The sequence below is a fragment of the Geotrypetes seraphini genome, chromosome 11 (assembly GCF_902459505.1).
Source record: "Geotrypetes seraphini chromosome 11, aGeoSer1.1, whole genome shotgun sequence".
Classification (NCBI taxonomy): domain Eukaryota; kingdom Metazoa; phylum Chordata; class Amphibia; order Gymnophiona; family Dermophiidae; genus Geotrypetes; species Geotrypetes seraphini.
This window is the reverse complement of record NC_047094.1, coordinates 130136400-130280578: the sequence shown is the minus strand read 5'-3', so window position 1 is coordinate 130280578 and position 144179 is coordinate 130136400. Positions and strand designations below refer to the sequence as shown.

Genomic DNA, 144179 nt, shown 5'->3' with positions numbered 1-144179 from the left:
GTAATTATTTAACCAATATTTATTTTGCTGTTATTAATGTATTACTAATATGATTGTATGTTCTCTTATAATTTGTTTTTTAATTGTACATCGCTTAGAATGTTTTAAATAAGCGATTCATCAAAAATAAAGTGAACTTGAACTTGAACTTGGTCTTTGACTAGAGGGCCGCCGTGTGAGCGGGCATGATGGACCACCGGTCTGACCCAGCAGCAGCAATTCTTATGTTCTTTAAAAAAAAGTGGAAAATCTCTGGATTAAGTGTATAGTCCTCAATGGAGACTGCCCCAACTTTGTTGTTTGGACTGAGAACTTTTCAGCGGCCCCTCGTAACTAAATATGTTTTTGATTTCACATTTTATCTAAATTGTTGTCTAATACAGCGTTCTTCAACCTTTTGACACCTATGGACTGGCGGAAATAAAATAATTATTTTGTGGACCAGCATTGGTCTGCGGACCAGCAGTTGAAGAACACTGGGCTAGGTCGTGCCCATCTCCACCCAATCTCCGCCCCAGACCTTGCCCCCCATAATAGTACTAATTGTAACACCATTTTTCCCATTCATTTTTCATATATATACACACACAATATAATCTTATTAACAACACATAATGGTTAACCACAAAATTAAATACACAAAGCACACTGTATGCTTTTCAACATTCATTCCTACCAGAACACAGATAACCACATGCAAATGCAGGACCAAAAACTAAAAGTACTAACATTCACAAACAAACCCTAAGATGCAAGACTCTGCTAGCAGTAAAACCCCAGAGGAAAAGAAACAAATGCATTTCTTTCTGAACAGACAAATCAATATCTAAATAAAAAAAAATAAAAGCATTCCCCCTACCGTTGTAGTCATTCTCCCTCCATGCTGTGCCTTGCCTTCTGACCTGTCCCCCCCGGTGTTATCTTCAGGCCGGTCCACGGTGCGATCACGCGGCGTCTTTAGGCCGGCTCCCTGAGTGCTGCATTGCACAAAGCTGTGGGCATCCCGCGCCTCATCTGAAAGCCTTCCCTCTGACGTTGAGACGTCAAAGAGAAGGCTTCCGGTTCAGGCGCAGGACAAGTGTAGAAGCCTTTTTCCACGGCTTTGTGCACTGCAGCACTCAGGGAGCCGGCCCGAAGACTCCGCATTGATCGCACCGTGAACCGGTGGCTAAAGAACACTGTCTTGGGCCCGATGGACATGCCACCCTGTGGACCGGCAGAAAATTTCTACGGACCGACGGTTGAAAAACACTGGTCTAATACATTTTAGTGTGTGAGATTATATATATCCACAGGTTCATGAAAAGACATTTTTAGTGTAAATGCTGTATTTTATGAATGATGGTCTTTATTTTTTTGATTTTGTATTTGGTGTTAGTTTGCTCCCAAAGTAGCTACATAGGCAAAACACGGCCGTGTCGGACACATATTTTGTTCTTGTAGTCAAAATAGAGACACATATATTTTGATTCTGTTTAGTCTAATTTGGGGGGGTTTTCCCTCTTGGTGGATGTAGTGGACCAGCTGCTTTCTTGTTTTCTCACACATGGTTATGTTATAACATTTTCACTCACACTAATGGTTGCAGAACAGCTGCTGTAAAAGAAGTATGCTCTTTATTTCTTAGCCCGATGTTCATAAAGTCAAGTAAATCTGTAAGAAGAAAGTGCAGTGATTAAAGCAGCCTGATGTTTGGAGGTTCAAACCCATGCTGCTCCTTGTTACCCTGGGCAAGAAACCTAATCCCCCCACTGCCCCGGGTACATTAGATAGATTGTGAGCTCACTGGGACAGACAGGGAAAAATGTTTGAGTACCTGAATAAATTCTCCACTGGGAGAACAGCATAAAAAACTGAACAAATAAATAGTGTGACAAGTTTCAGCCTCTGATACCAGAGCTGGTATTGTGACATCATAATGCCTCATTCCACCAATAACAGCCAACCTCATCAGTGATGTCACAATGGCTTCATTGTGCTATACTCAGCTCACTTTTGCTACATTTTGATTTCTAGAGTGATGCAGTGGTTAAAGCTACAGCCTGAGCACCCTGAGGCTATGGGTTCAAACCGGTTCATAGTCTTAAGCGCGCGAGGACAAAGGTGCGCCGACAACCGAGCGTGGACAATTGAGCATGGGACTTCATCACAACGAAGAAAAAGCTTATTTTAAAAGGCTCCGACGGGGAGCGTTGGTGGGGAACCCCCTCCACTTTACTTAATAGTGATTGCGCTGGTGTTGGGGGGGGGGCTTGGGGGGGTTGTAACCCCTCACATGATACTGGAAACTTAACTTTTTCCCTATTTTTTAGGGAAAAAGTGATGTTTTCAGTATACATCCCCCACACCCCCCAACATGGCAGCGTGTGAAGACTGCTGCACACGCTGCTGGAATCGCCAGGTTCATAGTCGGGACCACGGGAAGGGAAGGGGGGGCGGTAAGGGACTAAGGGAGCCGGACAGTCCGCGGGAAGGGAAAGGGGGATAGATGAAACGCTACTGCTGCTGCACAGGGAAGTGGTGTGGGGGGAGGGAAATGAAGGGGTAGGGAATGCTGCTTTAGCTGCTGCACAGGGAAGTGGTGGGAGAGAAATGCTGCTGCATAGGAGGCAGAAAGAGAGACAGATAGATAGATAGAAAGACAGATAGCGGGAGGAAGGGAGACAGAAAGAAAAGAAGAAAGACACAGGGGCAAGGAGATACACAGAAAGACAGACAGTCAAAGGGGGCCAGGGACAGAGACAGACAAAAAGAAAGAAAGACAGCGGGAGTGAGAGAGAGACAGAAATAAAGACAGACAGACATATATTCTAGCACCCGTTAATATAACGGGCTAAAATACTAGTATATATATATATATATATATATATATATACCGTATTTGCCGGCGTATAAGACGACTTTTCAGTACCTTAAAATCCTCCCCAAAGTCGGGGGTCGTCTTATACGCCGGGTACAGTTTACATGCCCTTACTTGCGGGGCTGGATGTACTCAGTCGCGCGGCTCTTCTTCTCCCTACCTTCTCTGCTTGCAGCACAGAGCCGAACGGAAGTCTTCCTGATGTCAGCGCTGACGTCGGAGGGGAGGGAGGGCTTAAACAAAGCTTAAACAAAGCCCTCCCTCCCTCCGACGTCAGCGCTGACGTCGGGAAGACTTCCGTTCGGCTCTGTGCTGCAGGCATGGCAGGTAAGGAGAAGGAGAGTAGCCTCGCGGTTCGAGTGGCTACCAAGAGAGAGGGGCGGCCGCCCCGCCCCGGTTGCAGCACAGCCGGCCAGGTTCCCTTACTTTTGTGGCACTTCCCCGACCGACCGATAACAGCCCAGGTCCGACAATCCTCCCTGCCCTGTAGCCGCGAATCTAAATACCTTCTTACAGCAGCTGTAAGAAGGTAATTTAGATTCGCGGTTAAGGGCAGGGAGGTTTGTCGGACCGGGGCTGTTGTCGGTCGGTCGGGGAAGTGCCACAAAAGTAAGGGAACCTGGCCGGCTGTGCTGCACCCGGGGCGGTAGAGAAGGTGTGCGGAAGAAGGGGTCGTCTTATACGGCGAGTATAACACAAAACTCTATTTTTTAACTGAAAGTTGGGGGGTCGTCTTATACGCCCAGTCGTCCTATACGCCGGCAAATACGGTATATATATATATATATACACACACAATATAAAATATATTCAGTGTCATGAAGTTGGATCTCATTGGAGCAAGATATCTGAGGTCCTATGTATTTGGTAAACCTGGCAGGTTAAGTGCTGAATATCAGTACTTAACTGTCCAAGTGCTGACTCCATCCCCATGATGGTCCCATGATAGCTGGCTTTGAGTTTGGCGCTACACATTTATTTTCGGTGGTCGGTTGGTACCAAAATGGCAATATATCAAATAGAATAAGTAAATATTCCACTGCTTGTGACTTGGTACTGAAAATCTTTGGAGGGGGGGGGGGAATAAAACATACCAAAGCTAACATAAATTGAAATATTTTTCCACTTACTTTGTTTTATAGTGTCGGTATCACAATCCCTTTTAATGGCATGAACAGATGAGGCAACCAGACACAGGAAAATGGATAAATACCACATTTTCAACATTTTGTGTTCTACACACTGAAGAGGCCTGCAGAAAGAAAGATCACAGACCGTATTTTAGCACCTTTATTCGCGTTTTGGGCATCTGAGAACCAACATTTAGACATCCATATTGCACGGGGGCAGTTCTAAGAAGGGGCCAAATTGAGGACATCCAACTCTAACTTCTGAAAGCGAAGAGAAGGGAAGGGAAGGGAAGGGGGAAGGGGGAAGGGATCCCCCCCCCCCAGGAAATTTCCTACTTCAGCAAGGCTGGGACGCAGCAGAGAGCAGCCCAAGAGCTCAGCGGCACCTTCTGTTAAAGAGGAACTGATATGGAAGTGGCTCATTGCCCCAAGGGAAGTATTAAGGAAAGTCACTCACTTCCTTAATCTCCCAGTGACTGCTGACTATCTCCCTCCCCCAAATATGAAAATTGCTAGAGATATAAGGCAAGGAAAACACTCTAGGGGAACCCTAAGGTAAAGAAATTAAGCAATAAAACAGTGTGTTAGAAATGGGTAACAGTTGTCACAGGGAACCCCCTGTGAAGGCAAAGGAATCCTTGCAGTGCCCCAGAACTAATGACCAAAGTAAGGAATTGCCCCAGGACAAAACAGTACATAAACCTGAAATTCCTCCTAAGGCACTGCCAAGAAAGAAAATGTTTTTGCATAGCGGTGCACAGAAGGAGGTAGAGACTCCTCATGCCTGTTTACCTTTTTCTAAGCAGCAAGTGAAAAACAAGGTAACAGGACTACAAATCCTATCAGGCTGAGGGCAGAGAATTTCTAAAGCCAGGACTGGAACAGCTCCAGGGCCTAGCAAATCCAGAACTGGTTTGAGCCAGCTCAACAAGCACCTGAGCTCAGAATTAGCCCGAACTAAAGGCACACCCGCACTCCAGCACAGGCAGTTAGCCACTGAGAGAGAAAAGGGTGGGGCTCCTAGTTGTAGGCAGCCACACAGGAGGAACCCAGCAGGGAGAGAGAAGAGAACCAGACCTTCTCTGCCAGGAAATAGAAGTGCACCAGAGCCTTATACTCCAGAAGGGCATGTAGGACCTCAGGATTGGGAGAATTTTGTTGAGGACTCCTACACAAATGAAAATGATATAGAAATGAATGAAGCTCACAGAATGGAAGAAATGAGTGAGGATTTTTCATACGCTACTGACCCTGATTTAATGGAGTGGGTGACCATACATCCCGTTTTCAATGGGACCGACCGTCCCGTTGTCCCGACTCATTGCTTTGGGATGCTGAAATGTCCCGTTTTCACGGACAGCATCCCGAAGCTGTGCACGGGGACAACGGACCGGCGATCGCTTCCCCTTCCTGCTGCGCTAAAGCCTACCTCCCTCCCTCCAGTGCCGAGTCAACCCCCCCCCCCAGGTCCGTCACAGCCGCTGCTTCTTGACGCCCAGAAGCCTTCTTCCCGACATCAATTCTGACGTCAGAGAGGAAGTTCTGGGCGATTGGCTGGCCCGGAACTTCCTCTCCAACGTCAGAATTGACGTCGGGAAGAAGACTTCTGGGCGGCAAGAAGCAGTGGCTGTTACAGACCCGTGGGGGGGGGGTTGAATCAGAATGGCAGGGAGGGAGGCAGGGTTTAGCGCGGAAGGGAGGGAGGTAAGCAGGCAGGATTTGGCACTGCAGGCAGGTAGGCTTAGGGGAGGGGGTGGGATAAAGGCTGGAAGGCAGTGAGGGGGACATAGGAAGGAGGCACTGAGGGCACTTAGGACATGGGAAGGAGGCACTAAGGGTACTAAGGACATGTCAAGGAGGCATAGGGGCACTTAGGACATGGGAAGGAGGTACTGAGGGCACTAAGGACATAGGAAGGAGGCATTGAGAGCACTAAGGACATAGGAAGGAGGCATTGGGGGCACTAAGGAAATGGGAAGGAGGCACTAGGGGCACTAAGGACATAGGAAGGAGGCACTAGGGGCACTAAGGACATGGGAAGGGGCACTAAGGACATAGGAAGGAGGCACTGGGGCACTAAGGACATGGGAAGGGGCACTAAGGACATAGGAAGGAGACACTGGGGGCACTAAGGAAATGGGAAGGAGGCACTAGGGGCACTAAGGACATAGGAAGGAGGCACTGGGGGCATTAAGGACATAGGAAGGAAGGAGGGAGGGAGGGAATAGAAAAGGACAATTGTTGGGTCTGAGTGCAGAAAGAAAGAAAGACATGAAAGAAAGGATGCACAGTCAGAAGGAAACGCAACAAGAGACTCATGAAATTACCAGACAGCAAAGGTAGGAAAAATGATTTTATTTTCTATTTAGTGATCAAAATGTGTCAGTTTTGAGAATTTATATCTGCTGTCTATATTTTGCACTATATTTGTCTATTTTTCTATAGTTACTGAGGTGACATTGCATTTTTTTTTTGTTCAATAAGTTTTATTCAGTTTCATAAAGACAAGTATATATAAAAATAACAAATGATGCATATGTATTTTAAAGTCATCTGCCTTGACATCTTTGAAATCCCCTAAATATAAATGATCATTTATATTTTCTCTGCATATAGTGTGCTTTGTAGGGTTTTTTTTAATTTTATGGTTACCATTATGAATTAATAAGATATTATGTGCACATGAAAAATGAATGGAAGAAATTGGGGGCAGGACTAACAATTAAAAGATGTCCCATTTTGATGAAAAAAATAAATGGTCACGTTAGGCTGAGGAACAGTAAAAAATGTTTGGGTTATCAAGAGGAAATTGTTGGTGAATGATTCCAGCCTAGCCAGGTTTTTTTGCCCTTTGTTGCATGGAACTTGCAGAAAAACTGCACAGCCTAAATCCAAGCAGGACTGAGTTTGTTTGTTTTTCTGTGAAGCTGTTTGGGGGTAGTGCATGAAAATTAGCTACTTAAGGCACTACGGGTCACAAGACACTGGGGAATAGTGCTGCCCAATTCAGGAAAAAAAATTTTGATTCGATTGGATTCAGCCTACTGAATTGGTTTTTCGATTCGATTCGATTTTCCTGCCCAATTGAGTGTTTTTTTCCAAACATACTGGTGGGTTTATTTTATAGACTCTTCACCCCCTTTGCCTTCTCCTAACCACACTGGCGCAGTGGTGTAAACAAATTAAACAAACAAAAAATACTTTTGCTCTCTCTGTTAAATCCTAGCTCACGTTCGCGGTCTAACACCAGCTCTGGCAAGATACACTTTTCAAATCTAACATATTGTAATCACAAACCAGAAAATAAAATGATTTTTTTCTACCTTTTGTTGTCTGGTCATTATTCAAATCTTGTTGATCCCTGGCTCTGGTTGTCTTCTGAAAACTTGCTTGCCAGAGTCTCCTTCTTTCTCCGTTCTAACCATCTATCTGCCATCTCTGTCCTCCCCTTCCATTTCCCTTCCCCTTCCCTCCCCCAGAGGTCTGGCATCTTTCTTTTTTTTCGTCTCCATCCACAGATCCACCTTTTCTTAACTACCGTTTCATCCAGCATCTCTCTCTCCTTCCCCATCACCCAAGGGTCCACCATCTCTCCCTTTCTTTTCCCAACTACTCTCCTATCCACCTCCTCCACACCATCTCTTGTGTCCAACTTCTTTCCCTTTCTGTTCCTTCCCTCCCTAAATCCCATTGTTCATCATCTCTCTTCCTCTCCTCTATTTTCAGACCCATTATTTCTTCACCCCCAAAGTCCGGCATATGCACGTCTCTTTGAATCCCCCCTTCCCTCTCTCCCTCCCTCCCTCTGTATACTTCTACACCAGGGCCCCCTTCCCCTAGTCTGTCCCCCCCTTGAAGGCCTGCACCTCCCCCTGAAGGCCTGTCCCCTCTTGAAGGTCTACATCCCCCCAAAGACCTGCCTGCCTGCCTGTCCCCCCCCCCTTTGAAGGCCTGCATCTCCCCCCCAAAGGCCTGCCTGCCTATTCCCCCCTTTGAAGACCTGCATCCCCTCCCCGAAGGCCTGCCTGTCTGTCCCCCCTGAAGGCCTGTCCCCCCCCTTTGAAAGCCTGCCTGCCTATCTCCTCTGAAGGCCTGTAACCCCCCCCCAGAAGGCCGCACCCCCCGGAAGGCCTGCGTTTTCCCCCTGGCATCCCGGAATTAATTTTCCTAATTTCAGCAGCCTGGCACTAGCGATCTTTGCACACTGCTGTACGGCTTCGGAGCTCTCTTCTCTCTGCCGCAGTCCCGCCCCCTTCTCTGACATCAGAGGCAGGATCGCGGCGGAGGAAACAGCTCCGAAGCAGTTTGCAAAGATCGCTAGGCTCCTATTAGGTAAATAGTGTGCGGGAGGCCAGAGGGGACGCCGGATGCCGAGGGGGAAGCCGGACACCAGCACTTCCCAACTGACCCTCCTCCCTCGCCCTCTAAAGCAGGTGCGGCAGCGGCCGGCCAGCAAGAGCAGGGCTGCCGCTCCTACTTTAGGGGCCAAGGGGGAAGGGTCAGCTGAATTGTGAAGCCAATTTTTTTTGTTTTGATAAATTTTTTTGTTTTGATAAATTTTTTTGTTTTGTTTTGTTTTGATAAATTATCATACCACGATCACATAAGCAATGTGGTTAAATCTATTTTCTTCAGACTGCGCCAAATTCGTTCCGTCGCCAAGTTCTTATGTGCAAAATCCCTGAATATTCTAATACATTCTCTAGTCATCTCCAAACTTGATTATTGTAATGCCTTATTTAAGGGCTTGACTCAAAAAGAAATCAGACGTCTTCAAATTATACAGAACGCCTCTATTAAAATAATTCACAAAGCAAAAAAGTTCGACCACGTCACACCCTTACTTAAGGAATCACACTGGCTCCCCGTTGCACACCGCATTTTATATAAAATATGTTTGCTTACTTTTAAATCATTAATATTTCAAACCCCCGCTTTCATTTTTAGAGTTTTATCCCTTACACCACTTCTAGAACACTGAGATCTCAGGATCAACATTTATTGGCCATTCCCTCATTGAGAGTCATTAATACGAGACGTCTTACTATTTTTTCAGTGACTGCCCCCCAGTCTTGGAATGATCTCCCACTTTATATAAGAGAAGAAAAGAACTTAGACAAATTCAAGACTAAGCTTAAAAGGTTCCTTTTTAATGATGCTTTTAGTGAATAAATGATTCTACAATCCCTCTTTATCTTATATTTCCTTCTTTTTATGTCCGTCTTCCCTACTAATGTTGTTACCTTTATATATTGAACTTGATACAGATTGTAACCTTTAAAGAATTTTCCTATTGTTTCTATATTGTTTTTTTTTTTGTTCATAGTTGTTTGTTTTTCAAATATTGTTTGTCCATGTAATAATTTACCTATGTTTTTAAATATTCGTACTATTTTGTATATCGCCTAGAATATAGATTAGGCGATTAATCAAACTGTATAATAAACTTGGAAACTTGGAAACTTGAATCAGGCAGCACTACTGCAGAGAGATTCACAGCAGTTATTTTCCTTCAGCAAATGCATGTCGTTACAAAAAATTTTGGGATAGAACCTTAGCATTCCAAGCGGGATTAATGAGTTCATGTTTGAATCTTCTCATTTCTCCATTTCTTATTTACTATCAGTTTCGAAAAGATCTTAAAACCCACTTATTTAAATAATATAATATACATTACTGATTTTCATATTATCACATAGTTATAATATACTTTTTTTTAATCTATACTTATTTTAGTTTATATTGTGTTTTCCTTATTCATTAGTTTTAATGCTTGTATTAGTTACTTAGAATGTTATTATTATATTGTATGCTGAGTACCTATTGTGTAAACCACTATGAACTGCTGGATAGGCGGTATATAAAAATAAAATCATCATTATTATTATTATTATAAGGAAACAAAATAGATACTTATTAGATTCAAAGACCAATCAAAAATAGTAGGTTTTCAGGGCTTTCTGAAATTCCTTGAACAAGGGATATATAGATATATAAGCATGTCAAAGTTCAATTTCAATTGATAATAGTACAAGAAAAAAAAAATGTCATAAGATAAGGAAGAAAAATGGGAAAATGAGATGAAGGAGTAGGGAGAGAAAGGGGGATTAAAACAGGTATGGGTCGACCAAATGAGGGGATTAGAAATGATCAGGAACAAGGAAGGCTTCTTTACGAGGGGCTGCTGAAATGTTCTCAGCTCAACCAAGAGACTGACTTAAATCTGGTTCAATCAGAATTTCGTTTCTGCAAATTGGCACATAATGAAATCAAGTAACACTCTTTTCAGCTATGGTGGCAAAATAACCCTCAGAATTTAGGAAGTTGGTTGGTTGGGCTGAGAACTTTTCAGCACCTCCTCTGTAAAGAGAAAAGTCTTGAGAGATCATTTGCACAGGGTCACTGATGTTTGGGATTTTACTTAAAGAGAAAGCATGCGCCAAAGTTTTGGTCCTATGCTACCAAATTCTGCTTCTCTGAACATGGTGAGATGGAGCCCTGAATGAGAAGTTAAATTTAAAAGCGTCTGGTTACAAGGCGAAGACTGTGAGATGGAACTTAAGGCACAGTGAGCAGTTTCTCTTGTAATTGTGGCAAACCTGACCATCTGTCAAAGTAGTGAAAGGCATATGAAATGAAATCAGAAGACTAAGAATGTTATAATGCCCCTGTATCAGTGGCGTACTTAGGGTATGTGGCACCCGGGGCCCATCATTTTTTGGCACCCCCTCCCCCCCCCCATTTATATGAAAAATATGATTTTTAGTAACAATCCACATTTCGCACAACAAGAGTGTACCTAGGAAAAGGCAGCATCTTAAACACTGCAGTGAGCACTAGAACACCAACACATACATTGTAAAACTAAACAAACCAGATCCCGCACAGTCAATTGATCCTGTAGTCAATGCCAACTGAAAACTATGTTCTTTTCATACACACAGAACAGAGATACACCCTCGCCCAATATGGAATAATCACAAACTAAAAATAGAAATATGTAGACAAAAGTTAAACTGAACCGCCAAGAAACCAGACCCTGGATACAATGCAACACCACAAAAACAGTAACACATGTCCTCTAATACAGTGCAAAATATAAAGACAGTAGATGTAAATTTTGAAAAACTGATACATAACAATCACCACTTTACAAATTAACAAATAAAAATAAAACAAATAATGAGAAATAAAAAAATACCATTTTATTGGACTAATCCCCGTAAGCTCGGTCCCCATCCCCGCAAACCACCTGATTCCATCCACACAAGCCTTGAATTGTTTATATTAAAGTATAAAAAGAAACAATATTCTGTACAATTGTCAATTTATAAATCAGCGTCTTCTCCCCACTCTCTCTTCCCCATTTCCCTTCAACGTCCTCAGCCCACTCTCTCTCCACTTTCCTTCAGCGCACGCACATAAAAACAAGCAAGTAATTTTATATCATTTTCATTCTATTCATTCACAGAACTTAAAGTCTAAATAATGTCAGTCACATAACAAAACATGATTTTACAAAAATAATTCCCTGCAGTCAAGCCTGCAAGGATTACTAGATGTCTTTCAGCAGCTCCCCTCCCTCCCTCTTACCTTTGTGGCCAAGTCAAAATGATCTACCAAAAATAAAATTTTAAAAACACAAAGCACGCTGTACGCAGAGAAAATGTTAATTATCATTTATATTCCGCGGGTTTTCAAAGAGGTCACGGCAGATGACTTTATGCAATGTCACCTCAGTAACAACTATACAAAAATAGACAAATATTCCCCCTCCCTTTTTACTAAACCGTGATAGCGGTTTTTAGCGCAGGGAGCTGCGCTGAATGCCCCACACTGCTCTCGACGCTCATAGGCTCCCTGCGCTAAAAAACGCTATTGCGGTTTAGTAAAAGGGGGCCATAGTGCAAAATATAGACAGCATATATAAATTCTCAAAACGGACACATTTTGATCACTAAATTGAAAATAAAATAATTTTTCCTAACTTCGGTAATTTCATCAGGTTTAAAAAAATGGGAACACATTTCCTCTTATTATCAGAAACTCCACTGGTTACCCGCAGAATCCAGAGTCCTCTTCAAGTTGGCTTGTATTTGTTACAAAGCTCTCTTTGGGATTCTTCCAGCTTCCCTAATCTCCCAGTTCTCCCCCAACGAGTCCAACAAGAGCACTCGCAGAACAAACCTATTTAATTACCCCTCCTTGAAATCTTACCAATACAAAAAGTTTCTAGATAGAATGTTATCATTCCAGGCAGCCAGGCTGAACACATGGCTTGGAAAGCCCATACTTGAGGCCACCACATACGCAGACTTTAGAAAATCCCTGAAAACTCGACTGTTTAACAAATTCTAAATTCCCATACCCAACTCTTCCTCGCCATGACCCTTCCACCTCGCCCCCTAATTCCAAGGCCCGAAACTAATTATACTTTCCACCTTGAATCTCATGTACTGACATAAGGTATCTTTATGGTAACCCACCATGTACTGACAAAACGTATCTTTATTGTAACCCATGTACTGACTAAATATATCTTTATGGTAACCCACCTGTATCCCTTATACTGACAAAATGCACCTTGATAGTAAACCACTTGTATTGTAACCCACTTGCATCCCATGTACTGACAAAATATATCTTTACTGTAACTTGTATCCCATGTACTGACAAAATGAATCTTTAATGTAAACCGTTTCTATCCCATGTACTGTCAAATGTATCTTTATTGTAAACCGCTTCGAACTTCACGGTATAGCGGTATATATGAAATAAATTATTATTATTAATACATCCCAAGGTCATCTGGTGCTTAGTATCTTCAGTCATTGTTGAGGAAACATCCTCTAATCCCCATGTTTCATTATAAAATCTGGGTAGAAATAACAGGTGTATGATAGGAAAGATATATCAGGGAAAGGAAAAGAGGCAAAATATTGGAAATAAACAGGAAGGAATAAAATTGGAAATGAATTTTTAAAAAACTAACACAATCTATTTCACAAGCTCATTTCAATTTTATAGTACCATTAAAACATTGTTTCAACAAAGCTAATAAGGAGAGAGTTATCAATCCATGTAAGTATTTTAAGCAAAATTTTCTGCATCTCAATTTCTTTCTCCTGTAGATGTTATGAAGTTTTTTATTCCTGAAAATACCCTGCCAGAAGAAGACTAGAATGCACATGAGTGAGGATTTTTCTGTTCAGATTTTCAGTATCTATGGAGGAAGTTATCAATATAGGTGACGGTTAAGTCCAGGGTTTTTTTTCCCTCACAATTCATGTGGTTTAGCCTAGGGCCTAGGGTTTTAACCTGAACCAACAGTAGCCCATGTCGAAAACTTCCCCCCTTAGTCATGGAATCCCCCCTTAGACATCCTGTAGACATCAATGCAGTTTTTCCCATATTTACCTCAATCAGCTCTTGATCGCCGAGCGAAGTGATCTCTGGTGACTAGTTTGCAAGAAGAGGGATTTTATACTGAGGCTTGAGAAAGGGATGACAGTGTTAAAGCCAGCTCATCTTGAGCCCTTGAGCACTTGGAGTGAAAAGCTTGGCATGCTATCCATTCTAAAGTACATCCTGTGAAAATTTTTTTGTTGACAGTAAATGATCTCAAACTGTCTGTGAAAATATACCATGTTAATTAAAAAAAATATATTTTTCTCTCCAGCAAAGTCCTGGAATATTTGGGCTACTAGGTTTAGAGATTTAACATTTTGGGGAGAAATTATATCAATGTGGGCTACCATTAAGAAGAGTTATGGTTTATTCAGATTTGCTATATGGCCTTATACTAACTTGTAGATGAAATTGGTTAACAGTTCAAAAGTAAAGAGAAGAAACTGCAAAATTCAAATAGGAAAGAAACCGTTCGAACCCTGGAGTCTTTATGGGACCTTATGGCTGGCTTTGTGAAGGCCATAAGTCCCAATCTTCAGCAAATTGAGGACATAATTTGAGGTTGAGGGGTGGTAGATTCAGGGGCAATGTTAGGAAATTCTACTTTACGGAGAGGGTGGTGGATGCCTGGAATGCGCTCCCGAGAGAGGTGGTGGAGAGTAAAACTGTGACTGAGTTCAAAGAAGCATGGGATGAACACAGAAGATTTAGAATCAGAAAATAATATTAAAGATTGAACTAGGCCAGTTACTGGGCAGACTTGCACGGTCTGTGTCTGTGTATGGCCGTTTGGTGGAGGATGGTCAGGGGAGGGCTTCAATGGCTGGGAGGGTGTAGATGGGCTGGAGTAAGTCTTAACAGAGATTTCGGCAGTTGAAACCCAAGCACAGTACCAGGTAAAGCTTTGGATTCTTGCCCAGAAATAGCTAAGAAGAAAAAATTTAAATTGAATCAGGTTGGGCAGACTGGATGGACCATTCGGGTCTTTATCTGCCGTCATCTACTATGTTACTATGAAACTACTGGAACATTCTAGAAAGCTGAAGTGACTGCCTCTAATGTTTTGCTTCAGAAACAGGACCAGGAAATAACAACCTTTAAACAATTGCATGAGAACTTGATAAAGGACAATGTCAATCTTAGAAAGAAAGTGGAAATGCTTGAAAACAATTCACATTATAACAATTTTAAGATTGATTAATTTCCCTAGGGTTACTTCTGCAACACCTAGGGAAATGCTTAAAAGATATTTACTAGAAAAATTGGCAATTTCAGAGGAAATGCGACCTCCATTTACTTCTGTATATTATCTTCCTGAAAAAAATCAAGTTTTAAAAACCTTACCAGATCAAGAGCCTTTAAATGAATCTGAAATGCTGGAAATATCTGAAAACGAGGCAGCAGTGCCATATACTTTGATTGTATCAGTAGCTCTATCAATTGAGAAAACATGACTGTTAAAACTTTTCTTCAAAAATAGGCAAGAAGAATTTATAGGTCTTAAAGTACAAATGTTTCCTGACTTGACACGAGAGACGCAGAAACGTTGCCGTGAATTTTTGTTAAAGAAACCGATGGTTACATCTTTGGGTGCCGCTTTTTATTTATGCCGTGCTGCTAAATATGTCTTTTTTGAGCCAAGACAGTTGACAACCTTTTTGTCATTGTCCCGCTTGGAAAAGGAAAAAACTTGAGCCCTGTTTAGATGGAATATACACCAAAAAGTCCAACAGGACAGAGAATCCACGGATATAAAACAGTAGAAAAGGAAATGGGAACGGACAATGAGCACTCCACTGAAGAACACTGATGTAAAACCAACTTGTTTATTTCATAAAAGGACACAAGCAGAAGCTGTGGACCCGACACAGCACTGTGTTTCGGCATCTGAGGAACATCTGCATCAGGGGTCACTGTGGCGTATATGTTCACAGATGACAGGTCTGGGATAAAACAAAGCTCGGTCCAACTAATATGCCAGAGTAACCAAAATCACTGAAAAGCTATGTGGAAGCATTTTCAAAAAGCTTTTTACATATATAATGCTTCAGTAAAACAAATTTACAAAGTTTTCCATCCCAACGTACGTATGAGAAAATGCAATTATCCAGTAGTCAAACCTTCACGTGTTTGGACAACCTCATGATCCATGAAAACTGGCCTAAAAATACCATACCAGACCATATCCCGCAAACTATTTTTAAAGTGGCTACAATAATAATAATAATAATAATAATAACTTTATTTTTGTATACCGCCATACCCCGAAGAGTTCTAGGCGGTTCACATTAGTTAAACAGAGATTACAAGTGGTTACATATCCAGTTGATCATAGAGTTACAAACAGCAAGGAGAGAGTAGCTACAAAAGGTTACATATCAAATTGAACGTAGAGTTGCGAACCGCAGGGAGAGAACTAGGGGGAAGAGGAGGGGGAAGGGGGAGGGGAGAAGATCAGAAGGGGGGGGAGGATGGTAGAAAAGGAGCATTAAGGGTCTTGGTCTCGAAAAAGGTGAGTTTTGAGTAGTTTTCTAAAGTCAAGGTAGTTGTAGGCCTTGAGGACCATTTGGGCTAACCAGGGGTTTAGTTTGGCGGCTTGGAAGGCGTAGGTTTTGTCAAGGAATTTTTTTGAGTGGCATAGTTTTAGGGAGGGGTAGGCGAAGAGTTGAATTTTGCGAGAGTTCTTATAGTTGTGGTTGAGGATGATGGAGCCATGAAGAAAAATGTTGATTTATCTAATGGGATCTAATCTTGTGCAGGCCATTGACAGGATTACAAGTCAGTTTTGGATTGTGACCTGTAGAGGGGCATTTTCGAGAGGTCGTATACGTCTAAGGTTGAACGTTTTGGGCAGAAGTCCACAAACCCAGGAGAAAACATGTCCATTTTCAAAGCTGCCAGTCTATCTTTTATTTTTGAAAATGACCTAGGTATAAGTTCTGGTTCATTAGGACATCTACCTTTTTTGACCATTTTCAAAAATAAAAAAAATCCGTTAGAAAACATTGACGTGGATGGCTGCCTAAGCGAGAGGCTCCCACTTAATTTCTAAATACTTGAGGGCAAATTCTATAAGAAGCGCCCAAAAGTTAGGCGCCTACTTAGGCACTGTTCCACGCGATTCAAGTCAAATTGGGCGCTGTTTAATGAATCACGCTGAGCAGAACCTATTTTGGAGACGCCCAAGAAATAGGCCAGCTCCAGGCACAACTAAAAGTTAAGCGCCTAGGTGAGCGCTTAAGCACGCTTAAGAGCAGCGATTCTGCAACAAGGCGCCTAATGTTTAGCCACGCCCACATCTAACATGCATAGCGCCTAATTTTTTGAAGGCCGCCTAAATTTCTAGAGGCACCTTGTTACAAAATCGCGCTTTCTTGATAGGCACCTATGTTTCAATCAACGCTGATTAAAAAGCTTAATTGGGCTTGTTATTCAATTTAGATAGATGCCTAACTAATTGGGCGCCTCAAAATAGGTGCCCAACTTTAGGCGCTAGTTACAGAATTTGGGCCTTAAGAACATAAGTATTGCCTCTGCCGGGTCAGACCAGGGGTCCATCCTGGAGACTTTGGTGGCACAGGAGGCGGCTCTGCTTATGATATTGGCAGAGTCTCATCTTCAGGATATATTGGCCTCCCACATAGCAGGCGTGGAGAATGTGCAGGCGGACTTTTTGAGTCGTCACGTCCTAGACCCCGGAGAGTGGTATCTAAGCCACTCGGCCTTCCAGTTAATAGTGCAGTTTTGGGGCCAGCCTCTCATGGACCTGATAGCCATGAGTGTCGACGCCAAAACACCTCGCTTCTTCAGTCGTCGCAGAGATGGTCGGGCCGAGGGGCTGGATGCTCTGGTTCAACCATGGCCAACGGAGGGTCTGTTGTATGTGTTCCCTCTGTGGCCATTAGTGGGCAGAGTTCTTCTCCGCATTGTTTGACATCCAGCAGCCCGCTCCCGCGGCGGCCCTCCAGGTCCTTGACCTGTAAGTTCCCACCACCTGAATTGTTTATGCCCTAATCCTGAAGTACCGTGTAAAGTACCCCTCTGTCTATACCCTGTAATCCCTTTCTCCTTCAAGAAGTCATCCAAGCCCTTTTTGAAACCCATTATTGTACTCTGTCCTATCACCTCTCCTGGAAGCGCATTCCAGGTGTCCACCACCCTCTGAGTGAAGAAGTACTTCCGAGCATTTGTCTTGAATCTGTCTCCTTTCAGTTTTCCTGAGTGCCCTCTTGTTTTTGATGTCCCTGCTAGCCTGAAGAATCTGTCTCTCTCTACCTTATCTATACCTTTCATGATTTTATAGGTCTCAATCATGTCCCCTCTAAGTCTCCGCTTTTCCAGGCTAAAGAGCCCCAGCATCTCCAGCCTTTCGGTATAGGCAAGGTTTTCCATGCCCTTCCATGCCTTGATCCCTACCTACATATAAATTGCAGCCTTTGTAAAAATCTACTTTATTGTAGACATTGCTAACGCCCTATGTCTTCCTCGAAAGCGCAACAAGTCTGACGCTGGCTCTATGGCTGCTAACAAAAGATCTAAGTCTGATCCTACCTCAAATGATGCCGTAACACCGCAGCACATTATGGAAGGCCTTTAAATATTAAGGATATCCTACAGGACAACTCTGCGGCATTGGGTGATTTGCAATCCAAAAGGTGTAGTGTACAAGCACAGATGGGAAGGCACAAGCGGAAATTGCCGGATTAAAGCAGCAATGTGCCGCTGACGCTGACAGTACGGCTCAGCTGCAAATGAAACAACGGCTGATAGAGTCCAAGGCCCTGATTCTTCAAAGTGCACCTAAGGTTAGGCGCAGTTTGAGCGTCTAAGATAGGCACCCTTTGTAGAATCATGCTCAGCGATGCTCAGCACTGTTTAGACGTCCAATTTTTGAGACTTCCTTTAGAGAATTGGGTTTTAGGTGAGAATTAGACGTCCAAACAATTTTCTTAATATTAATAATATTTTATTATTATGATGTTATTAGAATGACAATTTTATGGTGTTATCATTATAATTGTCATACTGGGAGTTGGATCTGTTTAATGCTTTTATTTATTTCTCTTCCATCAGAGGGAGTGACTGGGATTCGAACCAGCTACATTAGGGTAGAATGTGGTAGGTTTAACCAGGGTGCTACACAGTGAGCTAGCAAATTGCATAGCAATTGTAAAACTAGGTCCTATAGGCATTGTAAAGGTGGTCTACTTTTCAGTGTAGTTTGGGCTTCAGCTAGACCTGAGTTCTATGGATGGAACTTAGGCCTTAATGCGATCTGCTAAATAGAAACATAGAAACATAGAAAAAAGCAGCAGAAAAGGGCTATAGCCCACCAAGTCTGCCCATTCCAAGTATCCCCTTCCCTGAATTTACTCCCTTAAAGATCCCACGTGAGTATCCCATTTTCTCTTAAAACCCGTCACGCTGCTGGCCTTTATCACCTGGAGTGGGAGTCTGTTCCAATGATCCACTACTCTTTCGGTGAAGAAGTACTTCCTGGAGTTGCCATGAAACTTCCCTCCCCTGATTTTCAGCGGATGCCCTCTGGTGGTCGAGGGTCCCATGAGCCAGAAGATATCATCTTCTGACTCGATGCCTCCCGTGATGTACTTATATGTTTCAATCATATCTCCCCGTTCTCTTCTTTCCTCAAGTGAGTACAGCCGCAATTTTTTAAATCTTTCTTCATACGTGAGATCCTTGAGCCCCAAGACCAACCTGGTGGCCGTTCGCTGAACCGACTCGATCCTCAGCACGTCCTTTCGGTAGTGTGGTCTCCAAAACTGAACACAGTACTCCAAGTGAGGCCTCACCATGGCTCTGTACAACGGCATCATAACTTCAGGTCTCCTGCTGACGAAACCTCTGCAGATACACCCCATCATTGTCTTGCCCTGGAGGAAGCCTTCTCCACTTGATTGGCAACCTTCATGTCCTCACTAATGATCACCCCTAGGTCGCGTTCCGCCGTGGTCCTACCCAAGGTCTCACCATTTAGTACATAAGTTCTACGCGGGTTTCTCTTACCCAGGTGCATTATCTTGCATTTTTTAGCATTGAAGCCTAGCTGCCAAGTAGTTGACCATTGTTCCAGCAACAGTAGGTCGTGTGTCATATTATTAGGTAATAAGCTTTTGCCTACTATGTTGCAAAGTTTGGCGTCGTCGGCGAACAGTGATACCCTTCCTCTAAGTCCTTGCATCATATCTCTTATGAATAAGTTAAATAGAATCGGGCCCAGGACCGAGCCCTGCGGCACTCCACTGATCACGTCCGATGCTTCGGATGGGGTACCGCTCTCTGGGTTTTTATTTTTGCTTTATTAAGCTCAAAATATATTTAATAAGGCACCACATAAACAGGGCGCATCAAAACAGATATATTGCATGCAAAACTTTCTATTTTTGTGACCAAACAGCAATGCTATTTGCTAATTAGAGGAAAAGATCCATTAGCTGAAGCACAGCACGTGAAAAACACAGCTTTATGTTTCTTGCTAAAAAGCTACCCTTTTTTTCTGACTAAACAGTGCTCCAATCAGCTCATTCATGAAAGCATAGAAAGCACATGAAAAAAATATGTAGATTGCATACATAAATTCATTTGCAAAAGCTTAAAAACAGAAAAAAACAGATACAGACCTTAGTATGGCTTCTACTTGGGTTTTACTCCTCTACAGGGGGGTGCGTCTTATGGAGCGACAAATATGGTACTGCTTTCCCTTTTCCTATCCGTGTAGAGGTATTCAGTGATTTACTTACCTGAGGGCTTATACTCACCCAGGAGCTTTGATCACTCTGACCCATCATTTCTAGTTTAAAGTGATGGGGCAGGGTGATGTAGGCTGGTGTAGTGAGATGGAGTCCTTTGTGAGCTATTACCAGGGCCTTGAAAGTGCAGCGTTTGTTGATCAGGAGCCAGTGTTCTGCTTGGAGGGCTGGGGAGGTGGGGGGGGGGGGGGTCATGATAACTGAGGTTGCACAGGAGGCAGATTGCCGAGTTTTGAACCCACTGGAGGCATTTGAGTTCCGCGGCGGTCATTTCATTAAATATACAGTTGCAGTAGTCCATCCTAGAAGAGTACATAGGCATAGAGAGGCTGAGCTAGGTCAGGCTTGGAGATGTAGGTTTGATCCTTTTCAGTTGTCGCAGGTAGTAGAAGGAGGTGGAAACCACCTGCAAGATATGGGCAGAGAGGGATAGGTGGCCATCTACTTCTTTTGGTGGCCATTTTCTTGTTTTGGTTCAAACCTCTTACCATTTTTGTTGCCTTCTTCTGGACCTCTTCAAGTCTTTATATATCCTTCGCCAGAAACAGCCTCCAAAACTAAACACAATACAGTACTCCAAGTGTGGCCTCACCTACGACCTATACAGGGGCATCAACACCTCCCTTCTGCTGGTTACTCCTCTTTCTATACAGCCTTGCATCCTTCTGGCAACAGCCACTGCCTTATCACACTATTTAGAAGCCTTTGGATCCTATGATACAACAGTGAGATAAGGCGGTGGCTGTTTCCAGAAGATGAAAAAAGTCAGCAGATGGCCCCAAAATGGCAGGAGAGGGGAGATATGATAGTCATTTAAATACCTACATAATATAAATGTGCATGACTAAACTCTCTTTCATTTGAAAGGAAATTCTGCAATGAGAGGGCACAGGATGAAGTTAAGAGGTGATAGGCTCCGGAGTAATCTGAGGAAATACTTTTTTACGAGAAGGGTGGTAGATGCGCGGAACAGTCTCCCGGAAGAGGTGGTGAAGACAGAGACTGTGTCTGAATTCAAGAGGGCCCGGGATAGGCACGTGGGATCTCTCGGAGAGAGAAAGAAATACTGCGGATGGGCAGATTGGATGGGCCATTTGGCCTTTATCTGCCATCATGTTTCTATGTTGCATCACCTCCAAACTTCAGCAGTACACCCACGCTCGCCCCCTCGGCTCCGAAGCACAAAGGCGGAGGTTTTCTTTTCAAAGATGTCAAGGCAGATGACTTTAAAATATGTAATGTCACCTCATTAACTATAGAAAATTTGACAAATATAGTGCAAAATATAGACAGCAGATATAAATTCTCAAAACTGACACATTTTGATCACTAAATTGAAAATAAAATAATTTTTCCTACCTTTCTTTCTTTCACAATCCAGCCCCATCCCCTTTGGTCCAGGTCTCCCTCTCTTGCCCTCCTCTGTTATGATCTTGCATCTCTCTGTTCTTCCTCAGGGTCTCTCTGCCTCTGTCTGAACCTCCCAAAGTCCTGCATCTGCCTCCTGTCTTTCTCCTTTGGTCTAGGCCCTTCTTTTCTAGTCTTTCTTATGCTTACAACCCCCCCTTTCTCTGCCTCTTTCTCTTCTTCTTTAATTTCTCCCTCCTTCCTATGTCCCCCTCACTGCCTTCCAGCCTTTGTCTTACCCCTTCCCCCGAAGCCAGCCAGCTTTCCTCCCTCCCTCCCTGCCACGACGAACCCAGCCAGCCTGCCTGTCTGTCTTATCTGCCTCCCTCCCTGCCTCCGAAGCCTGGCCTACTGCCGATTCTTCCGCTCCCCCCACCCGGTCCGCCACCGCCCCCCCACTGCTGCAACAACCGCTGGAAAGGCATGACCAGGCGCCGGCCCAGAAGCCTTCTCCCCGTTAATTCTGACATTGGAGAGGAAGTTCCAGGCCAGCCAGGCAGCAATTGGCTGGCCTGGAACTTCCTCTCTGACGTCAGAATTGACATCGGGGAGAAGGCTTCAGGGCCGGCCCCTGGACATGCCTTTTCTGCAGTTGTTGCGGCGGCAGGCGGGGAAGCAGGGAGCCCATTCTCCGTGATCGCCAGTCCCGTTGTCCCCACATACAGCTTCATGACGCCATCTCTGAAAATGGGACATTTCGGCGTCCTGAAGCTGTGTGTGGGGACAACAGGACAGGGGATCTGAAAAAGAGCCAGTCCCGTTCAAAATCGGACGTATGGTGACATTAACTAAGGCCTGTTGGATGATGAACTTCTTGCTACATCACCACACTTGAACAAGATCTCTGGTATAAGTTTAGCAGGGACTTTAAAGGAGACTCCTACCTGTCACCTTTAGCAAAGGGCTGGTCTCTGGAATTGAGTTTGAATGTATCTGTACATGATTTACAGGCCTTCTTTCAAAATGTTTACACCTCTGTGAAAGCTGTGCCCTTACAGGAAACACAATTCAAACTTTTGCACAGAGCATATCTTACTAGGCCTAGGGGAGCTAACACGGGTCTGGGGTCTGATGATAGCTGCATTAAACGTGTCAGACGGAAACACTGTCTCGCTCCTTTTTTGAGAGTTCCGCATTAACATTGCGGACAGAGATACTGGCATGCATCGATACTACGATTCAGCAAACTGTGGACTCAGAACTATTCTGCTTTACTGCTAGGAGATATGGAACACTTGTCACAACAGGGTCTCTCTTTCCTGGCCCAAAAATGTGTTCTCCATGCTACTTTGTTGGGCAAGAAAGCAGTTACATTTTTTGGCCATGTGAGGAAGTCCCGACATACTCTCTGTGGTCTATCAAAACGCAACTGCAAGCCCCGGTTTGAACTGGAGACTTACTCCAAAACACTACAACCACAGTGGAAAGATGGGCTGAACACTGGGACCTCGTTGTCGCACACTCGGAATCCTGTTCTTCCTTGGGTGGGCTGTGGGTTATTTCTTCAGGCATTGGTATACAGATGTATTTATTTATTTAAAATGATTTATAACCTGCCTATCCACAAATCTAAGCGGGGAACAAAATTTTTTATTACAAAACAGCATAAAAAAAGAACATGAGAATAGCTTTACTGGGTCAGACCAATCGTCCATCGACCCAATAGCCCGTTCTCATGGTGGCCAATCCAGGTCACTAGTACCTGGCCAAATCCCAAAGAGTAGCAACATTCCAGCATCTCAAAGAATAGCAAGATTCCGGAACCCCAAATAGGAGCAACATTCCAGCATCTCAAAGAATAGCAAGATTCCGGAACCCCAAATAGGAGCAACATTCCAGCATCTCAAAGAATAGCAAGATTCCGGAACCCCAAATAGGAGCAACATTCCAGCATCTCAAAGAATAGCAAGATTCCGGAACCCCAAATAGGAGCAACATTCCAGCATCTCAAAGAATAGCAAGATTCCGGAACCCCAAATAGGAGCAACATTCCAGCATCTCAAAGAATAGCAAGATTCCGGAACCCCAAATAGGAGCAACATTCCAGCATCTCAAAGAATAGCAAGATTCCGGAACCCCAAATAGGAGCAACATTCCAGCATCTCAAAGAATAGCAAGATTCCGGAACCCCACTGAGAGCAACAGTCCAGAGCTGAGATTGTGATGTCATAATGCCTCATTCCACAGTGCCTCAGAGCCAACCTCATCAGTGATGTCACAATGGCTTTACTGTCCTATACTTGGCTCACATAAGAACATAAGAATAGCCTTACTGGGTCAGAGCAATAGTCCATCAAGCCCAGTAGCCCGTTCTCATGGTGGCCAAACCAGGTCACTAGTACCTGACCAAAACCCAAGGTGTAGCAATATTCCGTGGTACCTACACGGCAAGCTGTCACAGAGCTCACACCAAAGAAACACTCAAACTACACTGGGGGTCCATTTTCTAAGGCAAGTTAGCCGATTTAGTGTGCGCTAAATGCTAAAATTTCACTCCTTTCCTAATTTGCCAGAGCGTATTAGAATGGCGCAAAGACAGAGGTAAGGCGTTCCACATGACCGGGCCCTGCGCAGAGAGCATGGACTTTAACGGTTCCCAGAAAGCCTCACAGACGCTAATGGCGGAACGTCTAAACTCGAACTGCCTGAAGACCGTAGCTCACGCAAAGGGCAATGCCACCGCAGGAGAGCGCGGACCCTCGACGGACAGTTCTGCGGAAGCACCTTAAGCATCACACAGAGGACCTTAAAATTCGACCCACGTGCCAATCGGCAGCCAATGTAGCGCTCAAAGTATCGGTGCAATGGGATCGAATTTCGAGGCGTGAACAATAAGCGGCATTTTGGGGCCAGCTGCAGAGCCCACAAGACAATGCTAAATAAATAATTTAGGGGGGACACCGGGTGGAATGGTATCAGGCTGGTGTGTATGAATGGTTAGTATGTGTGTTTATGCGAATGGCGTTGCATGATTGCTGGTTTGCCTGATTAGGGATGGCAACAACAAAAACGGCAGACCTAGTCAAAACAAGGTTCATTAAGGGGCGCTCAGGGTCACAGACTATGCACACCGCACAAGCCACGTGCAATCTAATGTGAATGGTATCAAAATAAAGGGTGGCTCTCAGTGTGAACCACCAGCGATAGGAGTCCAGCTCCAACAGTTCACTTTTTAGGTAGAGGTAATGAACCCCCACCCACACACCATCATTGAGCACCCTGTGTGTGCTGAAAATCAAAGTGAAAATATCCACCAATCAAACCAATAAATCAACAGGTGAGTAAACCAATGAAACCTGAGCGACCCCTAAACGAACCCTGCCAGCCGAAACCCCAAAAATAAAACCAAAAAGTCAAAATACAAAATACAAAACAACAAATAGTGTGCTTATCTGCAAAATGAAACGCAAGAAGAATACGCCAGGCAAACAGGTTCAACCGCGCTGGTTTCGGGGAGGAGCCCTTCTTCAGGAACCTAAACACCCGACTGAGGCAAAACGCTGGGGTCGGCTGGAGGGCGGGATTAGGGATGGCAACAGGGGATTTATCCCACATCTGAAAAAAGGGTGGTCGATGTTATTGTTTTCAGCAGTGACATCGCTGCACCATTTTACACTTTCTTTTGATTTTGTTTACGGTGCAACTCTGTGGATTGTTGTATCCCACCTCGAAAAAAAAAAAAGATTCCCTAAAAAGACAAAAAAGAGAAAAATGGAGGCGAGTGACTGCCTGGGAAAAAACTTGATCAACATGCAATGAACGTTGCAATAAGAGAGCCTGACGTGTTCTGGTTCTTTTTTTGTTTGCTCAGGGAGGAAAATTGGAACAACTTGTTTATTTACTTTGTAAGAACATCCTGTTTAGCCTCCAACCGTCACCAGCAACCAGCTGCGAGCAAAAAGGAGTAAAGGATAGGCCCTGCTCCGCCACCTTTTTGATCTCCTTTTGCAGATGGTCTCTGTATCTTCGGTGCAAATATATATATATATTTTTAAAAACATCACCTAGGTTCTTGCTAAATGTACAGTACACTAAGGGTGGAATGTGATCCCATTAGCATTAACCGCTAAAAATGCCCATTGATCAGGTCCAAACTCAGGCTGGAGCAAACATACAAGTTATAATCCCATAAAATGGGCATCTTTAGCAGTTAACATGTTCTAACACATTTGCTTAGTGCCCTTTGACAAATCCCCCTAAATGTTTGATCTCCCCTCCCCCCCCCCCCCCCCCGGTTTCATAAAACCATGAAAGCGGTTTTTAGCAGCCTAGAGCATTCAACGCTACGGCCTGTGCTAAGAACCACTTCCTGTCCCTACAAGGGCTAAAAGGGGGTGTGTGTGTGTGAGTGTAAATGTTAAATGTTCCAATTTTTGAGTTTTGTGTTATACAAGGTACGTATATGATAACAGCATTAGGTATGGTAACGTATCCTGATACTGCTCTGTTGTCAGTATTTTTTAGGTACATTTTACAATGTACAGTAGACCACATAATAATGTAAAATGTGCAGATTCTCTGTTTTCCTATCACCGTATAGACCAGTGGTCTCAAACACGCGGCCCGGGGGCCACATGCGGCCCGCCAGGTACTATTTTGAGGCCCTCAGTATGTCTTTTATAATCACAAAAGTAAAACAAAACAGTTTCTTGATCATATGTCTCTTTAGCTATAAATGACAATATTATTATTAAGACTTAGCCAAAAGGAAAGATTTATAAACTATAAATAGTTTTACCTCATGCAAAATTGTCAATTCTTTAATAACACATGAACTATTTTTTTTTTCAGAGGCCCTCCAAGTACCTACAAATCCAAAATGTGGCCCTGCAAAGGGTTTGAGTTTGAGACCACTGGTATAGACTGTATATCTGTGTACCTACTTATCTATGAGCCAGTTTACTGTGAGAGAGCTTCTTGCTCGGTTAACTGCTCTTGAGCAGGTCCTGAGGGAACATTCAGCAGTATATACAGGGAGAGTGCTTAGGAATAGTACATTCCATTACAGTAGTGACTTCTATTCGGCCTGTACCTTGCAGTTCTAGGCGGATTACAAAAGAGCGGATATTTCCAGGATAGTTACAATTTTTTTTTTTTTTTTTTTTTACAAGTGAGATAAGAAAGCTGGATATTTCCAGGAGAAATTGCAAATTCGATAACAAATAAGATAAGTGGACATTTCTAGGCCATATTACAAATAGGATAGCAATTGGGAAAGCTGGACATTTCCAGGAGCTTTACATTTTAGGGGACTGTAATCTTGGTTGATATTTAGAAGAGGAAAAGATTACCAGAGAAGTAGAGGCTTTGAGAGGGGATTTTACCAGGGAGGAGAGCGATGAGGGTGAGAGTTAAGGTGTCTGGACAAATTTCTTGAATAGCAGGGTTTTGATCTCTCTTCGAAATGTTTCGAGGTTGCTCGTTGTTGTCAGCAGGTTGGAAATGGAGTGGTCGAGTTTTGCTGCTTGCGTCGCAAGTAGGTTGTCAAACATCTTCTTGCGCTGAGTACCTTTGAGTGGAGGATAGGTAAATGGGGTCGGGGTTCTTCTTTGTCTAGTAGTGAGGACCTAATTTAGGCGGTTGTTTAGGTAGGAGGGGGCAGAGTCATTTAATGCTTTGGTTACCAATACAAGCACGAATTCAATTCAAACTTTACTGCCTACTATTCAGTGTGAGTCTAGGTAAACAGTGGTGATGTGGTCATATTTTCTCAGTGAGTAGATCAATCTGAGAGCGGTGTTTTGTATAGTCTGCAGTTGTTTTAGCATGTTGGCTGGGCATGGCAGATAAGAGGGAGTTGCAGTAGTCCAGTAGACCTAAGACTAGGGATTGGACAATGAGCCTATATTGTTCTATGTCGAAGAATTTTCTTATTTTACGTAGATTTCTCATGGTTAGAAAAGCTTTCTGGGTTGTCTTATTGATTTGGGCCTGCATTGTCTATCGTTACTCCTAGGAGTTTGAGTTCAGGCTGTATTGGGTATTTGGTGGCCTTAATTTCTAATTCTGTGATGGTGGGGGGTTTGGCCTTTTCGAGCAGAAGGAATTTTGTTTTGTCTGTGTTTAGTTTCACTTTGTGGGCTACCATCCATTTTTCCACTACAACTAGTGTTTTTTCCAGTTTTATTGTTGAGGTGGGATCTGGTGAGTCAAAGGGGAGGAGTATGGAGATGTCATCTGCGTAACTGAAAGATGTTACATTTAAGTTGTCCCCTTCTAACCACTAACCCTGAATATATAGTGACATAGTATAGTGGCATAGTAAGGGTAGAAGGTGCCTGGGGCAGTGCTACTCCCTCCATGCCCCCTGCTCCTTCCTGCCCTCCATTATACACTTTCACTCTCCCTCCCTTCCCCCATAACTCTTAATCTTCGCTGGCGCAAGTGGCTTCTACTAGCATGTTTCTCACGACAGTGCTGGATTTCCCTCTGATGTCACTTCCTGTCCTGTGACTGGGAAGTGTTTTAGAGGGGAACCAGGCTGGCGCAAGGAACATCTTTGCAGAAGCCTCTTGTGCTGGGGCAGATTAAAATGTACAGGTGGGAGGGTTGGCATGAGGGTGGCGTGCTCAGGGCCGCCATCAGAAATTTCTGGGCCCCTTACTGAGCAATCCTGTTGGTCCCCCCCACGCACCCCTTCCCCCCACTTTTGTCCGGGGGGGTGCTATCAGGAAATCGGCAGGGGACAAAAAAAAGTATGACAACAGTGTTTATTGTTGTGCACAGCAGAAGCATAATACAGGAATTTGTGCTATGGTGGCCTAGGACCAATGTTCCTAGGATTGATGAGGTGTGTGCAAAAAAAAATATGCATGAGCGACAAGTTACATACTCCACAAATTATGAGCAGGCGCGGAGGACGCATTTTTAAACAAATGTAGTTTATCCTTGTACTCCTTATGTAATTTTAATCATCTATGGATATGTTTGTATGTTTATTGTTCAAATGGTTTTATTTATTTCCCCAAATTTATTTTTGTTATACGCATTGAAAATATTTGATATTGCGTTTAAATCAAAATCTCAATAAACTTGAAACAAGTGCCCGTGAGATTGTGGCAGGGTTAAATACTCAAAGCTTAGAAGAATAACAATTTACTTAAAGTTTTTGCTACGCCAGCTTTCTGGTATCTTTATATACAGTGGCGTACCTAGCATATGTAACACCCGGGGCCCATCATTTTTTGGCACCCCCTCCCCCATCTGTAAGAAAAACATGATTTTTAGTAACAAACCACACGTCACACATGAGTACCTAGGAAAAGGCAGCATCTTACATATTGCAGTGAGCAGTACATCAATACACCCATTGTAAAACTAAACAAGCCAGACTAGTACAGATCAATCCTACACCGTCAATCCTAACAGAAAACCATGTCTTTCGAACACACAGAACACGGAAAACACCTTCACCTAGTATGGAATATGTCATCACAAACTAACCCCTCCCCCTTTTACAAAACTGTAGTGTGGATTTTAGCCACGGTGGTAACAGCTCTGACACTCATAGAATTCTGAGCATCAGAGCTGCTACCACCACAGCTGGCGCTAAAAAACGCTCCACTGTTTTGTAAAAGGGGGAATAAAATAGAAATACACAGCTTCAACGCTCTAGCTCAGGGGTGCCCAAACATTTTGAGCTTGTGAGCTACTTTAAAATGACCAAGTCAAAATGATCTACCAACAATAAAATTAAAAAACACAAAGCACACTATAAGCTGAGAAAATGTTAATTATCATTCCTGTTCTGGTTTTTTTTCAAAGAGGTCAAGGCAGATGACTCTATGCATTGTCACCTCAGTAACAACCATACAAAAATAGACAAATATACCCCCCCTTCCTTTTTATTAAACCACAATAGCAGTTTATAGTGCAGGGAACTGCGCTAAATGCCCAGCGCTGCTCTCGACGCTCATAGGCTCCCTGCGCTAAAAAACACTATTGCGATTTAGTAAAAGGGGGCCATAGTGCAAAATATAGACAGCATATATAAATTCAGACACATTTTGATCACTAAATTTAAAATAAAATCATTTTTCCTACCTTGTCTGGTGATTTCATGAGTCTCTGGTTGCACTTTCATCTTCTGACTGTGCATCCAATCTTTCTTCCCTTCTTTCAGCCTGTATGCTTCCTCTCCTCCAGACCTCATTCCCTCCCCCAACTTTTTCTTCCTCTCTCCCTGCCCTTTCTTTCTTTTTTCTCTCTTGATGCCCCCTTTCTTTTTTTCTGTTTGCCTTCTTTCTCCCTGTCTGCCCCCTTTCTTTCTCCCTACCCTCCACAAAGCCACTGCTGCCATCATCGGGTGAAACAGGCCCCAAAGCCACCGCCGCAACCATCGGGGGAAACAGGCCCCAAAGCCACCAACGCGGCTGCCCCAAGCTCTCTCTGCTTCCCACCAGGCCGACCAGCAATCCCCCGACGTCAATTCTGCCGTCGGAGAGGAAGTTCCGCCCAGCCAGGCAGCGATTGGCTGGCTCGAACTTCCTCTCTGACTGCAGCCTTAGGACGGGTGCACAGCCGGGGCGGACCGCCTCCCCCCCTTGGTAGGACACTGAAGACGTGGCAGCGGCTCCTCTCACGAATCCCCACCCGCGTCGGAAGTCCGATGCAGTCGGGGATCTTGAGAGGAGCCGCCGCTGCATCTTTTAACTTTAAAATACAGGCCGCCGCCGCCACCGTCGCTTCCTCTCACCTCCTCCCACCCTCGAGTGAGCGACAGAGGAAAGCGTATGAGCGACGCCACTGAAAATAGTGAGCGATCGCTCATGCGCTCACCTTAGAGGGAACACTGCTCTAGGACCCTGGGGGAGCCCGGGCCCCCTGTCAACTCCGGGCCCCTGAATGCAGGACTGGTAGTACTGCCCTGATGGCGGCCCTGGACGTGCTGTGGTAGGGCGAGGCCAGAGCCCCACCCACCTGGTGCTCAAGGAGGTCCGCATCCCCCCCGCGTCCCTCATACTTCGCCACTGATTGTGTAAGCAGTCCAGGGCAGAGTCAGCAATTAACTGGAGAAGTGCCAATATTCAGCTCTTACCCACCCACCCCCGCTTTACAACAGCGCGCAAGAGGTTTTTAGCACTGGCCAGCGCGCTGAGCGCTCTGTGCTGCTCCGATGCTTATGGGAAGTCAGCTGTCGAAGCAGCGCAGAGCATTCAGTGCTCCAGACGGGGCTAAAAACCTCTTGCGCAGTTTTGTAAAAGACGGGTTCACCAGCTAAGTTAACCAATCAAACAGGGCTGCCTAACTACCGTATTTTCATGCATATAATGCGCGCATTATACACGATTTTACAAACCGTGTATAACCATGCGCGTTATACGCGTGAGCACGTTGTACAATTTTTTTTTACATAGTTCCCCCCCCCCCCGACGTCCGATTCATCACCCCGAAGGACCGCTCGCACATCCACCCCGAAGGACCTCTCGCACCCCCATCCAAAGGACCGCTCGCACCCCCACCCCGAAGGACCGCTCGCACCCCCACCCCGAAGGACCGCTCGCACCCCCACCCGAAGGACCGCTCGCACCCCCATAGCCTCCCCCCCTCCCGCATGGAGAAGCTGCCTACCGTTGTTTCCGGATGCCAGCGAGCCCAGCTGCTTCCTCTGCCGGCGGTCCTGCCCCTTCTCTGAGCCCTGCGCTGCACTGCTTCCTCTTCTGGCGGTCCCGCCCTTTCTCTGACGTCAGAAAATGTGTGATCTGACCAAGAGCCTAGACTCCTATAGCCGAACACACTGTCCCATCACAGTGTATGGCTTTAGTATAAAAATGCTGGCTAAGGCAAAATGCTCTTTGTGTAATAACAATAAAGATTTTCAGTGGCAAGAAAAATAAGTTCACTTAACTTAAAGAGTTGTTACAGGTCCCGACATGGACCATGTTTCGAGGGTCTTTTTCAAGGAACCCAAGAAAAGAGAGGTTTTAGACTTCAAATGCCACGGAAAAACATGCGATTCAGACGAGAGAAATGTTTCTAGTGACAAAAACATAAAGAACAAGTCTTAAAAGCTACTTCGCACTAATAAGCTGGAAGCACCCCTGGTACAACATTGGTTGGACCAAGTTTCAAGTTTATTAGGATTTTATATACCGCCTATCAAGGTTATCTAAGCGGTTTTTACAATCAGGTACTCAAGCATTTTCCCTCTCTGTCCCGGTGGGCTCACAATCTATCTAACGTACCTGGGGATATGGAGGATTAAGTGACTTGCCCAGGGTCACAAGGAGCAGCGCGGGGTTTGAACCCACAATCCCAACAACATTCTATTCAAGATTTGCGTTTCTCAGTTGTGGAAGCTCCTTCATTTTCAAGAGGGGACGATCCCTCCCGTATATTATGGGTCAAGGAGCAACGTCTCATTCTTAAACTCAATACCTTGCACCCGGGCGGTCTCAACAGTGAAATCGAATGGCAAGCATTCCTGTAATCACACTCTTTTGTTTTTTGTTGTTTCTTGTTTTTTGGTTTTTATTTTTTGAGATTTTGTTTTGTGCTTTTGTGTTTTTGTATTCTTGATTCTCATTATCACTGCTTTTAAGAACATAAGAAGTTGCCTCCGCTGAGGCAGACCAGAGGTCCATCTCGCCCAGCGGTCCGCTCCCGCGGCGGCCCATCAGGCCCACTGCCTGAACAGTGGTCTCTGACTAATTTTACAAATTACCTCTAATCCTATCCCTCTAACCTCACCTCTACTCCTATCTGTACCCCTCAATCCCTTTGTCCTCCAGGTACCTGTCCAGACCCTCTTTGAAGCCCTGTAGCGTGCTTCTGCCTATCACATCCTCCAGTAGCGCGTTCCATGTATCCACCACCCTCTGGGTGAAAAAGAACTTCCTGGCGTTTCTTCTAAACCTTTCCCCTTTCAATTTCTCTGAGTGCCCCCTTGTACTTGTGGTTCCCCATAATCTTTTCCAGTCGGCATACTTCTTTTCTTTTATTTACTACACAGAAACTTTTATATAACTGAAACCTGATACTTACCGCTTTTTCTACCGGCATTTTTTGCTTCTTTATGGATAATTTATTAGATGAGTCATCCAGCTCACCTGACTTGTGCAGCCCAGTTCCATCGGGGCTACGTCATTTCCTTTCAGTTTTGTATTTTAATCGGTAGCTTTCAGCCCGTCACGAATGAACGTTTGGAAGAGTTCCTTCATTATGTGGCAAGTACCCTCCTTTTGCGCAGCCTTTTTAGCATTTATTACAAGATTTATGTCATAATAATGAGTTGAATTAGCTTTTAAGACTTGTTCTTTATGTTTTTGTCACTAGAAACATTTCTCTCGTCTGAATCGCATGTTTTTCCTTGGCATTTGAAGTCTAAAACCTCTCTTTTCTTGGGTTCCTTGAAAAAGACCCTCGAAACATGGTCCATGTCGGGACCTGTAACAACTCTTTAAGTTAAGTGAACTTATTTTTCTTGCCACTGAAAATCTTTATTGTTATTACACAAAGAGCATTTTGCCTTAGCCAGCATTTTTATACTAAAGCCATACACTGTGATGGGACAGTGTGTTCGGCTATAGGAGTCTAGGCTCTTGGTCAGATCACACATTTTCTGAGTGTATGTGAAGAATGTATAGATGCAATTTATATATTTACTAGTCTTTAAGCCCGTTACATTAACGGGTGCTAGAATATATGTGTCTGTCTGTCTGTGTTTCTTTATCTCTCTCTCCTTGGCCGCTGTCTGTATCCTTCTGTATCCCCTCCCCCCCCGAGCAAAGCTGTCTGCCCCCAGCACCCACCTCCCCCCCAAATGTCTCTCCATGGCCCTCTTCTGTCTTCCCCCCCCAGAACAAAGCTGTCTGTCCCCAGCACACCTCCCCCCAAAGCAGCCCCCTTTCCCTATCTCTCCATGGCCCCTTCTGTCTCCCCCCAGCACACCCCTCCCCCAAAGCAGCCCCCTATCCCTCTCCCTGTCTCTCCATGGCCCCTTCTGTCTTCCCCCCCAGAGCAAAGCTGTTTGCCCCAAGCACACCCCTCCCCCCAAAGCAGCCACCTTTCCCTCTCCCGCTGGCTCTCTCTCTGGCCCCCTTTCTCTGTCTGTCTTTCTGTCCCTCTCCCTGCCCCTGTGTCTTTCTTTCTTTCTGTCTCTCTCCCTCCCGCTGTCTGCCTGTCATTTTCCCCCATTTCCCTGTGCAGCAGCATTTCCATCCCACTTCCCTATGCAGCAGCAACAGCATTTCCCTCCTATCCCCCCCTTTCCTGTGTAGAAGCAGCAGCAGCATTTTCCCCCACTCCCCCTTTCCCTTCTCTTCCCTGCTCCGTTCGGCCCCTCCCCTTCTTTTACTGCCGTTGTCGATCCGGCCTGCTCCTGACCCTCCCGCCGCCGACAAACCTCGGGGCTTCAGCCGCGTAGGCAGCACTTTAAACACGCTGCTTCGCGGCCTTCTACTGGCAATTTCCTCTGCCGCGTCTGTCTCCGATGATATCCTCAGAGACGCGGCAGAGGAAATCAGCAGAGAAGAGCGCGAAGCAGCGTGTTTATAGTGCTGCCTACGCCGCTGGAGCCGGGTGGCGACGGAGAGGGCAGGGGGTGCTAGCGGCCGGCAGCCGCCGCTCCGCAGGTGGAGAGCAGGGAAGGAGCACTTGCCTTGCCTCGCGTGAGGCCAGACCGTAAGCCACGCATGTGCACTTCCTATGGGTCGCTACAGCTCACGGAAAACGGACGCACACGTAGGAAGTGCGCATGCGCGGCTTACCATTTTATTATATTAGATACTTTCAGTTCTATATATATTGAGAAGTCTTATTTACAGTATTGTTAGTCCACAATTTTGACCTCTCTAGCCTTCAACTATTTTGTAAGTCCTCTCCATCAAGCACATTTGACTTAGCCAAAGAAATAAACACAAATTCTCAGGCATAGCACTACTACTGCTATGAATTATTTCTCTAGTGCTACCAGACGCTGCACAGATTCACAAAGAATAAGAAAACAGTCCCTGCTCCAAAGAGCTTACCATCTAAACAGACAAACAGGATGTCATGGATACAGTTAAGGGGAAGGGTTAATCAGCTGGCTGGGTTGGAGAGCAGGACAATCAAGCCTTTGTGACATCACTGATGAGGTTGACTCTTATTGGTGGAATGAGGCATTATGACATCACAATCTCAGCTCTGCTTCCCAAAGACCGAAACTCTTCACACTACTACTACTATGAATTATTTCTTTAGTGCTGTCAGACGTATGGAGTGCTGTACAGAGTCACAAACAAGATAGTCCCTGCTCCAAAGAGCTTACCATCTAAACAGACAAACAGGATGTCATGGATACAGTTAAGGGGAAGGGTTAATCAGCGGGCTGGGTTGGAGGGCAGAGGAGTAGGATTAAGGATTGAAAGCTATATCAAAAAGGTGGGTTTTCAGTCTGCTTTTAAACATGGGAAGGGGCTTGACAGGTAAACTCAGCTAATTTATTCCGGGCATAGGGGGCAGCTGGATGAAAGGAACAAAGTCTGGAATTGGCAGTGGAGAAGGGTAACGCTAAGAGTGACTTATCGGAGCAACGGAGTTCTCTGGGAGGTGTAAAGGAGAAAAATGAGAGGAGAGGTATTGAGGGGCAGCAGAATGAACCCACTTGCCAACTGTATGCGATGGCAGATAGGGAGCCAGTGAAGTGATTTAAGGAAACGGGTGATATGAGTGTAGCGAGGCTGGTAGAAGATGAGTTTTGCACAGATTGCAAGGGGGACCAGTTAGGAGTAGATAGCAGTAATCTAAGGGTGAGGTTACGAGAGCTTTGACATATAACCAGACCAGCTACTGAAAAGGAAGACTGCCATCACGGTAAATGCTCCAATGCTCGTAGAATTCCTAGGAGTGTTGGAGCACTTACCTCACCGTCCTGCGCTAAAAACCTCTAGCACAACTTGGCATTGGCTATCTTCCAATCCTCCAGGATCACGCCTGTTTTCAGGGATAAGTTGCAAATTTGCTGCAGTAGTTCCGCTATCTCCTCCTTTAATTGCTTCAGAACCCTTGGATGGATTCCGTCCGGACCCGGGGATTTGTCAGTTTTTAGTTTTTCTATCTGCCTGCGTACATCTTCAAGGCTCACTTCCATGGATGTTAATTTTTCTGCTTGATTTCCATTGAAGAATTGCTCAGGTTCCGGTATGTTGGTTGTGTCTTCGTTTGTAAATACAGATGAAAAGAACATGTTAAGTCTTTCCACGACCTCTTTCTCTTCCTTCACCACTCCCTTCCTGTCTCCGTCGTCCAGCAGTCCCACCTCTTCCCTAGCCGGCTGCTTACCTTTAACATATCTAAAGAACGGTTTGAAATTTCGTGCTTCCCTGGCTAGCCTCTCTTCATACTCTATTTTGGCTTTTCGGACCACACGGTGACATTCTTTTTGATACTTCCTGTGCTCTTTCCAGTTCCCCTCAGTTTTGTCCTTTTTCCATTTTCTGAATGAATTTTTCTTATTGCCTATCGCTTCCTTCACTATATTAGTTATCCATGCTGGGTCTTTTGTTCGACTCTTTTTGCATCTCTTTCTGAATCTGGGGATATACAGATTTTGCGCTTCACTCACCGTGTCCTTGAAAAAAGACCAGGCATGTTCTACCATTTGCCATTTTTTGGAAATGTTCCTAAGTTTCTTCCTTACCATTCCCCTCATTGCTTTGTAGATTCCTTTCTTGAAGTTAAAAGTTATCACTGTGGTTCTCTTTCCTTTCGGTATTCCTACCTCAACCTTGAACTTGATCATATTATGATCGCTGTTTCCCAACGGTCCCACTACTTCCAAAAACAAATTATATATATAAAAAGCAAAATAAAAAGGGGGATAAGGTCGATACAAAGACTTGATTATGAAGGGTATGAGTCAAAAGGGGAGAAAAGAGAAGGGAAAGTTTTTAAATTCCATTGTATAAATAAAAATAAAATGAGGGAAGGAGGGGAGGATAAAACGGGAGGAAAAGAATGGGGTATCGCTTCCTGGAAGCATTTTTGTTGACCCGTTTTTCTTTGGGAGCTCAGTTGGAATTTTGATAGGCGTCTTTAAAGAGAAACGTCTTATGGAGTGTTTTGAATTTGTTTCAGGAATTTTCGGAACGAAGATTCGATGGCATGGCATTCCAAAGGGAGGGTGCGACAACAGAGAAAATTGTGTTTCTGGTATAGTATGAATCTTTGATTGAAAGGACTGTTAGTAAGTTCTGGTTAGCATTCCATTTGCTCTTTTAGCGGCCGCTGCGCACTGTGCCGTCGGCTTCATTGTCATGTCCACCATTACCCCCAAGTCCCTTTCTTGGGTACTCTCATTCAATAACATCCCTCCCATCATATAGTTGTACCTCAGGTTTCTGCTTCCCACATGCAATACTGAGGGCCCTGGAAGGGGTGTGTGGAATGAGATATTTATCAAGGAAGGCCAGCGGATGAGAAGTCTTGATCTTAAAGGCTAAGAGAAAAATTTTATAAGTTGTTCTATGAGAGACGCGTACATATCAGTCTATGGACTGACGCACCTTAGTAAAAGAGAGGGCAAGAGTTTTTGCTACAAAAGTTTAAAACTGTTGAAAATCTACTTGTTTTGGCAAAACATTTCAGAATACGTTGGTTAATTTTACTTACCTATTATACTTTCCTTTTGTTTCACTGTATTATTGTTTGTGTTATCATTCCTCTGCCTTATATGTCTTTACAGGAAAACATACAGATATATCTAAACATGTAAATAACTATATATATATTTTTTAAATCAATGATTTAGGGGTCAGAATCTTGAGCTAAACTTTTTTCTTCTCTTTATAAATGTGGCTGTGAATCCTTTGTGAACAAATGATTTCTGTTAAACAGACCAAGTAAGAAATAATTTGAAGCATATTAGAGGATATATTCCTAGGGCTTATAAGTTTTGTTTCAAATGAATGCAGTTCCTGCCCTGCATTAAAGAGGCCCTTACTTGCTCCGGGAGACTGATAGTTCAGGGGTTTAGATTGCCTGTACAGAGACCCCCCTTTCTTTCTTGCCAGTCTCAGCCACATGTATTAGCGCCCCTACCTCTCGTCCTCCAACCTCTACAAGGAAAAATACTAGAACAGTAGGCAAGTTTGAATATTATATCCTAGAGAAAGCTGTACTTCAGGAAACACAGAACAAAGAGTTGGAACTGCATGTTGAAATGGGGATGTTTACTTTAAGGACTGGGTGGAAAATATATTTGTGCAATGGTAGAATAACCTAGCCAAAATTGGAAAGTGCCAGATCTGTGAGCATGAAGGAATAGCAGATGTTGCAGCAATGGTTACTACTTGAAAAATTGGGAAAGGGAGTCTGAGGGTCTGTTAGCTTGGATTTAAAAAAAAAAAGGGGGACCTGAACTGTGTGGACAGTTGGAATAAGTAAGGCTGAATCCCACCTGTTCTTTTGTTTTCTGACATACGCTCGATGCTTCCAAGTACAAAATATTGAAGAAATCTGGGAACATTGCTACAGCTGACCAAACGTGCTTTAGAGCAGGGGTGTCAAAGTCCCTCCTCGAGGGCCTCAATCCAGTTGGGTTTTCAGGATTTCAAAATTGACTTTATTTGAAAGTATCAAAGTTCCAAAGGTACACTAAAATCATCCACAAATGCAAGCAGTGTCTCACTTCCGGTTCACCACACAATTGTTTCCCATGTACACACCTTTATAGGACCCCCAGGGACCCCTGAAGAAGACTTTTTGTCGAAACGTGGACCGTGTTGGGTCCTGCATCCCTAGCAGACTAGGTCCTTTAAGGCTCTTATGTGGATGATTTATTTTTATGTGGATGAATTTATTTTATGTGGATGATTTCAGTGGACCTTTGGAACTTTGATACTTTCAAATAAAGTCCATTTGGGAACATCGTCACTCCACAGAGCTTTTTTGGTTTTCTCTGGATTTTCTTCTTTGTGGATATTTTGGGGTCAATTCCTTTTGTTTTTTTGCTACTTATGATTTTAAAGTGTTTGAGGCTTGCACAGATGAGGACGGAGCTTCGGCATTGGTGGAATCAGGCATTATGACATCACAGTCTGAGCTCTAGAATGTTGCAAACACAAGCAGTGTCTCACTTCCGGCTCACCACACAATTGTTTCCCACGTACTCACCTTTATAGGACCCCCAGGGACCCCTGAAGAAGACTTTTTGTCGAAACACGGATCATGTTGGGTCCTGTATCCCTAGCAGACTAGGTCCTTTAAGGCTCTTATGTGGATGATTTATTTTTATGTGGATGGAATTATTTTATGTGGATGATTTCAGTGGACCTTTGGAACTTTGACACTTTCAAATAAAGTCCATTTGGGAACATCGTCACTCCACAGAGTTTTTTTGGTTTTCTCTGGATTTTCTTCTTTGTGGATATTTTGGGGTCAATTCCTTTTGTTTTTTGTTTTTTTCAGGATTTCCCCAATGAATATGCATGAGATCTATTAGCATACAATGCAAGCAGTGCATGCAAATAGATCTCGTGCATATTCCTTGGGGAAATCCTGAAAGCCCGACTGGATTGCGGCCCTCGAGGAGGGACTTTGACATCCCTGCTATAAAGGAAAACTCACATTGTCGGATCCCAGCACTATTTCGAATTGAGCTGGAAGAAGGAAATACCAGGCCAAACTAGCTTAAACTTTAGCCTTTCATTCACTGCTTCTTGGTTCTTCTAAATTTCCTAAACCCAATCAACCCAGTGACAGTCATTCATTGGGCAAATCCTGAAAACCCGACTGGATTGTGGCCCTTGAGAAGGGACTTTGACCCCCAGCTTTAGAGCCAAAAACTGAATGATAAATGACTTAAGAGATTAAGCAACTGAATATATTTTCTTTCTCCTCCTGCACATAGGTTACCTGGCTTTGACTGGATACCTGGCTTATGTAAAGGAAAAGAACTCCGATCCAATTCTCCAAAATCTCAACTTTCAGAATATATGATGACCAAAATTATAACCCCATAAATAAAAGGGAATCTGAGTAAGTACCGATAAGACTAGTTAGGCAGCGCTGTTTGATTGGTTAACTTAGCTGGTGAACCCGTCTTTTACAAAACTGCGCAAGAGGTTTTTAGCCCCGTCTGGAGCACTAAATGCTCTGTGCTGCTTTGACAGCTAACTTCCCATAAGCATCGGAGCAGCACAGAACGCTCAACGCGCTGGCCAGTGCTAAAATCCTCTTGCGCGCTGTTGTAAAACGAGGGGTGGGTGGGTAATTGCTGAATATTGGCACTTCTCCAGTTAATTGCTGACTCTACCCTGGACTGCCTACACAGTCAGTGGCGAAGTAAGAGGGATGCAGGGGGAGGGGGGTGCGGACCGCCCTGAGCAACAGATCGGTGGGGGCTCTGGCACTTGTCCGCCTCGCCCTACCACAGCATGCCACCCTCACACCAACCCTACCCCCCCATACATTTTTATCTGCCCCGGCACAAGAGGCTTCTGCAAAGATGCTCCTTGCGCCAGCCAGGTTCCCCTCTAAATCACTTCCCAGTCACAGGACAGGAAGTGACATCAGAGGGAAATCCACCTCTGTCGTGAGGAACATGCTTGTAGAAGCCACTTGCGCCAGCGAAGATTAAGAGTTATGGGGGGAGGGAGGGAGAGTGAAAGTGTATAATGGGGGGCAGGAAGGAGCAGGGGGCATGGAGGGGGTAGCACTGCCCCAGGCACCTTCTACCCTTACTATGCCACTATACACAATAGGAGGTTTCAGGGTTAGTGGTTAGAAGGGATATTCCGAAGCACTCCCTCAGGAGCAGTTAACCAAGCAAGAGGCTCTCTCACAGTAAACTGGCTGACAGATAAGTAGGTACATAGATATACAGTCTATACGGTGATAGGAAAACAGAGAATCTGCACATTTTACATTATTATGTGGTCTACTGTACATTGTAAAATGTACCTAAAAAAATACTGACAACAGAGCAGTATCAGGATACGTTACCATACCTAATGCTGTTATCATATACATTGTAAAACACAAGACTCAAAAACTGGAACTTTTAACATTTACACTCACACACACACACCCTTTTAGCCCTTGTAGGGACAGGTAGTGGTCTTTAGCACAGGCCTGAGTGCTGAATGCTCTACGTTGTTCCAGGAGTTCATAGGAACTCAATGAGCATCGAGAGCAGCGCAGAGCATTAGGCGCGCCTGCCTGCCCGCGCTAAAAACCGCTTTCACGGTTGTATGAAACCGGAGGGGGAGGGGGTAGCAAACATTTAGGGGGATTTATCAAAGGGCACTAAGCGCATTAGCACACGCAAATATAGCAGGGATGTCAAAGTCCCTCCTCGAGGGCCGCCATCCAGTCGGGCTTTCAGGATTTCCCCAAGGAATATGCACGAGATCTATTTGCATGCACTGCTTTCATTGTATGCAAATGTGTTAGAGCATGTTAACTGCTAAAGATGCCCATTTTATGGGATTATAACTTGCATGTTTGCTCCAGCCTGAGTTTGGACCTGATCAATGGGCATTTTTAGCGATTAATGCTAATGAGATCACATTCCACCCTTAATGCACTGTACATTTAGCAAGAACCTAGGTGACGTTTTTTTTTTAAAATATATATTTTTATTGAAGAAACGTTGCACCGAAGAGTGATACAGAAACCATCCGCAAAAGGAGATCAAAAAGGTGACAGAGCAGCGCCGATTCTTCACTCCTTTTTGCTCGCCGGTGACGTTGTTAGGCTAAACATGATGTTCTTACAAAGTAAATAAACAAGTTTATTACAATGGTAGAATTTGTTCCAATTTTCCTCCCTAATCAGACAAAAAAGAACAAGAACACGTCAGGCTCTCTTATTGCAACGTTCATTACATGTTGATCAAGTTTTTCCCATGCAGTCACTCGCCTTCATTTTTCTCTTTTTTTTCTTTTGGGAAATCTTTTTTTTGGAGGTGGGATTCAACAATCTATAGAGTTGCACCATAAACAAAATCAAAAGAAAGTGTAAAATGGTACAGCAGTGTCAGTGCTGAAAACAATAACATCGACCACCCTTTTTCAGTGGCGTACCAAGGGGGGGGTGGTCTGCCCCGGGTGCAAGGCTTGGGGGGGGTTGCACAGCCGGCCAGGTCCGGGTCCTCCTGCCCTTCCTTCCCCCCGGTCCGCACTCGGGGCTCGCGCCTGCCTGGTCCTGTGCCGCCGCCCAAATGCTGCAGTTGGGTCTCGCGAGACTAGCGGGAGTTGACTGCACCATTCGAGCGGCGGCGCGGGACCAGGCAGGCGCGCTCTGGGCTCACACCTGCCTATTACTGTCTCAGCAGATGGGGATTTGGGCGGCTGTCAAGCAGGGGAGGCTGCCGATGCAGCGCTGGACTGCCAAGATTGCATCAAGGTACTGGGGGGAGGCGGGTGAGTGGATGTTTAAAATACCAGGTTAGTCGTCTAGGGAGGGAAGGAGGGATTTTAAAAAGTACAGGGGGTATGATTAAAAAAGGTACTGGGGGGTACGTAGGGGGATGATTTAAGGTACTGGGGGTATGGGGGATGATTTAGGGTTCGTGAGGGGTTTGGGGCCAGCCTGCCTGTCACTAGGCCACTAGGCATGCATGCCCTGTGCCTTGCCCCTGCCTACCACTAGACCACCAGAGGGGGGACAGGGTACAGAGCCTGGCAGGGAGGGGGGACAGGGTGCTGACAAGGAGTATGGCACAGAGCCTGGCAGGGAGAATTTGGTTCAGAATGGTTTTTTTTCTTGTTTTCCTCCTCTAAATCTAGGGTGCGTCTTATGGTCAGGTGCGTCTTATGCTCCCAGTGCCCCTGTCCTGTGTCCATAGTGCCCCCAGTGCCTCTGTCCTGTGTCCATATTGCCCCCAGTGTCTCCTTCTTATGTCCCTCCACTGCCTTCCAGATTTTGTACACCCCGAAAGCCAGCCTACCTGCCTGTCTACCTATCTCCCTCCCTGCCGCGCTAAAGCCAGCCAGCTTGCCTACCTACATCCTTCTCTCCCTGCTGCGAAAAAAAAAGAAGCACCTCTCTCCTTCCTTTCCCCCGATCCGCGCTGCTGCAATCTTACCTCCCCGTTGCTGCTGCTAATCGCCGCCGACAATACGTCTTCTTTCCGACGTCAATTCTGACGTTGGAGAGGACATTCCAGGCCAGCCAGGTAGGCTGGCCCGGAACATCCTCTCTGACGTCAGAATTGACAAAATAGCGCCACTAGTAACTAGGAAAATTTCTTCAAAGAAACCCATGGTTTAATGCTTCTTTAGGCCTCTTAAAACAACAAACGCGATCAGCTGAACGTAAATGGCGATCCAAACCCACCCAGGAAAACTTAGACAATTATAACAAAAAATCACAACACTATTGGCAATCAATCAACAATACTAAGAAACAATTCTATGCGAAAAAAATTTCTAATACCAATAACTCATCAGCCTTGTTTAAAATTCTTAAGCAACTAACTACTTTCAAAAATAAAAAATTAATCCTAACCGAAGAATCTCCAACAGCTCAAGCTTTAGCAACTTATTTTCAAGAAAAAATTAATTTGATCAGATCCAAAATCACTAATAAAATATCCATTGTTACCAACTTATCCAGCCCTTCCGAAAATGACAATATGATAACTAGGACCCAGACATTTCACGCTACACTATCCAATTTTCTCCTACCATCTCTGAAAGCCATTGAAAATATTTTACACTGCATTAACATTAAAGGCTCCAAACTAGAGCCCATTCCTCCATTTTTTTTGAAACGACACTTTACAGTTTTTGGGCCATATATTCTTCAAATTATCCACACTTGTCTATCTACAGCCAATATCCCACCAGACTGGAAACATTCTATCATATCTCCAATCATCAAAGACCCAAAAAATAATCTTGACAATTGCTCTAACTATTGACCAATAGCAAATCTACCTTTTCTATGTAAATTAACTGAAAAAATTGTATCTCAACAATTGGCTGATTATGTTGATAAAACGCACGTACTGGTAGAATGAGGCATTATGACATCACAATCTCAGCTCTGGAATGTTGCTACTTTTTGGGTTTCTGTCTAGCTAGATCAGGGGTGTCAAAGTCCCTCCTCGAGGGCCGTAATCCAGTCGGGTTTTCAGGATTTCCCCAATGAATATGCATTGAAAGCAGTGCATGCAAATAGATCTCATGCATATTCATTGGGGAAATCCTGAAAACCCGACTGGATTACGGCCCTCGAGGACCGACTTTGACACCTGTGAGCTAGATACTTGGGACCTGAGTTGGCCACCGTTGCAAACAGAATAGTGGGCTTGATGAACCTTCAGTCTGTCCCAGTATGGCCATTCTTATTCTCTTATGGTATAATTGTTTGTGTGGTACGTAGTATAGGTTCATTTTATTGTGAATATATTTTGTAATTCGCTTAGGAGAGTTGATAAGAAGACCACAAATGCTTTAAATAGATAATAGGTCCAGACGTGTAGTGTACTATAAAGATAAATGCATGTGACATAAAACTAAGCCCGTAGATTCAGATTCAATGCATTTTTATCCATAGAGAAGTGCTTGTTTGCAAGATGACTTTCCATTCCTTAAGAGTTTGACTCCTTTTTTAAGTGGTTGAGACTTTCTCTGTTTAGTATATAACTCGTTCTTACCATAATACATTCTGAATTGCTTCACTGTCTTCATGTGACTTGGCTGTCTCCATAGATAATTGGCAGATCCACTTGCACGGTTAAACACGCTATACTGGTTTTCTGTAATGAATTCACTCCAAGGGAGAAACCAAATGTTCTCATCAACTTCAAACAATAATGAGAAAAATAAATATAATTTTATTACTGGGACTGGGACATTACTGGGATTTCCTATATACATCCGGATTTTAAGGACACCTTAACAAAGGAGTCCTCTTTTTTTCCGTCCACCGCTTCTGATTTTGGTATGTGAGGAGATCTTCAAGCTGACGTGTTCAGTTCTTCTTTGGCAGTTCCCCTATAATGCACCATTGATTCCCTGTGTGGGCGGGACCAGACAAAGAAGAGCTGAACATGTCAGCAAGGCTCCCTGCAGAATGAAAACAGCCATGAGTGTGGGGAATCTCTGGAATAAGGAAAGTATAATGGCTGGTGGAACAGGGAGGGGAAATCTGTTGCATGGATTGGTGGGGGGGGGGGGGGTAAGAGAAGAGAGAGAGAGGGAATAAGCTGGACAGTGGAATTACTAACTAGTAAGAGGGAAAGAGACATGCTGGACAACAAAGACAGATGGCCGAAGGAGAGGAGAGATGCTGTAGATAATGGAGAGAGGAAAAGGATGGTATTTATGAGATCAAAGGGCAGGACAGGAAAAAAAGATGTGTTGGATATCAAAGGACTGTGGAAGAAAGATGCAGGAAATTGAGGAGGGGATGAAGGAGAGACATCTGGAGATCATGAAGGAAATGATGGGAGGGGAAAAGGAGGGAGAAAGATGCAGGACTTCAGAGAGGGAAAGAATGAGAGAAATGCTGAGCACCACAAGGGGGTGAGGGAAGAACAAAAAAGTTGGGAATCACAGGGGAAATGAGCAATGGGGAACAAAAAAAAGAGACTGGATGGATCCAGGTAAATCCAGCTCTTCTGGTAGAAAAGGGTGCTGAATCCAAAGGTACTGTAACAATGGAGCCCAGGACAAACACGCTCTGATAAAGGCGTACCGCCATTTGTGCACAAGAAATATGCCCGCTGCCAGTCCCGCTGCTTTAAAGCCTTATCATTAGCGCTGTGAGGGGGTATGGGGGAATCCCCCAAGTATATGTACAAGTCCTCGCGCTCCTGTTGGGGGGGAGGGGTGGGGGGATTCCCCGAAGTATACTGAAAACTTCTGTTTTCCTTTCAGTTTTCTGTGGTCGGCAGTTTTTCAGTGTAATGGGGGGAGTTTCCCCTCCTCCCCCCACCCCCCAACGGGATCACATGAAGTTGGGGGAGGGGGGTTTCCCACACAGTGAAAACACAGAAGATGGTATGTGGGATTCCTTAGGAATAATCCTCAAATACACAGCAAATACATCAAAGGGTATTCAAAAGAGATCGTGGGCAGACCAAGGGTGGAGTGGCAAGTCTTCTGGCAAAGAGAGGCCCAACTGTCAGGCAGGTATAGACAATCTTCTGGAACCGCAGCTTCTAGGGGGCGGTGCTACAGTCCAAACAAAACCACAGCAGGGAGGGTGGTCAGTTAGTCTGAGGGTCCACGGTTAATTAAAGGGTGTGCGATTGTGAAGGTAGGCTGGGTGCCTAATATCCTTGCATCAGGCCTGTTTTCCAGCCAGTGGGGACATTCAGTATGCTATCCTGATAATTTGTTATTGTTTGAAAGTTATTCGGATAGTTGTCCAGAAAGCAGACGAGACGTTTTCGCTCTCCAGATAGCTGTGGCAGTTGATGCACTACTCATATTCTGGTGGTCAGCTTTTTTATGTCTGCCATCAACTATATTCATGGATATTCAATGCCGGGCCTTGTCTGGGAACTGGCATTGAATATCTGGTTTTAGGTTGGCAGCTAAACTTATGTGGTTAAGTGCAATATTCAGTCCTTAACCCTGTGTTTTCCAAACTGTGGCAAACTCACTGATGAGCCGCAGAGGAAGATGGAAACTTGCTGCCAGTCTGGCACCCCCACCTCCCTTCAACAGCAGGAAATCTCTCTCCCTTCCCCATCCTGGAGCTTACAAGCTTAACTGTGCTGCCTTCGATGACCCAGAAGGTTTTCCTCTGCTTCAGCATCCTGCCCTTGTAGAGTCAGAAAGTTGAAGAAGAAGGGAAAGCTTCTGGAGCTGCTGAAGGCAGTATTTTAAAATTACCAGCGGCTTGAAGATCCCAAGCTGCAGTATAAGGAAGAGAGATAGAGGTACCAGGTCCCAAGGGGAGGGTGTGGGGAAGGAGTGGAAGAGAGAAATGCAACATCCGTTTGGGAGGTTGGGCTGAGAAAACCACCAAATTGAGGGAGGATAGAAGAAAAGAGACAAATGCCAGATCAAGAAAGGAAAGGTAAAGAGAGTAGAGGGAGATAGACCATGGGGAAGGGAAGTAGAGGAGAAATACTGGATTATGGGTAAGGGAGAGAGGTTAGGGAAGGAGAATTGACCAGTAGAATACTTTCAAGCTAAACCAAGTGAAACCGGTGTAGCGACCATTGTTAAAGGCACGGTGGGGCTTTGAGAATCTTCCCCTAAGTGTTTTCCCCGTCTATCCCGGAACTCACAATCTAGCTATGGAGGGCTATGTGACTTACTTAGGATCACAAGGAGCAATGCTAGGGTCAAACCCACAAGCTCAGGATCCTGAGGCAGCAGCTCTAATCAATCATTCCACTACCCTTGTCTTCAGGCTTAATAATTACATATATATTTAGTTACAGAAGCAATAGATTGATGCTAGGTTGCATAGGGAGAGGTATGGCCAGTAGGAAAAAAAGAGGTATTGATTCACCTGTATAAGACTAAAGTGAGACCTCATATAGAATACTGTGTAAATCTTGCCATTATCAACATATGTATTCTGAATGTCCGTACAGTTTTTTTGTGTGTATTTTATTGACATTATACAAGAGCTACTGTTCTGTTATTTACTGTACTTTTCATTATATATTAATAAAAAAAGATTGAACACAAAAAGAATACTGTGTACAATTCTGGAGGCCGCACCTTCAAAAAGATATAAAAAGGATGGAGTCGGTCCAGAGGAAGGCTACTAAAATGGTGTGTGGTCTTCGTCATAAGGCATATGAGGGACAGACATACTGTAAAGATCTCAATCTGTATATTTTGGAGGAAATGCGGGAGATATGACAGAGACGTTTAAATGCCTACGTAATGTAAATGTGCATGAGCCGAGTCTCTTTCATTTGAAAGGAAACTCTGCAATGGGAGGGCATAGGATGAAGATAAGAGGTGATGGGCTCCGGAGTAATCTGAGGAAATACTTTTTTACGGAAAGGGTGGTAGACGCGTGCAACAATCTCCCGGAAGAGGTGGTGGAAACAGAGACTGTGTCTGAATTCAAAAGGGCCTGGGATAGGCACGTGGGATCTCTCGGAGAGAGAAGGAGATAATGGTTACTGCGGATGGGCAGCTCTATGACCTCACAATGCAGGTGCACAGAGCCTTAGCCTGTAGGAAGAGGAGATGCAAATGTTAAGAGCCTTAGCCAATAGGGAGAGGCGAAATATGATAAGAGACGTTCAAATACCTACGTGGTGTAAATGCACACGAGTCGAGTCTCTTTCATTTCAAAGGAAACTGTGCAATGAGAGGGCAGAGGATGAAGATAAGAGGCGATAGGCTCAGGAGTAATCTGAGGAAATACTTTTTTACGGAAAGGGTGGTAGACGCGTGCAACAATCTCCCGGAAGAGGTGGCGGAAACAGAGACTGTGTCTGAATTCAAAAGGGCCTGGGATAGGCACGTGGGATCTCTTAGAGAGAGAAAGAGATACTGGTTACTGCGGATGGGCAGACTAGATGGGCCATTTGGCCTTTAGCTGCCATCATGTTTCTATGACCCGATCAAGTATGTTGTGCTCTACGGTTTCCTGTGTTGCTTCCAGGAATGTTCATTTTTGTCACATTGAGTGTGAGCTCTCTTGAAAGAGCATGCACTATTGTTGACTAAGAATAAAACATTAATTTTGGTGCCAATTCTGTTTGTATTTGTTTAAAAATTGCATGCAACCACATGGCATGCGTCAGTGCCATTTCCCATATCTTAGCAAATGAAGGTCCGTCCCTAGAAAACACGTCCTCAAAGTCTTGGAGAGGAAGAGTGGTCTAGTGGATGGAGTAGCTGCCTCCGCACCCTGGGGTTGTGGGTTTCATCCCAGCACGGCTACTTGTGACCCTGGGCAAGCGAGTTAACCCTCCGTTGTCCCTGGTTCCATAGTTAAAGTTTGAGCCCACCGACACAGATAGTAAACCGCCTTGGGTGAATCTTTTCATACAGGTGATTGATAAATCCAAATAAATAATAAATGTAACATCATAAAACCGATCACATTTTTGGGCCATCTGCTGACTTTTTTCATCTTTTGAAAACAATGTTAACTCATAAACCAAGTCGCCATTCATAAGACAAAAGACATTTTTATTATCAAAATCAACACAATTTGAGTTACAAAAGTGAGGCATGCACCATCTTTTCTCTCTAGATATCGCTCCCCCTCCTCCCCCTTCTTCACAACCATCATTGCAAATGTTATTGTGTCTGACATGATGCATTAATGATATTTTACTCTCATATACAGAATATTGTAGAAGGCAGCTGTTAGCCGAATCTCTTCTTATTCCAAACATCGGCCTTACGGTCTGCTTCTACTAATCAGTGAAAAGCATAAAGAACTTCTTTCAATTTTAAGACTAGGAAAGTGTGACTGAGGTGTTTCTGGCTCACAGCGAGATAAAATGATTTGCCCCAGATTCATGTAAAGAGCTGGTACCAAACAGAAATCCTTGAACCATTATTGGTCTTCCAACATCAATGCCTAGAATTACCACCAAGAACAATCCTAAAAAAACTGCTTTTGACCCATTGCATACGTAGGGGACCTGTGGCCAAACAGTGGTAAAAAGTGGCCTTAGTGTGTGTGCTCTAAGGCCATTTTTTCCTCATGGGTAAAATAGCCAAATCTTCTATCTTTCAATTAATGGCCATGCACTAATTTTCCCATTAGAGTATGGCCATTAGCGCATGAGCCTCTACTACCACGTATCATGTAGGCGGTAAGGCTAGGGTTACCGACCCTTAGACCCGCTCCCAGGCCCTCCCAGTTCCACCCATCCCTGCCCCATTATACCCCCAGTCCCGCCCCCAATTCCACCCTAACCCTGTCCCCCCCCCTGCCTGCAAGCGTGGATGCGACACGATGACATCACGCGTGTATGCACATGACATCATTGTGTGGTCTCCACGCATGCGTGGATACCCTCCTGCCCGACAGTGATTCGTTGGGAGCTTTTCAAAATCCAGACAAAGTGCCGGGTTTTGAAAAGCCACCCAGTCCCCCAGACATGTCCTCAAAAGGAGGACTTGTCCAGGGAAATCCAGACGTCTAGTAACCCTAGGTAAGGCCAGGATTCTGCCTAGTGCACCGATATTGGCAGCTGCCTAAAAATCTACCGCTAATAGCGTGTCAGTTGCGTGATGGTGCCCAATAGAGAGTCATGCCTCTGAGAAAGATAGACATCGGAAATCTAGGCTAGAGTTTTCCAGGCCTACAATTCCAGTGCCTATCTTGCCATGAATCGCGTCTACATGGGCGCTTTGTGGCACCTAATGCCACTTATGGCATTAGCCATGTCCATTGCAATAGTATGCACCGTCAATCACCTACATAGGCATGATTCTGGCACTTTTTATTTAGACGCTGGTAGGCACTTTAACGTTATGGGGGCTTGCCATTTGTTAATTAAGTTTATGTGCTGTTTCTAGAATTTCTCCCTAAAGACTAATGTGCTAATCAAATTCTAATTGGTTAGTATGCGACATTGTAACTGCGCTGATCAATTAGTGCACCCAGACCCGACCCCCCAGCCAACACCAATGCAGGACCACAGTCAGGCATTTTAGGCTGTGGTAGACGCACATTCTTAAAAGGACCCCAAGGATTTGTAATTCAGACTTTCCTAAGAAAAGTAAGGTTATGTATTTCTTCATGCCATGTAGCAAATCCAGGTCTGGATTAGCTTCTGAACTGACCGTTGGTTGATGATAGCCATATATTTATGGGAGATCATCTATCTGATCAACTCTGCTGTGAACTGTGCAGCTAAATCCACCATGTGAACTAATTTAACTTTGGGAATTTTATGGGTCTTTGACAGTATTCATCAAAATTACAATATGCATTTGCAGTTTTGAGGATTCCATAATTGTTAATAGTCACGGGTTACATTTATTGAACTTAATACATTTTCTTGAACAAGTCAGCAAAGCTTTAAATGGTTAAAAATTGGGTAGAGAGTTTACTGTGAAAGGTGCCTGGTGAAGGAGAGTGGAGCACTGTGATTATTACCTGCAGCTCCTCTTGTCTCAGCGTTTTACAACTCCCAAGTGCCGCGATTCGGGCAGGCACCGAGAGGGCCACCTACATCATCGGGGAGGCCCCTGTCATCAGACAATCACAGTGCTCCACTCTCCTTCACCAGGCACCTTTCACAGTAAATTCTCTCCCGACCCAGCCACAGATAAAAGGACCCCATGTGTTTTTCGATCCGCTTCAATTGGAACATTTCCTTGAACATTAATTTATTTTGGTATGGTACTTGAATTGTAAGTTGTGACGTTTCACTGCAATAGCAGTTACCGTATTTTCACGCATATAACGCGCACACGGGTATAGCGCGCGGGAACAAGGAATTTATGTAAGAAAATTTTGGTATACCTCATTTTGTTTCCCAGGTTTTCTATTGTAATGCATTCTATTGTGATGCGGTGTTTTCTGTCTTGCTGGCGCCCTCCTCCATCACGACGTCAGAGGGAACGCTTCCCAGCCGCAGGAGGCGCATGGAAGCCGCTGCTGCGGCTTTCAGCGAACGCTGCAGGAAGATGGAAGAGGGCGGCAGCAAGACAGAAAACCATTGTATAAAGCGCATGGTTATGCTCGGTTTGTAAAATCTTGTATCACGCGTGCGTTATATGCGTGAAAATACGGTAATAATGTTAAAAGCCTTTCTTAATGTTGAGGGTATATTTACCCCCTTTTTTGATTTCCTTACTATTATATGAAAATTTCTCTCCCCAAATAATGTGGGCTTGATGGGATTTCTTTGTTGATGATTTATGTAGTATACATAAGTTTGTATTTCCCATTTTTGCATATTTATTTGATTGATGTAAATTAATATATCTGAAAATTTAAAAAAAAAGGTTAAAAATTGTGGGCTACTTGGAATACAAATGGGAGCTCTGGCTAAATGTAGTCATCTTTCAACTTTAAGACCAACTTGAAAAGTTATAAGAATTTTCTGTGTCAATCTGCAAGAAATTCTGTGGAAATAAAATACGCAAACATTACAATACGCAAACATTACAATACGCAAACATTAAAATGACTGATTCCACACATTTGAAGACTAAGGGCTCTTTTTACTAAGCTGCATTAGCGGATTTAGCGCACACCAAACCCACGCTACATAGCTAGAACTACCGCCAGCTCCATGCGAAAATTTAGCAGGCGCTATTCCACACATTACAGCCCTAACGCGGCATAGTAAAAGGAGCCCTAAGAGGAAAAAAGAATGATCAGTGTCCAAAAATTGGAATTCTGAGAAGTTGTAGGGTTTATTAATATATTTTTTAAAAAATTTTGGCCATTTTATTGCTTAATTGGTCTTTGTTTAAGTTTTTATTATGAATGTTAATAACATAAGCCACCAAGAACAATTTGGATTCTGCAAGTTATAAATATGTTTGAATACAAATATATCACAGCCTGCTATGCTCAGTCATCGTCACAGTCACCATATCTATTTTATTTTATTTTATTTTCATTTCATATTTTTACAACTGCACTTTTGTTATATGACTCAGGGATTATTACTAAAAATATGTTTTTCCTATAGAGGAGGGGGGTATTATAAAATGATTGGCTCCGGGTATTAAATAAACTAGATGCACCACTGCGGTCACCCGATATACTGGTGTATTCGTTTGGTTCAGTTTGCGTGGCGATGAAAAAGGAGTGGGACAGGAGGCGGGACAAGGTGCAGGGCGGGGCCATGTGTCCTCGTTTTCTTGTCTTTACAAATTCGGTGACCTTAGACTCTGAGGATTCTCAGACTGACCTTGGACACTTCCTTTTTTAAAGTCATTGCAATGGTCATCTACTAAAGTTTGAATACAATTTAAGATACTTTGGGATCCATAGTCAAAAAACATAGCATTCTAAATCAGCACTTGGACGTCCTAATCGCCAGAACGTCCAAGTGCCGATAATCAAAACCATCTTTCTGTACGTCGAGTAAGGTGTTCCAGCCTCCGTACGTTTAGAGCATGAGATGGGCGTGGTGGAGGCGTGTTATGGAGGGGCTTTGGGCAGTCTCAAGGGCAGGTTAGACATGGTTGTCTTGCATGCCAGGATTTACTCCTTCTTTTGGTTGGTGCAAGTCTTTAGGCCCAAACTTAAGCCCATCCCAGTATACTGTTCAGTGCTGATGTGTTGAGCGCTGAATTTTGAATGCCATTTAGTGAACCAGCTCTCTTGTTTGTTTTATTTTGATATATTTGTATGGCCGGCCAATAAAGGGCAAGGGAGATGTCTATTCAACCAATGAGAAGATCTTTATTCATAAATGTAGTCCCAACAAGGATCCACGTTTCGGTGTAATCAAGACGCCCTCCTCGGGGGACACTCATATAAAACTCACTGAACATCACTGCCTTAAATGTTCTCAAGTGAATGCCTCCTTGGGCCATATGTTTTGGTCTTGCCCTGGTGTTCTCCAGTTTTGGCATCATTTGGGATCTTATATTTCAGCTCTTTGGGGTCAGCGGTGGTCTCCGACCCCAAGAGCACTTTTTGGTTTCTATGATGTCGTCTCTCCAAAACCTAAAGGCCTTTTAGCCTTTTTGGCTAGAGCTATATTACTTGGTAAAAAGGCTATACTACTACAGTGGCTGGCTAGCGATGTCCCGACTTACAGTCAATGGAAATCATTGATGATCATCCAGGCCTCCTTGGAACGTACACATTTCATTGATCTCGAATCGGGACCGGGGCGCAGATTTACTGTGATTTGGGAGCGATTTTGGATGACCCTTACCTCGGTGGCCCGGAATAGACTTTTGAACTCATAATTGATTTATTCTGCACTTTCTTTTCTCCAGGGATTTACTGTTTGGGTTTTTGTTGGGGGAGGGGGGGGTTGGGAGGGGCAATTTGGATATTCTGCAAATATGTCTGTATTTTGCATTGTTTTTACTATGGTGGTTGTTGTTTTCTGCACGTTGAAATTGAATAAACACATTTAAACATAAAACTCACTGAATGCGCTGAGGAGCGGAGTCTCGTGCCGTAGCAGGCAAATGCTCCAAGCAGTGAAAGTGTATGGCAATTTTATTTTTGTTTTGTGACGTTACCTGTTGTACATCACTTTAGAAGGAAGCCTATAAATATGAGCGCATTTTTTTTTTTTCCAGTTATTTTATTTTCTTCCACTCTACTTCCATTTGTATAAGCACATACAGTATATCTATAAAAATCGGAAACAAAAATGGTTTGAAAATCTTACCGTTCTTATACTGCACGTAGTATTAAAGAGGTTGAGAAAGGGAATCCTTGGAGCACCGAGTCCACTCTGCAGCATATCTTTAAAATACAAACTTAATACTCTTAGAAAATACCCCTTTGAAAATACGTCTTCATCCATGATTGCAATGTCCTTTGCAAATTCACTGTATGTTCTTTCGAGGTTATAAAAGAACACCAGATTCATCTGGTGTGATTTTTTTTTATTTTTATTTTTTTTAATATATATATTTATTAATTTATATTTCAAAATAATTTACAAGAATCCACTTGTTACTGCAAATCAGAGCATCATTCATCATGGCATATATATGATTTACAAAAAGAAACATTTAAATATTGAGTAACAAAAACTCTAATATGAAAATTGAAAACTAAATCCTATAAAAGTTTACAATTATTACAAAACTCTTCCTTAGATCCCAATAGGAGAAACAAGAAAATAAGATAGGCAGATGAGTTTTAATGTAGAAAAATGCAAAGTGATGCACCTGGGCAGTAAAAACAAGGAGCATGGGTACAAACTGGTAGGTATAACATTGGGGAAGAGCAAACAACAAAAAGACCTGGGAGTACTGATAGATAGAACCCTGAAGCCATCGGCTCAATGTGCAGCGGCGGCAAAGAAAGCTAACAGGATATTAGGCATGATAAAGAAAGGAATCACGAGTAGATCAAGGGAGGTCATAATGCCGCTTTATAGAGCAATGGTCAGACCACACCTGGAATACTGTGTCCAACACTGGTCTCCATACCTGAAGAAGGATATAACACTACTGGAGAGGGTGCAGAGGAGAGCGACGAAGCTAGTAAAAGGTATGGAGAACTTGAGCTACAAGGATCGCCTCAGAAAACTGGGATTATTCACCCTTGAGAAGAGAAGACTGAGAGGGGATCTGATAGAGACTTTTAAATTGCTAAAAGGAATTGACAAAACGGAGCAAGCTCACTCACCAGCAGGGGGAAAGGATGGAGAGCAAGAAATAGCCTTATTCACATTGGCGAATGTGACCCAGACTCGGACCAGAGGTCATGGCCTGAAGCTGAGAGGGGACACGGCCAGGACAAATGTCAGAAAGTTCTGCTTCACACAGCGAGTGGTGAACGCCTGGAACTCTCTCCCGAAAGAGATGGTGGAGGAAACCACCATTCTAGGATTTAAGGGAAAATTGGACGCACATCTTCTTGCAGGACACATTGAGGGATACGAGTGACATTGTATTCGCCAGGGTGTGCCTGGCTGAGCCTCCGCGTGTGCGGATCACCGGACTGGATGGACCCCAGGTCTGATCCGGTGCAGGCATTTCTTATGTTCTATGTTATCTATTGTTAACAATGAAAATAAATATTGCAAAAAGGCTTAACGTGACTCAAACCAGCCTATTTTCTTTGAAGCCCCAATTTCATACGTTTCATTACTTTTTTTGTGTCCAAAAAACTTCGAAGCTGCTCTGGTGCAAAAAAAGACACATATTTAGACCCAGCATATTTTATTTGACACTTACAGGGGTAATTTAATAGAAAATTTGCTCCCATTTTTACTACTTCTTCTCGCATAGCTAAAGATAATTTCCTGCAATCTTGACTAACATAGGGGAGGAGAATGAAAAAAAGCCTTCATAAAAATCACAGGTCTTTGGAACGACCTCACCACCCCGCTGCGGAACCTGAGCTCCCTTCAGTTATTCCGCAAACAACTGAAAACCTGGCTTTTCAGCAAATTGTAGCTCTATCCTTCCCCCCTTTCTCTCCCCCCTTCTACACATAAGTTCATGTCATCCTTTTTCTTCTTCTCTACCCACTATTTTAAGTTCTTGTAAACCGTGTTGAGCTCCATTCTCATGGAGATGATGCGGTATATAAACTTAAGGTTTAGATTAGATTAGATTAGATAATTAAATTTAAGGCCTGTTCAAAGACTAAAGATACAACCAAAGTTCCTTGGTATTCAATCTCCTCCTGAGAATTCTCCAATATATCAGTTAAATTGTTGAAATCAATTTGTTGAGCTGTTTCTTGTTGATTTTCAGGCATGTTTACTTTTCTTTTAGGTAAGTAATAAATTCTATTTAGAGGAGGCATGATTTTAGAGGCAAATTTCAAATTTTCTGTGAAATATTTTTTGAACAAATCTAAAGGAGTAGGTAAAGCAGACTTAGGAAATTGTAATACTCGTAGACTGAGCCTCCGATTAAAATTCTCCAGCTGCTCAATTTTTCTTTGTAGAAAGACTATCCTTAACAACAGTGGCAGAAATATTTTGCAAAGAGGAAATTTCTGTACTCATTTGAGCAAGTTTAGAGTCCGTTTCAATTTTAATATTTTGAACTGAATCAGATAAGTTTGTCCAATTTACTTACAACTTTGGCGCTATCACTGGCAGATTTAGTTGCTGCAACTTCCCAATTTTTGGAGCAGTCTCCAGATATTAGGTAAAGCTGCCAGTGAGGAATCGGTTCCCTCTGCTCCTCTACTCGGTGTTGTCTCGGCTTCCTGGATATCGTGCGGGTCCTCCAGTTTGCGTCGGGCTAGTTAGGTCCTCAGCATTCTCCTAAGCCGGGTTGGGTGGTGAATGGGCTTCTGGTGGGGGGGGGGGCAACGATGTTTCCATCCCTAAGGCTCCATTGGCTCCCTCCAGCAGAGCAATTGCAGGGAAAGTTCCCCCTCTCACTACAGCCGGCGAGCTCGTTAAGAACCGGTCCATCGAAACTTGCCCGAGTGTTGAAGGCTCCACGGCGCGGCCGGGGGAAAGGAAGGGGAGAGGCGCTTTTTTTCTTTTCCGCGGCAGGGAGGGCAGGATGTAAGCAGGCAAGCTGGCTGGCTTTAGCGAGGGAGGGAGATAGGTAGACAGGCAGGCTGGCTTTAGGGTGGCCAAAATCTGGAAAGTAGTGGGGGGGGGGGGACATAAGGAGGCACTAGGGGCACTATGGACACAGGACGGAGGCACTAAGGACACAGGACGGGGGCACTGGGGGCACCATGGACACGGGACGAAGGCACTGGGGGCACCATGGACACGGGACGGAGGCACTGGGGGCACCATGGACACGGGACGGAGGCACTAGGGGCACCATGGACACGGGACGGAGGCACTGGGGGCACCATGGACACGGGACGGGGGCACTAAGGACATGGGAAGGAAGAAGGGAGGGAATAGAAAGGGACAATTGTTGGGCATGAGTGCAGAAAGAAAGAAATGAAAGAAAGGATACACAATCAATTAATATATGTCACCTTTTGATGAAAAAAATAAATGGTCACGTTACCTCTGACTTACTTTCGCTGCAGCAGAGTCGGCAGCTGTGCTGAGGTGCAGGAAGGTCCCGGGCTGACTCATCTGCCAGCTCTGCTCTGGAAGAAGTAAGTTACGTCGGAGGGGGTGGACCCAGCAGCCGCAGTCATTGTGGGACTTTGCCACAACTCCCTGCGTCTGCCGGGTCCACCCCCTCTGACATAACTTACTTCTTCTGGAGCAGAGTCAGCAGACGCGTCATCGCAAGACCTTCCAGCATGCGGCTGCTGAGTCCGCACCAGAGCAAGTACGTCGGAGTGGGGTGGTCCGGCAGCTGCAATCATCGTGGGACCTTGCTGCATGAAGGGAGAGAAAGGAGCAGGATTGCTGGAATGGAAGAGTGATGGAGAGAAAGAAAGGGGGCAGGGTGGTATGGAAGGGTGGTGCTGATAGAATTGATGTACAGAGAAAGGGGAGAGACATAAGGGGGAAGGATATTGGAGGGAGAGAAAGGGGGCAGATGCTGATTGAAGAGGGGTGGATGGCGAGAGAAAGGGCAGACATTGGATGGTAGTGGATATGGGATAGCCTATGCTGGATGGAAGTGCATATGGGAGAGATAAGGAAGCAAATGCAGGAAGGAAATGGGAAGAGAGAAAGAGGGGACCAGACGCTGGATGGAAGTGGACAAAGAGAGGAGAAGGTACTAGATGGAAGGGTTGGAGGAAGAGGGTACATGATGGAAGGAGGGGATAAATAAAAGGGGGGCACATGATGGGGAGAAAAGGATTGAGTTAGGGAAACACTGGAGGGGTGAGGGAAAGAGGTGGCAAGCTTTAGGTAGACAGTAAAAAAGGACATTGATGAGAGGGTAGTAAGAACGTAATCTAGACAGATCCGGTTTTGTTGGGGTGGACGAAGACCTAAATTGAAATGGTCCTTGTTGGTGGGGCCTGCCTACGGGGGTGGTTTGGGGGTGCCTGACATCAGGGTTTATAACCAGGCCTGTTTGCTTCGTCATATTAGTGATTGGGTGTTGGGTACCTCTTTTTATACGGACCTTTCTCTGGAGCGGGATCATTTCTATCCTCTTCATCTATTGTATCTCCTCCATGCCCCGTTATCTAAACTGCCGCGACTCTGTAGGCGTAGTATCTTGTTTCGGTCCTTGTGGACAGTGTGGCATCAAATCCTTCGGTTGTGGAATCAGGACTCTCACACTAGTGCACTTATCCCGTTGGTGGGGAATTTAGCTTTCCCTCCGGGGGTTGGACCTTCTGTGTTTGGTCGTTGGAGGGCTCGGGGGGTGGAACAGTTGCGGCATGTTCTGCGGGATGATGGGTCTCTCTTACCTTGTGCTGAATTAGTGGGGAGGGGGGTACCTGAGATTGGACTTCCTTTTGCTTATTGTCAACTCAGTCACTACGTGGCTTCCCTCCAGGGGACTTCTTTGCAAGGGGATTTTGGGACCCGGCTCTGTACTTTTTTGACTGCAGATCCTGATTCCAGGGTCTCTATCTCAGTTTTGCATGGCCGGATCCTGGCTCTTTGCCCGCCGAGGGTTTTCCCTGGTATTCTGGAGGCCTGGCAGCGGGACTTGGGTAGGGACTTGGGGGAAAAATTTTTGTTAACTGCCCTGAGACGCACTGCGGGCTTGGTACATAGTGCTGAATTACGTGAATGTCATTTTCGCACTGTTCTAAGGGCCTATGCTTCCCAGAGTCAGGCTTACCTTATGGGTTGTATTGATACTCAATTATGCATCCGCTGTTCGGTGGAGGTAAATTCTTACTTTCATGGTGTTTGGAGTTGTGAGGGGATTCAGGTATTCTGGACGGAGCTGGCTTCCTTTTTACAGGGCTTGTTGCAGACCCCTGTGCCAGTCTCAGTGCAGTCTATGCTGTTTGCCCATTTCTCTTTCTTGCATATGTACACTTCTTATGAAAAATTATTTCTTAGTAAATGTTTTATTTTGGGGAAGAAATGTATCCTGTGTTGCTGGCTTTCTTCTGAACCACCTTCTTTCTGGTATTGGAGGAATCGCCTTCATGAACTTCTGGGTTGGGAGGCCCGTTTGGCCTGTTCTTCTCGACGCCGGAGCAGAGACTTTGTTCACACTTGGACTCCGTATTTGAACATTTTGACTCCTGAGAGTCGTAGCCGTGTTTTGAATAGACTTCACCTCTGAATCTGTGCTTCTATGTGTCTTTGATGTTCCCTGCCTAAGAGTTTTCGGTATCTGTGGGGGGTTGGGGAGGGGTGGGTGGGGGGTTGGGGATTCTTTGCTGTGGGGTGGGGGTGAGGTGGGTCCGGGGAGGGCATAAGAGTCCAGTCCTCCGCGGGTGTCTGTTGAAAATGCATACCATGGTTGTTATGACTTTTGTGTTTACTATTGCTTAATAAAATTAGATTTGAACAAAACGGTGTTACAAAAAATTTAAAATATTACATAAAAGCATCAAATAGGGGGAAAAGAACACAAAATCAAGACATACGAAAAGGACATTGACTAACTAGCACAGGAGAAGAGGGAAGAACTACAAAATTTGTAAAGGAAAGAGCGAAAATAGGAAAAAAAATGAAAGGAAGGGAGAGCACAGAAGTCAGCCAGGACGATCAAGCTTTAAAAGCATCTTTATAAAGAAATATTTTTAAACTTGGATTTAAATGATGTGATCTCTCTTATATGGTTCGGAGCCGAGTTCCAAAGCGAGGGGGCAGTGACAGAAAAAATGTTGGTTCTCATGGTATTGATATGCCTTAATGAGGGGATTGAAAGCAGATTTTGGTTAGAAGATCGAAGAGAACGCTGAGAGGACTGGGGAATCAAAAGTCTATGAATAAACTCAAGCTGCCCTGCTACTTTCATTTTGAATATCAACAACATGATCTTCTAAATGATATGATGTTCAATAGGAAGCCAATGTGCTTTAAACAGAAGAGGCGTGACATGATCAAATTTTCTTGCATTGAAAATGATTTTTATAGCAGTATTTTGGACAAATTTTTAATAAACTTGGAAACTTGGAAAAGGCCTGCTTCAGGAGTCTAAAATTGCCACTTTGAACCCTTGGTGATTCAGTGTTCAGTTTAGTGTTATTGTTCGAGATTTGTTCACTACAACTTTTTTGGCTGGTATCAGCATTTATCAGATAAGATATGTGCTACATCATTTATTCATATCTAATCTAATCTAATCCTTAGGTTTGTATAACGCATCATCTCCACGTTCGTAGAGCTCGACGCGGTTTACAGTAGGAGAAATAGGAAGGAACTACAACAGAGGGTTAGAGGTAGAAGTGTGAAGAAAATTTAGAGGACTTGAGATGCCAAGATATAAGAGTTTCCTTGATTCCTAAGTTGGAGGGAGACTTACATTTTTTGAGAAAAGCTAGGTTTTCAGATGTTTGCGGAAAACTTGGAGAGAGCTCAAGTTCCGAAGAGGGGAGGTAAGGTTGTTCCAGAGCTCAGTGATTTTGAAGTGGAGGGATGTCCCTAGCTTTCCTGTGTGAGAAATGCCTTTTAGCGAGGGGAAGGATAGTTTTAATTTGTGGGAGGATCTGGTGGTATTAGGGTTTGAGGAATTCCAAGAAAGAGGGATAAAGGGAGGGAGGATACCATATAGGATTTTGAAAGTTAAACAGGCGCATTTATAGTGGACCCTGGCGATTATCGGAAGCCAGTGGAGCTTGGCCAGGAGCGGGGAGACATGGTCAAATTTACTTTTAGCGATGATGAGCTTGGCCGCGGCATTCTGAATCTGTTGGAGTCTGTGGAGGTTTTTCTTAGATAGGCTTAAGTAGATAGAGTTGCAATAGTCCAATCTGGAGAGGATGATGGATTGGACAAGGAGGGTAAAATGTTTTTGATGGAAGCAGGATCTAACTTTCCTCAGCATGTGAAGGCTGAAAAAGCATTTTTTTACCAAGGATTGGAGGTGGTCATTGAAGGACAATGTGGAATCAATGATGACGCCCAAGACATTGCTCGAGAACTCAAGCTGCAGAGAGGAGCCAGAGGGTAATGGGATGGAGGTGGGTAGGTGATCTAGTTTTGGACCGAGCCAAAGAAGTCTTGTTTTGGACTCATTCAATTTCATTTGCACAGTGTGGGCCCAGGATTGTAGGTTCATTATACAAGAGGATATGTTCTTAGACAGGTCGGTGAGGTTCGAATCGGTCTCGAGGAGGACGAGGATGTCGTCTGCATAAGTGTAAATTGTTTCAAGGGGGGATAGGTGGAGGAGTTTCCCTTGTGACCCCAGGTTCTAGCAATTTTAGACTCCTGAAGAAGGCCTTTTCAGCTGAAACACAATTCATGTTGAGTCTTTCGGCCATTGTTTCTCTGGAACAACAGTCATTTTAATAATCAATCTGGACACCACCAGCACCTACTAGTTCCCTGTCTACTCTGCTGTTGACTTTGAAGAAATGAACAGCACAGACCTTGCAATGTCCACGTGGAGATCTCAGCACATACATATGGACATGGTGAGTTTACTTCTTTCTTGTTAAAGTGGCGCCATTTCCGTATGTAACTGCCCTATTTTATAAATCACTTGTTAAATGAGGCACAGCCGTATAACTAACCAAAAATACAAAAAAATAATACGTGCAGTTTGGAGTCTACACTATGATTTTCACATAGAACACTAGAAATAAGAACATAAGAATTGCCGCTGCTGGGTCAGACCAGTGGTCCGTCGCACCCAGCAGTCCGCTCACGCGGCGGCCCCCAGGTCGAAGACCTCTGCCCTAACCGAGACCAGCCCTACCTGCGTTCGTTCCGGTTCAGCAGGAACTTGTCTAACTTTGTCTTGAATCCCTGGAGGGTGTTTTCCCCTATTTGAATCCCTAGAGGGTGTTTCCCCCTATAACAAACTCCAGATGAGCGTTCCAGTTTTCCACCACTCTTTGGGTGAAGAAAAACTTCCTTACGTTTGTACGGAATCCATCCCCTTTCAACTTGAAACAAGTGGAGAAAAACAGACCTCAATCTTTTGGCTCAAAAAACACTAGAAAAGTGCAAAACGAGCCACAGGTACTGAAGAAAAAAAACCTCAACTCAGACATCATACTTTCACCGCTTTCAAACTTTGTGCTTTCAATTCTGTGACATATTGTGGATGATTTAAAACATGAAACTTCAATAGCAAGCATTGTGTAACTAGTGATAGGTCGATTGAAGGAGGCAGATATGCAGAAAAAAAAGAACAAACAAACCAATGAAAAGGTGGTTACTGGAAACCACAGTATGTCTACGTGGTCTCAAAAGGACAACCAATTAACCACTTATCTTGAAAGGCCAAAATCTTGCAGTCAATTGCACACCTTCCCGACAGGGGACCATCTGTTTCGCCACAAAAACGAGGGCTACCTCAGGGGCAAAGCATTTCTCAATCTTCTTATTCGCATTTCACCACCTCAAAATAGCAGGGTACGTACTTGTCTTTGTGCATATATTTTAGTGTTCTATGTGGATGTATGTGGAAGTCATAACGTAGACTCCAAACAGTGCGTCATATTTTTTGGGTTTTTTTTTCCATTTTATAAATCATAAGAACATAAGAAACGCCCTCACCGGATCAGACCGAGGTCCATCTAGTCCGGTGATCCGCACACGCGGCGGCCCATTTAGGTACTCCTTTCTGGAGACCCGGATTTACCGTATCCCTCAATATGATGTGCAAGAAGGTGTGCATCCAACTTGCGCTTGAATCCCAGTACAGTAGTCTCCTCCACAACCTCCTCCGGGAGTGCATTCCAAGCACCCACAACGCGCTGTGTGAAACAGAATTTTCTGACATTTGTCCTGAACCTGCTGCCACTCAGTTTCAGTCTATGACCTCTAGTCCGTGTCACATCTGAGAATGTTAGTAATGCTGCTTCTTGGTCTATTTTATCAAATCCTTTTAATATTTTAAAAGTCTCTATCAAATCCCCTCTCAGTCTTCTCTTCTCGAGGGTAAACAGTCCCAGTTTCCTGAGTCGATCTTTGTAGCTCAAATGTTCCATTCCTTTGATAAGTTTCGTGGCTCGCCTCTGCCCTTTCTCCAGCAGAGTTATATCCTTTTTAAGGTATGGAGACCAGTGTTGGACACAGTATTCTAAGTGTGGTCTGACCATTGTTCTATAAAGTGGCATTATGACATCTTCCGATCTACTCGTAATCCCCTTCTTAATTATGCCCAACTTCCTGTTTGCTTTCTTCGCCGCCGCCGCCACACATTGAGCCGATGGCTTTAGGGTACTGTCAATCAGTACCCCCCAAATCCCTTTTCTGTTCGCATTTTGATAACATCACCCCTAACATCTTATACTCATGTTCCTTGTTTTTCTTTCCTAGATGCATCACCTTGCATTTGTTTATGTTAAAGTTCATCTGCCACTTTATCGCCCACGTTTCCAGCTGGATCAGATCTTTCTGGAGGTCCTCGCAGTCCCTTAGAGAGCCAACCGCCCGACATAGTTTTGTATCATCTGCAAACTTTATTATATTGCATGTTGTTTCCTCTTCCAGGTCGTTTATAAAAATATTGAACAAGATAGGCCCAAGAACCGAGCCCTGGGGCACGCCGCTAGTCACTTTCTCCCAGTCCGAGAATTTCCCATTTATGCTAACCCTTTGCCTTCTGTTTTCAAGCCATTTGCCGATCCATCTGTGTACTTCTCCTCCTATTCCATGGCTTAGTAGTTTCTTCATAAGCCTTGCATGAGGGACTTTGTCAAATGCTTTCTGAAAGTCCAAGTAAATTATATCCACTGGTTCTCCACTATCCATTTGTTTGTTCACTTTCTCAAAGAATTGTAGTAAATTTGTCAAACATGATTTCCCTTTCCTGAAGCCGTGTTGACTAGCCCTTATTAGATTGTGGTCCTCCAAGTGTTGTACAATGTTCTCTTTAATTAGTGTTTCAATTATCTTCCCTGGAACCGATGTGAGGCTCACAGGTCGGTAGTTTCCTGGATCCCCTCTTGATCCTTTTTTTTGAAAATTGGGATGACATTTGCTATCCTCCAGTCTTCTGGTATTTGCCCAGTTCTAATTGACATGTTAGCTACGGTTTGGAATAGTTCGCCTATTTCCTCCTTAAGTTCCTTTAATACTCTCGGGTGAATTCCATCCGGTCCACATTTAATGGCTGCCAATTAGGTAGTGAGACTGTAGGTATAACATTTTTCCATTTTGGAAATAGACTTCAATCCTATCTCCCCCCTCAGCCGTCTCTTTTCCAAGCTTAAGGGCCCTAACCGTTTTAGTCTTTCCTCGTACGAGAGGAGTTCCATCCCCTTCACCGTCTTGGTCGCTCTTCTTTGAACTTTTTCTAGTGCCGCTGTATCTTTTTTGAGATAAGGCGACCAGAACTGAACGCAATACTCCAGGTGAGGTCGCAGAGGCATTATAACATTCTTAGTCTTGTTAACCATCCTTTTTCTAATAGGTACCTCGGTTAGATGCCGCTAGGTATATTGAAGGGCATCTAGCGATGCCTAACTGAATTAAATTTAATTGGTTTAGTAATTTGCCACACCATTAAAATCAATAAAAAAAAAACAACTACCAATCCAGGTTATTTGTGGAATATTGTCCGGTGCCCTGCCAATGCCTAACACCACCTGTCTGAACAGTAGGCCTGGGCATGACTCTATAAATTAGGCCCAGCAGTTGATTGACAACTGCGCAGAGCAGCGTCTACAAGTTAGGCGCCGTTTATAGGATCAGGCCCTGGATGCTGTGGAGATAACACTGACGGTATCCTTCATTATCCCTCTTCCATTTCCTGTCCCCCCCCCATGTCATATTGCATCATACTGCTGATTATTTTTGTTACTTACTTCCAAAATATGATATTAAATTTCCTTGACAGATGCGTTTCACAGCGTTCAGTAAGTTGTCAATCTGTAACAAAAATAGAACAGCATTAAAAATCATCCTACACATTCCATAACTAACCAACAACTCATGTTCACTTCATAAGAATGACCACTGTGGCTGTGAAAATTGGCTCTCTGAGTTTTTCTCATCAGCCAATGGCTATCTTGAATCAAGTTTGTCTTCAAAAAGGCCAATGAACTAAACCAGGGATGCACAAGTTTAGTCTTGATGATTGTAAACATGTCCGGTTTTCAGAATATACCTAATATGTCCCCTCTGAAATTCTTAGCAAAAGTATATTTTGTAATTTCGCTTTCTTAAAGTCTCTGTACTTCCATCTGCCTATCTGCATATTGTAAATTGTTTATTGTTTATTCAGTTTTTTGATTAAACGCTTTTTCGATACTACAAAGCGTTGTACAAGGTATAAAATAACATTTAAACAAAAATATAACAATTAAAACATACTTTTCTATGAAAACTGCAAGACTGACAACAATACATACTAGGTAATTATGGACCAACAGGCCGTGGACACAAATAGGAAAGGGGGGGGGGAAATACAATTGATGTAGAAAATGTGAGGAACATATAAGGTAAACACAAAAGGGACTGGGAAAATAAATGTAAAAAAAGAACAAGTATAGATTAATCTCTAAAATACAATAGTTCAGTTAAAAGCATCTTTAAAAAGAAAGCACTTTAAGTTGCTTTTAAAAATTTTTAAGTTTTTTTCCATTTTTAGGTATAAAGGAAGAGCATTCCAGATCATAGGGGCTGTCACAGAAAAAGTGGAGGTGCGACGTGTGCCAATAATTTTTAAAGAAGGAATGTTAAGATTGTATTGAGATATAGATCTTAAAGATCTCAGAGGGTCGTATGGAATCAAAACTCTGTCTATGAATGCTGGTGTATTGGTCTGCATAGTTTTGAATGTCAGAAGGGCGATTTTATATGTTACCCTGTGTGGGACAGGCAACCAGTGGGCATTTTGAAGCAAAGGGGTAACATGATCATATTTATTTGCGCCCGAGATTATCTTAATGGCCGTGTTTTGAATAAGCTGCAAGCGTTTTAAGTCTTTGTGATAGATTCCTTTTAATAGTGAGTTACAGTAGTCCATTTTTGATATTACAAGTGCATGGATCAGAACGTTCAGGGAACTAATATCAAGAAGAGGGGCCAATGATCGAATCATTCTTAATTTATAAAAACAATTTTTAACCAATGCACTTATTTGTGGTCGAAATGTTAGCTTATTGTCTATAAGGACTCCTAAAATTTTAGTAGTTGTGATTGGTGGAAGTGGGATGTTTTCGATGATGACTGGAGAAATTAATTGTGCTCCCTCTCTTGAATGTATACCGCCTAGAAGTCGCAAGATTGTGACGGTATAGAAGAATAAAGTTATTATTATTATTATTATTATTATTAATGAATATGCATAAGATAGCTCTGCATGCTTACCACCTCCTCTGTATGCAAATCAGTGTAATGAGGGCTATCCCTAATGAATATGCATGAGATGCGTACTACGTCCTGTGTACAAATGTCTAATAAGGGTTATTCCTAATGAACATACATGAGATAGTTATGCATGTCTACCACTCCTCTGAATTCAAATCAAAAGCTATCCCTAATGAATATGCATGAGACACTTCTCCATGCATATCACCTTCTGTTTACAAGAGAGCTATCCCTAATGAATATTTATGAGATATCTTTGCATGCAGATGTCTAATGAGGAATATCTAATGAATATGCATGAGATAGCTGCATGCATATCATCTCCTCTGTATGCAAATCAGTAATAAGGGCTTTCCCTAATGAATATGCATGAGATATTTGTATGCATACTATCTTCTATATACAAATCAGTCTAATGAGTGTTATTCCTAATCAATATGTATGTGATAGCTTTGTTTGCATATCATATCCTTTGTATGCAAATCTATCTCATCCATATTCATTAGAGATATCCTGCCAACATGATCTTTCGCCACCCAACTGCTGAGATTCAGTAGCACTAAAACAGAGAGTTCCCTTTAGTATTCCCTCTGATCAGCCCCCAAAAGTAGACTGTCAGGGGCGGTGTTGGGGAGGAGCCAGGACTTATATAGCGAAATTCAGCCAAGGCTCACTTAGGCTAGTCCATCTCAAAAGCTGTCCCACTTAACTTATATGGGCCCAAGCTAAGGGTTACCATTTTTCAGGCCGTAAAAATCCGGACACTTGTCCCTGTCCCATTCCGTCCCAGCTCCTCCCAGTTCAGGCTCTAGCCCCACCCCCCACAAACCTCCTTTTTTCTTCCTCGACAAGCTCCAGCCGCATCTTCAGGGCCTGGAGCATGCATGGATATGTGTTACATAAGAACATAAGAACATAAGCAGTGCCTCTGCCGGGTCAGACCAGAGGTCCATCCCGCCCGGCAGTCCGCCCCCGCGGCGGCCCAACAGGTCATGTCCTGCCTTAGACACCAGAAGGGGCCCCCTTGCCCCCTGGGTTTCTCATCGAAGTCCTATCTTCCCATCAAAGTCCTAACCCTCCAGCCTTGCACCTGAGCTGTGCAACACCCCAGCACCTCCCTCAGTACCCCACGATCCCCTTTTCCCTCAGGAATCCGTCCAATCCCTGTTTGAATCCCTGTACTGTACTTTGCCGGATCACTTCCTCCGGGAGCACATTCCATGTGTCCACGACCCTTTGGGTGAAGAAAAACTTCCTTGCATTTGACTATCCCCCTTCAGTTTCTCTGAGTGCCCCCTCGTACCTGTCGTCCCTTTTAGTCTGAAGAACCTGTCCCTGTCCACCCTCTCTATGCCCCTAAGTATTTTAAAGGTCTCTATCATATCCCCCCTGAGCCTCCTCTTTTCCAGAGAGAAGAGCCCCAGTTTATCCAGCCTCTCGGCATATGGGCAGTTTTCCAGCCCTCTTACCAGTTTCGTTGCCCTCCTTTGGACTCTCTCAAGAACTGCCATGTCCTTCTTGAGGTGCGGCGACCAATATTGAACGCAGTATTCCAGATGTGGGCGCACCATCGCTCGATACAGCGGCATGATGACTTCCCGCGTCCTGGTTGTTATGCCCCTCTTGATGATGCCCAGCATCCTGTTGGCTTTCTTCGAGGCTGCTGCACACTGTGCGGATGGTTTCATGGATGGATCCACTAGCACACCCAAGTCTCTCTCAAGTCTGGTGTCTTCCAGCAATCTCTCCCCCATTTTATACTCGAACAACGGGTTCTTTTTCCCTATGTGCATGACCTTGCATTTATCTACGTTAAAGCGCATTTGCCATTTGTTTGCCCAGTCCTCCAGCTTATCGAGGTCCCTTTGCAGTTCCTCACACTCCTCCCTGGTCCTAACTCTGGCGCAGAGTTTGGTATCGTCTGCAAATTTTATAACCTCACACTTTGCCTCCGTTTCCAAGTCATTGATAAATATGTTGAAGAGTAGCGGCCCCAGCACCGATCCCTGCGGCACACCGCTCGTGACTCCCCGCCAGTCAGAATATTGGCCCTTTACTCCGACCCTCTGTAGTCTACCTGATAACCAGTGCTTCATCCATCTGTGTACATCCCCGCCCACCCCGTTACATCATCCACGCATGCTCAGATACCCTCCAGATGTGGCCGGAGCTCATCAGGGATTTCCATAAAGACGACATGTCCGGGTTTTCCCTACCCAAGCTGAATATGTGACTGGGTCCTGCATAAAGAAGTGCCCCTAACCCTCTGATCTCCCCTCCTGCCCTCTCCAATGAGGTCTGTAGGCCTCCCAAACCCAGATGTGATGTAGAGCTGATACTAAAAGGCTGCCACAAGAGGTTATGGCAGCCATTTTGAGGAAGCTGCCAGTAGAGGCAGGAGCAAGGGATTCACTCCTGTCTTTAGTGTACTGCTGGTCCACCAGGGAAATTAGTAGGCCCCGGGGGTATCCTATCCTGATGGAGGGATGCTGACCTGGAAGGGGGGGAGGGGAGAAAGATTGTGAGGGGCTTCTACATAGGACATGTCCAGGGGTCTGGATGTTTTTCAAAAACTCAGCACTTTGGGTTTTAAAAAGCCTCCTCAAATCACGTCGGGCAGTCAGTGGGGGGTGGAGCTAGGGCGGGATTGGAGGTGGGATTAGAGCAAGGATGGGTGGAACTGGATGGGCCTAGGGTGGTGGGTCTAGAGGTCTGGATTTTCCAATTGGAAAATCTGGCAACCCTAGTTCTATGGCACATCGGGGGGAGGTCAGGGGGACCTACAGAACTCATCAGTGGGAGGGGGGATGGGAGAGGATATCAGAGAGATAGGGGCTTTTTAGTGGTCATCCAGGCACAATATTTAGCCAGGGCCTACGCATTTGTCTTATGCAGCCCAAGTTGAATATTGGCTGGACTTGCATAAGCTCCAGTTGACCAGCCCACAAAATGTTAGCCCCCGTTATTCAGCAGCCCCAGATGTGGCTCAGCACTGAAAATAGGGAGCTAATCTAGCCATTGGTTATCAGTGCTTTCATAACAAAGCTGACTGAATATAGGAGGAGCGTGTTTAATGAGCTGCTTTGTACAATGTTGCACTGTTGAAGATGTTCACTAGCACATGAAAACCGCTTGTGAAAACTAACATGTATAAAATAGTTATTTGTGAATCAAATGGATACTTTTACTAGGGTGCATAAGAAGAACATAAGAATAGCCATGGTCCATCAAGTCCAGTAGCCCGTTCTCACGGTGGCCAATCCAGGTCCCTAGTAACTGGCCAAAACCCAAAGAGTAGCAATATTCCATTTAGAATGCTAAAGAATAGCAAGGTTCTGAAACCCCAAAGAGTAACAAAAGATTCCGGAACCCCAAAGAGTAGCAACATTCCTGAATCCCAAAGAGTAACAAAAGATTCCGGAACCCCAAAGAGTAGCAACATTCCTGAATCCCAAAGAGTAACAAAAGATTCCGGAACCCCAAAGAGTAGCAACATTCCTGAATCCCAAAGAGCAACAAAAGATTCCGGAACCCCAAAGAGTAGCAACATTCCTGAATCCCAAAGAGTAACAAAAGATTCCAGAACCCCAAAGAGTAGCAACATTCCTGAATTCCAAAGAGTAACAAAAGATTCCGGAACCCCAAAGAGTAGCAACATTCCTGAATCCCAAAGAGTAACAAAAGATTCCGGAACCCCAAAGAGTAGCAAAAGATTCCGGAACCCCAAAGAGTAGCAACATTCCTGAATCCCAAAGAGTATCAAAAGATTCCGGAACCCTAAAGAGTAGCAAAATTCCTGAATCCCAAAGAGTAGCAAAAGATTCCAGAACCCCAAAGAGTAACAAAAGATTCCGGAACCCCAAAGAATAGCAAAAGATTCCAGACCTGCAAAAAGTAGCAACATTCCACGCTACCAATTCAGGGCAAGTAGTGGCTTCCCCCGTGTCTTTCTCAATAACAGACTATGGACTTTTTCTCCAGGAACTTGTCCAAACCTTTCTTAAAACCAGCTACGCTGTCCAATCTTACCACAACCTCTGGAAACGCGTACCAGAGCTTAACTATTCTCTGAGTGAAAACCAATTTCCTCCTATTGGTTTTAAAAGTATTTTCCTGTAACTTCATCGAGTGTCCCCTAGTCTTTGTAATTTTTGACGGAGTGAAAAATCGATCCACTTGTACCCGTTCTACTCCACTCAGGATTTTGTAGACTTCAATCCTATCTCCCCCTCAGCCGTCTCTTTTCCAAGCTGAAGAGCCCTAACCGTTTTAGTCTTTCCTCATACGAGAGGAGTTCCATCCCCTTTACCATCTAACAAATTAGTGTGCATTAAGAGGGCATTCTAGAAACAGCGTCTAAGTTAATTAACAAACTCTGTTTAAAATAGCAAAAAACAGCACCATTTTGTTAGGTGCCATCGACTCGTGTTCAAGCCCTAGTGACTTGATGATATCAAGTTTTTGTGGCAGAACACAGAAGTAGATTGCCGGGTCTTTCTTCTGCGCAGTGCAAATTTGATGTTGTCGCCGTTCTGACGTCAATCCTTCACCTCCAACACTGCCCATCTGCTACTACCCAGATACCGTGGCGTAGCAAGGGTGAGTGGCACCACTCCCCCACCCTCTTCTCCACCCCCCGCACCTTCCCGACCCCCTGTCACACATGCGCTCCCCCTTTCCGTTCCCCCGTACCTCTTTAATTTTCCCAGTGCGAGCAGCATTATGAACGTTCTGCCCGCGACATGTCGGCTTTCTCTCCGACGTCATTTCCTAGGTGCGGGACCCGGAAGTGATGTCAGACAGAGCCACCACCAAGGCGGGCAGCAAGTTCATGATACTGCTCATGCCGTGAAAATTAAAGAGGCCTGGGGGAAGGGAGGGGGAGGAGTGGGAAGGGGGGCAGAGCAAATGAGGGGTGCTGGTGACCTGTGTTCCCGCTAAGCTGCGCTGGCGTGCGCTGGCGCACAAAATATTACATCGCAGCGCACACACGTGCTTGCAGGCAGGCGAGCTGGCAGTCCATGTAACGCGTCGCAAAGGTAAGGGGAGGCTGGGGGAGGAATCGGACGTCGGGGTGGGGGTGCGAGCAGGGAGGGGGGCGATCGGAAGAGGCGTACGGCAGATGGCAGGGCGGCGAGAGGAGAGTCGGGTGGGGGGGGGAGTAACACCGGAAGAGAGCAGCAAATCCGGGCAAGGCAAGACTTGAAAAATTGAAAAGGGAAATGAGGGGAAAAAGGGAAAGGGATTGCAGAGGAGAGGTGTGGGAGAGGGAAGGAGAAGAGAGAGATGCCAGACCAATGGGGGTGAAAGGAGAGATGGAAGGGGGAGGCATACAGTTTCTGGAAGGGGCATAGAAGGAGAGAAGATGCCATATAGGGGAAGAGAGACGGCAGACAATGGATGGAAGGAAGAGAGTTACAAGAAGATGAGGAAAGCAGAAACCACAGAAGACAAAGGTAGAAAAAAATTTCTATTTATTTATTGCTTTAGGAGACATGTGTCACTGTTTCTGTGAAGCATTGTATGCAGAGTCCAGCTTTTTGCTAGTTCAATTTAACCTTTGTCTATGTATTTTTATTTTATCCCCCCTTTTACAAAACTGTGAAGCGTTTTTTAGCACCAGCCGTGGTGGTAGCAGCTCTGATGCTCAGAATTCTATGAGCATCAGAGCTGTTACCTCCGTAGCTAAAATCCACACTACAGTTTTGTAAAAGAGGGAGGGGTTAGTTTGTGATTACATATTCCATACTAGGCGAAGGTGTGTTCTGTGTGTTCGAAAGACATAGTTTTCTGTTAGGATTGACGGTGTAGGATTGATCTGTGCTGGTCTGGCTTGTTTAGTTTTACAATGGGTGTATTGATGTACTGCTCACTGCAATATGTAAGATGCTGCCTTTTCCTAGGTACTCATGTGTGACGTGTGGCTTGTTACTAAAAATCATGTTTTTCGTACAGATGGGGGGGGGTGCCAAAAAATGATGGGCCCCGGGTGTTACATATGCTAGGTAAGCCACTGCATTATGTAAAGATACCAGAAAGCTGGCGAAGCAAAAACTTTAAGTAAATTGTTATTCTTCTAAGTTTTGAGTATTTAACCCTCCCACAATCTCACGGGCACTCGTTTCAAGTTTATTGAGATTTTGATTTAAACGCAATATCAAATATTTTCAATGTGTATAACAAAAATAAATTTTGGGAAATAAATAAAACCATTTGAACAATAAACATACAAACATATCCATAGATGATTAAAAATACATCAGGAGTACAAGGATAAACTACATTTGTTTAAAAATGCGTCCTCTGCGCCTGCTCATAAATTTGTGGAATATGTAACTTGTCGCTCATGCATATTTTTTTTTGCACACACCTCATCAATCCTTAGAAGGAACATTGCTGGTGACCCCAGCAAGATGGCACCTAGGGCAGAACGCTCCCCTGCCCCCTGCCCCCCTTACCACCTTCACTGGGGAGCAGTGCCAGATGTGTGTGTGTGTAGCAGGGTGACTGGGAGGGGCGGAAAAAAAGGCTTAGCCTCAGGGCAGGATTAACCAATAGGCCAAGTAGGCACGTGCCTAGGGCCCGAAATGGTCAGGGGGCCCGATGAAGGAGGGCATCAACATTGTTTTTTCCAAACGGCGATGGGCCCCTCCAGCATCGACCGGCAACGCGGGCCTCCCCCCCCCAATCAGCAACACGGGCCCCACCCCAGTCGGCTACGCGGCCCCCCCCATCGACGGAAAGTAAGACAAGCAAGCAACGCGGGTAAGAAAGGCAACGGGGACTGGAATTGTGCAAGCGGTACTGCTTGCCCAAAGCTTCCCTCTGACGCAGTTTCCTGTTTCCGCCTGGGCGCATGGTAGGGTGTGGCAGGGCTGGGGTGCCCAGTGTACTTGGGTGCCTAGGGGCCCTCGACCAATTAATCCTGCCCTGCTTAGCCTGTAGACCAGAAGAAGTCAGAGGTTGGGTACTTTAGCACCCTATATGGCCAGCACCCTGGGTCACAGCCTCCTCTGGTCCAATGCCTAAACCAGCCTTGCTTATCTTGAAATCTTATTTTGCTTTCTTTTGATTCTGTTTATTCCCTTTAATATAGTCTAGCACTGCAATCGCATTACTGCATGCAATGGGATGAAAACAGGGACTTCCTGGTCCCTTACCACGTGAAACCCTATGGTTTTTGAAGCAGCGGTGTTTATTGAATTATTAAATTTGTTGTCTTCCACATTTATTTCGTTTTATTTATTTATTTCTTTTCTACTCTCTACTTACCTTTTTCTGATCCCCCTGGCACGACGAGCAATAACAAGTCACGCTTCTAGAACATAAAAACAAAATTAGATTATGCACTACCACTATTTTCAGTTTCAGAGGAAAAACGTATCAATTCTGTACCTGAGGACGAATCAGAGGAGCACCTATATTTCTCTTCATTTTCATGATTTGCATTAACCTCTGGGCACCTAAAGTTAGGATTTTATCACTGACAGCCTGTTCAGTATCAGAGAACATTACGTATTGCCATGCTGGGACAGACAAGTATCCTATTTCCAACAGTGGCCAACCCAGGTCCCAAGTACCTAGCTAGAAGCCCAAAGAGTAGCAACATTCCAGAGCTGAGATTGTGATGTCATAATGCCTCATTCCACCAATGCCTAAGAGCCAACCTCAGCAGTGATGTCACAATGGCTTGATTGTCCTATACTTTGCTCACATAAGAACATGAGAATTTCTGTACTGGGACAGACCGAAGGTCCATCAAGCACAGTATCCTATTTCCAACAGTGGCCAACCCAGGTCCCAAGTACCTAGCTAGAAGCCCAAAGAGTAGCAACATTCCAGAGCTGAGATTGTGATGTCATAATGCCTCATTCCACCAATGCCTAAGAGCCAACCTCAGCAGTGATGTCACAATGGCTTGATTGTCCTATACTTTGCTCACATAAGAACATGAGAATTTCTGTACTGGGACAGACCGAAGGTCCATCAAGCACAGTATCCTATTTCCAACAGTGGCCAACCCAGGTCCCAAGCACCTAGCTAGAAGCCCAAAGAGTAGTAACATTCCAGAGCTGAGATTGTGATGTCATAATGCCTCATTCCACCAATGCCTAAGAGCCAACCTCAGCAGTGATGTCACAATGGCTTGATTGTCCTATACTTTGCTCACATAAGAACATGAGAATTTCTGTACTGGGACAGACCGAAGGTCCATCAAGCACAGAATCCTATTTCCAACAGTGGCCAACCCAGGTCCTAAGTACCTAGCTAGAAGCCCAAAGAGTAGCAACATTCCAGAGCTGAGATTGTGATGTCATAATGCCTCATTCCACCAATGCCTAAGAGCCAACCTCAGCAGTGATGTCACAATGGCTTGATTGTCCTATACTTTGCTCACATAAGAACATAAGAATTTCTGTACTGGGACAGACCGAAGGTCCATCAAGCACAATATCCTATTTCCAACAGTGGCCAACCCAGGTCCCAAGTACCTAGCTAGAAGCCCAAAGAGTAGCAACATTCCAGAGCTGAGATTGTGATGTCATAATGCCTCATTCCACCAATGCCTAAGAGCCAACCTCAGCAGTGATGTCACAATGGCTTGATTGTCCTATACTTTGCTCACATAAGAACATGAGAATTTCTGTACTGGGACAGACCGAAGGTCCATCAAACCCAGTATCCTGTTTCCAACAGTGGCCAACCCAGGTCCCAAGTACCTAGTTAGAAGCCCAAAGAGTATCAACATTCCAGAACCGAGATTTTGATATCATAATGCCTCATTCCACTAATGTCTAAGAGGCAACCTCATCAGTGATATCAGAATAGCTTGATTATACTATACCGAGACAGACTGAAGGTCCATCAGGCCAGCATCCTGTTTCCAACAGTGGTTGACCCAGGTCCCAAGAACAATGAGTGGTAAGGGATCAGAAATTGTTTAGGCAAACTTGATGGAAGGTTCAGGTCTTTATTGCCATCATTTACTAAGGGGTTCATTTTCAAAAAAGAAAAATGTCCAAAAAGTGGCCTGAAGTGATAGACGATTTTCTCGCTAAAACCCTTCCAGTTCGCAATTTTCGAAACCTACTTTCCAGATGGATTTCTATGCTGTTTGCAGTGCATCTAACTCTCACGGGGGCATGTTAGAGGTATAGTCTGGGCTAGGACTAAGGAGGGCTTCTGGTTTGGGCATTTTTCTGCAATAATGTCCAAATCACCGTTTAGACATTTAGAGCTAGAACTGTTTTAACAACATATACAGTGTTCCCCTGCGCATTCGCGGTTCACGAATCACGGGCTCGCTCATTCACGGTCTGCTCTGACTAGCTCTTCCTGTAGTAAAGTCAGGCAGGTCAAAGCAGCTCCTGATGGGTGTAGCCCGACTTTACTACAGGAAGAGGCGGTCAGAGCAGACCGTGAGTGATTTTCTTCACCCCGCCGGCACTCCAGCTGCCCTCTCCTGCCTCCCTTGCCTTTTGACAGCCGAAAAACCGCATTTGCCGTTTTTTCAAAATTCACAGGGGTTCCTAAAATGGAACCCCGGCGAATTTCAGGGGAGTACTGTAAATGTCATAAGGTACTAAAACAGACCAGATGACCACTGGAGTGTTGTAAGCATGAGCTCCCACATCCCTCAGTGGCCAATGACCCCCCCCCCCCTCTCTAACCCTCCAAAGATGTGAATGTAACAGTACATACCTGCCTGTTATAGCCAGTCCTATTAGAGCAGCATGCAGGTTCCTGGAATAGCCTAGTGGACGGTCAATGGCGTAGTGAGAGGGGGGGAGGTGATCCCTCTTGGTGGGGGCGCCAGCACACGTCCTCCCCTCCGCCCCTTCCTTCCTACCAACCCCACTTCCGGGCGCTGCTTCCCTTCCCCATACTGTTTTGGACCTGATGCACGTGCTTGCCCTGTGGACCGGCAGGAAATTTCTGTGGACCGGTGGTTGAAGAACACTGGTCTAATGTAATGTATAAGAGGTTCATCTTTTTTTTGTCCGAATCTATTCTAATACTACATACAGAAGTTTCTCTTGCTATGTGTGGCCATTCTATTAAGAATGCTGCCTCCCTCCCCCCTCCTATATCCCAATGGCTTGTTTAATGTGATTTTCTTTTGGATGCATTTCTTTCTTTCTCAAAAATGGTTCAAAAAGATCAATGCATTGAGGACGGGCACGTCTGAGAAACGGCCATTTTCAAAACCAAAAAAAAAAAAGACAGACCTTTTTTTTTTCCGTTTGGAAAAAATGGTCTTGTGCGTGTTCCACAAAGCGTGTCCCCCCCCCTCCCCCGCTTTTACGAACGCGTAGCGCAGGGTTATAGCTGCTCCGAGGCTCATAGGAATTCCATGAGCAGTCACCGCCGCTGCCGGCGCTAAAACCCGCGCTACAACTTGGAATTTGATGTCATATTGAAAATGCCCCTCCATGTTACTCTACCCCTCCTTTACACAGCCACACTAGTGTTTTTAGCGCTGGTCATGGCTGTAACAGCTCGGACGCTCATAAGAATTCTATGAGCGTCAGAGCTGTTCCCGTGGTGGCCAGTGCTAAACACGCTAGCGCGGCTTTGTAAAGGAGAGGGTAATGTAATGTAATGTAATTTATTTCTTATATACCGCTACATCCGTTAAGTTCTAAGCGGTTTACAGAAAATATACATTAAAATTATAAGAAAGAAAGGTACTTAAAAATTCCCTTACTGTCCCGAAGGCTCACAATCTAACTAAAGTACCTAGAGAGTAATAAAGAAGTGAAAAGTAGAGATAGAGGAAAAATAAACAAATAAACATTCTAACAAGACTGTATTGAACTAAGTACTTTGGAAGGTAGAAGAGAGGAGAGAAAGGAATAGATGCAGAAGGAGGAACCGTTGAACAAAAGAATTCTGGAGAATTTTAAATGATAGAAATAGAACAAAACATAAACAAGTGGCAAAACAATGAATAAGATTAAAAATAATTCATAAACTGGAAAAAAAAAAAATAAAACATTATCTTCAATCCACCGTTTCAGCTTCGGTGATGAAGTGGAGCAAGTAAGTTTTGGAGGAACGATGACGTTCCCAGAGAAAGGACTTCTTCAGGGAAGAGGCTTGGTTGATAGTCCCAAGATGCCCACGTCTCCTCCTCTGCGATGATCTCCTCCATGCAATCCTCCCCACTTCACACTGCCCGTGCTCCAGCTCGAGACTAGGAGGGGAGCTCAAGGCAAACATTTGCTATGAGCGATCTGCACAGGGCAGGAGCGTGGTAAGATCGCTCCTGCCTGAAAACCCACTAGGCCACCAGGTAAGGTTCACGGGGCTGTAAGAGGGCTTAAAAATAGCCCGGAGAAGCGGGGGTTAGGGGCGGAACCAAATATTATTTGTGGTTTTTTAATATTCGCGGCCCGGCTCTGCCCCTACCCCCCGCGAATACAGAGGGGGAAGTGTACGCAAGCATTTTTCCCTGTCTGTCCCGGCAGGCTCACACTCTATCTAATGTACCTGGGGCAATGGGGGGATTAAGTGACTTGCCCAGGGTCACAAGGAGCAGCATGGGTTTGAACCCACAACCCCAGGTGCTGAGGCTGGAGCTTTAACCACTGCACCACTCTAGAAATCAAAATGTAGTAAAAGTGAGCCAAGTATAGGACAATCAAGCCATTGTGACATCACTGCTGAGGTTGACTCTTAGGCATTGGTGGAAAGAGGCATTATGACATCACAATACCAGCTCTGCTTATCAGAGGCTGAAACTTTTCACACTATTTATTTATTCAATTTTCTATACCATTCTCTTAGGGGAGCTCAGAATGGTTTTACATGAATTTATTCAGGTTCTCAAGCATTTTTCCCTGTCTGTCCTGGTGGGCTCACAATCTATCCAATGTACCTGGGGCTATGGGAGGACTAAGTGACTTGCTCGGGTCACAAGGAACAGCGTGGGTTTGAACCCACAACCTCAGGGTGCTGAGGCTGTCATTTTAACCACTGTGCCACCCTAGAAATAAAAGTGTAGCAAAAAAGAGCCAAGTATAGGACAATCAAAGCATTGTGACATCACTGATGAGGTTGGCTTTTATTGGTGGAATGAGGCATTATGATGTCACAATCTCAGCTCTGGGGGGAGCCCAGAGTCCCGGTGGGCTTACAATCTATCTAATGTACCTGGGACAATGGGGGGGATTAAGTGACTTGCCCAGGGTCACAAGGAGCAGCGTGGGTTATGCAGTTTCCAAGCTCTTCAGATACAGATACAAAAAATATTTGCATCCAGTAAGTAAACTATGGAATACATCTGCCTAGGTTTTAGAAGTAATATAAATGAATAAATCTTAAATATGTACATTGTTATAGAAATGGCCTTTTTAAGATTCAGTGGATTAGGTTTACGATTCTGCTAGTGTCTCTTTGTATGATTGTAGTGGGGTTTAATGATGACTAATTACAAAAGAACACAATTGTCCATCAAGCATAACGTGACCATTTATTTTTTTCATCAAAATGGGACATCTATTAATTTTCAATCCCGCCCCCAATCCTGCCCCAATTTCTTCCGTTCATTTTTCATGAATACATAATATCTTATTAATTCATAATGGTAATCATAAAATTTTAAAAAACCCCACAAAGCACACTATACACAGAGAAAATGTTAATTATCATTTATATTTGGGGGGTTTTCAAAGATGTTAAGGCAGATGAGTTTAAAATATGCAATGTCACCTCAGTAACTATAGAAAAATAGACAAATATAGTGCACAATATAGACAGCAGATATAAATTCTCAAAACTGACACATTTTGATCACTAAATTGAAAATAAAATCATTTTTCCTTCCTTCCTTCCCATCCCCTTTGGGTCCAGGTTTCTTTCTCTTTTCCCTCTGTTATCCTCCCCAGATCCAGTGTCAGTTCTTCTTTGTACCTTTGTTCCAGGTCTCCCTCTCTGTCCCGTCTCTGTTATGATCTTGCATCTCTCTGCTCTTCCTCAGGGTCTCTCCCCCTCTGTCTACACCTCGCATAGTCCTGCATCTGTCTCCTGTCTTTCCCTTTTGGTCCAGGCCTTTCTCTCTCTAGTCTTTCTTCTGCTTACAACCTCCCCCCCGCCTCTTTCTGTTCTTCCTTCCTTCCTCCCTCCTTCCTATGTCCCCTTCTCTGCTTTCCAGCCTTTGAACCCACCCCCTCCCTCCCACGCCAGAGCCAGCCTGCCTGCCTATCTGCCTCCCTCCCTCCAGCACCGAAGCCTGGCCTACCACTGACTCAACACCCCCCCTCCCGACTGGCCCCCGCTGCTACTTCCAGCCCGCCACTGCTGCAACTGAATAAAAGGAAGGTCCAGGCTCCGGCCCCCAAACCTTCTTCCCGACGTCAATTCTGACATTGGAGAGGAAGTTCTGGGCCAGCCAATCGTTGCCTGGCTGGCCCAGAATTTCCTCTCCGACGTCAGAATTGATGTCGGGAAGAAGGTTTGTGGGCTGGCGCCTGGATCTTCTTTTTCTTCAGTTGCAGCGGGCGGTGGACCAGGGGGAGGGAGGTTTGAATCAGCGGTAGGCCAGGCTTCAGCGCTGGAGGGAGGGATGCAGACAGACAGGCTGGCTTTGGCATGGCAGGAAGGGAGGAAGGGAAGCGATCGCCTGTCCCATTTAAAACGGGACCTACGGTCACATTTATCAAGCCCAGTAGCCCGTTCTCATGGTGGCCAATCCAGGTCACTAGTACCTGGCAAAAACCCAAAGCGTAGCAACATTCCATGCTACTGATCCAGGCCAAGTAGTGGCTTTCCCCCATGTCTTTCTCTAAACCCGTTCTTAAAACCAGCTACGCTATCCGCTCTTACCACAACCTCTGGCAATGCGTTCCAGAGCTTAACTATTCTCTGAATGAAAAAAAACATTTCCTCCTATTGGTTTTAAAAATATTTCCCTGTAACGACATCGAGTGTCCCCCTAGTCCTTGTAATTTTTGATGGAGTGAAAAATCAATTCACTTCTACCCATTCTACTCCACTCGAGATTTTGTAGACGTTGATCATATCTCCCCGTCTCTTTTCCAAGCTGAAGGGCCCTAACCTCTCTAGACTTTCCTCATATGAGAGGAGTTCCATCCTCTTTATCATCCATGTGCTATATATTGAACCAAGATGACTCAAAATGATTAAAATTGGTGTTTAACCCTTCCCTTGCCAAGCAGGTATATTGCTATAAGTACTTTTTAACACTGGTTTGCGAGTACTCTTTTGCCTTTAAACTTAGTGAATTCTGAAATCTGGCGTTACCTGTTCGATGATACAGAACCGGTTAAGATCACATTGGAGTTATTTTGTGAAATACACAACTTGGTAAAACTGACATTGGCTTCCTGCATGAAATAAAAATAAGAAAACTCATCTTAGTAAGGCCATCCTTAAATAGCAAACATCCTGGTTCTGAGCATGCCACAGTTTTAGCCAGAAATTTGTTCTAGTAAGAATCCTTATACAACTGACACACAAGGGTGAGTTATGAGGGCAGAGAGAGAACCTGGCCAGCCTGGTTTAAATTTTGAAAAACTCCAGTGGATTTGTCCAAGATTTGAGAGAATCCACCAACCTACAATACCCAGAATATATCTGGCAAATTCTGTGGGTCTTACAAATAAAAAAGAGCCTGAGAGCTGGTCTCGATGGGTAACTATAATGAGGGGCTGGATGGATCGGGTTGGTCGTCCATGGAGAAGCAGCTTATAGGTGATGGGAAGGGGTGGGGAGGGGTGGAGGAGGAGCAGGGCATGTTGGGAGGAGGTTGAACTATACATGCCTCCGAGGTTCAGGGGCTTTCCTGTCCATCAGAGGCAGCTTTCCCGCCCACCCTACCTTTTTGCACAGGGGGTACTTGGGGCTGTCGCAGGGGCGGTGATCCCGAGCTACAAGCTTTGGCTCATCAGAAGATGAGCGGTTATGTGGTAGTGTGATCAGCTGAGGGGTGACGTCACAGGTCATGTGACCCGGCATGGGGGGGCATGGAGGTACATCCAGGGATGAGCTGTTAGGGGGAAGTGAGCTCAGGGGAGCTAATGGGCTTTTAGGCACGTATCACGGAAAAGGGGCATGGAGGTCCATGCCACCCCCTAGACCAGGGGTGTCCAATGTCGATCCTCGAGGGCCACAATCCAGTCGGGTTTTCAGGATTTCCCCAATGAATATGCATTGAAAGCAGTGCATACACATAGATCTCATGCATATTTATTGGGGAAATCCTGAAAACCCGACTGGATTGCGGCCCTCGAGGACCGACATTGGACACCCCTGCCCTAGACTCTTGCTTCATGGCGGGGTCAGGTGGAATTTAATTTTGATTTGTCAAATTGCAATGTTTTTGTAGCTCGGGAGGTGACACAATTGTTAATTGCTTATTTACTTCTTGTCCCAATAAACAAAGCTGCGGTCTGGTTATGACCATCAATAAAGAGTCTGTGGTTTATTTATGGTTGTCATTATTGTGGAGGTTATATGGGATCTGATAAACAGGAAAGCATGGAGATTTGGTGTACAAGAAGGTAAGGGGGGATGGGTGAGGTGGGGCGACAACTGGGCCATTCCAGATCCATATGTTAATGGTCTCTCTTTTCTCTATTTGATGAAACCTGGATTTAGCAAGGGTTCATCAAACTGGTTTCTGAAAGTATTTTAAGGAATTTCACATTTCCACACATATCAACTTTTCCATGATTTCTTTTTGTGCAGAATCCCGTTCTTCCTCTCCCTCCTCCACGGAAAACTGAATGAAATATCAGGATTGGCATTAGCCCCAGTGGATTCTCCTGTCAAAGCGGGAGAACCCAGTCCCACTAATGGCCACGTGATGCATTTTATTTCCAATACACAGACGCATATTTCACGTCCTCGCATATCAGAAGCTCAAACACATTCTGCTGTCTTTTCAATGTAATGTAATGTAATGTAATTTATTTCTTATATACCGCTCCATCCGTTAGGTTCTAAGCGGTTTACAGAAAATATACATTAAGATTAGAAATAAGAAAGGTACTTGAAAAATTCCCTTTCTGTCCCGAAGACTCACAATCTAACTAAAGTACCTGGAGGGTAATAGAGAAGTGAAAAGTAGAGTTAGAGGAAAAATAAAGATAAAATAAACATTTTAACAAGACAGCATTGATCTAAATACTTTGGAAGGTAGAAGAGAGGAGAGAAAGGAATAGAAGCAGAAGGGGGAGCCGTTGAACAGTAGAATTCTTCAGCATCCACTATCTCCTCCTCTCCCTATTGGCTAAGGCTCTTAACATTTGCATATCTTCTTCCCATTGGCTAAGGCTCTTTGCCTGCATTGTGATGTCATAGAGCTTTATGGTTATAGAAACCTAGAAACATGATGGCAGATGAAGGCCAAATGGTCCATGTAATGTAATGTAATGTAATTTATTTCTTATATACCGCTACATCCGTTAGGTTCTAAGCGGTTTACAGAAAATATACATTAAGATTAGAAATAAGAAAGGTACTTGAAAAATTCCCTTACTGTCCCGAAGGCTCACAATCTTCAAAAGTATATGAGGGGCCCTTTTGCTAGGGTGTACGAATCCCTAACATGGCTTAGCATGTCAAAAAAAGACTTACTGCAGGACACGCTAAAGCATGTTCCCCTTTTATGCGCAGTAACTGCATGGTATTTCGTTTTTGCCATTCATTTTTGAGAGAGCATGGCTAAGGTTAGCATATTTTCCAAACGGAAAATCTGGACCACTAGACCTGCCCCCAGGCACCACTCAGTTCCACCCATCCCCACCCCATTACGCCCCAGTCTTGCCCCCAATCCCGCCCTTGCTCCCCCCCCCCCCCACTGCCTGCTCTCATCGGGCAGGAGGGCATGCGCGGATACCTTCCTGCCCGACGGAGATTTGTTGCAAGCTTTTCAAAACACGGACAAAGTGCCGGGTTTTGAAAAATCATCTGGACCCCCGGACATGTCCTCAAAAGGGGGATCCACAACTCAAGGGTTGCTTATGGTTCCTTCTTTGAAAATTATTGGAACCAGACGTCATGATATATACTCAGTAATGGCCCCTCTTACCTGGAACGCCCTGCCTTTATACATAAGAGAAATTAAAGACCTCAATATATTTAAAACTAATTTAAAAACTTTTCTCTTTAAAGATTCTTTTAATCTTTAAACAGTGCATTTCAACAATTTTATCCCAATCCTTATGTTTTCTCCCTATTTGGCTTTTCTTTTCTCCTCATCTGAATAATAGTAATTTTGTAACTTTTTCCCTTTCTTTTCCCTTCCCTTATGTATCTGAGTCTGTCTGTTTTATCAGTCTGTTTTTTTTATCCCCTTTTAAAGCTGTATAACGTATATTTTATTGTTACTCGCTTAGTATGTAATAAGCGATTTATCAAATTAGAATAAAATTGAAACGTGAAATCCGGATGTTATGGTAACCCTAGGCATGGTATGGAAGGGAAATGGATGTGAAAGCGTTACATAGACATCCCTCCTAAATAGGAGGCAATAAGAGCCCGATTCTATAAACGTCATCTAAATCGGTGGGTTTCTATGGAAACAGAATCTAGCACATGTCATTCAAAGTTAGGTACAGTTCATAGAATCGTGCCCAGCGGTGTCTAAATCAATTATGGTGCCAATATTTTGGGCTACGGCAGCGTCTCTCAAACTGTGTGCCACGATACCAGGTTCCAGAATTTGGCTCTATTTAAAAAATTTCCTTCATAAATATACACTAGAACAGATGACATGTACATTGCGGTACACAAGTGTCTGCAAATGTTATAAGTATCTGTGTACGTAAGGATGCAATCGCCCAGCCAAGCATCATTCTTTGGTGTGATTGGACCTTGAAAACTAACAGCAAGTCATTTTAGTTTGGTTTCTTTGGATGCAGCAAGAAAGCAATCAAGGCTTTGTTACCATTTGGATCTTCTTATCTATGCGAACTTGGATTTTCAGCTCTGACAGAACGACTAAAGATGGTGGATGATGAAATGTGTTTTTGCTTGTCGACTGTCGGCCGATGTTTTGAGTTAATTTGCAGTCCAAAAACAAGCTCATCCATCGCATTGATTAGCAATTCTATTTTTTCTACTATAGTTTCACCATTTTTACAATTACTAAACTAAACTAAACTAAGCCTTAGGTTTATATACCGCATCTTCTCCACTGAAGTGGAGCTCGACACGGTTTACAGAGTTTAAAAAAAAAATATGGGAAGAGAGAAGAGAAAGAGTTTACAAAGCATAAAAAGAGGGGATGTAATCAGGAGAAGAGATGATTATATGCTAGAGAAAAGCCAGGTTTTCAGTTGTTTTCGGAATAGTTGGAGGGAGTCCAGGTTCCGCAGCGGGACAGTGAGGTCGTTCCAGAGGCCGGTGATTTTGGAGAGGAGGGATCTACCCAGTTTACCTGCGTGGAGGATGCCGTGTAGAGAGGGGAAGGATAGTTTATGTCTGTGGGCAGATCTGGTGGTAGTTGGTGTCGGGGCTTAAAGAACTTTAAATAAATAACTCTTTAAAATTTAATTTTTTGTTGGTCTTGCAATTTTATAATTCCAATTACAATGTGCCGCGAAAAACATTTGCTCCGTTTAGTGAACCAGAGCTATAAAAGTTTGAGAGGCATAGAGCTAGAGTTTTCATGGCCTGAAATGACAGTGCTTAACTCATTCCACGCTCAATCTACTCCCCTAACCATGCCTACTTTTTGGGTAGGCATTGGGTAGGGATGCCTACTGAGTTAGGATCCTACCCGAAAATTATTATTAGTTTTTCTTAATTTATCAAGGCCCTCTTTTACTAAGGTGCACTAACCGATTATCACGCGCTAATCGAATTGGCGTGCGCTAAAACGCTAATGCGTGCATGTCAGTCTATGGGCGCGTTGGCGTGTAGGGCATGCTAATTCGATTAGCGCGTGATAATCAGCGCACCTTAGTAAAAGAGGGGGCAAATTTCTACACCGACTTACGGCTCTTTTTGCAAATTGCTGAAAACTTGCTTCTTTGAAAATGGGGGCTCATTGATTGCCCCCTTAATAAAGGAACTGTTGGCTGATTTAGACATCTCACTTGCCTTTCAATTTAAGGCAAGGACTCTCATAAGAACATAAGAAGTTGCCTCCACTGAGTCAGACCAGAGGTTCATCTCGCCCAGCGGTCCGCTCCCGCGGCGGCCCATCAGGTCCGCGTCCTGTGAAGTGGTTTCTGACCACTTCTATAACCTACCTCAAGTTCTATCTGTACCCCTCTATCCCCTTTTCCTCCAGGAACCTATCCAAACCCTCCTTGAACCCCTGTACAGATTTCTCTTTCGTTGTTTTGTTTCTTTGAAAATTGGGCCTTGCTCAAAACTTCATGCTTTATGATGTTAATTCCTTTTTTTTTTTTTTGTCCTTATTCACTCTTTGTAAGCTTTCTATAATTTTTTTTTTTTTTATTAAGTTTAATACTTTTACAATATCATACAGATATCAGGGAAAAAAAGGGTTACCATACAAATTTTCATTTCAAGAAATACAAAAAACAAACAAACAATCCTTTACAAGCCCACTAAAAGGGGAGACATATTGCTTATTTTCAAGTAAATTTTAAAGGAAAACAAAGAAATGGTTGAGTTCCAATGAACTCAAATCATTCCCAACTAAATTTAGGACATTTTAACATTCCTACCCTAATCCCTCATCAATTAATAAAAGAAAAAAAGAAGAATTCTCACTTCTGTTCACGAGCTACCAAAAATTGTTGCAATTGAATGGGGTCCCAAAAGACAAATTCAGTATCTTGTATCTTAACCAAACATTTACAAGGAAACTTCAAGAAAAATGATAATTTTGGGTAAACTGTTTTGAATCCATTTGGAGATGTAGCGGAATATGAGACACCATTAGCATTGTTTTAAGCAGGTTTGCTTTGGGTTTTGCTGATTTCAACTTGCTTTCTCTGTCATATTTTGATATCTAAGATAACGAGCCTCGTGAGAGAACCAACCAAGGGACAGAAAGGCAAGGGAGATTTCTTAAACAACCAACGTGGAAATGTCCCATGTTTCCATAATAAAGGTTATACATTGGTCGTTGAAGACATCTCCCTTGCCTATCTTTCCCATATTTTGATACGTGTCATAATGCGCCATGATACTTACAACGCTGATGTTGACTACAGAATGAACAATCTCATTGGGTGTGGTGGTCAGCAACTTAATCATACCAAGAAACGTCACAGTCATGCCATTTGGATTCATGATGAAGTTTGGACAGTCATTGACTGTTAATCTGCCTCTTGGTTTAGTGAAATTTGCATCCTGTGGATCAGCGAAGACAGAAACATGCGGGTGAAGCTTTTAGTATTCTATAAAGGAAAACAGGCACACAGAAACATGATGGTAGATAAAGGCCAAATGGCCCTTCCAGTCTGCCCATCCGCAGTAACCCTTATCTCCTCCTCTCCCTATTGGCTAAAACTCTTAACATTTGCATCTCCTCTCCCTATTGGCTAAGGCTCTTTACACCTGCTTTGTGATGTCATACAACTTTATGGTTATAGAAACATGATAGTAGATAAAGGCCAAATGGCCCTTCCAGTCTGCCCATCCGCAGTAACCCTTATCTCCTCCTCTCCCTATTGGCTAAAACTCTTAACATTTGCATCTCCTCTCCCTATTGGCTAAGGCTCTTTACACCTGCTTTGTGATGTCATACAACTTTATGGTTATAGAAACATGATGGTAGATAAAGGCCAAATGGCCCTTCCAGTCTGCCCATCCACAGTAACCCTTATCTCCTCCTCTCCCTATTGGCAAAAACTCTTAACATTTGCATCTCCTCTCCCTATTGGCTAAGGCTCTTTACACCTGCTTTGTGATGTCATACAACTTTATGGTTATAGAAACATGATGGTAGATAAAGGCCAAATGGCCCTTCCAGTCTGCCCATCCGCAGTAACCCTTATCTCCTCCTCTCCCTATTGGCTAAAACTCTTAACATTTGCATCTCCTCTCCCTATTGGCTAAGGCTCTTTACACCTGCATTGTGATGTCATAGAACTTTATGGTTATAAAAACATAGTACAACTCCCACAAATCTTATCAATTTCACATTTATAACCAATTAATTCATGGCAACTGGTTGGTTTGCGCTGTACAAAACAAAAATCACTGTTCTGTTTTAAGGATCTTCAGATTACCCTGAGTATAACATAACACCTGACAGCTGCAATCCTCATTAGTATGCCACATCACAGTGTTTCAAGCTTTAATTCATTTTGCTTTTTACTTTTTAAACTTTTATAAAACTTTACTTTAAAGTGCAATGTGCAGAGTGTAAACTTAGCTTCATCATACTGCTCCAGCATTGGCTCGTTCCCCCCACCTGCAAAAAGAGGGGTCCACCTTTTAACCATGTTGTAAGTGGCCCTACATCAAGCTGCATTATATAGGGTCTATGGCAAGGGTGGGCAACTCCGGTCCTCGAGGGCCGGAATCCATGCATATTCTGTGGGAAATCCTGAAAACCCGACTGGATTCCGGCCCTCGAGGACTGGAGTTGCCCACCCCTGCCATAGACCCGATATAATGCAGCTTGATGTAGGGCCACTTACAACATGGTTAAAAGGTGGACCTCTCTTTTTGCTTTCACTTATTACACTTTGGACCCCCATATAACATGGGTCTGCGGTGCACTACGGTTAAATGTGAGTTAAATCCAAAATAAATTAGGTCTATCTGGGAGAACTTTGCATGCAGTGGTGTAGAAAGGGGAGTGCAGGGCACGGTCCACTCCGGGCGCGGTCTTCCTCTGGGCGCTCGCACCCCTCCTGCTCTCCGTCCCCCTCCCCACCTTTTTATCTTCAGTGTGAGCAGCCGCGAAGTAGCTGTTCACGTCGGTTTCAACGCTCTCTTAAGTCGCTCCCGGGATCCATGCCTAGGAAGTGGCATCAGAGAGAGCGCCGAAGCCGACACGAGCAGCTACTTGAAAGGGAAGGGGTGCGGGCGCACGCGTCAGGGAGGGCAGGAGAGGGGCGCCACTCACCCCCCACTTTGCCACTGCTTGCATGATCCTCTAATGCACCTCGACAGAGGAAAGCACACCCATATTATCTTTAAAAAAATTGGAGTTTAAGACAAGCTCCGAACCACATAGGGAGGAGCGAATACAAATCGGCCGAAGCCTTGGGGGCCAATCGGCACGGAGTAGGGGGAGGGGAGGGGGGGGACTAGACTAGGGGAGCGGAAGGGAGGTCGCCCTTCTCGAGCCGGCATCACACGAGGCGGACGCCCTTCCGCCCACCCTCGACTGCTGCCTGTTTCTCTCACCTTCACGAGCGCCCCAGCTGCCCTTGGTCCGGCTACCGGCGTGCGCTCTCCCGACGGGTCCACGCCGGAGTATATGTGTCGGTTCCCCACTGGGACGCGGATGCAGCTGCCCGCTAGGTGGACGCACGCCCGGGTAGTCTGGAGGTGAGTGCACGCAGAGAGGGGGTTGGGCCGCTGCACAGGCGGCCAGGGGTCGTCGCCGGCCAAGTGCTGTCTGTGCCGCGAGCCGCTGGCCCCAACGTGGCCGGGAGGTGGGTCGCGGAGCACATAGTCCCGGCGCGCTTCTGTAACGGAGCCGCGCATAGCGCCACTAACCCCGCCACTCTCGACAGAGGCACGCACAGCGAACGACTCGCAGCAGGCGGCCCTGAAGAGAGGAGCTGTTGGGCGCAGGGTGGCTTCGCCTGGGCCTGCCGAGACATTAGCCCTTAGGCAGGCGGCCCTGAAGAGAGGTAGCCCCTGAGCTGTCGGGCGCAGGGAGCCTTCGCCCAGGCCTGCCAAGACGGTAGCCCCCTAAGGGCGGCGACCCCGGAAACGCCTGAGTATCGTCATTGTTTCACGACAGATCGCGGGGGGTAGAGCAACGATTTGATAGCTTTTCATTTTTGACTTGGACTGCCTTGACTTTAACTGCACATTCAAGTGGGCTTGTGCATGGTTTGCAGTTTCTGAACTAGACTACAGCAAAGTTGCAAACCAGAGGTGGATAGAAAAAAAAGAGGAAAATAAAACAACTTACCCCAGTCCAATTTTGAATTATATTTCCAAGCTGTACAAAAAAACAACAAAAAAAATAGAATAAGATTGAAGCTCATATCCAAAATATTCAAACTGGATTATCGCTATAAAACTGTGTATCTCATACTCAGGTGCCTACTGAGATTCCAAGTGTGCCGCGGCACACCGAGGAGGAAGAGAGGCGCCTGCCAGCTGACTTCCCTATGCGGTTCAGCGCCAGCGCTGCCTGATTCGCCGAAGGCCTGCATGTTGCCCCCTTCTCTCTAGCGTCCTCTACCTTCCCCCCTGGCCTCCCGGTCTCACCTTTAAAGCTAATGACAGCAGCCTGCAGAGGATCGCCGGTAGGTAAAATGATTTTATTTTCAATATAGTGATTGAAATGTGTCAGTTTTGAGAATTTATAGCTGCTGTGTATATGAAAAATGAATGGAAAAAAATTGCATTACAATTAGTAAAGGGGATGGGATCTGGGTGGGCCTAGGGAGGTCTGTGGTTGGGGCACTCGGTTGATATTTGTTAGACTTAGGGGGCGCTTAGCTTGGAGTAGTTGAGAAACGCTGCTGTAGGCAATCGGCTGGCGCCAGGGCCTCTCCTTCTCTCTTCCCTGCTGGCACCCCCTACTGGCATCTCAGCTCATCACGGCGACGTCCACGCACTTCTGGGTGCCTCAAGCCGTTTGAGAGACATGGCTATAAAAGTACAATTTACAAAATGCAACGGTGATGTGCATGCCTTTCTCTAGGCATCTGCAAGGGGCAGGAGCGAGTGGGTGCAAAGGATAGGCTCAAAAGTCCTACCTAGACGTGTGAGCGGGATGTTCTAGGGGGAGGGAGTTTTGCATGGTGACAGCTTGGGGGGGGAGAGGTAGGGGAGGAGGGGAGCTTTGTCGGGGCTGGACTCCATTTGAGTTTTAAAATAGTTATGCTGGTCCCTATTAATATTTAGCTTTTGAGCTGTCCTAATGGAGTTTAATATAATCTCAGCACCATGGCTAGGTATAAGTAATGAGCTCACGATGGCCATGGATCACTGACGCTAATGATTTAAACGGCACCAAGAACGCCATCGCCATCGTTATTGGAGAAAATGGTCCAATAAGGTGGTGATATGTTTTCAGGAATGTGGGTTAAGCTTTTTTTTTAATATTAATAGTTAGGGCGAATTAAGATTGTGTGAGAATATGAAACTATTTTTTGGGTCATTAAAGAGCCTTGAGAAAGCTTTGGGCGAAACATGTTGATTTGAAGCTCCCCGATCTTGTGACCATTAAGTACAAAGTTAGTAAAAAAAAGTTTAAAAATCTTATGAAATTGTTTCAAAATAAAAAGCTGGAATTAAAGAACCAATGACGAAGGGACACATGAAGCTTAGGGCAGTGAAATGCTTGAGCCTTAAGTGGTGTCACTGAGGTCCTGGGGTATTTATTTCTCTCTCTCTATATAAAATGTTAGAGCTTGGGGGATTGGTGGCTGATATATAACATATTTTAACTGATCTGGAAAATGGAATGACAACTGAGATGATTAAATTTGCAGACGACCCAAACTACTCAAAAGTTGTTAAAACACATGCAGACTATGAAAAATTGCAGAGGACCTTAGGAAAATGGAAGACTGATCGCGCAAACGCAAAGAATTGCACCATTGGGAAGCAAATGCTAGGGTCCACCTTAGCAGTCAGCACCGAAGAAAATAATTTATAGACAATACGCTGAAATCTTCCATCCAGGGTGCGGCAGTGGCCAAGAAAAGCAAGAGAATGCTAGGTATTACGGGCATAGGGATGATAAATAAGACCAAGACTATTGCAGTTTCAAGTTTAAGTTTCAAGTTTAATATGTTTTTGATTAATCGCTTCATCTAAATTCGAAGCGATGTACAATATGATAAAATTACAATGTAAAAACAAAATCATAGAAGATAATACTAACAAGGATAAAAAACAAATTTGACGAAACTGGAGACAAAAGGAAAATATGGGGATGAAGTTACATTTTAAATAAGGTAGAATATACATAGAGGGAAGGCACATAAGGGAGGGATAATGATAATAATTTTTTTAAAAAAATAAAATTTAATAGGAGAGTAAAAATTGGAAACGAGACTCGAAAAAATAACTATCTGCTTTGCTCCTTGGTGCAACCTCACTTTGAGTACTGCATTCAGATCTGATCAGCGTATCGATATAGCGGAATTAGAAAAGATTCAAAGAAGAGCAACCAAAATAATAAAGGGGATGGAATGTCTCCCATATGAGGAAAAGATAAACAGGTGAGGGTTTTACCTTAGAAAAGAAATGGCTGAGGGGGACATTTGCGGGGAGTGTGTGGTACAGAGGTCATAGCCCCAGCATCCTGGGGTTATGGGTTCAAATCCTGCACTGTTCCTTGTGGCCCTGGACAAGTCACTTCATCCCCCATGCCCCAGGTACATTAGACAGAGTGGGAGCCCACCAGGACAGATAGGGAGAAATGCTTGTATTCCACATAGAATTGTTGGATATGCAGAATCCTCTAAAATAAAACCCTAAGCGCTCCCTGCCACCTTGGTGTCTGACTCCATGGCCGTGTTCAATTTGCAGCCCATAGCGGCTTGAACGCAAGCTGTTGGGGAGGAACATGGATGTTCAGCACAGCTAGAGCTCCCGGCCCTTCAGTCGCAGCTGTCTCCTACGAGCTGTCTGTCTGCCCCGAGCAGCCACTTCTTCCCTAGTGCCCAGATGGAGGGCTAAGTCGCTGGTACTAATTTTAGCAGTCTGCCAGGGATTAGGCGGGAAGAAGCCGCCTCAGCCGCCAGTCGTGCTTTGTTTTCCCCCTTGAGGCTAAGCTTCCATTTACTGTGGGCAGGAGTGAGAAGGCTGCAGAGTCAGAAAGAGGCGGGTCTGAAATGCCACACCGGGCTGAGGAAGGGAGAGCGAGGGATTACAGGAGAGGGGGGGCCGGGAAAAAGGCAGCAAGAACGGTCCTGGAAGAGAAAGGGAAAGCCAGGCAGAAAATGGGTGAGAACAGGAGAGCAAACCAGTGAGAGGGGGCAAAAGGGGAAGGGGAGGAAGAGTGGGAGAAACCCGGGCCAAAACCAAAAATAAAAACAAGCACTGCCACAGAGGGGGAAAGGTGACGCTTCCGTTTGCGGCAGGGAAGGGTGGGGCTTCTCGATGGATGAATAGGCTCCAGGGACATGTGAGAAAAGGGCTGGGGGAGGTGAAAATAGGGGACATGTGAGGGAAGGAGGCTTTAACAGGCTTAAACACTAGTCTAAATAATAAAATTTATATGATTGAGGTCAACAAAATTCTGAGTGGTGTGTAAATCAAATTTATAGTCTTTCAAAACGTATAAAGACTAGGGGATACTCAATTAAGTTATGCGAACATGAAAATATTTTTTAAACAAAAAGGAGAAAATATTTTTCACTCAATGAATAGTTAAGCACTGGAACTCATTGCCAGAGGAAATGGTAAAAGTGGTTAGCATATCTGGGTTTAATAAAGGTTAAGTTCCTGGAGGAAAATTCTATAGTGTGCTATTGAGATAGACATGGGGGAAGCCACTACTTGCCCTGGCATCAGTGGCATGGAATGTTGCAGCTGTTTGGGTTTCTGCCAGGTACATGTAACCTGGTTTAGCCACTGTTGGAAGCAGGATTCTGGGCTAGATAGACCTTTGGTCTGATCCAGAATGGCTATATCATGGCCAGCAGGCGTTCCCAGCTCACTTCCTTATGTTGTTTTATGATAGAGAAGTGTAAGGGACATGTTTGGATCTTCCCCTCAGAGTTTCAGAATCAGTTCCCATTGCTGCAGGTGGAATTGTTTTATTGATGGCACTAATCAAGGTGCTCCATTTCCACGTACAGCTCAGATTTCTTCTTATTGACTTACAAGTGCATTCAGCATCTCTCCTCATACTCTTCTCTAGGAACTCCATTCACCGGGTAAGTCTCCGTTATCTGTGCCCTCCTCCTCTCCTGCCAACTCCAGACCCCATCCCTTCTGTCTTGTTGCAACATAAGCCTGGAACAGACTGGCTGAGTCAGTGCGTCAGGCTCCACCTCTGACAGTGTTCAAATCTAGGATAAAGGCCTGCTGAGGCTGCTTTTAACTGCTAACACCCACTCACTTGTAAAGGGTGTCAGGTCAAAGGCGCGCCCAGACAATTGAGCGCAGCGCGGAGGCACGCGCCGCTCTAAATTACTGTTTTTAGGGCTCCGACGGGGGGCATGGGGGGGGAACCCCCCCACACTTTACTTAATAGACATCGCGCCGTGTTGTGGGGGCGTTGTGGGGGTGTGGGAGATTGTAACCCCCCACATTTTACTGAAAACTTAACTTTTTCCCTGTTTTTAGGGAAAAAGTTCAGTTTACAGTAAAATGTGGAGGGTTACAACCCCCCAAACCCCCCATAACACCGGCGCGATGTCTATTAAATAAACTGGGGGGGGGATTCCCCAACAAAAACCCCCGTCGGAGCCCCTAAAAACTGTAATTTTGTGCGGCGCGCACCTCCGTGCTGCGCTCAATTGTCGGCACGCGCTTTTGTCTTTCACGCCGTTGTCTATGAACCCTTGTAAAGAACCCATGTTTGTTCTATCATTGCCTCTGTGAGAAATTCCCTAACCCCTATTTGTCCTCTTTGTCTGTTTTAATTAGATTGGAAGCTCTATTGGGCAGGGGGTCGTCTCTTGCATGTTTAATGCACACTGCTGCAGGAGGTTTAGTGAAGGAGGACGCAAAATACTTCCGACTCCGCCCGATGAAGCAGTTTCTTCTGAAACTCAAGTACAGACCGATTGACATGGACACTAGTTCGGGTTGATCTTAAAACAGTGAAGGTGCAGGAGTAGGAAGTCGAGGAGTGATGCCACCATTACGAAGGCAAGATATAATAAGATAAGTGAAGTTTGTGTATTATGACAACAGGTGCATTTAAATCATTGTATTAATTTGGCGGTGTGAGGGAGTTTTGAAAGTGCTATCATGGTCCCTCTGACAATCTATACTTGTTACTTTTATTAAACTAAGGTTGGTGGTCTGAGCACTTTTAAATAATTTTGTGAAAAGTAGTTTTTGGTTTTGTTTTCTTCTTTCTTTTTTTTTTTTAATCCTTTATTTATAATTTTGCAGCATTTACAAGAAAATAAACTTCTTGACGCAGAAATACAGCAAAAATAAAGTTATTTATAATAATAATAATAACTTTATTTTTCTATACCGCCACAATCTTGCGACTTCTAGGTGGTTCACAAAGAGCTGTACAATCAGCGAATTACAGTAGATGAATACAAGGTGGTTGAAAGGAAAATTATACATAGGTTGAATTATAAGAAATTAACTATTTTACATATTACAATTGAAAATAGTCGGACACCAGCGAATATCAGGATACAATTATGAAGAGGGAATTTTAGCAGACAGGGAATGTGGATACCTAGTGTGAGGAAGAAATTCAGGGTGAGGTGTGGAAGTTATGTTCGCGGGAGAGTGTCTGGCTAGGACAAGAATTTCTTAAACAAAGTGGTCTTTAGTTCTTTCCGGAAGATGCTGTAGGTCAACCTAGCGGTATCGATGAGATAGCCTAGCCATGATTGCTGTCTACCAGCTTGAAACTTGAACATTCTGTCCAGGAAGGTTCGATATCTGCAGCCAGCGATTTTCAGGTATGCAAACAGGTTGTGGTTTCTGGTAGATCTAATGGGGGAATAGAATTCGAAGAGAGGAAGAAGGTAATTGGCCATTCCCCAGATTAATTTATAGCAAAAGCAGGAGAACTTGAATAGAATTCTTTCTTCGATTGGTAACCAGTGCAGCCGTTTGTAGAAGGGACTAACGTGATCACTTTTCTTTAGTCCGAATATTAAGAGGACGGCCGTGTTTTGAATTATTCGCAGTTTTCTTACGGTTTTTTAGGTATCACCAAGTAGATGATGTTATACTAGTCCAGGGTGGATAGAATTGGCGACTGTATCAGTAATCTGAAGGATAGAGGGTCAAAATATTTTTTTATGGTTTTCAGTTTCCAAAGAGTGGAGAAGCATTTTTTTGTCACCGAGTTTATGTGATCGGTCATAGTTAATTTGGTATCTAGAGTGACTCCTGGTATTCTTATAGTTTTTAATATTGGGTGGTCGTGGCCATTTATTTGTATTGCTGTGGTGGTGATTTTTTCCTTTGGGCTAGCCAGGAAAATTTTTGTTTTTTCTGAGTTTAGTTTCAATTTAAAGTTTGTGGTCCATTGTTCAATTTCCGTCATAATGAAGGAGATGTGTTTGGATGTGGCATTCGTCACATTTGTTATTGGAATTAATATAGAGATGTCATCTGCGTAAATGTAATATATTAGATTTAACTTCTGCAGTAGGCGTCCTAGGGAGGAGATATATATGTTGAACAAGGTGGGAGATAGTGGGGAGCCTTGAGGTACTCCTGAGGGGCTTTTCCAGGATTCCGAGTAATTCCCATCGTTGACCAATCAATCCAACAAAAGGAAATCCTCTAACAAATCCGAAAGGCAAAGCATGTTCAAGTAGTCAGCAAGGCACTGTTGGAAGCATTCCTTACTCAGAACTTTTTAGAAGGTTGAAGTGACTCCTGATGCAGGCCACACACCTGAAACATGGCCATGTCACGTCCTCTTCTATTGTCAACCCTGAGAATAATGACTATTTTAAAATCTAATTCCGCTATTCAACAGGCAAAGGAGATTCAGGGTATTCCTTATGCAGGTCGGGAATATAAAGTCTCTGCTTATGCAGATGATATTTTGCTTCATCTGAGGAATCCTGAAACTACCAATCCATAGATTTGATTGCTAGATTTGAGAAATTTTCAGGATATAAGATAAATTGGAGTAAATCAGAGGTTCTTCCACTAAACGTCCATTGTTCAAAAGGATTATTTGATACATTCCCTTTTCTTTGGAAGGAAGAGGGTATAAAATAGTTGGGCATTTGGATTCAGAAAACGTTGGAAGAGACGATGGAAGTAAATGAAAAATCCTTATTGCTAAAGGTCTCAGAAATGTGTGAGCAATGGAACCCATTACATCTGTCTTGGTGGGGGAGAGTTCAGACGGTAAAAATGATGATTTTGTCTGTGGTTTGCTACCAAATGGGTATGTTGCCAGTTTATTTTTAGGGGTCTTTTTATAAGAAATTAAATAGCATTCTTATCAAATTTATTTGGCTGGGTAAAAATGTGAGAATTGCCTTAGTATCTTTATAAAAAACAATTGAGACAGGAGGGGTAAATTTTCCTAACTTTTATAGGTACCATCAGGCCTATATAATACGTCAGGGTATGTATTGGATCCTCCCTGAGCTCATGGAACATCTCCCAGATTGGCTATATTTAGAATGGAAACTTATGTCCCTTTTGTGACTATCTCATGTGTTGAATATGAAATTACCCAGATATGCTAAGGTCAATATTATTCTATTGGACACATGGAAAACTTTGAAATTTATTGATAAATTAACAGATGTTGCAATGGAGAAATCTACTTTTCATTCTTTATGGCTAAACTTCAAGATTCCAAACAGGCGGTGCTGGGATCTTATGGAAGAATTGGATGCAGGCAGGTATTCGTACATTAGATGATGTTACGTCTATGTCTAATGGGAGGCTGCCTGATTTTTCACAATCATTTGGTATTTTAAAGACTCAACATTGTAGATGGTTGCAGTTGAAGCAGGCCATTCAGAGTGGGTTCCCTGATTGGCAAAATTTAAAAGCTTACGATAGTTTGCAGATCCTATGCTTCCAGACAGATCTTTTAGGACATCAGGCCGCCAGATGGTATAAATTAGTTTCTGAATGCTTGAATAAAAAACCAAAATATTGTCTTAGAGATATTTGGAGCAAGGAGATAAAGCCATGAATTTAGACTTGGAGCATCTATGAGACAAACTTGGTTTTTCTTGTTGCGTAGGATTTTTTGGACCCCAGTTCGTTTGCAAAAGTTAGACAGTTCTAAATCTAATAGATGCTGGCATTGTCATGTTGATATCGGGACTTTGGATCATCTGTTTTATCGTCCTTTGATACTTAATTTTTGGTAGTCGATATGGGGCCAAATTAATGTTGTACTTGGATCATCGATACCATTGACTTATAAAGCCATAATTTGTGGTACTCTATTACATGTTAAACCTTATTTGGATCGTTATAAAAGCCGGCTTTTCTTAATAATGACGGGAATAGCAATGCAGATGATTGCACGCAAAATTGGAAGAATTATGATCGACTTAATTATACTTTTGGTGGGCGAACTTATGTTGCAGTTACAGATATGAAAGAATGAACGCTGAATTTTTGAGATATAGTAATGCATTTAAAAGGGTGTGGAGCCCGTTGACATCATTTGTTGAATCACATTAGTTGTCATGTACCTTTCCTTTTTAGTTAATTTCCTTACACATCCGGGATGGGAGGGAGGGAGGTGGGAAGGCATCATTATTTCTTGTATTTAGTTTATTGAAATTCTATATGTGGTTATACTTTTATGAATTAATGGGAGGAAGGAGGGGGGGGGAAATGATTGTTTTCAGAATGTTTGTATATTTAAAGTGCTTTTCCTGATTCGTTTAAGTTTAAAATTTTTGTAATACACTGTTAATATTTGGAAAATTAATAAAGATTTAAAAAAAAAAAAATCTAATACAGACCGGTGGCCTCTCTGACTTATTGACATCCCACTCTGAGGGTTAAAAAAAAAAAAAAATACTAATTGATAACCATTACAAGATGATTGGGGAAATGGTAGCTTATATTCAATAATGCCACTCATAATATACCTGTTTTAGAAGTATTTTACTTACCTGGGTATGAGTGAAAGAGGCTGCGTACTGAGCATCATTAAAGCTTTGGCATGCAGATCTCATGGCTTCTGGACTGATACCAATGGACAGCATAGAATTAGTCACGTTTTCGAGCTTGAAATTCTCTGGGACAAAAGTAAGATTTGTGCCATTCTTAGTTGCAAAGAATAATCCCTAAATTGAAAAGAACATAAGAACATAAGAATTGCCATCTCTGGATCAGACCTTTGGTCCATCAAATCCGGCGATCCGCACATGCGGAGGCCCAGCCAGGTGTACACCTGGCATAATTTTTAGTCAACTAAATATAATAAAGGTACAATCGTATTCCGTGAAGAAAAATTGTAAATATAAACGTTGTAAATAGTTGTAGTAGGGATTCATTCACACCAAAAAAGTAATAACAAATACAGGACAGTTGACAAAATCATAAATAAACGGAGAAAAAAAAAAAAATTATTTTTTTTCTCCGTTTATTTATGATTTTGTCAACTGTCTTGTATTTGTTATTACTTTTTTTGGTGTGAATGAATCCCTACTACAACTATTTACAACGTTTATATTTATAATTTTTAGTCACCCATATCCCTCTATGCCTCTCGTAAGGAGATGTGCATCTAGTTTGCTTTTAAATCCTAGAACGGTGGATTCCGCAATAACCTCCTCTGGGAGAGCATTCCAGGTGTCCACCACTCGTTGCGTGAAGCAGAACTTCCTGATATTTGTTCTGGACTTGTCCCCCCTTAGCTTCAGTCCATGTCCTCTTGTCCATGTCACATTGGACATTGTAAATAATTTTTTTCCTGCTCTATTTTGTCGATTCCTTTCAGTATTTTGAAAGTCTCGATCATATCCCCTCGCAGTCTCCTTTTCTCAAAGGAGAACAATCCCAGTCTCTTAAGTCATTCCTCGTATTCCAAGTTCTCCAGAAAGAAGTTCAAAGGTGGTTATGAATCTAATCATTCAGAAAGGAATAAAGATTAAAAGTTTAATTTGTGACAAATTTTTTCCTGTCCCTCCGAGAACTAATTTTCCCATCCCCGCGAGTTCTTTTCCTGTCCCTGCCCCATTCCTGCATGCTCCGTCCTCATCTGCACAAGCCTCGAACACTTTAACATCCTAAGTAGCAACATTCTAGAGCTCAGCTTGTGATGTCATAATGCCTCATTCCACCAATGCCTAAGCTCCATTGTCCTCATCTACACAAGCCTCAAACACTTTAACATCATAAGTAGCAACATTCTAGAGCTCAGATTGTGATGTCATAATGCCTCATTCCACCAATGCCTAAGCTCCGTCCTCATCTGCACAAGCCTCAAACACTTTAACATCCTAAGTAGCAACATCCTAGAGCTCAGATTGTGATGTCATAATTCCTCATTCCACCAATGCCTAAGCTCCGTCCTCATCTGCACAAGCCTCGAACACTTTAAAATCCTAAGTAGCAACATTCTAGAGCTCAGCTTGTGATGTCATAATGCCTCATTCCACCAATGCCTAAGCTCCATTGTCCTCATCTACACAAGCCTCAGATGCTTTACATCACAAGTAGCAACATTCTAGAGCTCAGATTGTGATGTCATAATGCCTCATTCCACCAATGCCTAAGCTTCGTTGTCCTCATCTGCACAAGCCTCAGATGTTTTACATCACAAGTAGCAACATTCTAGAGCTCAGATTGTGATGTCATAATGCCTCATTCCACCAATGCCTAAGCTCCGTCCTCATCTGCACAAGCCTCAAACCCTTTAAAATCTTAAGTGTTTGAGGCTTGTGCGGTTAAGGCAGAGCTTTCAGGAATGGGACAGGAACGGCGACAAAACTCATGGGGACAGGATGGGGAAATTGCATTCCTGCGAGGAATGTTTGCTAAAGTGAACTAGGCAATTAGCATTAGTTTTAATGTACACTAATTGTAAGTACAGACCAATGTTAACAGCAACTGCTGCACTAGAAGAACCAGTGTGATAATTATGCCACAGTAACTACTTAGGGTGAGATAGGGTGGAACACTGAGGCCGGTTGGATATTGGACATAGACTTCGTACTGCAGTTTGTGCATGGTAAGTAATGCATGGCTTATTGTATGTAATATACTGCCCTTATACAATAACAGAGCAGTTTACAAAACTTATAAAACATGCGATAAAATTATTTAATGACAAAAATAAACACTAAACATACGGAAATAGATAAAATTAAATTAAAATCAAGAGGAAGAAAAATTGAGATATTGCAGGCAAACAATGGGGTACTTTTACTAAGGCAATGCGCGCTAAATGCTAACGCGCCATAGTGAAACCATTGTTAGTAAATCCGAACCTTATCTCAGCCGTCCAAATGAACAGAAAAGGCCTTTTCAAAGAGAGATGTTTTTAATAAGGTCCTATAGAATGTTTAGGAGTAAATCAATTTTTTTTCATTTCTATAATCAAATTATCATAAATAGCATAGTTCACAAAAATAAAATTTGGAAAAAAAAAAAAAATCAATAATAATTTTCTAAAAAGAATATGTGATCTTTGAAAAGGGCTCGGTGTCCACATCTCCTGCCACAGAGCCGCTTAGAGATCATATCCGGTTCCATCATGACACATTTCAGTCCCTTATTAAACCCCTCTATGTTAATATACTCGTACCTCACGTGATACTGTAAATGCAGATATTAAAACCGCACTTATCTGTTTCTAGAGAATGACATGGTGACAAAATTCATCACCGTTCCCGTCCCCGCGGATAAACACGGGAAATAATCCCATGTCATTGTCTAGTGTCTATTTCAACCTCAGTCCTTCTACACCAGCATTCTTCAAAGCAAAGCTTGCGGGTCAGTGGTTGTGGCCATTCTGATTCTTATGTGAGCCAAGGATAATGAAGCCATTGTGACATCACTGATGTGATTGGCTCTTAGGCACTGGTGGAATGAGGCATTATGACATCACAATATCTGCTCTGGATACCAGAGACTGTCATTCTGTAGTGTCTGTTTCAACCTCAGTCCTTCTACACCAGCATTCTTCAAAGCAAAGCTTGCGGGTCAGTGGTTGTGGCCATTCATACTCTGATTCTTATTGGAGCCAAGGATAATGAAGCCATTGTGACATCACTGATGTGATTGGCTCTTAGGCACTGGTGGAATGAGGCATTATGACATCACACACAATATCTGCTCTGGATACCAGAGACTGTCATTCTGTAGTGTCTATTTCAACCTCGGTCCTTCTACACCAGCATTCTTCAAAGCAAAGCTTGCGGGTCAGTGGTTGTGGCCATTCATACTCCGATTCTTATGGGAGCCAAGGATAATGAAGCCATTGTGACATAACTGATGTGATTGGCTCTTAGGCACTGGTGGAATAAGGCATTATGACATCACAATATCTGCTCTGGAGACCAGAGACTGTCATTCTTCAGTGTCTATCTCAACCTCAGTCCTTCTACACCAGCATTCTTCAAAGCAAACCTTGAGGGTCAGTGGCTGTGGCCATTCATACTCTGATTCTTCCTTCTCTCCTTAAAGAATGACATGACAATGGTTTCCCGCGGTTATCCGAGGGATGAGAACGGTGATGAATTTTGTCGCCGTGTCATTCTCTAATCTGTTCTTCTGAGGGGGTTGACTTCTATTTCAGCAGGACCCTTCAGTCTTGTGCTCAAATCAGAAAGTTCAGGGCTTAGTGTTCGTCCATATTAAATTTTGATACTTTGATAAGGTCCTAAATCTTAGATTTCTTGGTTCCAAGCTCATGTTATCAAATGAGCAGTCGGGTGCTCCTAACCTTGCCCGCATGGGTAGAATGAGGGGCTTCTTTGTTAATCATACTTCATAGTAACATGAGGTAAGGAATTTGACTGTGTGAAAACCGCAGGGGCAATTCTGGACATCTGCCCCCCCCCTCCCCCCAACAGTTGTCACACAACTTATGTCCGAACTACAATTTCATTTGGGCTGTTAACCTGTAATAAGTAGAAATATCAACTGCACTTTGGTAAACCAGCCCATAAATCATTGAACAGTGTTAATTTTTTACCCTTTTCTTATGAAACTCTTATTCTGCGTTCCTCTAATATTATCCTTCCTAATAATCAAAGGAAACTTTTTAACATTCTCCTCATCTGCCTCTCATCTTATAATCTGTAACTGGAAGGATAATACCGAGCTTAATTGTAGGGAGTGCTGGAGCTGTGTGTGCTCTATACGACAATATGAAAGTACTAGTTGTTTAGCCCGTTACATTAACGGGTGCTAGCAGCCCTTCTCCCTTACTTTTACCTCCTCCCTGTCCAGCAGCACCCCCACCCATTCCCTGCTCCCCCTATATAGCAGTAGCCCTTCTCCTTTTATCTCCCCTGGCTACGCAGCAGGTTGGGATTGGGGAAGGAGCGAGGGGGTGGAGATGAGGGCAGGGGAGGGTTCCACCACCTCTCACCCTCGCTACACCATGGCGTTCAATAAGTATAATTAGCAGAGGAAGACACTTCACCCCCTGTTCAGCATCACCCCCCCCCATTTCCCGCTCCCCATATCCAGCAGTAGCTCTTCTCCTTTACTTCCTGCTCCCCCCCCCCTGTCCAGCAGTAGCCCTTCTCCTTTTATCTCCCCTGGCTACGCAGCAGATTGGGATTGGGGAAGGAGCGAGGGGGTGGAGATGAGGGCAGGGGAGGGTTCCACCACCTCTCACCCTCGCTACACCATGGCGTTCAATAAGTATAATTAGCAGAGGAAGACACTTCTCCCCCTGTTCAGCATCACCCCCCCATTTCCCGCTCCCCATATCCAGCAGTAGCTCTTCTCCTTTACTTCCTGCTACCCCCCCACCCTGTCCAGCAGTAGCCCTTCTCCCTTACCTGTATGTTCCCCACTGTCCATTAGGAACCCTTCTCCCTTATCTGTAAACCATGCAGCCTTACATTTTAGAAGTCCCCCACCCCATTCTGCCCAGCTCCCTTGCCAAATTTCAAAACTGCAGGCAGTGGCTGCTCCTCACCCGATCCCCGCTTACAGCGGCCCCGCACTCGCGGTCTGGTTGGCTCCCTTGTTGGAGCTTTTCACGGTGTTGTCTCCTCTTGGCCTTCTCCAAGGGCTGGCTCCCATGAAAATGTTGTGTTGCTGTTCGGGGCGGCGGCGGCTTCTCTCCGGAGGCGCACCGGCGTCGGAAGCCTTGTCTCTTACGTTGTGATGTCGGAGGGGTTTCCGACGCTGGTGCGGCTCTTTGGGGGGGCTGCCGCCTTCGGGGAGGTTTTGGAAGCGGGGCCGGATGCGGGAGGAGCAGCCACCGTGGGGGGCTTTGGTGGGAGAGCCAGCCAGACGCATGGATCGAGCAGCCCGGACCCGACCACCCTCAGAGGTGTCCTCCGAGCCCCGAGAAGAGACGCAGCGGGGCGACTTGTCCGGTCAGTAGAAGGGGCGGATAGACATCCTACTCGGGCCGCCGTGGCCGACATCCGACTCCAGGCCAGACCGTAAGCCGCGCATGCGCACTTCCTATGTGTCGCTACAGCTCACGGAAAACCGGCGCACACATAGGAAGTGCGCATGCGCGGCCTAGCGTTTTATTATATTAGATTATCACTTTCAGATCTTGTAAAATAATACACTTTCGTAAAACTTGGGCACCCTTTGATAATTTCTGTAACCGCTTTTTGGGTTTCTTGCCTTTTTGTAGAGTTTACAGCTTGACCGCATATTTAAGTAATTATCTATATAACATATATTGCTTGTAAATATGTTTATGTGCTTTAAACTTAATCTTTTTTTTTTTATTATAAATTTAATGGTTTACAACAGGGATGTCAAAGTCGGTCCTCGAGGGCCGCAATCCATTTGGGTTTTTGAGATTTTCCCAATGAATATGCACGAGATCTATTTGCATGAACTGCTTTCATTGTATGCTAATAGATCTCATGCATATTCATTGGGGAAATCCTGAAAACCCGACTGGATTGCGGCCCTCGAGGACCGACTTTGACACCTGTGGTTTACAATATCAAATGATACCAAGGATAAAGGTTACTTACAGCAAGTTTTAACAATACTGATACAACACAAACATTCCTTTGCAAGCCCACAAACAATGGGGAGAAATGCAACTTTCCAACAACAACAATTAAGAAAACTAAGAATTGGTTCTTGATTCATTATGAATGTTAACCATTCCCTACTATTTGGGAATCTTACATCCACCAATTTCTCAGTAATGAATCATTGAAAACAATAAGGAAAAATCATTTCTGTTCTCGAGCTATTAGAAATGGTTGCAATTGAGTAGGATTCCCAAAATACACATTCAGGCCCTGATTCTGTATAGGACGCCCGGGAGAGGTTTCTTATACAGAATCGGGCCTACACTAAACCCCAATTCTGTAACCGGCGTCCATGTTACAGACGCCGGTTAGAGAATCAGATTAGATTAGACACGGCCGCTACACTTATCGCGGCAAGGGATATGTATAGCGGCCGCCTGTCCGATCGCCATCCTCCTGCCGGAACCCCGGACCCCCCTCCCCCCCCAAACTCGTAATCGCCGGCAGGAGGATGCCCAACTCCTCCTGCCGGAACCCTGGACCCCCCCTCCCCCCCAAACTCATAATCGCCAGCAGGAGGATGCCCAACTCCTCCTGCCAGAAAGCCAGACCCCCTCCGGACCCCCCATGCTAATGACCCCCCCAACTAACCTTTAAATGTTGGTCGGCTGGACGGGTCTTGCCGCCGTCCAGCCGACAGGCCCGCCTCGTGGAAATGAGACGGGCCCGCCCCTTCCCGATCCATCCCCGCTAAATCTAAGGCCTGATTGGCCCAGGCTCTAGAAGCCTGGACCAATCAGGCCTTAGGCATAGCGGGTCCGCCCATCCCCACTAATCCTAAGGCCTGATTGGCCCAGGTGCCTAGCCTAGATTGAAGAGCATCACTATAAGCCACAGCTAAGTGATGTTTTGCTGGTTTTAAAATGACCTTAAATATAAAAATAAATAATAAAAATTAAATAAAATTTGAATGAATAAAGTTGGACTGACGAAGAGTATAACAGCCTGGGGTTTGTGCCCTATAGGTGGTCTGAAGGTCCATACTTTCATGCAACTTGGATTTACTTATTAGCACTATTTGAGCCTAAACAATTGAGACAATCATATTTTGTTTGAGGATATCAAAGGTACTACTGAGGCAGAAGTATTGTTTTGATTGTAATTTAACAAGACATTTACATGGGAATTTTAGGTAAAAAGATGCCTCAAGAGCTAAAACTCTTGTTCTTAATTTCAAAAATTCTTTCCTTCTTAGTTGCGTAGCTCTTGAGACATCAGGAAAAATTCTAACCAAGTCTCCACAAAATTTTTTTCAACCTATTTTTGAAGTAAAGTTTCATAATTAACCTTTTATCTATCTCACTCGTGCATGTTATTACCACGGTGGACCTAGTCTGAATCACATCCTGAGTGTCTTCCAAAAACTCTGTCAGATTTATTTCACTTGTTACCAGATGGTCCACCTCCTGGTCGGATTGTATTTTTTTTTTTTTTTTTTTGCGGAATATAATAACAATTATTGATTGGGAAATTCTCCGGATTGGGTAATCCCAGTATTTCTTTAAAAAAACTTCCTTAACAAAATTTCAGGAGATAATAAGTGAGTCACTGGGAAATTCCTCGCTCTATTCATATTTTCCATCATTTCCACTTTAGAGTGTAACACCGTAGAATCCTTAACAGCAGATACTGAGACAGCTTGCAATGTATTACTTTGAGTTTCAATCACACTCAATCTTTTATCCAAAGAACTTAAGTTAGAATCCACATTCTCAAACTTTTGAGACAGAATGTGAATAGCCCATTGTTTGTTTCACTGACTCTCTGAGAAACCCTTCAACTCTAGAAATGCCTAACCGTAAATCTTTAAGGGTAATATCTTGTTTTTCCACTGCTAGTGGTTGACCCTCTACTACACCTGAAAATTCAAGTGGTTTAGGTATTTCAGTAAAGTCTAGTTTACTTATCTGAGTAGATGATACCTCTAATTCAGTAGATATAGCAGGTGTAATATTCCCGCTACCACAAGGTACTGGATGAAGGGGGGGGGGGGTCCTTTTGAGGGGGCTCAACGATGCTCCTGATATGGGAGAATTCATATCGGGTAAATTTTCTGTGGAAAATTTCTAATGTCTGTCCATAGGACCAGAAACAGCAGCTGCTGAGCTCTTAGGCTTAATTTTCCTTTTACCCCATAATAACAGATTAAAGTTATACAACCTGAGCTCCCGCTCCCCGGCTCCTCGTTGCTCCGCAACCGCGGCAGCAGTTTCAAATTTAAAGAAATTCACAGCCAGGAAAGACGGACCCGGTGACGTCAAGGGTCCGTCTTCCTCAGTGCCTGCCCGATTCCACCTCCTGGCCCTGCCGCTGCTGCGGGAACACGGGGCAGCGTTAAGGATCTCCTCCTGCGTCCCAGTCAGGTAATCAATGCAGCTCCCAAAATACCGCGGCAGCGGTTTCAAATTTAAAGAAATTCACAGCCAGGAAAGACGGACCCGGTGACGTCAAGGGTCCGTCTTCCTCAGTGCCTGCCCGATTCCACCTCCGGGCCCTGCCGCTGCTGCGGGAACACGGGGCAGCGGTAAGGATCTCCTCCTGCATCCCAGTCAGGCAATCAATGCAGCTCCCAATAAAATCTTTTTTAACAAAAAAATCTGCCCTAGTATCATACTTACTGTTATATTTATTTCAATGGAGTTTTCTGAGAACACTGGTGGATTCATTAGATTGTAGTTTAGTGCAACATATTTCGTGATATTATACCAGCCTATGAGTAGACAAAAACAACAAATATATTACAAGCAGGTTATTAAATTTCCAAGCTGGCCCATTGTGTTATTCCCTATTCACAAGCCAAAAACATTAGAAATCTTGATTAAAAACCACAGAAGTATGTAACCACTCATAAAAAAATGTGTTAAAAGTGCCGAGAAAAAAATGCCGCTTCATACTGGCAGCAGTATATAATACACTAAATCCTTATAAACTTGGCTACCATACAAGACCAAATGTCCAAACTGGAACTATTGGAGAATTATCATAAGGATCTCAAGCGCTCACAGCTACCCTGTTTCCCCGATGGTAAGACACTGTCTTATTTTTTTTGGAAGGCCAAAATATGCTCTAGGGCTTATTTTCGGGGGGATGCCTTATTTACATTTTTTTCTAAAAAGGGGGGGCTGTCTTATTTGACGGCTGAAAAATCGGTCGGCCGAAAAATCGTACCGTGTATGGCCAGCTTTATCCATCCTACCATATATTGTACCATTTAATGTCCCCAATGTTCTCCATCAGGGAAACACCGTAAAGAGATGATTCTGTGGTGCAGCATCAGAGGGGACTTGACAATGTGAAACCATTGTTTATATACCGTATGCATTTTAAACAGGCTTTATATACAGTAAGTGGTATTGCTCACAGCAAAAGAAACCTGTCTGCGGGTCTCACTTTTGGATGTTCTGGCCGTGAACAAACTCCTGCAGTCTCCGTTAGGGAGGGATGAGGGAAGCTGCCTGTGTTTCCTTGCGCGGAGTCACGTGCGCGCGCTGCAGTCCTGTCACTTCCTCCTCTTCACTTCATGACGAGGCGCGGCACGCAGCCATGGAGGCAAATACGGTAGACGGAGGGACCACACGGAGTCACCCACCGTACCACCCGATTCGGGTAAGCGCAGGTATCGGTGGGTGGCTTATTTGCGGGGGGGGGTGCCTTATTTTACATTTTTTTCTAAAAAGGGGGGGCTGTCTTATTTGATGGCCCTGCCTTATCATCGGGGAAACAGGGTAAAAGCTCGATTTATTTTTCAAGCTAATAACCAAAAGGTGAGCTATCATTGGTCCCATAAATTCTCCTATTTTAAATTCTTCTTTTTTATCAAACTTTTTATATATAAATATATTTTTTTATAAAGTGTAATATAAATCCTATTTTGCTTCATACATGTTGCATTACAATACTTCTTCAGTATACTGGTTTTGATTGATAACTAGCACGCTCTCACTCAAAATTGTACTTAAAGAGTACTTAGCTTCAGACGACGGAAGATCTCCGTTTCGCTCATTATTTTTTATATAAGAGCTTCATCAGGAAAAACCAGCAATACCGCATCTTTACTTAAGTTAACCGAATAATAAAGTTAACATGCAGAAAGACTGCAAATCACAGAGGCACAAAGTGCCTGTCGGTATTTCTCGCCGTCTTTTAGCTGTGAGCGCTTGAGATCCTTATGATAATTCTCCAATAGTTCCAGTTTGGACATTTGGTCTTGTATGGTAGCCAAGTTTATAAGGATTTAGTGTGTTTCACATATTTTTGAGGATTTTTAAGCAGTATATAATAACCAGTATGCCAGACATCATTGCACCCATCCTACCTCCTTATTAAATGGTTCTATAGACCTAATGGTTTATGAAAATCACTTAGCTTTGAATGATGCACGGCTTTGATGTTTTGATCGAACATCTATAATCATCCGGTATTGAACAGACCCTTTTTTCCCCTGGTCAGACCCAGTGTCCCCTATTCACCACCGAGAATATTCTCAATCTCCTACTGCTTGGCAAGAAAAGACTCACCGGGGAAACTGGTGATATTGGCCGCCCATTTCGTGAACTGTGTTGTCAGGCCTTCGCATAGCTGTCAGAAAGAGGGAAAAAAAAGGTGTGAAAATAAGCACGCCCCGATTCCTTTCCATCCTTTTCCAAAAGGTGCGTCAGGTCCTTAACAGGCGGCATGGCGCGCGCTAAAGTGCCCCGCCCGCTGCCGCCTCCTTTTTCAGCAGGCGGTAGTTTTTCGGCTAGCGCGCACCTTGGTAAAAGGAACCCTGAGTACGTCTTCTCAGATCCCACCCATTTGGATAAACCTGTTCTTCAAGGCGCAGTAGCCATTTTAACGCCTGCTAATGCGTCCATAGACTTATAATGGGAACGTTGGCGTTTAGCGCGTGCGTATATTTACCGTGCTCTAAAATACGTAGCGCACCTTAGCGAAAGAGGGGGGGTTAATTGAAAGTTGTAATTGAGGAGTTTGGGGGGATGACACTACGTGATTTTCCTTTTCATAGGTATTTTTTATGATGAAAATAATTACTTAGATACCTTATTGCTATGAACCACATGACTAGGTGGCGAATTCCATAACATGGTCTATAATTTTATTTTATTTATTTGAGTTGGCTCATAACTTGTTTGAGTTTTTCCTGAATGAAAATATATATATTTAAAAAAGAGAGGAGCTTTTTTACAAAGTTGCAGCAAGAAATGGCCTTAGCATGCCCTTACAACGGTTTTTCCCGACAGTAAGGATACTTGTTGCCAAAGCCAGAAAATGGCTGATTTTTCCATTTTTCCCCATGTAATAGCCATGTGCTAATAGAAACATAGAAACATGATGGCAGATAAAGGCCAAATGGCCCACCCAGTCTGCCCATCTGCAGTAACCCTTATCTCCTCCTCTTCCTATTGGCTAAGGCTCTTAATATTTGCATCTCCTCTTCCTATAGGCTAAGGCTCTTTACACCTGCATTGTGATGTCATAGAACTTTATGGGTATAGAAACATTGTAACATGGTGGCAGATAAAGGCCAAATGGCCCACCCAGTCTGCCCATCTGCAGTAACCCTTATCTCCTCCCCTCCCTATTGGCTAAGGCTCTTAACATTTGCATCTCCTCTTCCTATAGGCTAAGGCTCTTTACATCTGCATTATGATGTCATAGAACTTTATGGTTATAGAAACATTGTAACATGGTGGCAGATAAAGGCCAAATGGCCCATCCAGTCTGCCCATCTGCAGTAACCATTATCTCTTCCTCTCTCTAAGAGATCCCACAAGCCTGTCCCATGCTTTCTGAAATTCAGACACATTCTCTGTCTCCACCACCTCTTCCAGGAAACTGTTACATGCATCTACCACCCTTTCTGTAAAAAAGTATTTCCTTAGATTACTCCAGAGCCTATCGCCCCTCAACTTCAACTTATGCCCTCTCATTTCACTAACTGTGTAGAAAGCAAAACAAAAAGTACAACTATGGAAACGAAGTTCCCCATGTATATGTTTATTTAGTTTAGCATTTAAAAAAAAAAAAACAAACCCATACGATAATCTGTACAAATCCACATGAGAAATCAATGCAGCGGACACTACACAGCCCGTGTTTCAGCTCTAAAAGCCTTCTTCAGGGCTCCGGAGACAAATCACTGCACAAATATGAAGCGTGAATGGATACTTTCAACAAATCGTAAGAGAATGAACTGTGAAACACCAAGAAAAGTACGCCAGAGGCTGTGTAGCCAGTTAATGTAGCATTTTAACTTTTTAACGTACCACTTTTACCCCCCATGTATCGAGCACGCTGCGGAGCAGCACAGCTTGATAAAGGGGGGGGGGGTATTTATTTAAAATATGTATAGCCCGCATATCCCATAGTTCCAAGCGGCCTAACTATTAATTTACTGGGGATCAGCTACGATTTACTTAATAGCTCCAGAAAATATCAATACCCAATTATTAAAGAAGCTGTTATATTTAAAGTCCCTTAATACTTTCAATATTCAATCACATTTAATAACAATAAGTTATCTCAAATCAAACAAATCTTACCAACATACACACACCACACAATACATGACATTGAAAGCCCCCATCTCCATATTCACCACCAAAAAAACATTAAATTCATCTCAGCAACCGTTACTGATTGTCCCTTCATTTTGGCAATTATTTCTCGACTTTCATAGGAATTCCTCTTTCTCCGTTATGGCTGCCACCCTTTGGAATTCCTTACCCTACTGCCTCCGCATCAAAAAATCTTTTGCGGCTTTTAAAGCTTTTTCTTTGGTTTTCCGCTCTTGACCGTTTTCCTTACTTTACTCGTGCTACGGATCGCCCTTTCCTTCTTGACGTCTTAGCTTATATCGGTAATTGTTTGGGCAGAATTTCTCTGCGACTTCCCTTCCCTTTTGTTCCTCTCCTTCCCTTCCAACTTTTTTGTTTGTTTGTTTTAATTGTAACCTTATTTATCCCCCTTGTACCCATTTTTTTGTTTGTATGTTGGTTGTATTTTTGTTCTTGTTTATTGCCTCCCTTGTTATGTCTTTTAAATTTTTTTGTTTTTAATATATTATTATTGTAAACCGCTTAGACTAACTGTGGTCGTATTTGTGGTATATCAAATAAATTGAAACTTAAATCTCTAATCATATTTCTTCATGATTCAGTTCATAAATACGGCACATGTCCACTGGTTCCTTCTTAAGAACATAAGAAGAGCCTTACTGGGTCAGACCAATGGTCCATCAAGCCCAGTAGCTCGTTCTCACAGTGGCCAATCCAGGTCACTAGTACCTGGCCAAAACCTAAGGAGTAGCAACATTCCATTCAGAATGCTAAAGAATAGCAAGGTTCTAGAACCCCAAAGAGTAACAAAAGATTCTGGAGCCCCAAAGAGTGCAACATTCCATGTGGAATCCCAAAAGAGTAGCAACATTTCATGCTACCGATACAGGGCAAGCAGTGGCTTCCTCCATGTCTTTCTCAATAATAGACTTTTTTTTTTCCTTTCAGTTCAAAAGCATAGCACATATCAAATGGTTATTTTGTTTCTTCTTCCTGAGCAAATGGATGATTTGTGTTTTCCAAATTACGCTCCACTGAGTCTGTTGCTGGATAATGAGTAGTCAGCCCGACACAGAACTGTGTTTTGCTACCAAGCGTCTTCCGGAGCTGTAACTCAATGAGGCTCTAGTCTCCTCTCAAACCTCATCATTATACCTTTTCGTCGTAGTGCAGTAACCCGGGGTTTGTCTCTAATCAAGGTACCAGATAATCATCAGGATTCACCTCTTCTCCCTCAGGAAATTACCAAAGAGGTGAATCCGGATAGTTCTCTGGTACCTTGATTAGCGACAAACCCCGGGTTACTCCACTGCGACGAGAACTCTCGGCAGCCAATTAGCTAATGGTTCTGCCCGAGCAGGAGCGAAGGAAAGTCACTCCTGCCGTGATTCACTGCTGGACCACCAGGGATACTTAAGGTATAAAGGGGGGGGGTGGGACATGTTCAGGGAAATTTGGATGTCTGCAGGGCAGGATTCATAGGCCATAGGATTCATTGACCAATAGGCCAAGTAGGCACGTGCCTAGGGCCCGAAATGGTCAGGGGAGCCCGATGAAGGAAGGCATCAAAATTGTTTTTTCCAAACGGCGATGGGCCCCTCCAGCATCGATCGGCAACGCGGGCCCCCCCCCCCCAATTGGCAACACAGGCCCCACCCCGATCGGCAACGCGGCCCCCCCACCCCCATTGACGGAAAGTAAGACGAGCAAGCAACGCGGGTAAGAAAGGCAACTTGAACGGTAATTGTGCAAGCGGTGCTGCTTGCCCAAAGCTTCCCTCTGACGCAGCTTCCTGTTTCCGCCTGGGCGCATGGTGGGGTGGGGAGGGGCAGGAGGCCCAGTGTACTTGGGTGCCTAGGGGCCCTCGATGAATTAATCCTGCCCTGGACATCTGGTAACCCTAGACACTCATACATAAAGGTTTTCTCTCATTCTTTATTGTAAACCGCCTCGAACTAACCGCCTCGAACTACTACGGCTTTGGCGGTATATAAGAAATAAAATTATTATTATTATTATTATTATTACAAGAAAGCACTAAAATTGAAAGTCAAAATAAATAAGTGAGAGTGGAATTGTTATTACTAGAGAACCCCAGAAGAACCAAGAAGGTCCGTTTAAAAAAGGAGCAAAGGAATTTAAGCCATAACATCTTGTTCTGCAGATTCAAAAGTTTTGTGAAATCTGGTCTGGGTGTGATAACATGGCTCACAGCTTGCTTGGACATCCGCTATAATAATACCCTTAGTGCACAGGCGCACTTCAATCTCCGCGGTGCTGTGCCGCGCATGGGCAGTGCCTGCCTCAGCTGATTTCCTGCCCTGATCTCCGACGCCGGCTGACTTCCTGCCTTCTGACTACGCTGCCGCGACACCTCTTAGCAAAGTCGGCAGGAGAACGCCAAACAGAAATCGGCAGAGCAGGAGCTGAAGGAGCGGCAGCGGGCGAAGATCTATGCGCTTAACCGGGTCATGACGGAGCTTGAGAAGCAGCAGTCTGAGGCGTGCCGCAAACAAATGCAGGAAACCAGAGAGTGAAAGAGAAGCAGCAAAGATAATTGCTGGGAGCAGTACTGCTGAAGGAACTGACAGGGGGGAGGTGAAAGGAAGGGAGAAGGGGTACTGGACAGGGGGAGCAAGGAAGGGGGTACTGCTCGATAGGGGGGAGGTAAAAGGAAGGGAGAAGGGCTACTGTTGGACAGGGGGGCAGGGAAGGGGTACTGCTTGACAGGGTGGAGGTAAAAGGAAGGGAGAAGGGCTACTGCTGGACAGGGGGAGCAGGGAAAGGGTACTACTGGACGGGGGAGATAAAAGGAAGGAAGAAGAGCTACTGCTGGACAGGGGGAGCAGGGAAAGGGTACTGCTGGACAGGGGTGGTAAAAGGAAGGGAGAAGAGAAAGAAAGACAGACAGCCAGGGAGAGAGACAGACACACAGATAGACAGGGGGTAGGGAGAAAGACAGAAAGAAAGACAGACAGAAAGAAAGGGGACAGGGAGAGAGAAAGAAAACCAGACAGAGAGAAAGAAAGAAACGCCTCAGCGCCCCATTGTGCTAAAAGTCTACACATCTATTCTAGCACCCGTTAATGTAACGGGCTTTAACACTAATTCCTTATATTCCATAAACCTGAATCATACGTTCTTTCTTATGCAGAATGGATAAAATCTGACACATCTGAACGATTACTCTAAGTTCCAGCAGTGTTTCAGAGTCATTAGGTTCCGTAAAATCTAACTGACAGTCGTGACGTACCTTGTCGTTCAAGGCCGCGGTGATGTTATCTTGCAGACTTTTCTCAGTGTACTCTTTCATGAACATTCTGCCAGAAATTGAGTAGGAAAGAAATTGCATGGATTTGTACATATTATTAAGGCAGACTACAGTAATATCTAAAAGCAGTGGCGTAGTAAGGGTAGGAGGCGTCCCATCCCTTGCGCCTTCCTCCCCATGCCTCCCCCCACACTCCTTTCACACCCTCCCCATGTCACACTTGCACTCTCCCTCCTCCCCACCGTACCTCTAAATCTTTGCCAGCGCAAGTGGCTTCTGCTGCATGCTCCTCGCCAAAGCATTGGATTCCCCACCGACGTCACTTCCTGGCCCCTGTGACCCAGAAGCCATTTGGAAGGGAACAGATTGCGCGCGAGCAACAGGCAGAAATTGCTCGCATTAGCGAAGATAATACCGAGGTACGAGGTGAGGGGGCACGGAGGGTATGAGCAAGGCGTGATATGGCGGGGTAGGGTGGAGGTGTGCCAGTGCCCCCACCGACATGGTCTGCCCCCCCCAACCCACCTTTTGCCATGACACTTAAGGTTCCTAAAATTACACCTTTTAGAAGGGCAGTTGCACACCCCACGCATGTAAGTGCACAGAAAAGTGTCACTTAGGTGTGTAAGTGCACCAGACACTATTCTATAAGGGTGTGTATAAATGCTATAAGATGTAACAGCAAGGAGTTGTATATGTAGGCGGAGCATTGAAAGGGCAAGAGTGGAACTATAAGTTACTTAGTTACTGTAAGTTATGCACGCATCTGTAAGCTACGCACTTAAGGTGAAATTCTATAAATGACGTCTAAAAAGACAGGTGCCTATCACGTGCCAATCACGCTTAGGCTTCCTTTACGGAATCATGCCAACCAGGGCCAAACTTAAATTTTTTTGTAGAATCATGCCTAAAAAGATAGGTGCTGATCGCCCAATTAATTTATTATTGTTTTTTTTCCAATTATGAGCTTGTTAAAGCTCACAATTGAAGCCAATTTACTAATTAAGCTGGGTATCTAATTTTAGGCGCCTACCGTTGGGTGTATTGTACGGAATTTGCCTTATAGGGCCATGCTCTATATACGACAGCTACAAAATCAGCACCGAAGACGACAGCGCTTTAGCACAATTCTAGAAAATGCCTCCAAAGTTAGGCGCGGTTTATAAAATCACGCACGGCGCCCATCCACATGGCCAACATATAGGCACAAATGTTTATGCCAATGAAAACCTAAATACCCGCGCCCAAGTTGCGCACGGACTGGGCATAATCTATTAATAGTGTGCCTGACTTTTAGGACCACCCACGATCCTCCCATGCTCCTCTCCTGGCCATGCCCCCTTTTGAGACCCCCCCCAGCACTAGAATTTACACGCAGTACGCACTACTTTTTAGAAAGCTGTGCGTGCAGATTCTAATTAGTTCAAGTTAGTGACAATTACTTGTTAATTGTCAATTATCGGCACTGATTGGCTCATCAAACAATTAAGTTACGTGCAGAAATCGGCAACGTGCTCAGATTTGCGCACGCAACTATGGTCACCCTATACAGAATTTGGCCCTTGCTACTATAAGTTAATAAGTTCATGGCCATTCGCATTAGAGAATGACACGGTGACAAAATTCATCACCGTTCCCGTCCCCGCGGATAACCACGGGAAATAATCCCATGTCATTGTCTAGTGCCTATTTCAACCTCAGTCCTTTTACACCAGCATTCTTCAAAGCAAAGCTTGCGGGTCAGTGGTTGTGGCCATTCATACTCTGATTCTTATATGAGCCAAGGATAATGAAGCCATTGTGACATCACTGATGTGATTGGCTCTTAGGCACTGGTGGAATGAGGCATTATGACATCACAATATCTGCTCTGGATACCAGAGACTGTCATTCTGTAGTGTCTGTTTCAACCTCAGTCCTTCTACACCAGCATTCTTCAAAGCAAAGCTTGAGGGTCAGTGGTTGTGGCCATTCATACTCTGATTCTTCCCTCTCTCCTTAAAGAATGACATGAAGATGGTTTCCCGCGGTTATCCATGGGGACGGGAACGATGATGAATTTTGTCACCGTGTCATTCTCTAATTCGCATCTTCCATTGACCTGGCATAAATGTGTGAACCTGGATTTAGGTACATCAAATTGCGGGGCGGTTTTCAATCTATATCGAGCAGAGATTAGCAATGCTCAAAGTTCCTGATTTGGGGGGGGGGGGGAGATTTAGCCTCTGAAACGGAGCCCCGTTGGACTTATATAACACATGGATTATTTGGACCTTTGGAGCAGGTGAATTGATTTTCAGTATTTTTTTGATTGCATTCCAGCAGATAAATACTGTGCTCTGTTCCACTCAAAATCCAGCCAAGTTCTGACTTTTGATTTTGTTGCCATTCGCGGCCTAGGCAAGGACTTTGCTTGCTGTATTACCCTTCTATGATGGGAGCAACGGAACAAACCTTTTCAAGCACTTTTCTTGTCATGCACTGATTTCGCACGCTGGGTAAGGTCCGGGGATGTTTCACAGGTGATACCCTTTTGGGTGTACTATTGTGGCAGCAGTGCTTTCCTTGGCAAACTGTGAAACTGACAGCCTGCCCATCACAAATATTTTTTGGTATTTATTTGCTCTACTTGTTTAGCAGATAATCTTAGGTTTGTTCAGCTCCTGTACCGTCTAGAACTGGGTTGGGAAGATCTTTGTATTAGAGCATTTTAAAGGAGGCATCCAGATATAAGATTGCTGCCCTTAAAGCCTCTACGGGACGAATGTTCAGTACAAAATTTCCATATGTCTTATTTCACGTTATCAAGGCTACAAATTGAATTATTTTTGTCATGTAAAAATGTTTTTCTTTTTTCTTCTTCTCCACTTGCATTTTGGAGGAGAAGTGCAGTTTTGAATCGGTCTAACTCAGTGGTCTCAAACTCAAAGCCTTTGCAGGGCCACATTTTGGGATTTGGAGGTACTTGGAGGGCCTCAGAAAAAATAGTTAATGTCTTATTAAAGAAATGACAATTATGCATGAGGTAAAACTCTTTATAATTTATAAATCTTTCCTTTTGGCTAAGTCTTAATAATAATATTGTCATTTATAGATAAAGAGAAATGATCAAGAAATGGTTTTATTTTACTTTTGTGATTATGATAAACATACCGAGGGCCTCAAAATAGTACCTGGCGGGCCGCATGTGGCCCCCCAGGCCACGGGTTTGAGACCACTGGTCTAACTCTTATTAAGTTGTAATGCAATTCTTCTGATACCCACTCCTTCATTTTCGGATCCAAATTGAGGTCAATCTTCGGTATGTTAACGCTACAATTAACCACGGAAAATAATGGAAACCCTGTATCATTCCTTGAAATGTTGAAGACCATTGTCATGTTTACTTCAGATAACTGTAAAACAGGTGTGCCATCGATTGAGCTGTAAAAAGAAGGGATGGTGGGTTAATATTGAACACATTGGAAACATCATAGAATTTGTTTCATTGTAAGCCAAATGAGATTACAACTGTGAATGCATAAACTTGTGTCTGAATCACATCTCCCCTGTTCCTGCTGTCATCTAGAGCAGTGTTCTTCAACCACCGGTCCACGGACCGGTGCCGGTCCACAGAAATTTCCTGCCAGTCCACCGGGTCGGCATGTGCATCGGGCCCAAAACTGTGTTCTTCAACTGCCGGTCTGCAGTGCGATTGATGCGTTGTTAATAAGATTATATTGCGTGTATATATGAAAAATTAATGGAAAAAATAGTGTTACAAATTAGGACTATGGGGGCAGGGTCTGGGGTGGAGATTGGGTAGAGATGGCAGGGTCTGGCCCACGACTTAGCCCAGTGTTCTTCAACCGCTGGTCTGCGGAAAGATGCCGGTCCACAAAATAATTCTAATTAGTGTAGGTTTTGTTCATCAGGGCCCGTAGTAAAAAAAAACAAAAAACCCAAAACAAAGCAGGCTCCTCTGGCAGATAGCATGCACTAGTCATTAATAAAAGGTCCCTTAAAATGCCAAACAGAGCTTGCATTTTTCTTAAATGTAAAACGGCATGCCCTATGATATAGGGGGACAATTACCATCCACCATTTCCAGTTTCAGTACATGCTGTTTTCTGCAGGCAATCACATTTTACAAATTTTATGCAACAGTTTGTTAATGAGTTCAAATATGATGTAAATAACTTTCCTAGAGATCCATACCTAACTAAATAATGCATGCAAAATTGTGCAAAACCAGTTTCCCGTAAAACCTAATTATACCATATTTCTGCAATAATGCCCATGATATCTTGCATACTTTTTTCCAGGTCTAAAGCAGCAAATTCCATCCAGACATAAGAAGACTTGAAACAGTCCAGAGAAAGGCGACAAAAATGGTAGGGGAGGAGGATGCGACAAAAGACATATGAGGAGAGAGTGGAAGCCCTAAATATGTATACTCTACATCAGTGGTTCCCAACCCTGTCCTGGAGGACCACCAGGCCAATCGGGTTTTCAGGATAGCCCTAATGAATATGCATGGAGCAGATTTGCATGCTTGTCACTTCCATTATATGCAAATCTCTCTCATGCATATTTATTAGAGCCAGCCTGAAAACCCGACTGGCCTGATGGTCCTCCGGGACATTCAATCTTTTTACACCTATGGACCGGCAGAAAGAAAAGAATTATTTTGTGGACCGGCATCTTTCCGCAGACCAGCGGTTGAAGAACACTGGGCTAAGTCGTGGGCCAGACCCTGCCATCTCTACCCAATCTCCACCCCAGACCCTGCCCCCATAGTCCTAATTTGTAACACTATTTTTTCCATTCATTTTTCATATATACACGCAATATAATCTTATTAACAACGCATCAATCGCACTGCAGACTGGCAGTTGAAGAACACAGTTTGGGCCTGATGCACATGCCGACCCGGTGGACTGGCAGGAAATTTCTATGGACCGGTGGTTGTAGAACGCTGCTCTAGATGACAGCAGGAACAGGGGAGATGTGATTCAGACATTCAAATACTTTAAAGATATTAACATAGAACAAAATCTTTTTCAGAGAAAGGAAAATGGTAAAACCAGAGAGCATAATTTGAGGTTAAGGGGTGGTAGGCTCAAGAGTAATGTTAAAAAATTCTTCTTTACAGAGAGGGTGGTAGATGCCTAGAATGCGCTCCCGCAATATTGGAGCGTTCTGATATAGAAATGGTTTCTCCAGCGACACTGTTGATTACAGTAGCCTTAGCACCAGATAAAAACTGGTTGCTTAGGCTTTTCTTCAAAAATAGACTTAAGAAATTTATGGGACTTAAAATATTGATTTTTCCAGATCTGGCTCGAGAAACACAAAAAAGGAGACGTGAATTTCTTATTTTAAAACCAGGGGTTATAGCTTTGGGGGCGACTTTTTATCTTCGACACCCTTGTAAATGTGTTATACAATATAGTATGAAAAAATATGTTTTCTTTGATCCAAGCCAGTTGACAACATTTTTGTCTACAGCACCTCAGGTTTAAGGGGGAATAAGAGGATAATTGATTTTTGTTGACCTGTCTCTGCCTAAAGGGCCTATTTTCTTTTATATAACAACTTAGTTTGTTTAAATTACTTTAATCATCCGCTTTCCATGCCTTGGATCCATATAGTGGACTAGAGTTGAAGTTAAGCTATAATGATTTTTCTTGTAAAAAGTCTGGGAGTAGAAATGTTTATATTAGTACTTTATTGGCTTATCTTTATTTTTCTATACAAGTGATACTTGAATTGTAAATTGAAAATATAAATAAATTAAAAAAAAAAAAAAAAAAAAAGAATGCGCTCCCGAGAGAGGTGGTGGAGACCAAAACAGTGACGGAGTTAAAAAAAAATTGTGGGATGAACACAGAGGATCTAGAATCAGAAAAGAATAGTAAATATTGACGAACTAAGGTCTGTGTCTGTAGATGGCCGTTCAGGTGAGGATGGGCAGGGGAGGGCTTCGACGACTGGGATCGTTTAGATCAGCTGGAGTGGGCTTTGACAGGGACTCCAGTGGTTGGAACCTAAGCAGAGAACTGAGCAGACCACTAGGTTTATGGCCCAGAAATATCTATGGAAACAGACAATTTATATCATGACTTTTAACGTGTGTATGGTTGGGCAGAATGGATGGACCGGTCAGATTTTTATCTGCTGTCATCTACTATGTTATATTTAAATTAGCCAACACCACAAGACAATTCTCCTTTGGTGGCTGCTCATGTAGAGGAATTTCCAGTTTAGTATATTAGTGGCCTGAGAGAGGATAGAATACGTATGATATAAAAAGAGGGCAGATCAAACAGAAAAGTCCTTAATACAATTTTTATTTAATTCACTAATATATCACTTATATCCTAAGTGGTATACATTCAGGTACTTTATCATCTGTTCCGGTGGGCTCATACTCTATCAAGTTTCAAGTTTATTAATTGGCTTGTTCAATCGCTTAATCGGATTTCTAAGCGATGTACAATAAAATATACATCCATAAGGAAACAAAAACATTACATACACTTAATTAATTATAATATAAACAAAAGGTAAGAGGGGATGAAATACATTTTTTATAGTAAAGAAAGAACATACAGGGAAAATACAAAAGGAAGTTGAAAAAACAAAAAAAAAAAAAAAAAAAAAAAAGCAGAATAATTCACTAAAATAACACTTTTATAATAAAATTTAATTAATTTGCAAATGCATCTTTAAACAGAAAGGTTTTTAATTTGCTTTTAAATTTCCCAAACACCTTCTCCTCCCGTAAAAACATGGGAAGCGCATTCCAGATCTGGGGAGCTGTACATGAGAAGATAAATTGTCTTCTTGTACTAATAATTTTTAACGAAGGAATTGATAACAGGTTCCGTTCACTAGATCTTAAGGTTCTTTTAACTGAATATGGAATAAGAAACCTAAATAAAAATGCTGGAGTCTTATTTTCTAATGTTTTAAAAATAATTGTACATAATTTATGCATAATTCTATGAATGACTGGAAGCCAGTGAGCCTTTTTAAGGAGTGGTGTCACATGATCAAATTTTTTAGATTTTGTTATTAATTTAATAGAAGCATTTTGAATAATTTGTAATCGTTTAATTTCTTGTAAAGCAATTCTTGTAAATAATGAATTGCAATAATCGATTTTAGACATCACCAGAGAGTGAATAAGAATATTAAGTGCTTTGGGACAGAGGAATTTAGAAATAGATCGAATTTTCCGCAACCTATAGAAGGTAGTTTTAACAATACTACTAATGTGATCATGATAATTAAGTTTATTATCAAAAATTACTCCTAGAATTTTAGTATTTTTAACTAATTGAAGAGGAATATTTTGAATCTATCTAGTGTACCTGGGGCAATGGGGGGAGTAAGTGACTTGCCCAGGGTCACAAGGAGCAGTGAGGGATTTGAGCTCACAACCTCAGGGTGCTGAGGCTGTAACTCCAACCCCTATGCCACCCACTCCCAAAACAAGCATACAAGTGTAGAACGCCCGACATGGACTTGTTCCGCCAATGCAAGGGCTGCATCAGAGGCTCACTAAAACCAAATGCCGCTGTTCTGCCCCCACATTCTTGGGAGCATATTTGATTGCATTTAGATATGTAAACAAAGTGTGGTTTTGGACTCAAGCTCCCAGTGTGCACTGCTATAATCTGTGGGCTGGTGCCCCCCAGCTCATATAGTGGTCTTTTGATCACTAGTACTTACCCAGACCCGTTATCCGCATGCCACTGGCTGCGAACGGCTGCATTGCTATTACTGATGGAAATCTCAATCCCAATACTGGGTACAATCTTCATTGCACTGCTGCCAATTGTTAAGTTTTCTAGTTTCATGCTGGAGGAAAATGCAAATATGAATATTAGAATTATGGATGTCATCTTTGAAACTCTACCACAAAACAGGGGAATAACATAACCACGAATGAAATACCAGAAACCAAGAATGGGATTGTCCAAAAAAGAATGATGTACACTAAAAAAGTGTCCACAAACTCATCTGGAGGTGTAGAGATCTTTATTCTTCCAATGTCATCATGGTCCAATCAATGATTCAATGACTCGACATGTACATGTTTCGGCCCACAGGCCTGCCTCAGGAGCCTTAAGAATCACAGAACAAGAGAAAGCCTTGATGCCAAAACGCTAATCTGTGGTCTGCACATTGTTTTTGCATTTTGGCCTCGATCCTATAAACTACGTCTAGTTTTAGGCAAGCTTTAGACGTTCTCGTGGCGCAAGTGCCAATCGGCGTTACTTAGGCGTCGGATAGACGTCCGATTTCCCAAAACCTGCGTCCATCTCGCGTCTTAGATCTGAGAACGCCTAACCGACACCTGACTCCGTCGAAGTCCCAATTAACGCTTGTTAAGACCCTTAAATCGCTCATTATCCGCTTAAATTGGACGTCTAAAGCACGTCTAAAGATAGGCGCCCTTTGCAGAATGGGGAAATCCAGTACTAATTGCCTCTACCACCAAGGTTTGGTTTTGAGCTTCAGCCCATCATTTAGGCCTATTTCTGTGCTCTCTGGATAATTTTTTATGCCTCCCAGAACCACCTCTGACCCGGCCTCATCTTATCCAGATAACTTTTATCTGGATAATCCATGGTCTTAGGGTTACCAAATAACTTTTAGCTAGATAAGTGTCAATAATGTTCAGCCAAAGGCAAAAATACTATTTAAAAAATGCTAACACTAGGGGATAGACAAAACCGCCAAAGACAAAGGCGCGCGCCGACAACTGAGCGCAAGATGGAAGCATGCGCCGAAGAAAAAGAGTGTTTTTATGGGCTCCGACGGGGGGTTTTGTTGGGGAACCCCCCCCCCCAGTTTACTTAATACAGATCGCGGCGGCATTGTGGGGGGTTTGGGGGGTTGTAACCTCCCTCATTATATTGGAAACTTAACTGTTTCCCTGTTTTTTAGGGAAAAAGTGAAGTTTTCAGTAAAATGTGGGGGGTTTCAACCCTCCAAACCCCCCCACAACGCGGCGCAATCTGTATAAAGTAAAGTGGGGGGGTTGCCCCCCACACCCCCCCCATCGGAGCCCTTTAAAACAGTCATTTTCTTCGGCGCGCGCCTTTTTCCCGGCACGCTTTTCACCTGACACCGACATGACCTTATCATGATATTATGGTATTTGTATTCGTATCCTCACCACTCGTGTATGGTCTTCTACGTAACTCCTGTTAACCGCATCGAATTTCATGGTTTATTGCAACATACAAATAAAAATTTTATGTTATATTATGTCATGTTATAAAGCTACTAAGCAGTAGATTTAAAACAAACCAGAGAAAATATTTCTTCACACAGCGTGTAATTAAACTCTGGTATTCGTTGCCGGAGAAAGTGGTGAAATCAGTTTTCATAGCAAGGTTTTAAAAAAGGCTTAGATAATTTCCTAAAAGAGAAATCCATAGGCCATTATAATAATAATAATAATAATAACTTTATTCTTCTATACCGCCACAATCTTGCGACTTCTAGGCGGTTTACAATCAAGAGAGCTGGAGATGGCGTTGGGGAAATCCACTGCTTCTTCCTAGGATAAGCAGCATAGAATCTGTTTTACTACTTGGGATCTAGCTGGGTACTTGGGACCTGGGTGGGCCACTGTTGGAAACAGGAAGCTGGGCTAGATGGACCTTGAGTCTGTGCTAGTACAGCAATTCTTATGTGAGTCAAGTATAAGATAATGAAGCCATTGTGACATCACTGGTGAGTTTGGCTCTTTAGGCATTGGTGGAATGAAGCATTATGACATCACAATCTCAGCTCTGGAATGCTACTCTTTGGGTTTCTGCCTGGTACTTGGGACCTGGGTTGGCCACTGTTGGAAACAGGATTCTGGGCTTGATGGACCTTCGGTCTATCCCAGTATGGCAACTCTTTATGTTCTTATCACTTATCTGGATAAATGGCCTTGAATATCTGGCTCTGTTATCTTCAGTTATGTCTAACTGCAACCACTGGAGGGTTCATTATTTTCACACAGGGCATGAATTACTTACTTTGTGATGTTGAATTTCAGGCTTCCTTTTTCACCACTGATATCTGTGACTACAACATCTTCTACTTGCTGCATCAAAATCTCCTTTCCGGTATCATTAGCTATGGGGGAAAAAATACAAAAGAGAATATTGAAGGAGTTGATTGCATAGTATTGTTCCTCTGGTTTTGTCTGAATTCAAGAAAGGGTAGAGCAGGCATGTGGGATCTCTTAGGGAGAGGAGGAAATAGTGGATGATGCGAATGGGCAGACTGGATGGGCCATTTGGTCTTTATCTGTCCTCATGCACCAATGTTTCTCTGTTTCAATAACCATATACTGTAGTTCTATGACCTCAAAATGCAAGTGTAAAGAGCCTTAGCCTAAAGGGAAAGGAGGAGGTAATGGATGCTGCAGATGGACAGACTGGATAGGACTTTTGCCTTTATCTGTCATCATGTTTCTATAACCATAAAGCTTTATGACTTCATAATGCAGGTGTAAAAAGCCTTAGCCTATAGGGAGAGGAGGAGATAATGGAAGCTGTGGATGGGCAGACTGGATGGGCCATTTGGTCTTTATCTGTCCTCTGTTTCAATAACCATATACTGTAGTTCTATGACCTCAAAATGCAAGTGTAAAGAGCCTTAGCCTAAAGGGAAAGGAGGAGGTAATGGATGCTGCAGATGGACAGACTGGATAGGACATTTGGTCTTTATCTGCCATCTTGTTACAATGTTTCTATAACTATAAAGTTCTATGACCTCACAATGCAGGTGTAAAGAGCCTTAGCCTATAGGAAGAGGAGATGCAAATGTTAAAAGCCTTAGCCAATAGGGAGAAGAGGAGATAGTGGATGCTGCGGATGGGCCATTTGACCTTTATCTGCCATCATGTTACAATGTTTCTATAACTATAAAGTTCTATGACCTCACAATGCAGGTGTAAAGAGCCTTAGCCTATAGGAAGAGGAGATGCAAATGTTAAGAGCCTTAGCCAATAGGGAGAGGAAGAGATAGTGGATGCTCTGGATGGGCCATTTGGCCTTTATCTGCCATCATGTTACAATGTTTCTATAACTATAAAGTTCTATGACCTCACAATGCAAATGTAAAGAGCCTTAGCCTATAGGAAGAGAAGATGCAAATGTTTGGAGCCTTAGCCAATAGGGAGAGGAGCAGATAATGGATGCTCTGGATGGGCCATTTGGCCTTTATCTGCCATCATATTACAAAGTTTCTATAACTATAAAGTTCTATGACCTCACAATGCAGGTATAAAGAGCCTTAACCTATAGGAAGAGGAGATGCAAATGCTAAGAGCCTTAGCCAATAGGGAGAGGAGGAGATAGCAGATGATGCGAATGGGCAGACTGGATAGGCTATTTGGCCTTTATCTGCCATCATGTTTCTCTGTTTCTTTTTTCCTGTACAGTACACTTGTGTGTACTGATGAGGAAAACCCCAAAACAAACCAGCAATTAACTCTGTAACAATAAGCATAAGCAAGCATCTTCTATGTAATATACAATTTGCATATTGCTTTTTTTTTTTTTTTTATGCTTTTTTAGATGTTAGGCACTTTATACATGGAATTTTTAGCATACCATAGTTAAGTCCTTTTTGGTTTACTCTTAGCGTTATTCCAGGATTTGTACAATAAGAGAAAGTAAGTCCTGTGATGAGCAGGATAAAAGAGGAAATCTTCCACATCATCCGTTCCTTCTGTCACTATTCTCTGGAATCTGTTAACAGATATAAAAGAAGGCGACTTTAGGCTTCTGACATCTGTGAGACAGCCAATAAGATCCAGGTATTATATTAATGAAAAATGTAGTAATTACATATTGAAGAGAGAGCTGGTTTGTGTTAGTACATAGGGGAGGATCCTTTCACTAAGCTGCATTAAACACTACTATGCTTACTGCAGTAAAAATGGCGTCCTGTGATCATTTTTGCATGTGGTGGGCAAAAATGATCACAGGACGCCATCACCCACTTGACACTAAAGCATCAATGTGCATCAATAACCTTAGTTATCCCATTCAACCCGCGATGAAGGTATTGGGAGTAACACTGGACCAGAGCCTGACCATGAAAGACCAGGTAGACTCCCTGATTAGAAAGATCTTTCTCGCCCTCTGGAAGCTTCGGTCCATCAGCGCTTACTTCGATGTCTCATCATTTAGAATTCTGGTACAATCCCTCATCCTGAGTCAACTCGATTATTGTAACATCGCCTACTTGGCACTCTCCCGGAAAAATATGCGGCGATTGCAACTGGTTCAAAATGCAGCGGTTAGACTACTTTGTGGACTGACGAAGTTTGATCACGTAACACCTTATCGACTTCTACACTGGCTGCCGATGGAGGCACGTGTGAAATTCAAGTTTGGTTGTTTGTGCTTCAAGGTTACTCTGTGGCTTAGCCCCTAAATACATAACAGACCTTTTCTCTTTCACAACCAACAGACACAGGCGAAGCTCACACCCGAACTTTGTTTCTCCCCCGGTTAGAGGTTGTAAATTTAAAAGTCATCACCAACATCTTTTCGCACATCAAGCAGCACTGTGGGGTAAAGATCTAGAACAATTACTCGTGCCTACTACCTATGGGGAATTCAGGAAACGCCTAAAAACACATCTGTTCCTGAAATACTTAGGAAACCAACCTATACAATCTTAGTCCTCAACAAACGATCTCTAGAACTGTCAATCACTAAGTCTGAACTATGTTTATTCCACTCAATCTGTAACATCTTTAATCATTGTAAACCGCATAGAACTTCACGGTCCTGCGGTATATAAATTGTTATTATTATTATAATTATTATTACCTATGTGCTTAAAAAAAAAAAAAATATATATATATATATTTTTTAGCTCTGGGAGTTTGTCTGGGGGTAGCAAGTAGGTGTGTTCTATGCTAATTGCTGAAAGCAGCTACATGGCTGCAAGCTAGCTGTTAGCTCGTGTCAGCGCCATTGCCGTCAGTCACCTTAAAAGTGTCACTCGCGCGCCGGCGCCAGTTAGAGAATCCCACCTCCAGCAAAGGCAGGCGCCAGAAATGTAGGCCAGGGTTTGACGGGAATTGCACCTCCCTGGGCGCTTTATGGTGCCTAATGCCAATTCCAGCATTAGCCACGCCTACGTTGGCATTAGGCCCCGTAAAGCTTCTATGGAGGTGCGATTCTGGCGCAGATTTTTGTTAGGTGCTGGTGGGACCACCTTGAAAATTAGTGAAGAATGTTGCTTAAACGGCATTTTTCACCTACCGGTGCCTAAAAAAAACAGCGCCGTTTAGAGAATTTGAGCCTTACTGCCTACATGATGGCTGGCAGTAGGGGGGTTCATATATACCGCCAAACCATCAGTTCAAGGAAGAAGAACCTTCACAAACAGTGAATTACATCCATGAGCCTCAAATGTTTCTCAGAAATTACAAATTGAGGCCCTCTTTTACAAACGTGCGCTAAGTGTTTTAGCGTGCATTTACCGCGCGCTCAATCATCGCGTGCGCTAACCGCCAATGCGTCCATGGGATAACATGCACGCATTAGTGTTTAGCAAGCGCTAATATTTAGCGCGAGCTAAAAAGCATAGCGCACCTTTGTAAAAGAGGGGGTAAAAGTCACATATTTGTCAAACAGGTGAGTTGTAAGAATTTTTCAAAAATACATGAGACTGAGCGTGGGAAACAAGAGCGTTCCAACGTGAATTCGTTGCACTAGCCTGAAATGCAAAAGTTTTTCCCCGAGAATCTCTTGCTGCGACATGCTTTTACCGATGGGATCATATTCTCGTTTGAATTATAAAATTGAAAGTGGGAAGAGAGGTAGATTGGAGTCAATCCAAATAAAACTTTAAAACCAATACAACCAAATTTAAACAAAACTCTAGCCTTGAATGGCAACCAGTGGAGCTTTAGATAATAAGGGCTTAAGTGATCCTATTTTTTAAGGCCAAAAATCAGACTGACTGCTGTATTATTCTGAGCCAATTAAGAGGGTTTTTTTTAAAATGAGATCCCAGATAAACAATGCAGAACTCCCCATAAATTCGCGGGGGTTCCGTTCCAGGAACCCCCGCGAATCTTGAAAAAACCACTAATACGGTTTTTCATGGGGGAGACTGGGGAGAGCAGCCGGAGCGCCGGCGAGTGAAGGAAATCACTCGCTGTATGCTCCGACCGCCTCTTCCCGCACTAAAGTCGGGCCTTACCAATCAGGAGCTGCGTGTCAAAGCAGCTCCTGATTGGTAAGGCCCGACTTTAATAATAATAATAATAATAACTTTATTTTTCTATACCGCCACAATCTTGCGACTTCTAGGTGGTTCACAAAGAAGAAGAGCTGTACAATTTGCGAATTACAGTAGATGAATGCAAGGTGGTTGAAAGGAAAATTATACATAGCTTGAATTATAAGAAATTAACTATTTTACATCTTACAATTGAAAATAGTTGGACACCAGCGAATATCTTTAGTGCAGGAAGAGGCGGTCGGAGCATATAGCAAGCGATTTCCTTCACTCGCTGGCGCTCCGGCTGCTCTCTCCTGCCTCTCCAGCTGTCCTCGCCTGGTTGGCGGTCGCGGTCGGAAAATACTGTGAATGACTGGGACCGCCAACCGCGAATGACCGGGGGAACTCTGTATTACAGTAGCCCAGAATAGACTAAATTGGTGACTTGAACCAGTAACCTAAAAGACGTTAAAACAAAATATTTTTTTAATAGTGCGACGCTTCCATAGTGCTGAAAAGCATTTTTTTAATCAGTATGGTCGTTAAAAGATAACGAGTGATCTAGCGTAACGCCTCATATTTTTATCGTAGTAGCTATTGAATAATTTTGACCATTTAAATGGAGTATGTTTTTATTGATTTTATCATTAGGACTAGCAAGGGAAAATGTTGATTTTTCCGGATTGAGATTTAATTTAAATTTAGTGGTCCGTTGTTCTATTTGTGCCTGAATAAATGAGATCTGATTTTTTACTTCAGTCATGAATGATGTTAGAGGGAAAACAAGCGCATGGCCAATAATGGGGAAAATAGAAAAATTGGCCATTTTACCCCAGTGCACGGGCATGACCCATGTATGGATATTCTAAGGCCGCTTAACTGCAGTTTGCTAAAAGGACCCCAGTAATAGTGGGCAAGAAAGGTTAGCAAAAAAAAGTTTCATTTTTATTGGGCTAACCCAGTGCCCGTAAACGTTTGGGTTCTTTTTTGTTTTGTTTTTTTTTTTTTTGTTTTTTTTTATTTATTTATTTATATTTTCAAATAATTACATACAAAATTGTACAAGAAATATTGAATACATCTTTTCAATTCATTATTAAACAAATGAATATAACACAAAAAGAAAGAGGAAAATCTCTTAAATATAGTCCACCTGTGAAGGAGAGAAAAACTTAAGAAACCTCCTTGTGGGAGTCAAGGATCAAAAACTAATATATAATAAAAGGAAATTAAGCTCGAACATACATCATTCTTACCATTTTATGACCTCATTATACAACTTCAGTTTCAGTCTGGGCCACGGTAGGAAGCCCTTTACCTTCCAGGAAAAAACCCAATTGGGCCGGTTCAAAAAATATATACTTATTCCCTTGATAGGAAATAAAACACTTACAAGGAAACCTTAACTGAAAACTTGCCCCTAAAGAAACCACTCTTGTACGGTATGTAAGAAATTCTTTCCTGCGAGATTGAGTCCATTTAGATACGTCTGGAAATATATTCACCTTTTCACCTAAATAGGAGACCTGTTTCATTTTAAAGTATAATTTTCTTTTTTGTTTTTTTTGCTCCGGCACACTAACGAAGGAAATATTTTTCTGTGGCATACCCGAACCCCACTTCACCCCCCCCCCCCCGCAGCCTGCTCAACCAGTCAAACTACATGAAACAAAAAGTAAACAAACACACAAAAAAAGCAGAGCTCTTGAGTTGGCGATTCCCCAAACCCCCTGAAGGCCCTGACAGCACTGATCTGTATTTGATTGGCCAAGCAGCGTCTGCCTGTTGCCTGCTTAACCAATCAAATTCAGAGCAGTGCCCAGAGGGCCGTTAGGGGGTGGGGCAAATCCCCTGAAGGCCCTGAGCACATCCCACCGCTGCTATTATTTCCTATAGCCTACGTTTCACTTATTCTTGCTGTACATAGCATTGAGTGAATTCCTTGAAAAATATGCTAAATAAATGCCAATAAATAAAATGACAAATAAAATGCTTGCTTGTACCTAAATGCCAGAGATACACATGCAACCATGGAAACGATAAGTAACCGTTTCAGTGAGAATGGGAAGGTGGATGTTTCTCGTATTTCTTGCACTAGACTTATGGCAAGGGTGTCTCCTCTTAGTAGACTTTGTGAGCCAACCTTTTTTCCTCCTTTTTTTTTTGGGGGGGGGAAAAATGTCACCTTCGTGTGATGCTTAAAGGGACGTCATCGACCTAATCGGGGCTATTCTCTGCCCCTTAGGGCTGAGAGATTTTTAATACAGTAGGAATAGTAATTTGATGTAGTAATATCAACATCAGATTTTGTTCCTTTTTGGGGCATTTTCTCTGTTTCAATATTATGCATGTTTTTAAGTGTACCACTTAGATTTTAAGCAGTTTGTAATTTTATTAAATAAATACGCTTCTCCCCTTAGTGTGAAGAGGTTCAGCCTCTGGTATCCAGAGCAGATATTGTGATGTCATAATGCCTCATTCCACTAATGCCTAAGAGCCAACCTCATCAGTGATGACACAATGGCTTGATTGCCCCATACCTGGCTCACTTTTAATACATATAGCCATGATTTTGATTTCTAGAGACATTTGTCTTAAACTAAGGAGGACAAGTATCAGTGAACTCCCTGTTAAGATGTTTTGTTGTCAGCCCGGATTAGTAAGTAGGTCTCATTACATAAAATGGGACTTGTACTGCGTAGCATAAGCTAATGATGAAATAATAATTATTAACAGTAACTCATTAGATGAAATTGTGGAATTTATGTGCATATGTAAATATCCTAATCACATGCCCATGTATTTGATATGTAAATGATAGTGTGTTAACAAATTATACGAGGACATACAACATATAATATGCTCATATAATGATTCAAAATGTTGTGTGATTGTGGCACCCCCCCTCCTTCAAACCCAGCATGCGCCCCAAAAGAGGGAGAAAAAGCCTCAGACTAATGTAGCAGTAGAGAACCAAAAGGTCCAAATCAAAACTGCTTTTGATGCTTTCACTGGCAATAAAAACTCCCTCACAGAACAGCTCAGGTTTAGGAAAGGACAAAGTCACCCGGAGGCACGTTCAAGGACTTAGCTGACAAAAGACGACTTGAGCTCCAGCGCTGTCATGTCTTCTCCAATCTTCCCCAGAACAGCTCAGGTTTAGAAAAGGGCAAAGTCACCCGGAGGCACGTTCAAGGACTTAGCTGACAAAAGACGACTTGAGCTCCGACGCTGTCACATCTTCTCCGATCTTCCCAACAAGTGACCTTGTTTCACCAATGTTTGGCTTATCAGGGGAACAAACAATACAGCCTTGAAAAGTGCAGCCATGCTGAGACCACTTGTTGGGAAGATTGGAGAAGATGTGACAGCGTTGGAGCTCAAGTCATCTTTTGTCAGCTAAGTCCTTGAACATGCCTCTGGATGACTTTGCCCTTTTCTAAACCTGAGCTGTTCTGTGAGGGAGTTTTTTTTTGCCAGTTTTGATTTGGACCTTTTGGTTCCATACTGCTATATTAGTCTGGGGCTTTTTCTCCCTCTTTTTGGGTGCATGCACGATCACACAACATTTTGACTCATTATATGTAAATGATAATGCCTTATTTATCATAATTTTCTTGTCCAGCTTTTGACAGTTAACATATCCTTCTTCAGATCAGGACAAAATGGTTCTTTTACTAAAGCCACAGCAAGAGAGGCCTTAGTGAGCCACTTTCGTTAGCCTTTCCCGCGCTCTAAGACCACTTGTGCCACGGCTGGAAAATGGCACATGTTCACATTTTCCAAATTAACGGCCCCACGCTAATTTTGTCATTGGCTCGCAGCCATTTAAAAAAAATAAAAAAAAAGTTTCCACGTGAGCTCCCTACTGACATTTATTTTGTCGGCGGTAAGGCCCAGATTCTCTATAGGGTGCCAATATCAGCGGCCACCAATCGCGTGTCAATCACGCAATGGCACCCTACAGAGAATTGCACCTCTGCGAAAGATAGGTGCCGGAAATGTAGGCCTAAGTTTTCGGGTGCCTATCTATGCTGTGAATCGTGCCTACATAGACACTTTAGGTCACCTAACGCCACGCTCATAGTGGTGTTTGGCATCCTAAAGCACCTATGTAGGCATGACTCCAGCAGGTATTATTTAGGCAGTGATAGGTGATTTAATGGTGCCAAGCTAAACAGATGCTGGAGGAAATACAACATTTACAACAATTCAAGGTGGCTTCAATTAAAGATAGCTCCTCCATTCATAAGAAATTGGAACGATTTGAAAACTTCAATAGACGTTTGAACCTCCGTATCTTTAATTTTCCTCAAATTCCAGGTGCCTTGCCTTTAGATTTACAGAAAAGATATTTAATTGAAAATTTAGAAATTTATTCAAATTGTATTCCTCCAATAAATAAAATTTATTACCTACCGAATAAGAAGACGCCTGGAAGAGAAGAAGGTGAAAATGAGATTGAAAGAGAGAAAAGAGGAAAGATTAACGTGATAGATTTTGCAAATGTGACCGCTCTACTTGAACAAACAATAACGTCTGATACGGATAGAGCAATGCTCTTAGTATCATTTGTTTTTGAGCAAGATGTAAATATGATCATGAAATTGTTCTTCAAAAACTCTCAAAAATTATTTGGGGGACAGAAAATATGGATATACCCTGATGTTGCTAAGACTACACAAGAATGGAGGAAATAATTTCTTTCTATGTGACAACAGACCATAAATCTGGGAGCAACGTTTCTTATGGCATACCCCTGTAAATACTTGGTCAGATACTTAGGTGTTAAATATACTTTTTTCTCTCCTAATCATTTGAAGGAATTTCTAGATGTTAAAAAGATCTCCAAGGATTGAAGGACAATGGACGTAAAGGGCGCTTGATACATAAGCCTATAGGTTTAAATAATGCCTCTTAATTTTCTCTCATAATTTATTTTTGTTTGCTCACCCCCCACTATGGTGGCCTAAGAAGGGGATAATCTGTATGATTGTATAATGAAGTATTTTAATTTGTTGGTTTGTTTTCCTCCCTGTGTTTGATGGAACAAGATGTATTCTTGTGAAATTTGAATGTATAATTAAAAATAAATAATTAAAAAAAAAAAAAAAAAGGAGGCGCCCAGGGTGGTGGCCCCCCCTCACCCTCCTCTCTACCCCAGGTCCCACTCCTTCCGCGCCCCCTCCGCACTCCACATTTGTGCCTTCCCTTCCTATCCCCGTGCCTTTTTAAATCCTCATCAGTGCGAGCAGCTTCTCCAGCCTTCTGCTTGCACCGGTGTTGTCTTTCCCTATGATGTCACTTCCAGAAACTATAATTTTAAGTTATCCCAACTTTTCCAGTTTTTCATTATCAATTGCATGGCCAATCGTGTATTCTCTTTTTGATTTTATGCCAGTGTATGTGGTGAGCAAAAAAAAAAAAAAAAAAAGGCTCTCGTGAAGGTGAACACTGGACCCGACATGGTCTGTGTTTCGGAGAAACACTCCTTCCTCAGGGGTCTAAGATGTTGAATACTCAATCAGCGAGAAACCATACAAGATACAATGGTGTTATGTAAAGTTTGTAGCTGAATAGTTACATTGGGATCCATATGGTTCCTCGCTGATTGAGTATTTAACATCTCAGACCCCTGAGGAAGGAGAGGAAGGAGTGTTTCTCCGAAACACGGACCATGTCGGGTCTGGTGTTCACGTCCACAAGAGCCATTTTTTTTGGTTCACCGCATTTTATGGACTTCAATTAAAGTCCTTGATCCTTGTACATTTTTGTTATGCATTTTCTCTTTCTTGTTGTCCATCTACTCTCACTGCAGCTTGGTTGCATTTTTCTTTGGTATGCCAGTGTACGTCCCACAGTAAGCTTTTTTAACATATGGTATGCACGTGCTTGCGCTTACCGCAATTTAGTAAAAGGACCCTCGAAATGAGCAAGTTGTGATATTTACCAGAAAATATACATTTGTCCATCTTAATATTAATCATAAAAATATTCCAAAGAGATTCTGAAGGGAATGGAGAAGCATAAGAGCATAAGAAGTGCCGCTGCTGGGTCCATCGTGCCCAGCCGTCTGCTCACGCGGCAGCCCTTAGGTCAAAGACCAGCGCCCTAACTGAGACTAGCCTTACCCACATACGTTCTGGTTCAGCAGGAACTTGTCTAACTTTGTCTTGAGTCCCTGGAGGGTGTTTCCCCCTATAACAGCCTCAGGAAGAGCGTTCCAGTTTCCTACCACTCTCTGGGTGAAGAAGAACGTCCTTACGTTTGTATGGAATCTATCCCCTCTTAACTTTAGAGAGTGCCCTCTCGTCCTCTCTACCTTGGAGAGAGCGAACAGTCTCTCTTTCTCTACTAAGTCTATTCCCTTCAGTACCTTGAATGTTTCCATCATGTCCCCTCTCAATCCCCTCTGCTCGAGGGAGAAGAAGCCCAATTTCTCTAATCTTTCGCTGTTATTGCATCTGTCCAGCTGTTGTTACAATTTTCACACTAACAGCCTGCCTTACAATTCATTTTGCTGTAACACACTTTAACTTCTGTGCTTCCCCATCAAATTCCACTTGAGGTATTTAGGGGAAGGTAGGGCTTGCATACTGCCTTTCTGTGGCTTTGGCATTCAAAATGGTGGACACTGGAGGATTAAGTGACTTGCTCAGGGTCACAAGGAACAGCACTGGGATTTGAACTCGTAACCTCAGGGTGCAGAGGCAGCACCTCTTCCAGTGAGCCACACATAATTAAAGATGAATTTTACTATATATTAGGATGTTATAAACCATAGCAATAGACACAAACTCAGATCAAATACTCTAATATAAACTGGAATTTTGGGGCCAAAAAATTGGCCCATAAATGGGGGGTCCTGATTTATATTCGGGCCAATGCCCCCCTCCCAGATTTATTGCAGGCTGCCAACAGGCTCTGCACCTTGTCCCCCTTCCCTGCCCTATCCTCGTACCTCCTCTTCCGATCCCTGGTGGTCTAGAGGTGCAGCGGGAAGGAGCGAGCTTTCCCTGCTCCTGCCCCACTGCTAACCCAGTCAGTGGTGGCTGCCACAAAATCGGGTTTCTTCAGCCGCTGAGTAGTACCGAGTAGGAGCACGCTTTGGCGCTGCTGATCGGTGTTGACTGGCTTCCTGACTGGCTCGAGAATTTGCTGGAGCCAGTTAAGAAGCTGCTCAGCACCAAAGCATCGGTGCCACTCAGCGGCTAAAGAAACCCAATATCGTGGCAGCCACCACTGATCGGGTTAGCAGCGGGGCAGGAGCACTGAAAGCAGCACCTCTGGACCACCAGGGATCTGCAGAGGAGGAAGGGGGAACAGGGTACAGAGCATGGGAGGAAGGGGGGCTGGGTGCAGAATCTGGCAGGGAGGGGCTTGGGTGAAGAGCCTGACAGGGAGGGATGGAGGGCGGCTGGGTGCAGTGCCTGATAGGGGAGGGAGGGAAGGGGGGTGGGTGCAGAGCCTGACAAGGCAGGGCACTTGAATATTAATATATTTGAGTCAACCATTTTTCCTCCTTTTTGGGTGGAAAATGGGATTCTCAACTTATAATCAGATCGACTTATATTCGAGTATATACGGTAACCCCCCTAATGGTTAGAAACCCTACATTTTTGTAAAGCCTTGTCTTGTTAGTTCTAAAGTATCTGGTTATTTAAACCATAAAGTCATATAGCCCTGGACTGTGCTAAACTTTTCTGTGAGAATCCTTTGAATAACCCACCACAAAGAGAACAAGAGATTAATTCTTTGATAAAAACATCTAAATCTTAGATTTATATACCAGATTATCCCTAAAGATATAGGGCTCGACTTGGTTTACAATAAAAATATGTTTACAAAGATATGTTGATTTTAAGATAGATCATTAGGGATTACATTCTAAATAATGTTGAAACTGTCGTTTTTGGAAATTTTATGGAAAACCTGAAAGGAAATACACAATCGTATCTGAATGGGAAGGTCATTCCATAGGGCGGTCAATAGGAAGGAAAAAGATCGAGCAGTTTTGCTGGTTGATCGAGAACCTTTGATCGAAGGAAAAGTTAACCTATGTATATGAATAGTTCTACAACCCAAAATGTTTGAAGAGTTTAAGATTAAGGGTATCAGAGAGTCAAATAATCCATGAATAATTTTATAAACAATACAAGCACATTTAATGAAACTCATATAGCGGCAAAGGAAATAGCCATGAGCCTACCAGCTTCACCAATTCAAGCTTCGTAGAAACTTTCCAACTTTACCTTATGGAGACCTTGATTTCTTCTGCAGGTCCGAGAGTCTCCTTTCCTAACTGAACTGAGCTTTAGAGTTGCAGGACTATAAAGGCAGCTGTAAGTAAGGTTATAATTAAGTAAGGTTATAATTAATACAATTGTTATCATTGTCATCAGATTATGGGTGTAGATAGAGAAGTAAATGAAAGTTCAAACAACAGTGAGCAGGTGTTTGCTTTTCTGTACATTGTTTGATCGTTGATTTTTCACAATGAATTCTTTTATTAGTTCCATTTATTTACTTACCCCCCCCCCCACCTTTTACAAAACCGTAGCGCAGTTTTCAGCACCAACCACGGCAGTAACAGCTCCGATACTCATAGAAGTCCTACGAGCATCAAAGCTGTTACCGCTGCGGCCAGCCATAAAAAACATGCTACCGTTTTGTAAAACTGGGAGGGGGGTTAATTTTAGAAGTTAAAAGAACATAAAAGTGCAGAAATATTACCATACCAGACGCCACGTGTAACTAGATGAGGACATTACATTACATTAGGGACTTCTATTCCGCCTATACCTTGCAGTTCAAGGCGGATTACAAAAGAGCTAACTGGACATTTCCAGTGAAGTTACAACAGTTTTGGGGTTTTTTTGTTTGTTTGTTTTTTGTTTTTTTTTTGTTACAAGGGAGGAGAGGTACCTGGATTAATTCCGGAAGAACTTGCAAATTGGATATTAAATTGACTGTACGTTACTGTGTGATATAACAAATAGATTACAGTTAGAGTACAAATAAGATTACGTTACATTTCAGGGATCTGAATACTTGGTTGGTGTTTTGGGGAGGAAGAGATTATTTAAGTGGAGGTTTTGGGGGAGAATTTATCTAGGAGGAGGGGGAAGGTCATGTTCCATGACCCATGGAACGTTAGAACACCTGTTTCTCCACTGCTCAGTGGTCAATAATTTCTAGCATCAAGTCTGGAAAATGATGCAACAAATTCTAAAGGTGAAATTGCCCTTGTCATATAAAGGAGCTCTGTCCAACCTCTTGAACCAGGAATGGAATCTCAAGAGAATCGATGTCTCTACTCACTATTACGAGTATGTCTGTGGTGGTGAATAAATTTTTTTGAAAAGTAGGGTTTTGATTTCTTATCGAAAAGTTTTGAAGTCGTCTGTTGCCGTCAACAGGTTGGAGATGGAGTAGTTAAGTTTTGCTGCTTGCGTTGCCAGAAGGTTATCAAATATCTTTTTACGCTGAGTGCCCTTGAGTGGAGGAAAGGCAAAAGGGTTCAGAGTTCTTCTTTGTCTTGAGGTGAGGATCTGGTTTAGGCGGTTGTTTAGATAGGGGGGGCGGATCCATTTTCTCAACCTGGCCTCCTCTCTCCCACCTACTCCCATCTCTCCCAAGAAATGAAACATAGAAACATGACAGCAGATAAAGGCCAAATGGCCCATCCAGTCTGCCCATCTGCAATATCCACTATCTCCTCCTCTTCCTATAGGCTAAGGCTCTTTACACCTGCATTGTGAGGTCATAGAAATTTATGGTTATAGAAACATTGTAACATGATGGCAGATAAAGACCAAATGTCCCATCCAGTCTGCCCATCTGCAGTAACCTAAGAGATCTCACGTGCCTATCCCAGGCCCTCTAGAATTCAGACACAGTCTCTGTCTCCACCACCTCTTCCAAGAGACTGTTCCGTGTATCTACCACCCTTTCTGTAAAAAAAAAAAAAAATTCCTTAAATTACTCCTGAGCCTATCACCTCTTAACTTCATCCTATGCCCCCTCATTGCACAATTTTCTTTCAAATGAAAAAGACTCGACTCATGCGCATTTACATCACGTAGGTATTTAAATGTCTCTATCATATCTCCCCTCTCCCGTCTTTCCTCCAAAGTATATAGATTGAGATCTTTACTCTGCAATTGTATGGCTTTAATATGATCTGATTGTAAAAAAACCGCTTAGATAACCTTGATAGGCGGTATATAAAACCTAATAAACTTGAAACTTGATCTTTAATATATAACATTACCCCCCCCCTCCTTTTCTTCCTACCCTGTCTTTCCTGAACAGATTATAGTCCGGTATGACTACATCCCAGTCATGGTTCTCCGTGATTGCCATTATAACCAACGAGTACATTAAACAAAGAAATAGGTGTATGGAGAAAATCCCATAATGTCCTTCTATATTTTCTGGAAACAAAAAACCTCTTAATGGCTCCCAAATACTCAAGAGCCTACTTTCGTACCCTCTCTCCTTTGCAATATTAACTTCCTACCTAGCAGTGAGTTCAACATTAAGCATTTTTGTATCTTTAAATGCTCAGCATGGCTTGCATTGCCACCACAGACATACTCGTAATAGTGAGTAAAGACATCGATTCTCTTGAGATTCCATTCCTGGTTCAAGAGGTTGGACAGAGCTCCTTTATATGACAAGGGCAATTTCACCTTTAGAATTTGTTGCATCATTTTCCAGACTTGATGCTAGAAATTATTGACCACTGAGCAGTGGAGAAACAGGTGTTCTAACGTTCCATGGGTCATGGAGCATGACCAGCACAATGATAACTGATTACTATTCGGCCGGTTAAGTTTTACAGGTATCCATACGGCCCTAGCCCCACAAAAAAACAAAGGATTGTAGTGCCATCATTCAGAGAGATATCTCTTGACCATTCAGGTAATTCCATTTTTTCAGTTCAGCACCCGAAGCTATGAAATCTGCTTCCCATCGATCTGAGACTCCAGACCTCGCTTAATATTTTAAAGAAAGATTTGAAGGCTTTTCTATTCGGAGATGTGTTCTTCTAGGCAATTTAACCTTTCAAACAACGTAATGCTAGACTGTTCCCCGATGAAGAAAGACCTGGCAAAGCTTGAAGAATGGTCTGAAATTTGGCAGCTAAAATTTAATGTTAAGAAATGCAAGGTCATGCATTTGAGCTGCATAAATCTGCAGTTTAGGAGGTAAGGAACTTACGTATGTGCACGATAGAAGAGTGGTGTGATTGCATGTGATGATCTTAAGGTGGCCAAACAGGTTGAAAAGGTGACGGCGAAAGTAGAAGGATGCTCGGTTGCATAGGGAGAGGTATGGCCAGTAGGGAAAAGGAGGTATTGAAGCCCCTGTATAAAACTCTGGTGAAACCTCATTTAGAATATTGTGTACAATTCTGGAGGCCGCACCTTCAAAAAGATATAAAAAGGATGGAGTCGGTCCAGAGGAAGGCTATTAAAATGGTGTGTGGTCTTCGTCATAAGGCTTATGAGGACAAACTTAAAGATCTCAATATATATATTTTGGAGGAAAGGAGGGAGATGGGAGATATGATAGAGGAATTTAAATACCTACATGGCGTAAATTCGCATGACTCGAGTCTCTTTCATTTGAAAGGAAGCTCTGGAATGAGAGGGCATAGGACAATTTGTATACCTTATTCAGATCTATGGTAACTGGGCGACGTTGTGCTTTCGTCGTGAATGAACCACAGACGTAGCAGAAACTATCTGGATGATCAGTACAATGTCTTACGACAAGGCATTGGTTGGTCCATGAAAATATGACAATAGAACCCAGTTGGATATCTCTATAACATGACTTATTAGTACCTCTGAAGGTGAGAGATCTAATTGGAATGTGATTCCCACTGTGCTTAAATCAAAATCCAGTCTTGACTGAGATGGAGAAGGCTCTTCAGGTGCTGGATCCTAAATTACCAGTAAGGTGAACAGGCCAGTTTGGAATAATCCTGGTTAGAGATCAATAACAGAAGCACAGTATCCATTGAGAACAATGGATATTCAAAGGTATATATACCCGTCTAGTGCTAGGGTCTCCCCGTTTCATTGGCACTGTTAGATGGTCACCAACATGCCAGCAACCATCCAGTTATTTTCCAGAGTCTCGTTGTTTGCTGATATGACTTGGTTGTTTTCTGGGCGCTTCTCGCCACAGTTGCGGTACATTCCTGTGTAACTTTCTTGATCATTTTGCAGTGGCCTGCTAAAGGAGCATATGTAACCCTTGAAGGTAGTCATTAATGCCAGGTTTACGTTCATTAAAAGGTATTGCCAGCGGTTACTTATCTGACCTTTGTTTTTCTGCATATCCAGATGAATTAACAGAACAATGCGACATTATTTAACAAGAGAACTTGGAACACAAACAAAATGCAATTCGATTTGATTTTCTGGAAGGTTAAAAAGGGATTATACTGTATAAGTACTTACTCTATGAAAACAAGGTCACTGCCAAGTCATGGAGATGAGCAATGGCTCAAGGCGTATGCAAATTATTTTTAGATTTATGACTAACCACCGAGAGTGGGTGTTTGTCTATCTTCATCGATTCACTGGTTAAATTCATACCTCTTTACTTGACCTTCCTGGAAAAATAATTAACGATATCATTCATCAGCTTAGATTCCAAAGGCATTACCCTCTTAAATATTGGCCAAGAGTCACTCAGATCTTACTGATAGAAGCAGAAAAAGACAGCAGATAAAGGCCATATGGCCCACCCAGTCTGCCCATCTATATCATCTCTTATTTCCTCCTCCTCCTAAGAGTTCCCACCTGCCTGTCCCATGCATTCTTGAATTCAGACCCAGTCTTCATCTCCACCACCTCCTCCAGAAGTTATTTACACACATCTACCATCCTTTCCATAAAGAAGTATTTCCTTAAATTCCTTTTGAGTCTATCTCCCTTCAACTTCAGCTTAATGCCACTTATTCCAGAGCTTCCTGTCGCATGCAAAAGACCCATCCCTATGCATTTATGTCATGGAGATATTTAAATGTGTGAGCAAGGAAACTGAGAGGCACGGTAACTGTTGGACCTTGATCCACCATGATGAAACATAAAGAATGATTCAGAGGGCTTCCTTCAGCCACCTCAATGGTGACACAGTGCCATTTTCCATCTCAGACTTCGTGGTGTGCACATATGTTTTGGTGTTATACCTGTTTGCTGTTACCGATCAAGGGGGAAGCAGTTCCCCACACCCTTCAGAAGCAGATATTTATCCAAGTCTAGACAGGCTTGGGTCAAAATCATATTGTTCACTAGATATCTATCCTCTAGTTATTATGAAATCAGCTCCTATCAGTTTTAAAAAGCAAGTTTATGAACAAACAATTACTTTATTACATAAAGGAGAATTTCCGAAAGAGGCCATATCATTATTACGCCAATAACAAAAAATCCAAATGAATTTTTGTCTTTAATTACTAATTATAAACCAATTACTGGTAAACTTCTCACTCAATATTCGCGGGGGTAAGGGGCAGAGCCGGCCTACGAATATTAAAAAAACCACGAATAATATTTGGGCTGGTTCTGACCCACCCCCGCCTTCCCGGACCTTACCTTAAGCCATTTGAGACCCCCCCCCCCCCCCCCCCCCCCCCGGAACCTTAGCTGGAGGTCTAGCGGGCTTTCAGGGTTAGGAGTGATCTTCCTATGCTCCTGCCCTGTGCAGATCACTCTTAGGAAATGGCTGCCATGAGCTCCCGTCATAGTCCTGAAAGCCCACTAGACCATCAGGTAAGGTTCCGGGGAGTTTCAGAGGGCTTAAAAATAGCCTAAAAAATTACAATCGATTAAATTTAAAAAAAAAAAAAAAATCACGAATAACCGAATCCGTGGATACTGAAACCGCAGATTCAGAAGGAGAAGTGTATTCTATTTTTTGTAAAATTGATGGAAGGTCTGGTTAACATTGAATTGATGCATTATTTGGATCAATTTTCTATCTTACATGACTCCCAACTGGTTTTCATCCCCTCCATAATACCAAAACAGTTTTAGCTTCTTTACTGAATCATCTTCACAAATTATTCAGTATAAGTATGAGTGCACTGGTCTTACAGTTTGATCTCATGGATCATGGAATTTCTGATTAAATGTTGAGATGCAATTGGTATTTCAGGTTGTGTTCTCCAATGGTTTGAAGGGTTTTAAAAATATTGAACTTATCGGGTTCGTAGTGATGAACAATATTCTCATGTCTGGAGTAACACAAGTGGAGTCCCGCAGGGCTCTCCACTTTCTCCCTCACAGTTCAATGTTTATTTGGCATCCTTAGGTAATAAACTACTGTAACATGTCTAGGCTTGAAATTAGATCGCTAGGCAGATGATATAACTATTGTAGTCCCTATTTCTTCCTTAACATCGGATACTCAACATTTGATATTATAAATAATTATGTTTGTTGAGCAATGGTCAAAAGAATTTAGACCAAAATTAAACTCTAATAAGCTAATAAGATTAAAGAAAATTCTTCAACTTTGAAAGGAATTAATTATCCTATCATTACAGATCATTTAAATAAAAGTTCATATCATTTAAATTTTGCTTTAATTGGATTCCTGAGACTAAAATAAGGTGCCAAAATTTACATCTGTTAGAAGTTCTGGCATGCAAGTTGGGTGTTGGGTGTGTTCCCCCCCCCTCCCAATTCTATAACTGCATGCAATGTTTGGGAATGTAATGAACTGCCCATGCCCCTCCTCCAAATTAGTGTCAGTCCATGCCAGTAATTGATCATTAAGTCAAACAAAATATACAGGGGTAACTCTTACACAATAAGGTTACTGTTGAGTGACTAAAGAAATCGATAGCACAAAAAATAAAGTCACCACACTCATCAATATGCTTAGTGAGCTTGTTTTTTGCTTAGAACTCTGCTCAGAGACATGAAGGCTGATTACTCGGCCTCACCTACCAATCATTGCAGTGTTCAAAAAAGCTTTTGAATTTTAAATTTTCTTTTAATGCGCTAGCTTATCCGCTATGCTAAAGATATTAATATTTTCATAAGTTTTTGTGAACTATACAAAATGACTTAACTTTGAACAGTGACTGGTTCCTGTTCAATAGTGAATGGTGAATAGTGAATAGTGAATGGAACCAGTCACTGTTCAAAGTTAAGTCATTTTGTATAGTTCACAAAAACTTATGAAAATATTAATATCTTTAGCATAGCGGATAAGCTAGCGCATTAAAAGAAAATTTAAAATTCAAAAGCTTTTTTGAACACTGCAATGATTGGTAGGTGAGGCCGAGTAATCAGCCTTCTTGTCTCTGAGCAGAGTTCTAAGCAAAAAACAAGCTCACTAAGCATATTGATGAGTGTGGTGACTTTATTTTTTGTGCTAGTAATTGATCATTAGCATAAATTGGGTTACCTTTAGAGAATCTGGGGGTATGTTACTGTATTCCTCAGAACCTCTTATTTAATCCATTTGGAAGAATATCATTGAAAATGCGTGCTAAAGTTGGTCACTGCAGAGTAACATCATAAACTGCCTTCAATCAAAGTATCTTAAATAATGCTGACAGTCATATTTAGGGCAGTGTCTGTTCAGAATTAGGACTTCTCTAATGAATTGAACTATTTTGAATATCTGCAAGAAAAGAACATCATTTTGTGCATAGTAGATGTTGGACTAGTAGGAAGTGGAGGTGAAAAATGAGTCATATATTGGAATGAATGACCAAGATAATTACTCTTAATAATGATTATACTGTAATACCAGTAATAATTTAAG

General features: G+C 43.4%; 1 protein-coding gene and 1 long non-coding RNA gene across 2 annotated transcripts; one reads left to right on the top strand and one right to left on the bottom strand.

Moving 5' to 3' along the window:
* The first annotated feature begins 36358 nt into the window (after positions 1-36358).
* Positions 36359-41266, top strand: LOC117345729. The gene is made up of 3 exons (XR_004536496.1): positions 36359-36707; positions 39406-39533; positions 41144-41266. It is a non-coding gene; the product is annotated as an uncharacterized LOC117345729 (long non-coding RNA).
* A 9820-nt stretch (positions 41267-51086) lies between these two features.
* Positions 51087-136675, bottom strand: LOC117345727 (BPI fold-containing family C protein-like). Its single transcript, XM_033914804.1, has 16 exons — positions 136631-136675; positions 125744-125881; positions 124160-124259; positions 121851-121979; positions 117396-117554; positions 114114-114180; positions 108821-108881; positions 106922-107013; positions 98220-98393; positions 89408-89437; positions 86500-86658; positions 80626-80708; positions 73633-73678; positions 64854-64917; positions 53770-53846; positions 51087-51526 (listed from the first exon to the last, which is right to left on the bottom strand). The coding sequence occupies exons 2-16, from the start codon at positions 125850-125852 to the stop codon at positions 51473-51475; spliced, it is 1404 nt and encodes a 467-aa protein (XP_033770695.1). The 5' UTR covers positions 125853-125881; positions 136631-136675; the 3' UTR covers positions 51087-51472.
* Between the last annotated feature and the right edge of the window lie 7504 nt (positions 136676-144179).

Coding starts and splice junctions, on each gene's coding strand:
- LOC117345727 (XM_033914804.1), bottom strand. CDS start 125,852: ATGATGTGGAAGATTTCCTCTTTTATCCTGCTCATCACAGGACTTACT. Junction 98,394..106,921: donor CCATTGAAATAAATATAACA/GTAAGTATGATA, acceptor TTTTCAATTTAG/GGATTATTCTTTGCAACTAA. Junction 89,438..98,219: donor CCTCTTTCACTCATACCCAG/GTAAGTAAAATA, acceptor TTTTTTGTACAG/CTTGGAAATATAATTCAAAA.